The sequence below is a fragment of the Pungitius pungitius genome, chromosome 3, assembly GCF_949316345.1.
Source record: "Pungitius pungitius chromosome 3, fPunPun2.1, whole genome shotgun sequence".
Taxonomy (NCBI): domain Eukaryota; kingdom Metazoa; phylum Chordata; class Actinopteri; order Perciformes; family Gasterosteidae; genus Pungitius; species Pungitius pungitius.
In genome coordinates this window covers 24,032,114-24,146,725 of record NC_084902.1, presented here as the reverse complement: position 1 = coordinate 24,146,725, position 114,612 = coordinate 24,032,114, and the positions used below count along the sequence as shown (strand labels likewise).

The window sequence follows — 114,612 nt, the reverse complement described above, 5'->3', positions numbered from 1 at the left end:
TGTTAAAGGGAAATTTTGTAGAAAAGAGAAGAAAAGTGCAGAAAAGGCAGATGAGTTCTTAGTGGACTGTAGAACTTTTCTGGGAGAAATAAATGCGGTATTTGTGAGTAAGACGGCAATGCAGTTGCCGCAAACCAAAGCAGGAGAGAAAAAGGAGCAAGAGACTGTTTGTAAACCTAGTGCACCTCCTCCCTACACCACAGGCCCATATGCAGAGGCTAATCGGTTGTTAAATGAAACACACCAGATGCCACTGAGGCAAGGGAAAGCTACTAATCCAGGAGAATCTCAGGTTTTGGTAGTTCAGAAAGGTTTGTTACAAGTGACTCCATACCCACATGAAGAGGATGAAGGGGCAGACAAGGTTTCTGCTTTTCTCTCAGAGACGGTACAATATTTGGAGGACAGGCCCCAGCTGGAGCCAGACGATAGGAGTGATCCTAACACAACACAGGGTCATTCAACAGTCATAAGAAAGCGGCAAGAGCACCGACCTATGACCTCATTTAATGTAGACGGACGTCGGGTTGCAGGAGAGGAAACTCTGCTAGAAGTCATAGCTCGGGCTGAGCGGCAATCAATCACCCGGCGTGGACAGGATGAGAAGGGGAGGCAGGTTGAGTCAGAGGAAGATGATTGGGACGAGGAATTTCAGGAGCATGAAGCAGCATTAGAATCACAAAAGCCACAGTCATCTACTCCGATGGAGCGTCATGAGACAGGGGGTTTAAGATATTATCAGGGGAATGCAGCCGGAGCGAATGTGCATCAATGCAACGATTTGAAACCTAAGCTAAAAATCAGACGGAATGCGCCGACCTCTCATCAATTGCCACTGTTAACAGCTATTTGTAGAGACGGAAGTCAAAAAACAACATATGCGCCACTTGCATTGTCAGACATAAGCATGATGAAGCTTAAATTACCTAAAATAGAGAAGGGTGGTGCAGCGTGGATTCGTGGGTTCCTTGCTCAGTGTGCGGGTAGTGTTCCCGGCCTGGGGGATCTTAGAAGAATTTTTGTGGCTTGTGCCTCACTGGCTGAACTCCAGAAGTTGGAGGGGGAAGCTGGGACCTCTGACCTCCCTGACGGGGAGCCTCTGGCAGACTGGGTGTCAGTGCTCTGGCCAAAGCTCAGACTCCAATATCCTGTGAAGGTGGCTACTACTGAACTCACATATGTTCCCCCACACGACAGTGAGGGTGGAAACAGTTACTTAAGGAGAGTCAGAGAATTATGGGACAACAAGTTAGGGGAAGATGCCATGGAAGATCACAGAACTGAGCTTCTTTTTCGCGGCGCCATAGAGTCATCTGTCTCGGAGACAATAAAGACCCAGCTTAGAGGAATAGTGGGGTTGTCTGACATGAGCTTTGATGCTTGGTCCTCACAGATTAGACACTATGTGGACCGGAGCAAAGAAAAATATGATAAGGAAAAGGGTGAATTATATAATATCCAGTTACAATTGGCAAAAACACAGCTGAAGGAAGGCAGAGAAAAGGTGAACCAGGGCAAGATTGAAGCCAAACAGATGTCCCAAACAACAGCACCAGCTCAGGGGGAGGGGCCACCTCAATATGGCCCTTATCCAGACCCCCCTCCTTTCCCATGTGCACCAGACTACCAGCAGCCACAACAGGCTGCGTACACTCCTCCACAGGCTTACTATCCCCAGCCTTATGCCCCACAACCACAACACATGATGGGGGCCCCACTGTACGGTGACTTTAGGCAATCGAGAAGACAGTGGGGAGGGGGAAATCGTGGCCGAGCTTTAACTAATGGAGGGCGCTTCAAACGACAGGGAAATTGTTTTATCTGTGGGCAGCCCGGACATTGGTCTGAAGCATGCCCCCAAGCACCTCAGGGTCAGAGGCCTCAGTCCAACTCAGCTCAATACCCTTATGATATCTATCCACCACAAGCACCACATACACAAAAACAGAGTAATAGCCTGCGGCATCAGGCCCCAGGTCATCAGCAAATGCCATAGGGGTGCCCAGATCCGACGGCTGACGGTAACCTGTTTCCAGAACCCATGGTGTCTCTGACAATCAACGGAAGAGATTACAGATGTATGCTGGACTCGGGTGCTAGGTATTCCACAATAAACACGCCACTGCCACCATCAAGGAATACTGTGCCAGTTATCGGATTTTCGGGTCAATCAGAGGAGTGGCCACTTTCTATTCAAGTCCCGTGCAAATGGAAATCGCTCTGTTTTGACCAATCCTTTTTGATTTCCACTGCCTGCCCGATTAACCTGGTGGGAAGAGACATTTTGTGTTCCCAAAATATTGTCATGCAAATGACGAAGGGATGTATCACTGTAACATTCCCGGATGGGACACGACAACGATGTGCCACACCCCACTCTTATGGCCACCAGTTGCTGCAAGCTGAAGTTCAACAGACGCTGAATGACGAGGCAGAGGTCTGGTGGGGGAGAGTGGAGGATTATGATCAAACTGTTCTGCATGAGACTGTCCACCGTTGGGGCCCATGGTTCAAGGTATTACACCAGAATGAACCACCTGTGGATCCTCCTCATTGCACGATGAACTATTCGCTGTCTCCTGATGAGAACTATGACACCCTGTGGAGTGGACTTGAGTTTGAAAGCGAGGTCCATGGACATCCTGCTGTGAAGGTCCGAGAGATTTATGTGGGGAAACAAGGTGTGGCAGCTGCGGTGGAACTTACCTCTGAGTTACAAGTTCTGTATGCGCTACAAGAGACCTCTGCTCCTCACATCACCTTGCTCATCCAAAGCGGAGGAGAAGCTAAGAACATGGGGCCGATGGTTAAAGCAGGGGTTGATGCCACGGACTGGGTGCCCACCCAAAATATTAACTTACATTACTCTCAGGCTAATGACATGTATCGTATTGCACATACCTCAGAAGTAAAACTAATACCAGAGAAACACCTACTAAGCCGCACACATGGTAGGGAAAATACTGACCATGAGAACACACAGCTCATGCTAGATGATTTTCCTGATACATTCTGGACAAAAGGGGGAGCTGATGTGGGATTGATTCCAATGGCCCCAGTGGTAATTGAATTAAAACCCGGAACGGTCCCAATTTACCGTCCCCAGTACCCCTTAAGGGAGGAACAAACGGCAGGGATAGAAAGAACAATTGAAGGGTTGCTGCAGGCAGGTGTATTGGAGAGGACGGGGTCCCCCTGGAATACCCCGATTAATCCGGTCCCTAAACCTGGGAAGCCTGACTATAGAATGGTGCATGATTTGAGGCTCATAAACAAAGTTGTAGTACCGACTCACTATGACACTCCGAATCCTTATACAATGTTAAATGCAATAGGCCCTGATAAAAGATGGTTCACCTGCATTGACCTGGCAAATGCTTTTTTCTGTGTCCCTCTGGCTGTGGGCTCGAGACAGATGTTTGCATTTACGTATAAGGGGCGCCAATATACTTATACGCGGTTACCACAGGGTTATGTAGACTCTCCATCAATTTTTAACCATGTTCTGAAGACAATCTTGGCCGATTTAGAACTACCAGAAGGAGTGGTTTTACTACAATATGTGGATGACATCCTGCTAGCAGGGCCTAGCTCAGAAACAATTATGTCCGCCACCAGAACAGTGCTGCAGTGGTTACAGAGGAACGGCTTCAAAGTGTCTAAATCGAAATTGCAGATCGGGAGACAGAAGGTGACTTTTCTGGGGAGAATTGTGTCCCCATCAGGGCAAGCTATGACTGAAACGCAAAAATCGTCCATTTTACAACATCCTCGGCCCACGACGGTTAGGGAAATGATGAAATTCTTAGGGCTTGTAACATGGAGCAAGAATTTTATACCTGATTTCTCGGTGCAGGTGGCCCCCTTGAGGGCGTTGATATTGGGTGCAGGCTATAGAAACTACTCAAAGCCTTTGGAGTGGACTCAGGAGGCAGAGGCTGCATTTATCGCCACTAAGCAGGCCATGGCCAGCGCAGCCACGTTGCACCCCCCTGACTACTCAAAACCCTTTCATCTGGATGTTGATGAAAAGAACGGATTTGTGAATTCCGTTCTGTTTCAAAAGGGGGGGGATAACACAGATCGTAAGGTTTTGATGTACTATAGTGGTAAGCTGGATAACGTGGAAATAGGGCATCCCACGTGTGTCAGACACATAGCTGCTATTGGAAGAGCATTGATTAAAACGGCCCATATAACAATGGAACACCAGACTATCGTGCACACATCACATGGAATAGTTGCATTCTTACAGTCAAACGCATTCACACTCTCCGCGGCAAGACAATCAGCTCTGCAAAACCTATTGACCAAAACACACATACATTATGAGGCCACAACCAGGAACATGGCAGCTCAGATGGGAAATGGGGAGGAGCATGTGTGTGCAGAAATAGCAGACCAGGAAATGAGACTTCATGCGACGCTAGAAAAGGAGCCGCTGACTGACCCTGATGACACTTACTACTGCGACGGCCATAGTCACCAGACACCAGACAGAGAACTTGTTGCTTCATATGCTGTAGTACACAGATCCAACAGGGGATGGGAAACAATCAAAACAGGCATAGTTCCTCAGCCTGCTTCAGCACAAACCGCAGAGTTGATGGCTCTGACTGAGGCGTGCAAAGCAGCAGAAGGCAAAAGAGTGAATATCTATTCTGACTCTGCCTACACTATACAAGCAGTCCACATCGATTTATGCCACTGGAGGAGAAAAGGTTTTGTAACTAGTAATGGAACTCCTGTCAAACACCTGCAGCCACTACTAGATTTATACCATGCACTAAAGAAACCAAAGCAGGTAGCAGTCATGAAATGCAGGGGACATCAGACAGAAGCCTCGGAGTTAGCTAGAGGTAATAATGCTGCAGACCAGGCGGCTAAGCGCACAGCAGGATACACGTCGAGAAACCAAATGATGCAAAAAACGGAGGATCCAGAAAGTGCTAAGCTAGACTTGCAACATGTTGTGAAGTTACAGGAACAAGCTGCACCTACAGAGAAGCAAGCCTGGCTAAACAAGGGAGCCAGCAAAGACAGTGAAGGTTTGTGGAGAAGCCACGAGGGGAAGGTAGTGGCCCCGGCAGTATTGTTGAATATGTTGTGCCAGGAGGCCCATAGTCGTGGACATGGTGCCAGTGGACGTATGATAACGTTAATCTCCCAACAGTGGTGGCATCCGTTCCTGACCGACATAGCTAAATATTATGTCCAAACATGTGAGATCTGTTGTAAACACAACCCGAAGGCGGCGTTGAAGGCTGGACTTGGAAGTTTCCCTGCCCCTATGGCACCATGGAAAGAGGTGGTAATTGATTTCACAGACATGGGAATGAAGAATCGAGTTGAGGGCAAGAGGTATTTGTTGGTATGCGTTGATCCTTTTTCTAGGTGGGTGGAGGCGATCCCCACAAAATCAGAAAGAGCAGCAGATGTGGTAAAATGGCTGACCAGAGAACTAATACCCAGATTTGGCATTCCAGAAGTTATACGATCGGATAATGGTTCCCACTTCTCCAACGCTGAACTACATGAAATAGAGGAAACGTTTGGGATCAAACATAAATTCGGGGCAGTTTATCATCCTCAGTCTCAAGGGCTAGTTGAGAGAGCTAACAGAACCATAAAAGAGGGTTTGGCTAAAGTCTGTGCTGAAACGAAGCTGACGTGGGTGGCAGCCCTGCCAATAGTGCTGTATGGGATAAGATCATGTCCTAACTCTAAGTTGGGGATAAGCCCCCATGAGGTATTAACAGGAAGAAAGATGCCTTGTCCATTAACAACCACATTGCCTACCACTGTCAGCCCATTGCAGTACCAACATGTGGAAATATCTGACTACATGAGAATATTGAATAATACTGTGATGAGTGTCTCTCAACAGGTGACAGAGATCCTTTCTGGAGAAGAAGAAGGAGAGTGTGCACCGGTGGAGGTGGATGACTGGGTACTACGGAAAGTAGCCAGATTCAGTTGGACTGATCCCCGCTGGGAAGGTCCATACAAGGTTGCAGAAGTAACCACACACTGTGTGAAGGTGTGGTTAAAAGAGGACAAATTAAGTAATTGGATACACAAAACGCACTGTGCTCGCTCTCTCCCGCCAACAGAAAGGACCCTGGCCGAAGTCAGGAGAGACTTGTCCCTGCTGTCAAAAGAAGTACAGTCGGATTGTGTCAAACCCATTGTCCCTCCAGAAGAAGAGCCCGAGGAGGAAGACGAGCCCAGATATCGGTTAAGATCAAGGAATATAGAGTAAATGAGACTCAGAATGTTGGTATCCGTAAACTAAGGAGCCGCTACTCCGTTTTTCGTTGTTAAAAGGGGGAGTCGTTTTCCGGTTTCCCATAAGGAAATAATCCCTTGAGGTGGAAGAAAGCATCTCTTTAATAAACATTGCCGTAATAATAATTGACATCCATTTAGAAGCATCCTAAAAATTAATCAAGCTCCGAGATCATGAGGACTCCTCTAGGATGTACTAGGGCTCACACAGGACTAGTGCTCCTTTTCATCGCTCTGGTAGTGTTTCTGCCTTATCTCTGGTGGGAATTACAGCTGAAGAACCTAGAACAAAATGTTAACAATCTGACCGTGCCTCAGTTAAAAGCAGAAGACCAAACTAGCAGGGGACTTCATAGGAGGGTTAGAGCCGTGGGTACACACCGCATGGAGGACGGGGTTGTGACATTAGAATTGAAAAAGACCTACAGAACCCAAGTGTTCCGAGTAGATCTATGCTCACTGATTGGATGTGGACCAGATGAACAGAAGTGGAGGGGATATGATGTATACATGTGTCTGTTCCCCTGGGGGAGGCTCATAGATCATTGGTGTACAACCTGGGACATGGTAGGATGGAACACAGGCCCATATGGCTATTCATCGCCTTCTTTTAAGACACAATGGGGTAGTAGAACTCCGGGGGTGGATTTACAAAAAGCAATTACCCTGATTCGAGATCAATCGGGGGCTAGTGATAAGGGGTACAATCCTTTAATGATCTCTGTGAGCGGATTAATAGAGTCACCATTTGCACCACGAGAAGTGGGCACCTATTACAGTATGGCGCAAGAGAAGAGTGATCCTACTCAGTGGTACATGGTTATAGGAGTAGATGTAGCTCATAAAGATCCATTGGCTCTGATTAAATTCAAATACGTCACACCTGACATTCAGGGGAAACCCGCTATTGCTGAGACTGAAGAAGTCACCGAAAACCCAAAAGGCCAAAATATAACAAAAGATCTAGCTGTAATCCATGACAAACTTTCTGCAGAGACGGGGTTCTCCCAGACAAATTACTGGGTGGACTGGATCACAACTGCGTCCCAGCAGATGGACTCCGCTGACTGTGTGGCCTGTGCAGGTGCGAGACCCAGCCTGTGGACAGTGCCCTCGGTTCTTAGCCAGGCCGATAACATTGACTGCCTGATAGAATTACACACTAAAGAGAATCCAAGTGAAGGTTGCAAGTCGTGGGTAACTATTTATCCAGGATCACCACCACAAGCGATCCCTCCCATGTTCACTCCCATAATTGGCGATTATATCTGTTTCACTAAGCATCTAAAAGGGGGACTAGACGTAGGTTCTTTAACTGATTCATGGTGCAATGTGACAATTGATGTAACCACCTGGACCAATATGACCAAATTGACCCTAGCCCGCTCTGATATCTACTGGTACTGCGGCGGAAGGCGATTATTTAATGTACTGTCAACTGAGTGGCAGGGGAAATGCACCTCAGTTTCTCTCATCGTTCCGCTTAAAATAATTCCAATGACCGCTGAAACATTGAATAACGAGGCAAAAAGGCGTAACTCACTCAGTCGCAGTAAAAGAGAATTTAGCCTAACAGAAGGATCCCCAATTTATTTCGATGCTATTGGGGTGCCGAGAGGGGTACCTGATCAATACAAATTAACGAATCAAATAGTGGCCGGATGGGAGTCATTGGCCCCTTTTGTAACTGTAAACAAAAACGTAGATCGACTAAATTATGTACATTTCAATATCCAGCGCCTCACTAATATGACTAGAGATGCTCTGGACGGGGTGCACAGCCAACTATCGGCCACCTCATTGATGACTTACCAGAACCGAATGGCTTTGGACATGTTATTAGCTGAAAAAGGAGGAGTGTGTGCGATGTTTGGCCAAGCGTGCTGCACTTTTATCCCCAATAACACCGCCCCAGATGGATCCTTTACTAGAGCATTACATGGACTAAGAGCCATGTCTGTCGAGTTAGCTGAACACTCTGGCATAGACAGCGCTATCGGAGATTGGTTTAGTAGACACTTCGGACACTGGAAGGGCTTCTTCCTGTCAGTTTTTCTGACTTTAGTAATCGCAATAGTGGTATTTGTCCTTTGTGGATGCTGCTGCATCCCCTGTATCAAACAACTAAGTCTCAAGGTCATCACCACGGCTATAGATTCTAAAATGCCCCTGCCATACCAGATGGCTTTGATACATGAAAGGATCCAATTGTTAGGTCCGGAGGAGATTGGAGAGGAGATAGGAATGAGGAGAACCGACTTCGAGGGACCTGAAGAAGAGACCCTTTTAGGTTCAACATTCCTGTCTGCGTGATCTGCTAACTGTTGCACACATCATATAGTGGTCGTATACACGTAGGTGGTGTGATAGTTTTTTGGGGCTAGGATGTATTTCTGTGTCTATTATACTCGGTTTAGATGTGATAGAGATTTTCTAGTATTTCTTATGATGTGTAGAAATTTCCACAACTGCTGCATACACCCTCTACACTGATATAGGTTCTAGTGATTTTTAATGTTTAGGGATTTCCACAACTGCTGCATACACCCTCTACACTGATATAGGTTCTAGTGTTTTTTAATGTTTAGGGATTTCCATAACTGCTGCATTCACCCATTACCTACTGATATAGATTATTAGATTAGATTTAGTTTAGTAGTTTCTTTTGATTTTCTTTTTGGTTTACATAATGAATTATGTAAAAAGGGGGATTGATAATCAAAAGCTTTTTTCTTAGTTTTAAGATAGAAAATTGTTTTCCTGTTCTGCTGAAGAATTCAAGGTCGGGGGGCGAACAGGATGTGTTAGCAAGGCCAGACATCTGGAGGAAGGAGGGATGCTCTAACTAATGTCGTTAAGAACTAGATAACATACTTATAGACAGAGGCTTTTGTGTTACATATATGGGAACTGTTTCTGTCCTGATTTAGGAAGCAAGGTCTGCGGGTCAACTAGCAGCAGATGTGTAAGATAAGGGGGGAGGGCCACACCACACTTCATACAACACTCATACTGTGTTCATTGTTTACGTTAGGCAAGGTGGTCTGCACATTGAATGTGACCAGATCTTTGGATGCAGGGGGGTGACAGATCCTCCTACATTCCAGCTTAGGGCCAATAGAAACTTTTTCTTTGTCTTTTGGGTTATAAAACATGATGTTTTTGCTGATGTTAGTTAGTTGTTCCTACAGCCTGCGTGCTGCCTGAACTGCTCCTGCCTTTGCAAACGCAGCGCTTTTACTTGACCTGTGATCTGATGAATAAATTTACCAGAACGAGAGAAGTTGTTTTGGCTGATTTGTGCTAAATTATCCCCGACCGGGCTTCCAATCCTTGAACACGCCAAAAATATCTTACACAAGCAAAATGACTGAATATGAATACTTTATTCACATTCAAGGACAAAGAGGACATGGAAGTCAAAAAACGTAAGTCACACACCCACAGTCTGTCTGTGCTAGCTTTTCTTATGCTAGCCTTGCTAACACGTCTTCCCTGAAGGTTAACTTGACTAACGCTAGATGCCTCTGAGCTGTGATTTTCCATTTACTCCTTACTGCTCATTTTATAGCTATTTTGTTTTTATGGAGATTTCATACTAAAATAATTAACACTAAACATTTTAGGTTTAGTATTTAATGGTTGTTTACGTTTGAAGCCTTTAGAGAAGGAGTTACGGTTAGTTTCTTCATATGCCATCTAACCTGGTTTTTATTTTAGTTTGGGCTGTGTAATTAACTGAATATTAAAATGTATTGTTCATAGATTGATTCTGAAACACTCATTGTACTTTTTGATACACTTTTAGATATTTTAGGATAGAAGGATGCCTGTATCTGACTTTGCACTTTTGTCCATATGGTTTTCATACTAACAGTTTTTAAGACATGCGTCATGCATGTATGATATGTGCATTGTGTCTGCTTGTTGAGAGCATATTGTCTAAAAGGTTAAGTTTAATGTTACACGGTTTGTTATATTATACCACAAATGGAATGATGCTGAATTGATGAACAATTGCTGGCCTTTGGGATTTCTGTCAGCCCTTAACGCCATTAACACTAATACTGCATTCAACTCCAACCAGGATATAGAAAAAATATCAAGTCAGTAATAGTTACAGTAATTCTTTTAGAAAGATTGTCCTTTAAGATTTTCAAACCCTTTGATCAGACATGCATGACTAAAAAACTATAATATGAGTTGTCCTCATAAAGCATATGATTTACGTCTTTGAATACATATCTCTGCCGTGAAGTCAGCACTCGCTGTGCTTTGCGTTGTTCAAGACGATCAGCGCCAAAGTTGAAAAACAAGATAAAAAGCAAATCCGCATGTGTTTGATTTGGTGCTGTCTTTTTTTTCTTTTTCCAGTGGAGCCAGATATTAAAACTGAATTAAATCCTGATTTGCTTCCTTAGTGATCTTGTCTGGGAAAAAAAACCCATTTAAAATAATATTTTGTAGAAAGGGGAACAAAACTGGACTTTCATAACACCCCTCTTGCTATTGGCGCCTTCTTTCTGGGAAGCAACTCCTTCCAACGGAGCTGACGGGTGAATCACATGAGATCCTGCAGTCGCCTCAGTTGGCCGGATAACCGTGGCAATGATTCATGTATCTGCTGACAGTTTGATTAATGAATTCCCCAATCTGCTACGGCGGCACCATCCAGCTGGAGAACGTGCAAAGGTGCAGTTGAGTTGATGAAGTTCGGCCCTTTGTTATGCTCGGATGTTCATAAAGTTCTCCTAGTTTCTTAAAATTCTGCTCCATCTTTCCATCGTGCATCACGAGCTTCTCTGAGTTCTGAAAACAAGGCGTAGGTCCTGTATCAGAAGTGAGTGTGTGTGTCTGAATGCATTTGCATGCATTTCCATCAATCTAGCAAATAACATAGATGGGGTGTCCGTGCTGTTAATAATAATGCTAGTATAAGCAGAAATGGGAAACATAAATTCATGAATTATTGAACCACAGAGACTTGATTAAACTCCATTACTGAACTAAATTAATACAAAAATTAACAGGCGGATAGAAATAAAAGCCACTTTGAAAAAATGGGTATTCATGTCTGAATTGTACCCTACACATGGAAATATTCTTTGATCTATACAAATATTTATGCTTTATTATTTTTTATGACAAACCGAGTAATCAAATCTGCTGCGTCCCGGAAAAACTGAGTCAGCACAACCCATTAGTAGGGTAATGATCAGGATGATGATGTGCGTTAGAACATTAGCGTAAGCAGACCATGTATATTATTCAGTTTATGATGCGCACACACGCCTGTTGCCCGAAGAGGTGCGTTGACTACTTTGTGTCATTTATTGTTTGTTCTTTATGAGTAAGTGGAGACACGTTGGTTGTTTTTCACTGATAGAGATTACAATGTCTCACCTACCATTGAACAAGAGGGGCGCCGGGCCCCCACCGAGCGCCACCCCCACCTCCCCAAGAAAGGAACATGACATTTTCACGTCTACAATTGTCCATTTCTTGCTGCGCACAGCAACCTTATTGACAGTGGACTACTTTTAGGTAAACAAAAGGCAAATTTCACGTCAGGTCCTGCTTATGAAAAACACTGACCTCAAACACAGATTTCTAATCTGTGTTTGAGGTCAGTGAGGTCAAGAGTTTGAACCAATTGTAGGAAAAAGACAGCGCCAGACAGAATCTGGCACAATGAAAAAAGGTCAGCGCATTCTTTAAAGCGACAATATTGTACAACCTTTTCAATCATGTCTTCTGTTTTTAGGTTTATTTTATAACATCTGCGTCTTGGGACTACAGATGAAAAATAGACTTTTGGCTAACTGTGGCGCATTTAAAAAAGTGCTTTTTTTAAATGTGCACTGCCCCGTATCAAATAAACCAATAAAATAAATAATGCAACAGTGGGGGGGTACCGAGGAGCCATGAGAATATCAGATTTGTTTGTTTTGTTGTGTGTTAAAATAGCTCTCTGTCTCCGGGACTTATTATAAGCTTCTGGTGGTTGTTGTTTTGCTAAGTAATCATGCCGAGGTTTGCATCCTTGATATGGAGCTGTGTTCGGAATTGTTTTACCTTGAGTGTTGTGATATATATATATATATATATATATATATATATATACAGTATATATACCATAGAATGTTTAATATTGTATATATAACATATCATACTCCAAGATTATTATCAAATTCTCAACCATGATTACACTGAATCTTCTATGTGATATCGCTTCATCTATGTTCTCACACACACCGGATGTCACTGCTGAACAACAGAACAAACCACCAACAACACAGTTCACTCTATAGCTCTAAAGAAGGGGAGCTGAGTAATGGGCAATGCAGCTATTGATAGGGATCCTCTCTTTAAATGTTCACATGCTCTGTTGCCTCTGTAAACCTTTGGCCATGCTGCTACATGTGCCGACCACCTGCTACACGTATCGTCTTAGATTGGGTCACTTTACGGTGTGTGTTCCGTTTAACCAAGTGAGCGGTTCAGCCAGGTCTGATAAGCTCTCTGCTCTCAAAGCGAATTAAATATTAACGGGTTGGCTACCGGTTGCCAAGCTCATGGAAAGCCAAATGACCCCTCCTGACATGTGATCTTTCAGCTTTGGAGTGCTTTTCACAACTCTGACATTGTAATCTATGCAAACAGGTGTGTTTGGGTAATGATTGCTATTGAATGTTAAGTTCTGGTCTAAACCAAGTGTTTAATTTGCTATCTTATCACTGTCATAATTGTGATATACATATCAAAAAGGGAACTACCAACTTCTATGTTGGATCATGATGGCAGTATAAATAACAATCCACCTGGAGACCATAAAGGTATGTAAGTCAATATGTGATCTAGTTATGCAAGCCGGGGGCTGTGATCGTATCCTGCAACAACACGGTTCCAAAAGGGACTCCGGTCATTTAAATCACTTCTGTGGTGAAGCACCACTGAGTCCGAGAAACCCATTGTAACTATATGTAACTAAATATACATATATATATAATATATATATATATGTATATTTAGTGTGTGTATATATATATATATATATATATATACACTAAATTGTCATTATGGCCAGGAAGTCATGGAGAAATCATCACAACATGGCCTCTGAGAGGTCACTGACAATATCTGCTATCGGTGACACAGTGTGTTGCCATTCTCTATCTCCAGGGAAATAGGATTAAACCATGAAGGCCGTAGTTACCCCGACGAGTCAACATGGCACAAGTCTGGAATTAGTCTGAATGTTGTGTTTTTGAAAAAGTGAGTCGCTAAAAAAATGTCAGGTCATCCATTTCCTTTCTGCATTGCATTGTGGGATAATAGTCCCAATCAATAGCACAATGTTGTTTACTATGTAAATTGAGTCTTTGGAGTAAACTTCATTTACGCTTTTTTACTTGAAACACACAAAAAAAGGTTGTCCTATTTTTATGCTTTTTTTATTCTTATTTGTTATTATGAGCACAGATAACCACCCCCCTAGCGCTATACAAGGGCTTGGGTTGTGCCGTATGCAAATACTCTAGCAGCAATCAGAAGAACACCTTCAGCAGCATAGTTACATTTACGCACTGTTAAATAAACCTTAAAGTAAACATGTGATTTTCCAGAGCTTCAGCATGCTCAAATCAAAACGTATTGCGTAACCATTCAGAAGCTTAGAAAACGTAACATCCAAGGCTTGATTGGGATCAATAGTCAAACAGCATCGATAACCTTTTTTGATGATTAGAATGACTCTAAAACAGGTGATAATCTCAAATTTGATACTGTCAGCTTGCTGGGGGAAAATAAAATGTTTTATGAAGATGTTCTGGGGAAAGAATGATGATGTAGTTGAAAGAAAAATAGAACAACATTTTATCAGGAGGCGAGGTAAGAACAAGAGGTCCCGAAATAGTTATCGGTCCACCGACACCGCTGTTTCCACTTAACTTCACTAATCAGGGTCTTCAGAGACTGCTTTTATTGCACAATATTGGAATTTGCACTTAATTAGCTCAGGGAGTGTGACGTCCGGCAGACTCTCAACAAGTGAAAAACAAGTTTTCTTCAGTCAGAAGCCCGGCTGACGGCAGCAGTCACCGTCGTCAACAGGGGGCGCCGACCGCATAACAAAGGCCCCCAGAGGCGGCGGGCACTGTGAGTGAACAGGTTCTGCTGTTTGATGTGCTTGGTTTTGGCTTCTGGAGCACCTGTAGCTCATTACGTAGATAATGTGCAATGTCCAGGAAGGCAAAGCCTGCACAGATGCAGAGGATGTTTTGTACTAATAGGGAGTATGAGACGCTCAAGATGCAGCTTGTGTTTAGTTACTTTTTAAGGATTGTCTAACTGTATATTATTAAAAATGTAGGACTCATCAATGTGACTCACCATCACATACATATTGGATCTTATTTAATGTTTTTATGATCTCAGTTTTGTTTTGTCTTCTCATTGCTTGAATGGCATTTTCTTTAAGCATAGGCCTCCTTTTGGATTAGCTTAATAATAAAAAATTGAGAAGAAGCCTTTATCCAACATTTATCATAAACAAATGAATTTAAACATTTAGTATATCAGCTTGTGCTGCAGGTTGATATAGGTGGAATAGTGTGTGTGTGTGTGTGTGTGTGTGAGAGAGGATGGAGCATCTCTATGAGAGCTAAAAGGCTTTTATTGTGTTTGTTACACAATTCTGGGAAGAGAAACACAATAGCCCTGATATGGAGAAATAGATTTCAGGAAATATAAACGAAGGGAGAGGATGTCAGCCAAACCGACTCACCTTTCTACGGACAATCAGCCTGGACCGTCCCCAGAGCACTCCAGATCATTTTAAATAGATTCATCCGGTATACAGTGTGCATTCATTTTGAAATCAAAACACTCGTCTGTTCGCAGCCAAGGATCAGATGGTCACTCCAAAAAGTAGCTGGTATCTCCTTCCTCTCGCTTCTTGTCTAGGAACGATAAATGCCCCCCTTCCTCACAAAATGAATCGTACCTTGTTTATTGTGAATTCATTCATTAACTGTAGGCTACTTTGTAGGAAGCGAGGATTGCTTTCACAGGGACAGATGCAGCATTTACAAAGTGACTGCTAGACATTACAGTTTTCCAATTTTTCTTTTGGTGTGTTTCCAAGTGTTAACTTGGTGGGCTTCATACTGTCTGCCGCCAGTATTTTAAGACATACAACACACCAGGGTCCCTCTTCTTGGCTGACCATAGTGCTTGTCAAGCCCAGGGACAGATATGCCTCGTGTTTTTGTGCGGTTGTCGTGTGGTCGTGTCGCGTGTTACAGCTGGAACAAATTTGCCATCTGATCTGGGCTTTAGACCAGTCACACACGTCTGTCCATCGTGGCACATTCATTTGTAATGCTTAGGTGCAACCATATGATAAAGTGCCCTATCGTTACAACTATCTCTGTGTCTGTGTGGCCTGGTGAGGAAGTGTGTGTGTGTGTGTCTCTGACATAGAGGAAGATAATGTCCAGCTGATACCTAGGTTCTGTGTTTTTTTTAGAAATCCAGGTTCAGTTTTTCTGTGTAGCTTCTCATCAATCCAGTTGAGTTTCTAAATGAGTAACAAGGGCTCAAATGGGTGATTAGCAGAAATTGGGAGGTCTTTTAATACGGGTGGTGTTTTCTGGTGTCCATTGCCAGGAAGGTCCTGAGGGACTTGGGTCAAATTTGCCACAAACCTGCACCTGGACTCAAGGACGAATTGGTGACTGGATTTGGTGGTTAAAGGTTACTTTGACCTCAACAAAATTGTGGAACAATTTCTAAGCTTCTATACTAGCTTGATATTTAGAAGGAAAAGTGTGTGTGTGTGTGTGTGTGTGTGTTAAGATAAATATACTTATATTGTAAATATAAGTAGTTCTATCAAGCACAATTGTTATTATTGGTCAAAGATTTGTTTGGATCTCTTTTTGGTTGATCTATCAATTTATGTCAATGAAATCATTAAGACCAAATCCCACATTTCATCCTTTTTCATCAAAAATATTGCCAGTCAAACTTATTTTGTATTGTTTGCACGTGAACTGGGTTCCCTTTCCCACAGTCATTTATTTATCAGCTCCTAATCCAACATCCTTTTAAGTGGACTGTGTGTGTTTGTGTCTTTCGCTGCGGTCTTTGGTTATTTTACAACTGTTGATAGTGAGTTTTTTTCTTTTTAGAAACGCCAGTATTGTATTAACCGATCCATCTGTTACCAAAAGTATCCCTCGCCATGATAGAGAACGTGCCTCTCGGTTTTTACCGCTGCTGTAAATTAGTATTACATAAACAGTGGCAGGCTGCTATTTATCTTTAAAGTGTGTTTACAGGATAAGAAGCTTGTTAGCTTTATTGTTTGTCCCCTCGGTCAAGTCTCTTATGCTGTGTTGACTCCAAAAGCGCAGCGAATTATTCGTGGATTGCAAGTCAATGCACGGACACGAACGGTTGCGGAGGAAGCAAATTTCCACGGGCTGGACAAACATTTTGCCCAAAAATGTGTCTTGCAAAAGCCAATTAGCGTCATCACCGCCGTCCTGCTGCCAAAGCGTAATTATACCTTCTGAAACTGGAAATGACCACAGAGAGGCTCCGCAGCAGAGACTGAACGCCTGTGAGTTGGTTGGTGACCGAACGTTTGGGTATTTTCCACAACAGGAACATAGCAGAAGTAGTGTTTACTTCTATGGTGGATAGCGGAAATGAGAACTATCTTTATGGAGATAAGCCACAGAGATAAGCAAGGCCCCCTTACCAGCACGAATGAAGGAGACTCAAATTAAAGCAAATTAACTTCAACTGGTTTGGGGGAGTAATCTCACGCGAGTAAAGCGTGGCGACCATTCGCTTTGCGTTTGGTGTGAACGCAGCATTTCAGTCTGCGCGTCACGTTTAGAAGGCTCACTTGCAACTCCTTGACCTGTGACCTCGAATTGATAAAAAGATAAAAACAATTCTACTTAAGTCAAAGCGATCTCATCATATCAAATGCACAAATAAACTTGAAAAACCACACGGGCCCGTGTGGTTTTTCAAGTTTATTTCTGCCGCTCCCTCGGCTCTTAATAACATTAAGGGACGGCAGATTAAGATCTCTCCCACTCAGGGCTTTCTGAATTTCAGCGTGGATTAAAAAGGAATGTTATTACTGGAAGCCGATTGCAAAGCAGGGAGGGAGATGGGGAGGAGCAGAGGTCAGCATTCCTGCTGGTCCTCAGCCTCTGAAACACAAGCGGGCCCAACAAAGGCTTCACTGAGGCTCCTGAGCACCGCAACTTAACTTATGGAGCTATAAGCGAGTAAACTAAACTATTTATCAAGAACCCATGGTGTTAAACCGGCGAATAGAAGAGATCAATGGGCTTTCCTTTTTCATCCCACGAGTTCCTGCCGTGTAATTATTTACAGGCCGACATCAACTTTCCCTGACACCTTTGGCTGTCCTCTCGTTCGCATGAGTAAATAAAAGCTCAGCTGAAACTGGCTCAATCTGAGGCGGCACAGCTGGTTCCCCTTATTCCCTGCTCGCTGGAAGATCAGTGGAAAAAGTCACCTCCTCTCTATATAGGACATCAAATCCTGCAGTAAACACCGCGAGGCCACAAACATCAGCGGCGCTCCTCTGTGGCAATCCGCGCCGGTGATTACGCAACAACGCCATCGTTTTGCGCAAACGTTCCTTTCGACGCACAGCAGTACGTACTGAGACACAGCCGAACTGCTCTGTGGACACCAGACGTTGATGAACATCATGTCTCTCTGTGCTGACTATTGGGTCTAATGCCTCACTTTAAGAGTTTTTTTGCTAGATCAATAGGGAACAAAAGGAACTGCATCTACCCCAAGCATTTTCCTATTGACATGGTTAATAGTTGTGTGTGTGTGTGTGTGTTTTTTAAGGGTCTCTCTATATGGTTGATGAAGGAACAGCAGAGAAAACAGCCTTGTCTTTGTGTCTCCATGTGCGACCCCGTAAACATCATCCTCTGCCTCTGTCCCTCTGGAATGACCTGTAGCGTTTATGTTCTCCAAGTGAGCGGGAACATACACACGTGCTGTGATAGGCCTGAACCGCTCTCTCTTGTCTGAACTGCAAAATGTGTGTCAGAGCTCTCACCTCTCTTCGGTGTCTACATTCCTGTTTTTCCAACCTTGTGCGTGGGTGGCAGTCTATGAAGGGCTTTATATTATACAAAGCTTGATATCTAATCTGTTTAATCCGTTAAAAATGGGTAGCTGTCTTATCCTTGGTAGGAACATACCACGGTTGCACTGTCTTTCTATTGGAAGTCTATTCTATGCAATCATCAGTTGAAACAATTGAACGTATAGACATCACATATGCATTAAACATGTGATTTGTAAATGAGAAATGGAGGTGTAAAGACATCAAGAGATTTCTCCAGTGATTGAAGACGTGGGAATAAGGATCCCTGTGTCAGATAAAAACTTGGCGTGTGCGTTATTGATTGAGGAGTACGGTAACAGATTGCATGCCGTCCAATAACTCTCTGTGCACTTAAGAAAGCGCGCACACACGGATACAGCAGAGTGGACGACGTGGTCATTTGTAAACTTAATTTGTTAAATGTGGAAGGTGTGCGTCATCTTAAACATGCACAATTTAGTTTGAGGCGCTGTGAATAATTGGTCTTCTCTAAAACCTTCTTCTTTGATTTTGTTACAACCTCTATAACCCTCATACACACACACACACACACACATGGTTGTGATTAATGGGAAGGCCACCCTGTAGGGTGAAAGGATGAGATAAGAACAGAATAAAGTAATTTCATCTTCAGTGATCGCCTCTGCTGTTTTTTCCCCCGTATCCACTGAAAAAAATAGTCTGCCAGGTGAACGATACATTATTCTGTGAATGGCGGCTGTTTCAACTTTATTTATCCATTTATTTTGCAGGGGCAATGCATACCAATCAACAGGTGTACTGTAAGTGAGCCAGAGTTAGCCAGACAGGCAAGTTTCCATCTGCTGTTTTTAAGGCAGGCTGAAATAAAATAACATCAAAAGTTCAAAAGGAAATGTAATAAAAATTCATAGGCAAACGAACACAATGTATACACAACACCAGTACACAGCAAAAGAAAAGTGTACGACAATGTACTTTAGCAACCACAACAGGCTGCAGCATCAGTCAGGCAGAACACACGCACCTACAGTGGAAGCACAGTTTACCACAGAAGCACATAACAGAGAAACGAACAAGAAAAGAAAAACAAGCAACACTGAACAAGACACATGCACATACAGGTAAATCAAGCAGGCAGGACTGACAGCACATCAATGCTTGCAAATCTGATTGGCAACAAGCCAGGTTGTATTTGAAGGTTCTATGTGTGTTTTGTGCGTGAATGTGTTGCAGCACAACACTACACGAGTGAGCTGCCTTCACAGAGAATGCAGATTTGCTGAAGGACCATGACCTGTGTGAAATAGTACAATCACCTCTTGAAGCAGATCTAGTAAGTCTGCTGCTCTGACTGCTTTGTTTAATAAAATCACCAAGTGGAGGCGGGGCAACTTTAAAAAAAAACAAGACACACATCAGTGAATCTAATGAGGTTCTCACCACTCAGGATGTGGTGTTTGGTGAGAACATTGCAGTGAAGTTCATTGAGTGTTTTTAGGACTTTTTTATGAGAATTTTGCTGCCGGTTAAGCATTAGGTGAGATGGGAGACAATACAATTTTGCAGCCCGCATGGTTAAATAATGTCTTACATATCTGAAATTCACGAGATTAACTCAGTGAGAAAAAACAACAGTTGAGCGCTGGAGAAAATGGTTAGATGGCAGCTCCTCAAAGTTGGATTTTGCGAAATTCCATTCTCGGGCATTGTCAAGCATTCATCTGTATGTGTGTGTCTCACGCCCCTAAAACACACACAATCCTATTAACGGGATACCTTTCCTGTCTCCTGATTTCCTCACGAGGGAAATATGTATATATTGAATTATTGAACATGAGCAGTCGGCCGAAATCGCTTTGTGACCCAATTTTGAGGAATTACATTTGCGTTTGTGTTTACTCTGTTATCTCTAAAAGTCCTAATTTAAAGGTTCAACGTCGGTCGCTCACCCATTTCCCAGGGACCCAGATTCACAGATCGCATACTTTCACACCTTACTTTGTGAATCCAGTTGTTTTTTTTGACAAAACCACAGCAACACACCAAGTGGCAATAAGAGAATATTCATCAAACCAGTCGAGACACAGTTCCAGTCCAACTGCACGTTAAAATAATGATCTATGGTTTATTAAAAAATAAACTCCTTACCAACGATAGGATTAGGTAGAATTAATGGTTCACCATCTGTGAAGCCTTTAGGTCTTTAATCACCTGGCTGCAACAAAAAAAAAGGAAACAAAAAGGTCAAACAAATTCTTTTTTCCAATAAAAAGAAGACAGTTCTTAAGACTTCTCCTTCACAACCGCCTGTGAACAACTAAGAGTGGTTAGGAAGAGACGTTATGAGGTTGTCGACTCTTGACTAAAGCTAAAACTTACAGATTTAAAAAAAAGAAAACCAGCAAACTGCTTGAGGCCCCAGCCAACGTTTCCAGGGGGGCCCTCAGTTTGTGCCGTAATTCAGCAGGGGGTGGCGAGGGAGTACAGACATGTCAGAAAAGGAGAGATAAGGAGAGGTCCATCAATATTTATGGACGGCCAAGGGTTGGAGGGGGAGTTGGACATGGAGAGCGATCAGAGGAAGGAAAATTATGAGTGAGGGGGAGAGCGGAGGAAACGGAAGAAAGTGTAGAGGATGAACAAATGGAGAAATGTCAATATTTAGGAATGGCTCTGTGGGTTCAACAAGGATATTGTACTATCGGCGTACATGCACTGTTGGTTTTGAGCTCTTACATCGAGTATTTGTGGCAGCAGTTTAATCTTCTCGTCGGTGAAGGATCACCTACGGCACTTTCACTTCCAGACACGCACACATGTGCACTGAACAGAACAGAACACACTGAGCCTGTTGGAACAGATCTTAGAGTATGTTGCCCTTACTGCCCCCCCTTCCCCGTTGCTCTCCAGGAAATGTAGTGACGTACTCCATTCTGTTCTGAGTTGATTTTTGGCACCATATTAATTCAGATACATGAAGTGAAGATGGAGCCTCTTCTCAGTTTCTATTTGGTTGCTTGGCATAGCAGTCATGCCAGACAATGTGTTCGAGGCTCATTTGAAAGTTAGAAAGCTCCTACCGATGATATAGGCTGTGTTTTAAAGAAAACCTTTCACGCTGGTTTTGGGGGTTCAGAGTGTTGATGTGGAGCAGACTTCCCGGAATCTTTCACACCCTCCAATTATATCCAAAGTACATGGACACAGTATTTGAAACAGGCTTTGCGTTCAGTAAAAACAAGGAGAACAGGCCCAGTAAAGCACTGTCTCTGATGTCCCGTCTTTCATCCTGACTGAGTGTATCATCTGAATCCTGACAAACTGGATCATTTGAAGGAGAGTAACCGCCACATAAATCACGCAACAAATGAGATTTGTTTGACGGATTCTGAATTCTACCTACTGCTTTGTGTCTTTTGTGTTAGATTTATGGCAAACATTATCAGGTAGCGTCAGCCTCTACTTTTAGGGAGGGATTTCTTAAGGTTGACCAATTCTGATTGAAGCGACTGCGGTGAAGGTAAGATATATATGGCAGGTTTTATGGTGGTTTTTGCCTTCAATTTGGATCCTAATCCGCCTTCATTTTATTGATTTTCTGGAAGCCGCTACCACACTGCTGTCCCTTCTACAGCAGCGTCTCGTAACTACAATATGGCGGAATGCATCTCAGCAGCGTCAACCGAGCTGCGTCCTCAGATTCCCCTTCAAAACAAGATTTCAAAAGATTCCTGCTCAGATGGATTGAGCTTTTAGCAGGAAAATGGACCTGTCATGTGGGATGAAAATTAGCTACCGTATAGCGTCACATGATCACTCAAAGTTTCCAGAATCCTAAACATAAAACAACATAGATTTAACCCAGGACTTAAGATTTTTTTAGGGAATGTGGAATAAAAAGATTTTAAAAATAAAACTGTCAAGGAGATGCAAATGGCTTTCTTTCGATTTAATGTCAGTTCTACTTTTTTTTTACATCACTTGTGTATTCTTCTACTCCTTCCTTAAATTATCCATCAAAATTTGGACCTGGTATATCAGAAGCCTATAGGTAGCAGGAGTTATAGTGCTGGAGTTTGATTCAATGTTGATTTCTGGGAAATCCAGTATCTGAAAACCATTAAAGCCGATGGAATGTGGGAATGGGATGTGCGCAATATTTAATCCAGACGGCGATTACATCATCACTTTACTGACATATGGTGCTGGGAAATAGCCACTTGAACACACACATACACACCAAGTTACCAAGTTCCATTAACACACACTCACTTTAGGGACGTCCGCTGATTGCTAAGAGGCCGCGGTCTCGTGCAGTCACAGGAGGTCACAGCGTGCAGTCAGAGCTCACCTTTCCGGGCCGGGATGGTCAGAGCGTGGGAACGCTGGTCCGGTCCCATGTCAGGATGTTCCATCAGGGAGATTATCTATGGAAAACCGAGCTCTCTGTGGGTCTCCTAAGAAGCCCACCCCATATTAAAGGGAAGACTTAGCACGTGTTAACAAAAAAAGCCAAATAGGAATAGGACCAACAAAGTCAATATTATTACAAGCTTCATTCGGTGCAGATATATTTTTGTTCAAAGAGCAGAGTCAGAAATACTGCTCCGATTTTGGCCACGATCTGCACGATATCCATTGCCTTGAAAACATGGAAAGACCATGGACTGTAAGACGTGGGCGTGGGTGGAGTCACTGGAAAGTCACAGTGAAGTCACAGGGGTTTGTGGGTCATAAATTCTACATTTTGGGCCATCCCTATCTTGGACCATCAGTATGAACAGTACTGACCATATTTTGACTAATTGACAGACGGCATCTAAAAATCCATCAGACCGAAATTGGGGTTCAACCCATTTCAGACTTGGCTTCACCTTTCAGAAGCCGAGGTTGCCGCCCGGGAAGGACAGAGAGATCGATAAATCCTGCAGTGAGAGCGAGAACTTAGATGTGACCTGCAAAGTCTTCACTGATCACGCTTCACTTTCGCTGGCTTGGTTTGGAGAACAAACAGGATTTGCGATCAATAACGTCCATTCAGGGCCAGCGCGATCACAGAAACATCAGTGGGGAGACCACAGAGGCACCAGTCTGGCATCGTCTGGGCAAGAGAAGTACTCCACCGTTTGTAATACAGTGTGTGTGCGCTTCCAGCTTGTGTGCATTTGCCAGCCTTAATCTGTTTGCTGCAAGTCCTGACAAAACAGCAAGATGGCTCGCATGCATTAGTGACACACTTTCAACTAATACACACACATTCACATACACACAAACCGTGGTCCGTGACCCCGAGACGCGTCTCGGTCTACTTGTGAACAGAAGGAGAAAAGGTTGCCGTCGTTGGAGTGTAGAAAGACGCAGGCTTCGCGCCAGCTGTTGGCTCATCGCTATTACCAACGGTTGGTGAAAGTTCACAGGCCATTTCACAACAAAGCAGTGACTCAGGATCGGCCACTGCTCTGAAAGGTTTTCAACACAGTCCCAATCAATACATCAGCCGATGATACTCTGGGTTAGATAATTCAAATAGAACATGAGGGGAACCAGACATGTTCAGCTGGTCTGAATACATTTGAATTAGTGATCAGTTACTGCCTGTTGTTTTTGTCTTATTGCAAAATATATCAACTTCCTGGTATGATTCCAGCAAACAGAAATTCTGCATAAGAGCAGCAGGCGTAAGTGGTTTACACCCTAAACTACGTCACATTTTTTTAAAATTTAAGAACAGCCTGCTTCACTGGAAGGGTCACACCGTATTTGTACAGCCCTCGCCTTCTGCAGCTCCAGTCACTGATGGATGATTGAAGGCGATGGCATCTCAATTGTTGTCATGTTTCCGAGATGACATCACAGTGGATCTGGTTTATTATATGAAACCTTTTTTAATTTTGGATTTTACACTTCTTTAGCGCTGTTTTTATTTGGTCTTTATAGCTCTTCTTACTACAGAGCCTTGGCCTTGGGTGAGCTGGCCATACAGCCCTTTGTGAGGCAGGCGATTAAGGTGAATACTTAGAACTTCACAACCGTAGAGGAGGGTGGTGATTCAGACAGCTTGATACAGAGATGTTTGTATGGGGATATAAGTTCTCATTTTTAAAGTCTCCCAAAGGCAACTGATGCTGGTTGTCTTCTGTTCTGGACTTTGTTGTTATTGTCCTCGGGGAAGATACTCCCCAGGAATTTGAATGATGGTACTACAGACAGATGCTTATCAGTGATGCTGAAGATGGGTCAAGTGGGTGAATGTTGGTGCTCCACTTACATACATACTACCTCTGTTTTGGTGATGTTGATGCTCAGCCCCATCCTGATGTAAACCTTCATAGCTGCATCTAGGACAACATGGAGGTTTTGTAAAGTGGCAGCAACAAGAGCACAGTCATCTGCATACTGCAGCTCAAGGACCCCCACTGTGTGCAGCCCGGTGGTTGGTTACGACCTCCTGATAGTGGGGAGGTTGCCATCTGGCCCACAGACTTCTTTCACCCCACTGCTGTCTTCAATTTCCTTATGGAGAAGCTGGGTGACGCAAAGGAGGAAGATGTTAAAGAGCACTGGTGCTAGTACACACCCTTGCCTGACCCCTGTGCACACAGGGAAGGAGGCCAAATATTGTCCTCCCATATACACACACTTAATAACTTGCTTTTCTTCTACTCTTGACAACACATGTCTAGACTGCTGAATTCTGACTCTGCTCCCACGACTAAACACACCCTTTACAGAGTCCACTCTGGCCACTGGCTGGCCGTCACATGTGTGGTTTCTCGCGTAACTACGACACAATGGGTAAATCTTTTGGACGGACTGGTTGAAGGGAGGCATTCAACTGCAAGGCATTCCCCTCTCTTTGTGCCATAAAAAGATGTGTGCTGAAAATGTTGTGCTGATTCCGGCCTAGTTTCAGAGTTCTAAAAAGTGTGCTTTTTCTCAAATATTTCACGATGGTGCCTCACTTACTTGGTGGAGTAAACTGATTTCATGCCTCTATATTCACACTGTAATTGGGCTCTACTATTCCTCTTGTCCAGTAAGAGGTGCGTCATTGCTGCGTGCAAGAGTGGACTTCATCCTACGTCATCCTACGCCTTTTTACTCTTTATCCAAGGGATTGGGGGGAAACCCCTCTCTGGCTCATCCACTCTTTTTCCCTTTCTTCGCTGTTCCTGTCATCGTCTCTGTGTTTGCCCCTGTTTTCCATCTGTAAACTTGAAAAAGAATGTAATATGAGTGTGTCTATGGGGTTTTCTTTGCAGAGGAAGTGGTTTCTCTCCCGGCCCCCTGCCCCCCTCTCTCTTTCTCTTAGTGGTCCAAACACCTCTCGGTCTGATTCATACAGCCTATTTCTCATCGGGGAATGACGCCTAGTGGGTGGAGGGAGGAAACGCTATGAACCATTTCAAATTTAAAGATTTGAACTTTTTCTGCACCATATAGCGTTCCACACATGCTGCTTGCTAACGTCAAACCCACCAAAAAGTCAGACACACATGTTCCTTTTTTTCACATCCTACCGTATGTTGTTATTTTAAGTATCTTTCTACAGTATTTTGGGCCCTCTGTTCTTTTGTTCCCCATGTTTAACGTCTTTTCATGTTAGACAATAGACTGGTCAAAAGACCGGTAGTGGTTTTTGCGCACGTAAAAAAACTACTCGGGTGATGCTAGGCTAGGGAAATGTGTCAAATGGGACAAGCGCCTGTAACCGTTCAATCTTTTATTCAAATGTTAAGAACTCGAAGAGGAAGCGCTCTCAAGGTCAAATCACTCCTCACCAAGTCAAGGTGCACAGTGAAATTCAATAAAAAGATAAAAATGTCCATGGCCTCCCCATCCATTGCTTGCATATCCTCCCTAATATCACTCGATAGCTGTTGAGAAGCTTAGAGATGGGGAGACCAGAAACAGATGTGGAATACTATTTGTACATATTATTTGTAGTATACTAAATATAAAAAATGTCCCTTCATAGGTTTGCTTCATGTCTACGTATGTGATAAATGGCTTGAAAGTATAATGCTGCAGGCAAAAGGTTTCCTCATATGCAGACTTGTAGAGTTCACGTACAGCCCCCATTGGTCTTGTTTATATATATTTTCTTGGTATATATATACATATTTTTCAACTGCATTTGCAAGCTGACTTATTGCTGGACATGCAAATAAGTTTAGCATAAACAAGTTCAATATTTGTTATAAAAACTCCTCATACGCGTCCATTCGAAGATTAAACTGTGTTTAAAGGACGGAAGGTTTTAGTCTGTATATAAAAGCACCAAAACTAAAGTAAAGTGTGTTTATCCTTAAAACTCTACGGCTATGCATTTATGAAGCTTTTAACAATATCTCCCATCAAGGGACACTCAACTAGAGAGCCCCATTCTAAAGAGGGAAATTGAGGCATAGCGTCTCCCAATTTCGTGGTTTCAAGTATCTCCACAATGTGATTTGTGTTAGAGAAGCCTCAAGGACTAATTAAACCATTTTGAAGGCCATTACGGGAAGAATGTCCCTTCGTTATAATGAGGGGGAAGAAGATGGGTTCTCATTTTCAAATGGAGATCTAAAGTCGGACTGCAAGGAGCACAGCAGCAAGACGTTTGTAAAACTTTTTTTGGTGCTTTCTCTATCTGGACTGGCCAAACACCATCTTTTATATCTTGAGAATCAGCCTAGACTATTCTGCATACACTCTTGGGAGTACAGACCCCATCCACGGGTCAGCTCCTTCCTTCCTGCGCCATAATCAGCACATAAGAAGACACTGCGTTATCCAATTACACAGACAGGGTTGATTAATCGCCCTCATCAATTACGGGTAATAACTTAATTAGGCCGATATGCTCCTGACGTCTGGTTGTGATTGTATTCTGGTAGGACACTAATATGACAAAGCGCAAACAGGATACACATAGTAGATTATGGGTAATTACACAGGGGAGAGGGGTTGTTAAAATGTCATCACATGACGCAAGGTTTCAACAGTGCGGGTTCAATCCCGAGGCAATACCCTGGTCCCACTCTGGTATAGGTGGGGTGAGCTTAGATGAGGGGGTGTAACAACTCATGACTTATAAATCACAATCAATAAAAGCAGGGAAAACTGTCAAAGGGGAACAAATATGGGTGGGACTAAATACTAATAGACATAAGGAACTGAGCAATGGCAGCTGCTGTTTTTTGTTTTTTTTGGTAGGGCCAGCCAATCAGTTTCAGTAAACCTCCAAGTATGATTCATTGCAAAAAAATGTATAAAACACGCATTATTACTTTGCAGTTAAATATATAACATTTATTCCAACAGTTTAACATAATAAAAAGATCTGATTCAAACAGTCCAGTATATAAATGAAAATATATAATTATAAATCTAAAACAATATTCAGAATATGTTGTAACTATAAATATCCAATATGAATATCATATTATATAAATGTATTATATATATATATATGTATATATATTTCACACCTTTCACACCGGTCCGTTGTCTGATTGTGAGGTCAGGCTGATCTGGGACCAGCTGTTTTACCTCTAGTTTCTCCAGCAAAGTTCTTCTCTCGTACCGAGTTCGGGTGGGGTCTTCTTGGAAGGACACTGCCGGTTGTTGCTCTTGTTAGGTTGTTAACTGGCGCGTCATGCCCTGACGAGAGCGCGGCGAAGGGCTAAGGGGGGGCCAAATCTCAATGTTTTTTAGGAAATTATGTCACTTTAACTTTAATCAGTGAACTGCTTCTTAGACCTGCCGCAATAGGACCAGCTGAGACAAGCAGGGAGGACGTGCAGGAAAAGCCTATATTTTTGCCCAGATATCATAATATATATATATATATATATATATATATATAATATATATAATATATATATATATAATATATATATATATAATGTACCAGCCGCCACAGGAACCAAGAGAGAAGGAGACAGGAGAAACGGGTCACAGCGTTTAGCGGCACCAATCCCAAATGATAAATCTGTGTGAATTAGATTACCGCACATTCACTGGATGAGGTTGGAAGGAAAGAAGGAAGGAGGAGGGAGGAAATGAGGTGATAAGAATCAGGTTTCTTTTGGTTAAAGTCAGGGGACATGGGATAGAACTAATGTGTTTGCAACGAATTTCATTATTGATTTGTTGCGCAATTATTACATCACTCACTCACTTTTGATGCGCACGGAGCAAAATAAAAAAATAAGAGCTGAGCCGACGTAGAGGAAAGAGCAGTCAGCAGCAGTAGTTGTGAGTCACATGACACAGGCCAAGACGTGTGTTCCAGTCAAGTCGTCCAAGGTGCGCGAGCATTTCACATTGAATAAACTAAAGTCAACGTAACATGGCCCGGGAGGACCACGTAAGGAGCCTCCAGCAGGTCTTCTGCTGTTTACTGGTCACTAGACGCAGGCTTACTTTAGCTCACTAATAACAGCAGTAAAGCCGTTAGCAAGACCAAAAACACATTTTTGTTTACTCACAAATACTGCCGGCATTGCTGCCTCCTCTTTCCTCTACGTTGGCTCGGTTCTTGTTTTATTTTTGCTTCATAACTCAGTGATGTAATAATCACGCGACACAACGAATCGATAATGAAATTCATTGCCAACACTTCAAAATAATCGCTAGTTGCAGCCCTAGGTAGAACGGCTAGAAAACAGGAGTGAATTATTGTTATCGCCTAAATGTTGCGATGTCTCCTCCCTTCCCACAGGAAACATTTGATATGTATTTGGGTCGATACTGGCAGTGGCACAGGACGTAGTAGTTGGACCTTTTTGTTTCTCTCGCTTCAAGTGCAGCTTTGAAATATTGCTTTTCAAAATGTGACGGTAACCATCAAAGTGTTGCGGATGTAGGGGTAAAAGAAAAATCCCACACAGAGACAGAGTACATATGATCACAAAAGTTGCTTCTGCTGGCAAAAAGGAAGCCTAGATCACACAAGGCACTTCCTGTGTGCAGATATGGCCTCGATTTGACAGATGTGGTCAACGCTCCCCCTCCAACAACGGCCGACTTAGCTCAGACCACAGAAAGAGGTCTAACACACGCATGAAGGAAAACATGCTGTAAACTTACCTTGAATGGGGAGGTGGGGGGCGCAAATTCCTCAAGGCGGATGTAGAGAAAACAAAATTAAAATGTCTAATTGTAAAACCTGCCACATCTGGATCCCATCCCCAAACTGTGTGTGTGTGTGTGTGTGTGTTGGAAAAGCGTTACAAGTCAGGTCAGACAAAAAAATAAGTACGCTGGATGAGATTTTTATTTACACAAGCCATGAAACACACACACTCAGTGCATTCAGTCTACAGTACTTTAAAATTACGGAGTACAAGACATCCAGGTAGGTAGCATTCCGGTTTGAGACTAATACATTTCAGTGCTGCCTGTCTCTCAGACACAAACACACACACACACACACCTATTGTAAGCACACAAAAGGAGAAGCATGCACTTGGGAATATTTGCAATAACGCATGGAAGCCAAACTCACGTGACGGCCACAGGAAGCAGATAGATGCCGTCGTAAACATTGAATGTTTTCACACCGAGCTGCCCAGCGCAGGCAAATAAGCTGCAGTTCTCACAACACGAAAAAGGCAAAGCACCGCTCTCACACACACACACTCACATATGACACTTTAAAAGTTAAAGGCCAAAGTCCATAAACACTGTGGGCCAAATGTCCTTTAATTCAAACTGGACCCTGCTGCTCTTTCGTAACCCAGTTAGATCCTGCAAACAATCCTGTTGAAGCTCATCCTCTTCTGTTTGAATTTGATTAATTTCCGAGGAAGAACTGTTGTGGATGTCTCAATTTGCCTCATTGCGTTGTGCAGCGTAACCCGGGATGAATCCACCTTATTAAACAAACCACAACGTGCTGCTTCTTCCACCAAAATCTGGCTTAATTGAGTCAGTTCAACCAGACATTGTTATAATTTAAATAAGCGCACGTCCTTTGTGAATTATGGACAGAGAGGCTATTAAGAGATGTTACGCAGTAAAAGTCATGCATAAAACAAAGGTGGCTCATCGTCATAGTTTCCAAATAACTTTTAGGTCACGTTACGGAGCAGAAGGACCCAGCGAAAGGAATAAGTTCCGTAAAGACCGCTGACGGGATGAAAACTAAAACATGGTATTTTTAAAAAAAATTCTATTTGTCATTCATAATATAGCATATATTTCATTGGAATTTTAGCAAGATTTTCCAAAAACCTTTTGACAGCTTGTCATGCCCCATATTTGTTTGTGGCTCCCTCTAAATTCAGCTCCAGCATGTCTTTCTTGGCAGACGAAAAGAGTTTAATCATGTTAAAGGTGCTTTATAAGAGATTGGTGGAGTATTTCAGCTGAGCTGGCGGTTTGTGGGTGAAGGCGCCAACATTCTATGACTACCATATAGTTCACCTTTATTCATAATGAAGTTATAAGAAAGTGAAAGTTGTTATAAAAGGAGGTTTGCGCCTCAAAAAGTACCACCATTTGCTATATTTGAGTGCCATAATAATTTTTCTATGAGCGTTACAGACATAGTCCACAAAAAATATTTGCCCACTGCTGGATACATAATATTATATGCTAATACTGGACATGTTAAAATGAATTCTTCACCCTCAGCAGAACCGTTTCTGTGTTTATCACTCAGTCCCTGAGTGGTTTTGACTTTCTTGTATTCCAGAGAGTTTCTTCAGGCTTCTTGCCCTTCCAGCAGGAATCCGACAAGCCCTGCGATGGGAAAGGTTACCAAAGCTGACCACAAGTGATGAGATAATGTTTTAAACATCATGCCCTGAAAATTAAAAATCTGTATGTTGTAGTTTAATATATTTATATACTAGTATCTCACGTCTAGATTATATACAGGTATGCTTTTCAAAAGTGCACCGCTTTGCTCACCTGTAGCAACTCAAGTCGTAACAGTTGAGAATTCTCTCTCCTTTACTTAACCATGCAAAATACTTTTAAAGAAGCTTACAAAGTAGCCGATTCTCATGCTCATAGTGGTTGGTTGGCATGTAGAAGTCCTGCCACCTGTTTCTTTTAATAAGTGCTGAGATGCTTTTTGAATGCGGCCCCCTGGTTTCTATACTCGAGTCCATATGACATGTCGTCAGTGCACCGGTCAAAACAGTCGGGAAAGCAGCAGTTTAGCGCAAGGCCTCAAGTTGTTGGGTTTTTTCCTTGACTTTTTCTGGGTTGGACTCTGCGTGTTCTCAAACGGGCTTCTGCACATGCTTAATACAGCATAGGCTAAACCATTGATACTCTTCTCTCTTCCACCAGCAGCTTCTTTTTTTAAATACACTTGTATAAAAACTTAAGCAGCAAAGGAGGCAAGATGTCCCGGTTTCACAAATGTTTACAACATGTAGCTGAAAGGGCGGCCCCCAGCTAGTAGAAGTGGTTCCGACATTTTCCCTGTTAGACATGGAGGGCTATTATCTAATGGAAACACATTCATAAAGTAGATAAGAAACAACACCCGCGCCTGAGGGATGTCGCGGGCCTCTCCTCTTCCAAACAGCGCGGCATCCAAATCCAGAGTCCGATAAATGCCGGCACAAAATAACAGGGCGCCATTACGGTCATAAAATGCTAGGTGTACTCCAGCGTCCGGCGAGACAGTTCGAGGTTGGCGAGGTTACTCTCTTTGGCAATGGACGACCTAAATATAGAGCCCCTGAAAGTATCGAGGGGAGCCCGGCACACCGAGGCCCAGCAGAAGTGCAGCACACTAGGGGAGAGGAAGATAAAGACCCAGGGGTCGATGATGGAGTTGACGGAGATGAAGCGCAGGGCCTTCAGGTCCTCTCGGTGAGACTCGTTATTATACGAGTTGTTGATGTAAACCCGGATCTGAAAAGGTGGACAGAGAGAGAGAGAGAGAGAGAGTGGGGTTATAAAATCATCCCGCCAACGACAACATCCTGGTTTAAATCCCACAGTCAACCCTCTAAAGCAGCAGCAGCAGCACATGGACACTGGGACACCCCAAAGTAGGACATCTCTTCTTTTATTTTCTTTGTTTCTGTTCCTACCAGTTCACCAAGCTAATCGTGGTCTGGATGAGCAAGATACTGGCCCGTTATTGTGGTCAGAGGACCAGCCATGATCTCTCTATATTCATTCTCCTAATAAGCCTTGATATTTAGAAATGACAGAGCGCTTCAATGCAAACGTAATCCCATTGGCCTCAATGGGAAAATATTCTCATTAGTGTCAATGGAATATTCCACTAACTTCCTGGGTTAGCGGTAAAAATAAATCATCACTGTGGAACAAAAAAAGAGAGCGTTGTCCCCTCTGCATGTTGCACCAAAATCATGCACACTGAGCAAATCCCTCTCACTCATCCAAGGACACATGGGATGTTTGCAGAGAGAACCATGGCGGTCTAATTCAAACAGGATATTTGATTCCCTGTCGCCGTCGCCTTGCTTGCCTTTCAGCAGGGCTGCCAAGCAATCACCCAGAACATGTGCACAGGAGATGGATCTCACACGGGTTAAAAGGACGGCAGAAATAACTCGGCTCAGGGTTTTTACAGAATAATACAAATGTAAAACACAATCACTGTAAGGAACGACTTTCTTGTGAAATGAAAAATGTGCAGCCGTTAACTTTCTTCCAATCGAATTAAACCAAGCCTAAAGTAAGATGATGAACTGTATTCCGCCTCACTATTTTACACAGTCGTTGTTGTGAGCCTCAGACCTTCTCCAAATGGCAAACAAACATACAGCTGTTTTTTAGTAGCACTGCCGCTGAGCTGCAGATTTCATTCATTACATCCTGTCTATGCCTTTTTATACCCCCCCCCACAAGGTTGGGAACCAGCACATTAATACAATCCATGGAAGCTCTGACTTGTTTGCATGTTGTAAAAGTTCCTGCTGACGCTCTCTCTGGGGGGGTCAGAGTTGAACAATGAATATTAAAGTGGAGGAGAAAGTAAAGGCGATGAGTTTGCGGACTCAGCGCTGCCTTCTCTTATTGCTTGACTCCCATAAAAAAAGACAACAAAAACAAAACAAGAATGCCACGCCAATCTTATTAGGCCAGCTTCCTATTGCTCAGCCACAGAACCCCTGGCTGCAGAACCGTTGCCAAGGACGACAACGACCGCCTTCACCAGCCAATCACACAGCTGTTAAAAAGGAACTGAACGGGGTCCCGCTCAATAGCAGCGGTTTGTCGGATTTTCCCAAGAGCTGCAGGAAAACTCTTGATGTTATGTAACAACCTCGGGAATAGTTAGCCAACCACTGCGGTGTCTTTAAGTGCAGAGCAGCTGCATCCTCACACTGCACGAGATCATAACTTGGACGTTTCATCGGGGAATGTTTTCATAAAAATGGTTGTGTGGCTTTTTTTCTCCTTTCAATAAAGGAGCCCGTTTTAAATATATTCAAAAACGCACGCATATATATTTCCACAGGCCGGTAACTCAAGGATTCCACAGGTGGCGCGGGTGACCCGCCCTCATCCGCGGATGTTTGTTCCTACTAAACAGATTTTTGTATTTTGACAAAATTAGTTACGTGTCAGGACACGACTGTGTTTCAAGTGTTTGCTTTTTCTGTTATCTCTCTGAATGTCGGTTTCTTTTTATGCAAAAAAGGCTGATGTCTGAATGTTTATACAATAGCCGACGTACAGATGGCACAACAGAAAATTGTAATATAATCTCACTGTGTGTGAGTGTATCAGTGACCTCAGACTTCTGGCTGGGTACCCGTTAGTGTTCATAAGGTTCATGAATGATGTATTGAATTATATCTTGGCGAGCATTCTCTTACTGCATGGACCGAGCTCACTTCACTCCTGTCACTGGCAGATTGACTCTGCTATCGCTGAAATACATTCAAAGAATTTGGTTGTTTTTGCTTGAAGAAAGTATTTCTGGACAGTTGCGCATTTAAGATCATGCTGCAGTAATATAAGGGGCATTGTACTATTTGCAGAAAAAGTTTCCAGTGGTGGCTGCTTTGGATTGTTTCAGACTTGAAAGTTCAAAAATCGTGGAGGCCCTGGACCCTGTTTGCACATGTAACAAAGACCAAACACGCACTCGGGGCTTTTCCGTGCTGCCAGGATTTTAAATCAACAGTGATTTAACAAAAATAAAGGAGCACGAGCCAACAACTTCATTTCTGTTTAACGCAGCTAACGAATGCCTGGAAACGATACCAATTATTTCGTAATTTCAAACGGCGGAAAGAAAAATAGAAACGCTCTGAAATCATCTGAAATCTGAAACTCAAGACATTTTAAAGTCCAATTTAAAGGCTCATTTACTCTCATTTGAAATGGAACTCTTAACTATAATAAGGAGCCAGGCTGTGTGATTCAGAGATACGTGAGTAGCACTCAAATAAATGCAGGGCACATTAAGTGTTGAAATCCGGCTAAAGGTGGGAAAGGTCATCTCTGGATCAACTATAAGGCCCACAGAGCGCTGACTGTGCACTCGTCGCTTATTAATTCAATTTAAAAATGAACATGAAAGGCAATTTGCGGCATATTTAATTACGTTTGATCGCGTTGAATGAGTCGGTAAATAGGCGTTTGTTAAGACAAATTGAAACTGGCTATTTCATCCCACTGTAAGGAGTGATTTGCCTCATTGGTTGTAGATCTGCCGCAGTCGGCTGCCTCCTTGTCTAACCTTAGCGTGCCCGAGTCATCCCTTTCTCCCCTGATGAGAGACAGCTTGTGTCCCCATATTTGTCCTTCACCCGCGGACGGGTGTGCAGGGGGACAGTTTAAGACACCATTGATGCTTTTCAAAAAAAACATTTTATGTCTATGTTTCTGTTCCGAAATGCTTATTCGCAAACCCATTTAAGTTCCCGGTCGCGGATACAATTCAATCAAGCTGTAGTGCAGAAATCCTCCCAGACATGAGGCTTGTGACTCTGCATTTCCAGCCACAGCCAAGAGGCAGCGGGGAACAAGACAGCACTTTCATATAGCTCTAGCCAGGGGTCTGCTCAGTGGCTGATCAGCGTGTGATGAGTGGTTTGTAGGTTGGATTTCTGATTTAGTCCATCTATCCGTTCATCCAAGTATACAGCCTTCTATCTATCCACACAATTCCATCCATCAATCATCCATCCACCCAACGGTCCCGTAAATGAATCCCTCCCTCCATCTAGCCATCCATCACCCTCTGCTCCAGACTTCATTCTCAGGTTTCAGGTTTTGAGAGAGAGTAACTTAAGTTCATCAATATTGATCAAACTTTCTTAAGCTGTGGCGATGAGGTAGGTGGTGTTCCCCTTTAAGGCTGTTTGCAAACAAGGCATCTGAAGAGGCGACTGGTGTAGAATTACAATTTCTGAGACAAACTTTTGTCTTCTCCTCACGGCCCCGGTCTAAATTGGTTCCTGGTGACATCATAGTTCAAACCCCAGATTCCTCATAGGACTTTTGCAATTACGCTTTGCCCTTGTTATTGATACATTTGTTCACTTTACTCCCTCAGAAGCATGTAGCTTTCTAGAGAATTCGAGGATATTTACTACTAAACCTTGTCTTATCTTGTTTCTCTGTTGATTTTGGAAAATGGAACAATACGCCCAATAAAGAAAAAGGTACATGCACATAATGTATTATTCATATGCCACAGTCACATCATTTCAAGTGTGAAATAAATGTTTACAAATGAATAACACATCATTCATAGGCATTAGTTCTTAATATCAATTATGTTTTAAGCATATAAATGCCCCAATGTCAAGATACTTTATACAACCACAAACAATTTTCCAGACAAGATATTCTCAAACCGTCACACTATTTGGCTTTAACTTAGAAAGCCAGCAAATAAATGTCAAAGTGATGTGTAATATCTAAGTAACGGATGTTGGGTAAAACAAGTCCCTCAAGACCTGCCCGCTCATTGAGTTGCTACTTAGGCAACAATATTGATTAACTGAGCCTTTGACCTAATCAATAAATTAACTAACCTACTAGCCTACAATAAAAAGCTACGTACAAATGTATATTTTTGTACAGAACGCAAGTCAACGGCCGCCATCTTACCACGAGGGGCAGTGTGCAGATCATGAAGATGATGGTCATGAAGACCAGAAGGATGAGATGCTCCACCTCCTCGGCGATGGACATCACCCTGCGTTCGCCCCCAGGCCTCGCCGCCGCCATCACCGAGCCGCCATTCCGCCGCCGCCGCCGGTACATCCGAAAAAGCTGGTACACCACAAAGCCGTTGCACGCCACAATGGCCAGCACCAGCACCAGCATGAGGGTGGCGTACAGGTTGGCGTAGACGCGGTGCTCCCTCTCTGCTGGGTTCATGTCGATGAAGCACCATGTCCCGGGGCAGTACTGCACGTACTTGCCAAATCCGGCGAACGGGAGGAGACAGAACAGCGTGCACAGCAGGAACACCACAGGGATGGCGATGTAGGCGCACTTCTTGGTGACGTGGCGGCTGTACAGGTAGGGGTACCCGATGGCGAAGCACCTCTCGAGCGCCATGGAGAAGAGAAGTGACATGGTGGCCAGGCTGAAGAAGGTCATGCTGACGCCAAAGTACGAGCAGATGCTGTCAGAGCCACGGGACATCCCCACCAAGGTGGAGTTGAGCGAGTAGGACACCTGCACCAGCGGGCTGATGAGGCAGGTGCCCATCAGGTCGGTGAGCACCAGCGCCACGATGAGGACATGGAACAGCGAGCGGCGCCACATGTTCCCGTTCCTCGTGTCCCTGCGCCGGCGGATTTCCAGCATCACCAGGGCGGCCACGTTGCCGAGGACGCCCGCGGCGAACATGATGGCGCTGACCAGCGGGCTCTGGCTGGAGTCAATGTGGAGCTTGCTGTGGCATGGGTCGTCGCTCGCCATCGCAAGTATGGGGGGAGGGTTAGCTGGCCGGGATTTGAATTTGGAAATAAAGATGGGCGCCGCCTCCAAAAACAAGAAAGCGTCAAAAAAATGTCCCTATAAAGTAGTCTGCAGCCATCCTGGCTGGACAGAAAGAAAGGAAAAAACAACGGCGGCTTAGTTATGGCAGTTACTGATGGTCAACAGAAAAAATAAGCAATATTTTGATATTTTTTGCAAGTATAGCATTTTAGTTGCAAAGTGATGACAAATCCCGTTTTCTGATTTTACTTTTATATATTCTACTGAAAATCTGAGGAACCAGTTACCCAAAAATCAACCAGTTATTTGACAAAAGCATTTGTTGACATCCCCAGGAAGATGTCCCATCATTTGTTTCCCAAAAGACAGACAGACAGACCCCCACAACAGCCGTACTCTAAATAAAACGGTTTATTCTTTTTTTATATATAAACTTCCCCTGGCTTGAACTATGCGCCAGTGTGACTTGTGAAACCCAGAGTTGTTCCTCTTTTGTCCCAGTGGTTCTACTTTACACACTGGAGTCGTCTCCTCAAATTGGCGATTGTGCTGTAGTATGAAGAAACGGATCATACTCAGTAGAATGTTGAACCTCTCTTGTGGTTAAAACAACACACATGTCATTGCGTGCCTGTGCGCGTGCGCGTGGTGCATCAAACAAGTGACTCACCTACTTGCTCAGCCCGACGTGTCTTGGCGATGCCTGCAGGAAGTTAAGTGTCCAAATGTCACTGAAGCGGAGCTCTGACAGATGTGTCCAGGTGTTGCTTGAGTCGCGAGCTCAGCTGGATGCTAAAACTGACAAATGAAACGTGTGGGAAAATGAAAGTTAGATTATTTTCAAAAGTGAGAAAGAAATACTGCGCTCTGAGCTGTGTACAACGCGCAGAGTGAGACGAGAAGCGAACTGACTGACTGGCTGTCAAAGTTGTATTTGGGTTTAGAAAAAAAACATTATTTACAACTTATACAATCAGGGCCGAATGGAAGATCAACTAAATACGTATTAATAAACAGATTTAATTCCAACTCGCGCTTTAACGTGTTGCATTCACGAGGGAAAGTTCACACGTGTGTCGTTTGAGTTTTGCCTGAAGGTCGCTCCGAATGAGGAAAAAAAACACTGTTCCCCTCACGCGGCGAAACTCATTCGAGTAAAGAAGTTCTCACCTACCTGCCCCCCTACGCCTACCTCACCGTAGACGTCCACCTCCTTGTGTTTCAGTGCAGAGAAATGTGTCCCGACTTGTCGGTCGCTTCCCCGGTGACGCCGCTGCGCATTTTATTTTAAACAAAAACAAAAAGTGAGGTGTGTAGAGGGCGAGGCGCGCGGCGCTGTGAGGAGTCTAGGATCAATTGGCTCGCGGTATGGGGAATGATGCTGTGACGTCACAGGGAACGGACACGCCCACGGGCGCGTGCCTACAGGCTGGAGCTACAGCGGAGGCTCCCTGTGCTAAGCCATAATAAATAATATGTTGAGAGTTTTGATCATTTTCTCATTAAAAACGGTGAGGCATGGCTTAAAATACCACTGCTCACCTTTAATAGTTTGATCTATTAAAGCAGGTGGTCTACCACCACCATTTTTGGAAGTGTGCCTAGTCACAAGTTAATTTGAAAAAGGGTTAATTAAAAGGTAATCTGCTAATCAGGCAAACCCTCAAATGGAGATGGGACAGAGACATAGGAACATGTCTATCAAAGCCACATAAATCCTCTTCAACACGTGTATGCACACTGTTCAAATATTAATTATGCAAATGCACATAACGTTTACATGATTTAGTGGACATAAACTCTATATTTACATTACTTGTAACATTGTACTTGTAACGGACTGACATTCTGTAAGTAAAGTTACATTTATTGAGGTTAGAAGCTCAATGAAGGGCTCACGTTTTGTGTGTCAATCATCCTAGTGCCACCTATAGGCATGTGTTGTGGCGATGTTTCTCGGGGGGTTATTGAGTTCATGTGACTGAGGAGCAGTTGGTTTGTTTCGGCGTAAGCTGTGGCCCAGAGTAGACTCTTTACTGGTTCATAATTAAATCCAAAGAAAAATTTGTTGTCCAGAGCTTAATTAGCGAGAGTTGCCACAGTGACAATGCCTGTATATTTTATCCAATGTCAATTATAAATGGTTGAATAAATAAATGAAAAGAACGTATAAAAAACGTAGGTAGTGAATATGCTCTTAAATCTCAGGGTGGATGTGTTACAATGTTAAATTATGTGAAACAGCACCATAGAAGCATTTTTCCCACTGAAGATGTTTAAATTTGAATAATATGTTTTTAAATGTTCTCTTAAATTAACATTCCACATTACTGGAAAATGACTTTTCACTTATGCCGCTAATGAAATATGATTATTATCCACAGATTCCAAATGTACACATCTTTAGAAAAAATCAAAATTTGTTTCTAAAGTTGACATGTTTGCAGAACCTCTTGCATATGTGTTTTTGATATGTTTCCATTGGTTTATCTGAATCAAGAGGGAGACCAGATGTGGATGCACCAGATGTGCAATGCATGTATGGCTGCAATTATGATTAATAAATAACAAAAACAGCCCGTTTTTAGGGGAACATCGTGGAACCTGCTGCGTGGATGGACATGTCAGTGCCCTCTCCCACGCGCCCCACACGTTTACCATCCACGTTTACTCTGCTGTGTGTCTTTACGTGTGGATATCACTCTTTGTCCTACAGCAATCACAAGGATTCAAGGCCTTCATTTCGTATCGGGTGTTTGTGTTTTTTTTTTTTCCATCCGTGAACCCCAACCGGCCACTTAAACGACATTCCAAATTGCACCATTTCACTCGTTTTTTAAAAATGACATGGGGGCAGATGGGATTCCTAAAAGGATGCTGGCTGAGAGCCCTTGAGTGCCTTTTATTCAGGCCCATTAAGGAGTTCTTAATTAGGACAGTCGGCCATTACGCCATCGCTGCTTCCTCCCTCACTCCGTTGCCCCGCTCTCGTCCATGACCTGTCAGTCTCTTTTGCAGAAAAAGCTCAGACACGTTAATGTTGAGAAAGTATAGAGCGTATAGCATAAGCAAGCAACAGAGTAATTCATGCACAGTACGCGATTAGCATTTTAAAACCTGACTGTTCAAAAAGTTGTTTTTACTTTTTTACAATCCTGAACACATCCTTATTTCCTCTTTTCACCTCCCGCTGCTTGTGTTGTTATTTTAGATCACTCCAGTCATTCCTCTCCTTTTAAACCGGATTTGCCTTACCTTGCCCTCTGCCCTCTGCCCTCACTGCTGCCAAAATACCTCTCCTCTCCTTTGCCTTCCTTTCCTCTTGTTTCCGTTGCTTTTTTCTTCTGTTTGATTCCTGTCGTGTGCCTTGTCTTTTTCTTTACTTCTGGCCCTTCCTCTTTATTTTCTGTCTATTCTTGCTTGCTTCCCTTCCCTTTCAATTGATCTATTACTCATCAGTTAATTTATTTACTTATTTACTCATTTCCTTTACCTTTCCTTTCCTCCATTGGTCTCACTTAAATTTCCCGTCATTTAATTTTTTTTAATTTTCTTTCCTCTCCTTTCCTTTTTCCTCTTCTCGTACACTTGGGATCTCTTGGGGGCCCTTGACAGGATCTGGATCAATATGAGTACGAGTTTACTGTGGTAGACAATCTTAAGCGGCGATCCTTGCTATCTCCTTGTGCTCTTCCCTTTTGAAACGGTTCAATCATTCGCTAAGCCTCGACTCCTACAACCCGCTCTGCTGGTAAACAACCTTGATTTCCCTCCTCACATCTTCATGTCAAAAGAATGTGTGTGTGTGTGTGTGTGTGTCTGTCTGTGGGCAGCCTGCTAATAGTCATTGCATGCATCATTGATGAGCCCATTGATTTTCTGGTGAATATCTCCTGTCAGCAGCCTGTAATAATACCTGTAATTACTCACTGAAATATGGATCAGATGTTAGTCTGAGGGAAATGCTATCTGTTGGGTTTTTCCGTTATTTTCAGTTGGGTATTTTACATGCCGTGTGGGTTTCTTGGGATCCGAGAGTTTTTGCCAAGATGATGTTTTCTTTTTCAACATGAAGGACGAAGACGGTGTAAGATTCCCACATACACAACTTCAAGAGTTTTTCCCAGACCAACTGAAGAAAGTCAAATCTGTGGGGTTCACTATGTCAGCCTGACCTTTGCCTCCACCTATAGGCTGCACTGAGTTACTACAAATATCTCCTGTAACACCAAAGGGGGGGATTTAATTAGAGTGTGTTGGTTTTCAATGGTCACCACACATTTTTACCCGCAAACTATTTTTTTTGTGTTTATGAACATTTTTTAAAAATTCGGAAATGAGAATTCAAATTCTGTGTCGTAGTACCAAATTCGAGTTTGGTTACCGTAATAGAGGTTTTTATGAGGTTACAAGCTGAAATATGAGGGTGTGGTACAATCATTACTCCAAATGTATGGTAACTATTAATGGCAGTGTGGCGTTTTGGAAACGGAAAACATATATTTGCAAATATCGTCATTCGTTTTCATAGATTAACAAGACGAGGGAGGAGAGAGAGCAGGGAAATAAAGGGTAATAATGCTAAAGATAAATAACTACATAAATAATTATAATTAATTTAAAAAAAAATAGAATTAGAAAAATTAGAATGTTTTTATTTAAGATGCTATCAATATGGGCCAACATTTCTAAAGAATGCTTTCAGCACCTTGTTGAATCAATGCCACATAGAGTTAAGGCACTTCTGAAGACGAAAGGGGGTCAATTACAGTATTAGTATGGTGTTCCTAATAATCCTTTAGGTGAGTGTATGTCTGCCATAGGCCGTTGCAGACACTAGGTGGCGCACAGGAAAGACATTTCTTGGTATCAATAAAATCACATTTAAGGTGCCTTTATTAAAACACAACAATAACAACAACGCTATAATGTGTGTGTGGCCAATTTAAAATAAAATAAACTTGAAAAATACATGCTTATAATATATTTTTAAAATGTCTTCAGCCCACTAAAATTCAAACCAACACACATCTTAATCTGAAGGAATAGTTATTATCGATAAGAATATGTAATCAAAAAAATAAGTGGAAACACCATACGTGTTTCCAGTGTCACTTCTGTTTTGTACCAACTATGTACCAATGGAATTCTCACGTGCACGCGCATGTGTGTGTTTGTTCGCGTGTGCGCGTTTAAAAACCACACGATGTCTTCTTTACATTGTTTTGAGTCAGATAGAGTTACATCCGGATTAAAAAGGCTCTATTTGTCTTCTCTCTAACTCGAGCCAGATGTTACCTCCAGCACCGGCCCTGCTGTCACTCTTAGCCCGCCTCCGACCAATCGGAGCGGGCCTGCCCCCCCTCCCCTTCCCGCGGAGCATCAGAGGCTCCACGAACAGGGAGTAGGAGGAGGAGGATCAGGAGGAGGAAAGTTTCCCCCTCTTTCTCGCTGCGCTGCTCGCGAGCCCATCTCTACCTCTCTCGCTTCTGCTCCCAGCTGCTCCACGATGGAGAGACTGGGAATGCTGGCCGCGTGTCTGCTGTGCTGGAGCTGTGGCGTGTGCCTGGTCTCCGCCATCCGGCGGACAGACATGTACCCGTACGGCCCCCACAGCGGCGACCTGGTGCTGGCGGAGGGGGACGATGAAACCTCCAGAGTGCTGCCCCTGTCCCGGCCGCTGAACTTCTACAACGCCCGCTTCTCCCAGCTCTACGTGAGTACAGGCGTTGCGCCGATGCGCATGCGCGTCGCGTTGGCCGCCGCACTGAACGGGAGAGTTGACGGTGTGCAGGTGATGTTTGCCGCTGCTGAACAGCGGTAAAGCTGGGTGGGTTCATGGTGTTGCTGTTTATGCTCCCACATGAAGCGTTTTATTAACGAATGTGTGAAGGCACTTGCCATGTTCTGATGTCACAATCAATTACACCGGTGGTGATGAAGAATAACTTGTGCTATTACAATTAGAAGTACTGCAGCTTTCAAAGTTGCCTAAGTTAAATAAAAGTATCAAAAGTACTTATGAATAATGGCCACTGGACAGTGATGTGTCAACTTAAGTAAAGTTTTGTGGTAGTTTATTACTACACTGCATCACAGAGAGGTGTAGTTTTTACCTCACCATATTAATCTGACAGCTTCAATTAATAGTTACTTTGCACACAGTATTAATACATATAGTCGACTAAAGATGTATGGCGTCATGCTACTGGTGATTGGCCAGAGGTTCCTGATCTTTATTTCTTGCCACACATTTCTTTAAAATGTCAAGCCATCGCAAGCTCCTTTTGCAGTCGTTTATACATTGTGAGAGATTGTGAGAGAGTAAGTTTGTGCGTTCCTGATTTTTTGCACTGTCACTCACCTTAAGTTATCTTAAATAGGTGAACGGTTCAGTTAGAAGAGATCGAAATTTGATTGAGCTGATTTATAAAAGCATTTTGTCGGAATTAACAGGCTATCTGAGTTTCCCTATACGTGGCTCAAAAGTGAACTGCACATATACAAGTTAAACAAAATATGAATGGGATAGATTTGACGTCTCTGTTTGTGAAGCGAATAAAACGCTTAAGCTTAACCTGTTGAAGCTACCCAACAGTTTATAAAGTATCTACAGCCGGCCCCGCCTTTAGCAACTGTGACATGAAAGGAACATAGACATTAATGCATGCTGCAGTTATTATACAATAACACACATATAATAAAGAATGGGCCATTCTGCATGGAGAGTTCTTTCATGTTTTATATGTATATTTTGATGATATTACTCATACTATGGTTATTCGCAAGTACAGGACAAACCTCTTAAAATCAATACCAAAATGTCCTGTACTGGTTAAAGTCAAACTCAAAATGCAGTTGTAAACCAAATGGTGTCATTTTCTATTGCAACACAATCAGGGGCCGGGGCCCTGAGGACTTTGTGGGGACATAGGAGTTCCATATGTGTTTCCTGGGGTCTGTGAGGGCCTCCGCCGGTGCCCAAAGAAGGTCCCAGTAGCTTATGATGGGACACGTCACACAGGCTCATTAGACAGCTTTGTGGGTTCTTAATGCTGCTCTTGCTATTTCTTTCGCTTAATGACAGTTTGGGGGTCCCGAGCGGTAGCCGTCGTCAAATGCTCTCTCTCTCTCTTTCTCTCTGACTTCAGGTTGCCACCAACGGCATCATCTCCGCCCAAGACCTGCCGATGGAGAAGCAGTACGTAGACGACGGCTTCCCCACCGATTTCCCCGCGGTGGCCCCGTTCCTGGCCGACATTGACACCACTGGGGGGCGGGGACAAATCTACTACCGGGTGACGGAAACGCCCGCCGTCCTGAACCGAGTGGCCCAGGTCTGTTGGTCCACTGAATTGAGCGAACGGAGTCGTAGCAGTCGTGCGATTGTAAATAGGCAGACTTTTGGTCGAGTTTGAACCAAGGTCTAAAAATCTTGAAGTCATGTGTTGAGCGGTGCTTGACTACATATCTCCTCTTTTCCAGTTCTTCATGCATTAGTTCAATTCATTTTACACTCCATGCCCACCTCCCCCTCCTTTATTTCCTCTTCCCCCCCCCCCATCATTCATTCATCCATCTGCTCACCCAGGAAGTGCATCAAGGTTTCCCGGATGCCAAATTCACACCCACGCACGCCGTGGTCGCCACCTGGGAGAACGTCGCGGCGTACGAGGAGCAAACCCGAACCACTGGACCATCAAGCAAGGTAAGGCAAGGCGGATGGGGCCCGCGAGCGCGAGCTGGAGGCCGCCCAGCCTCGTCAGCGAGCAGATTCATCATCCTCTCAGTATGTTCTGGATCTTGTGGTGCGAGAGACACAATCTCAAATTCCTGCAGGATGCGCTTCACTTGTAATGAGCCTGGGGAGGGGTGGGGTCCATCTGTAATTCCCCTGCCCCCCTAATCTGCCTCTTAACCTTTCCAAGGGATCAGAGGTCATCTCTAGAGGTCATCAAAATGCCCCTCTCCTTGCCCAACATGTTATCCCCTCGCACAGGGGAAGACACAAACATGCATCTGCCGTCAGTGCTGACAGTTACCAGGTCACTACTTGGTTTGAGGACTGCTCTCCAGCAGCCTGATTTCCCCTCGGCGTTAATGCATCGTCACTTGTGTATTATTATTCTCATATTTTCTAACTATATTTCATCTCTCTGAACGCTCAGATTTTTCCTTATTCTCTTTAAAGCACTTTAACCGTGCCACAGCCACTGCTGGAACTCCAATCCGTTGAATATGATGTTGAGCGCTGAATGTGCACCTGTCCCTGTCCCTTCCCACGCAATATCTTTGGCTCATTGACCCCGGAAAGAATCATGTAAATTGCCGTTCATTTTAAAAATAGGAAAATGAGAGCCCTATTTAAACCCAAGTAAATGCCCATTCATTATTCACATTGGAAACCTTACTTTTTATATTTGGTTTGTGCGTAGTTACCTCAGGACCAATATTCACGTCACGTTTTTTGCATGTTCAGCTCCGTCCTCCTCTATTGTGCTTTAGGTCATACTTGCAATTCATAGAATAATTGAAAAGCTATTTAAGAGATTATGGATGGCAATTCCACAAAGTTGGAGTAAACATACAAAGCGTACAATTTTAAGCAGCAGAAGCTGAGATATCATGACATCAAGTTTTTAGCCTGAGAAAACCTTCAAAAGAACTGGATGCTACTTTTCCCATAATGCACACATACTAAATGCACACATTGCTGAAGCTTCCAACTTAAATAGATAAACTTAATACAGGGCAAAACCAAGCTTGGGTAGGCCTGATGACGTCATAATGATGTCATCAGGGTTTGGAAAGCTCCCTCCAAAGATACAACTGTCTTGACAGGCTGAGTAGCACGCGATGAATAAACTGCTCAAAATGTCAAAATTGTAATTTTGATTGAACTGGTAGGAATTAAATACACATATCTTTCCTGAAAAATGTTGTATTGTGTGACCCAGAAGAGAACTAAAAGCTGTGCCGTGGTTCGTATTTGGGACGGACTCCAAAGCAAAGCTGAACTTATCGATCAAACAAACAGTGCTTTGTTGTTCCTGGTGCGTAGCATGTGGGAAGGAGGCATGAAGGGAGTGGTACATTTAAGGGAAAAACCCTAGGAGATCTGTGTGTGTGTGTGTGTGTGTGTGTGTGTGTGTCCCATCTGTTTGTTCCTTCTCTGGACCTTTGCAGTCTGGTTTGTTTTATGCCTCCTCCTTCCTTCATCCTGATTGATCAAAAGCAAAACATTCTTTGATATGGTCCAATCGGGGATACGTCCCGATACCTGGGGCTCATTTCGATTGCAGCGCTGCCAAACAGACCAACGGCTGATTGCATCTCAGGACTTAAAGTCTCCATCCAGTGTTGACAAAATGCTGATTAGAGGCCGGGGTCCACCTTCGTAAAGGGTCGAGAGAGGCTCTGTTTTGTTGCTTGAAAGGGTCTGCGTGGCCGGGATTCGCTTCAGTGGGTCCAGATAGCATCTTTCCTTTGAAGTGATTAGCCCGGAGGTGCAGGGCGGGGTGCGTTGGGGGTAGAGCGGTATGTGTGTGTGTGTCAACTGATTAACCTGAGGTGTGTGTTTAGTCGGGATGCGTATTAGGGGTGACCGGTGGGGGGGGGGCAGATGGGAGGAGCAGCAGGGGAAGGAAAACCAGGAAAACAGAGGATGGTAAAGTAGAGCCATGGACCAAAGAAGCAGGGTTGTGTTTTGTATGAAATTAGCTTTAAAGAGGCATAATTTGCAAGTAATTTCTGCCCCTGATGCCAATGACACACACTTTGTTGTGCGCACTACCGCGTTGCCCAATTTGCTAAAGACTGAAGCCGTTTACTCAGAGGACCAGGCCTTCTGTGTGTTAATGTTTTTAAAAAAAAGTGTTCGGCAAGGCTTTGCTTTGAGCGGCACATCGCTAAGCCGCCCTCCCATCGCTCGGCTTTAGATTCGAACCGGCGGAGATCAGCGAAGTTCGTGTTGGACTCATTTCCTGCAATTCACAATGGCCGCCGCTCTGACGGTGACGCCACACTGATTTCAATCAGAATGTCCGTTCTACGGCTCAATTTATACCTGTGTTCATTTACCCCCGCTAAACAATGTCCATGCTATCAATGTCACTTTGAAGGTGTTGGCACGTTCATGTGACTTCAGCAGCTGAATGGAACCGTGTGCGCAAAGGGAAACGGTGCGGAGTGATGATGATGGGACGCTATACAGGACGTATATGTGTTTGTATACATATATGCATATATATATATGTATGAGCAGCACTCTCAAATGGAATTTCCCCAAAGCAGACCCTTTTCTTGTTCCCCTCGCGTTCTCTTGGAATACATGTAGATGGGAAATGCTGAATGAATAAATGGACTCCTCTGTTGGATTCGGCCCTTGCCTTTTTATTTTGCTTTCTTTACTTCTCTCTCGCTCTCTCTCTGTCTTTCTTCCTTTCTGTAGCACAATAGGAAGTATTGTTTCTCCTCGGGTTATTTGTTGTTTCTCGGGGAGGGGGGGTGGGGTCCCCCTTGGAGTGACACGAGGGGGCGTTTCGTTTAAACATGCTTGTCGTTGTTCAAAGCCCTCTCCCCTTACACTGTTTATCAGGGACCACCGACCTCTAAGCAGAAAAGAAAAGGTGGTTTGTATCCCTTCCTAGCTGAGCAGCTCCTCCACAATGAAGCACCGGAGTGCCTGAGCCCGACTTGGACTCATTACTAGACGTGGTGCTCTGGTGTGTAGTGTGCATGTCCACTGTCACGATCCCAAGCAAGCAGCGGCCTCCTTAAGCCCCGACCGTTGTTCGATTTCCTCCAAGCTTAAGAAGGAGAGCCGACTGACAACATATGACAGTGAAATAGTGACTGCAGTGTTCCCGGCCCACGGACCTGGTCTGTGTGTGTGTGGTGTGTGTGTGTGTGTGTGTGTGTGTGTGTGGTGTGTGTGAGGGCCAGTTCCCACGCTGAAGGCAGTTCCGCTTGTAGCATTCTGGTGAGGCTGGCAACTGGCCTGCAGCTGCTTGCTCTCTCTCTCTCTCTCTTTACCGGTGTGCAGCTGCACCGTGACTGACAAGAAAAAAAGAAAAGAAAGGACAACCAACAAACGTGCAGTACGTTTTCCCAGCCTCACCGAAGTGCTCGGGATAATTAGAGTACGATGCAGAACATTTGTCACAGCGGGATGAGCCGCATATATATAAACAAGTTAATGGCAGTTTAGCGAGGCAGACTAGACTAAACTACTACAGAGTGAACTAGACAGAACAAAGGTAAAAACATGGGGAGACCAGACCGTCATATTTGCCCGCTTGTTACCATTTGCACATTGTCCACTTAAATCCGCAGAATGGAAGACTTGGTCTTGGTGTCAAAGGAAAGACGTCTTGTATTGGGATATTCTGGGGTTTTACCCAGATTTCTGCATTTCTAAATGCACAGTGGGGTGCAGATTGTGGATTTTTCTAACATCTTAATTCTGTTATTTAGAATTAAATAATCCATGATCATCTCTGCTATTGTTGATGTACAATGTGATTGCCTATTGGCACAAGGTTTACTGCCTAAACAGACATCTTTCAGGGTCTACAATAGCTGCCATGCAAAACTCGAAAATAACCCTATCCCTACTTTACAGGATTGTGAGACATTATTCTGCTCTGTAGATAAAGTTGAGCGGACCAGGCCGAAGTGAAAATTCCCTTTGTAACCCCTAGACTATGAATTTATGAATTGTGTTAAGCTGCTCCTCAACTATCTAAATGGCCTCCTTGCGGATGCATTCAAGCTGTGACTTATTTACACAGTCTGAACAAACCTTGAACACTAATGTTGTTGCCACCTAAACCATCAGGGACGACCCCCGACAACTAACATTTGTTGCGTCCCGGAGATAATTAACGCTTGAGCGTGTGTCTGGTCAATGTGAGGAGTGTGAGGACACTCTTTTACAAGAGGTGTAACAAAATGCTTGTGTCGTGGGGGAGGCGTGCATGCATTCTTGCCTGGGCTCTGTCTGGAGGACTTTGATGTGGGCTGGCCTGCTATTTGTTGTCTTCCAGCTGTGAGTCTATAAAGCACACCGGGAAGACGTTACAGCACAGAGAAGACTCGGGCACAGGGAATGACCACACAGGCAGAGGAGGGGTGGAGAGCAGGGCGCAAGTTAATGGAACAGTTTGGCATCTTGGGTGAAATGCTCGTATTTTGTTCCTCTGCCAAGAGTAAGATGAGAGCATCTCTCACGTCCGTACGCTACATGTTAAAGGGACAGCAAACCCCCAAATCAAAAAACACATTATGCTCTTACCCGTATCGTCCATAGATGTCTAGTCCAGCCTTCTCTACAACATATATGACACAATACATATATATATATATATATATATATATATATATTTAAACACACTCTCAAAAACTTGTTTTTATACTTGAAAACTGCCCATAGCAAGACTCTCAAGGAAAAGGGGATTACCAAAGACAACAGGGTCCATCCTCTGGGGATCTTGAATGACAATGTATGTTATTATTGTTGATATAGTATGGATATGCAGCCAAAGGGGCCATCTGCTATGTGTGGACTGCGTAAAATACATTTACTAAACAAACCTAAATGACAGATGGGGGAGGGGTAAATATTCTTAATTTGACTATTTGGATGGAAACACATCATAATTTATTGCTCCCCATATTTCTACCTCTACCTCAGAGCTATGAGCCTTCTCCCATCTCTGCTGACCGCGGTGCATCCTTTCTTCCCTCACCCCTAACCCCTTTCCTCCTCCTCCTCCTCCTCCTCCCAAGAAAATGGAGGCAGGAGGTCAGGAGAGAAAAATACAGAAAGGATATTAAGGACAAAGAAGAAGCAGATCCCCTCTTGTAGCTCAGGCCTCTCCTCCTCCCAAAGACACAGGGGAAGAAAAAAAACAGAACAGAAAGAACCCCCCCTCCTTAGTAATTACAAAGAGCCCAGAGGCTACAAAGTCCTCCCCGCCCACAAACAACAAGATAGTTTAAAGATGTTGATGTAAACAATTAGGAGCACACACACACATATGTTGACATGGGAGGAATATATAGGTGGTGGGACATCTGTGTTTGCGTTCAGACTTGTATAAACGTGTATGTTGTTTGTGTGTGCACACCCATGCCTCACATTATAACGATGTCTGGTTTGCATGTTGTAACATCATCGCGAAAGATAGCCAGACACACAGGAAGACAGCTGTGGAGATCAACATCTGGGCTGGGGGTTGAGAGACAGAGGCGTGCGTGTGTGTGTGTGTGTGTGTGTGTGTGTGCCAATTATCTGATTGTGTCCCAAAGGGAAACAACACTCGACAGTCATCCCGTCATTCAACAAATCTGTGCTTTTCCAACTATGGTTTTGGGACGCCACCGCAAACACGTATAAAAGAAGCTCCTCAACTCCACCGTTATCGTACTCCCTGAATTTATTTAATCCTAATTATTGGCTAGAATTGATGTCTGGAAACCCACATAGTCAGTAATTCCAGCTGATGAAGAGGAGGAGACAGGAGGAGGGCAGGGGAGGGGAGCAGAGAGGCGGTCCAAGGAGAGGTGTGAAGTTTAAATATGAGTGGTGATTGTTGGAATGATTTGAAGGCATTTGGGTCGAGCCGAGTCCGAACACGCAGGAGACACACACCTCCTCCCTCCGACAGCGGCAGAGCTGAACAACCTAGATACCAGTAAGCTGCTTTTGGCCATCGAGGTCGAAAAAATAAAAAAAACTTGTTGAGATTTAACTTGAGAAAGCGTTCAAGTGTTACAGTTGTAACCTGGGCATAATAGCTAATTATTAGACTTTAAAAGCGCCTACTGTTGGCAACGAAGTGGTAATTACAGGAAAGAGGCTGTTAAAAATACAAAAAAAACATGTAATGACCACTTTTCTTTCTTTGCATTTTAAAACGAATGTTTTCTATGTTTGAGCTACAAAGTTTACCGGTAAACTGCACTTTTTGTCCTTGTTGTTATTCTGGTTTAGACCGATGGTCTCTCTCCTCTTCAGGTCAACACGTTCCAGGCAGTAATTGGTTACGATGAGACTGATTCCTACGTTATCTTCCTCTACCCTGAAGGTGGCCTTAACTTCTTTGGGACACGTCCTAAGGTACACTGCTTATAAGCAAACCTTAAGTAACAGCCACTTTAATTAATCAATGTTACTGTTACATTGTATTAATGTTCATCCTAATTGCATTAAAGTAATACAATTTTCTTTTTTTAGGAGTCTTACAATGTTGAGATAGAGCTTCCTGCTAGAGTTGGCTTTAGCAGAGGAGAAGTCCCATATCTGATATTCTCCCGAACCGAGGGACCTCACTACAGCGTTACCAGCAATGAGCAGACTGTTAAAAACCTCTACCAGTAAGTAAAGAACCTCGAGGTTTAGGCCAAATGAGATGAGCGCCACATTTTGGTAAAATTAATCTCATAACTAACGTTAGCTATGTGCCAACAGTGGCAAAGAGCCTGGTCAGAAAAAACTAAAATGTAGGACTTAAATTTATGGTGACACAGAACATTGTATAGAAGGTTTCTATGAAATGTCGCAAATTAGCTAGATAAAAAAAGTTAACTTTATAAAAGAAAGCTAAGTTACAGTAATTGTTAACCAGCTGCGAAGCTGTTCACTCAACGCAGCTGGTGTTCGTTAGCTGTTAGCCGTTTACGAGTAACAGACCGGCACTGATGCCTGTGAGCAGATAACCTCACGTTACTTTGGTTCAGTGCTCTTGGGAGAGTTAATTAACAGGAAAGTTATGATAGCACAGTTTGCTAGCTGACTAACTGACTATACAAAACACAAAATTGCAGTAGTTAATGTCTCCACCAGCTGTGTGCAAGTGGTGGCTACATAAATACCTGAAAAACACTGTCCATGTGTTGGAAAGAGTTCCATTTATAATTAGATGATTATCTTTCCAAAATGAAGGTTAATTATGTACACAGACCGCTCTGTTCAGCTCTATGAACCTTATTATAGAACATTGTACATGTAGCTAGAGAAGAAAGATAACTTTGACTAATTAGAAGCTCATTACTAGCTAGCAGCCTCAAGCAATGCAGCTGTTAGCTGCTTCTGCTAACCAACAACACACCCATAACGCTTGCTATGAATAAATACAGTTCTTTGCCTAATATAGTGCTATTAGTGAGAGTTTAGCTAGTTAGTTAAAAGTGTTGACAAACCAACACTATCCAAAATAAGATGTTGTGACTGGAACAAAAAATGTTTCACAAACATGTTAATCTCACAGCTAAATGTTTGAACCTGAAAACAGTTCTTGTCACACGCTCTCTAGGGTTGGCAACACAGGGATTCCAGGTGTTTGGCTTTTCCACACCGGAAACAGTTACTCCTTCGACAACATTGTTCCTGCTTCCTTTAGTGGCCTCCTGGATACCCCACCAGCTGGAGGCCACTCTCTGGTAATACATTTATTTTTCTTTGGGTTTAATTCACTTTATTGTCAGCAGTTGCTTGCAGGATGAACTCCTCTGACCCCTCTCTGATTTGTTCTTCTAGGACACCACCACAGCCGATTATGAGATTAATGAGGACTACTCAGACACCTTAGACCATGATAACCCGGAGGAAGAAGACGATTACCCTTTGACCGGCGGGGACCCTGAATTCCAGACGGCCCCTCCTGGAGACCACTCAGAGTCAGCGAGTCCTGATGCTCGCTCATCCCCTTCGGAGGATCCCAGCCGTCAGGCGGCGTACGGCATCAAAAATGTGCCATTGACCTCTGAATCCAAGTACAACTCAGAGCCATTAGGGAGGCAGTATGCTCCACCTAATTCTCCAGAAAGGGCAGAAGCGGGAGGTGCTCAACAGACTCTGGAACAGCAACCACAGGTAACACAAAAACCGATCAGCACATGAATCGACTTATCGTGCTTCAGCGGCAAATCCCTACAGACATATGAAAAGCCAATTGATCATAAATATGTCTAACGGCTAAACAGTCTAAATTCCTGATATTTCTCATGCTCACAGCATCACTTAGTGGCAAAGTATTCAAATTTTCAGATAATATTACTTATTGTAGTGGTTATGAAAAGAAAAATAATTAGCTGTACTTCAAGTTCTGCAATGAAATTGTATCCGTTTCTAAATTCCGTGGTTATGATGGAACGCTCTTTTGGAGACTGGTTGGTGGTGTCAACAAAATGCTGGCGAAAACTGCAGTCATTATACCATACATACTGAATACGAAATGTAAAGTATGCGCTGATTATAGCGGTTGGGTTTGTGGCATCTGGAGAGAGTTGACAACAGGAAAAACATAATTTCAGTTAAACATAGCCTGTTTTTCCATGTAGGTTCCTCTGGAGGTAGTAGATGTTCCCCCCCCTCAAAGGAACGAACGGCGTTTCTCCCCCGGGGGTCACGTGGTCAGCGTGGACGAGGACGATGTGGATTTTGACACAGGAGGTAGGAGATAAATCTGTATGATTATGAATCTAGATTTAAATCTATACACATATATATTTAGTTGTGAAGTTGTGTTACGTTGTTATGTTGAGTTATGAAAGGACAGATACTTTGAGAAACAGGAGGGTTTGCATTACCTCGCTGTCTGCACGCGGTGCTGCTCAGCAGCTGGCAGTACAATACTGCCGTTGTACTGGGCAGCTCCCAGGTGTGCGTGTGTGTGTGTGTGTGCGTGCGTGTGTCCGTCACACAGGCTCTTGCCGTAAATAAGAATATGTTCTCAGTCTTGTAACTTGCCTGGTTATGGGTGGGAATTTCTTTTTCCTCATTTAACTCAGTTTGGAGGAATGAAATACTAATCAATCCAATACATACACATACTCAGTGATGTCACGAGTTTGAATTTCACAAAACTCAGAGGGAGCAGAAATATCATTACTGATCATTGGTTTGCGGTTTCTCTTCACAGCCTTGGCAGGTTTCTGTGTTTATGCTGCGTGTGTGTGTGTGTGTGCGCGCGGGCGGGCGGTTCTTGAGAAAATATCCTTACATCCTGTGTCCATGTGAATGTGTGTTTGTTTGTGACGCCTTAGTAGGATGATAGAATGCTGCGTTTCAATTCCATCCCATTTGCCATTAAAATCCAGTGAGCCATTCAGTAATCTGAGAAATGTTGGCGCGAGTTATTTTTTTGTTTATTAGAAATAAATCAAGATCAAGCGCCTCATTTCCTGTTTGTCAGACTGAGGGTTTTTTTCTAAGATTTTGGAGCAGCACATGCAAACAAATGAAAATACTGCACTTTATATACGCCGCTTTATTCAGAGATTATGCTAAATGTATTTTAGGCTACATCCACACTACGTTTTCATAAAACAATAAAAACAATTTTGAAATACTCGTTGTCCACACTAACATGCCTAAAATGTCCACATGTTCACATGTCCAATGACATAAACTGTGTAAATGATTGCCTATTCCTCTGATGGTTGCTTAGTTGCAGAAAAAATAAGACCTAGGATGTCTTGGCTTGGGTTGCGGGGACACAACATATACGTCTGCTGAGAGCCATTCAGAAAGCAGGTGCCAGTGTCTTGAAAATGTTGATGTTTTTAAAAGTCCCTGTTTGTGGCGTCCACACTGTGTAACTCCCAGAGTCTTTTCTAAACTTAAACTCTCTAGAAGGGTCAATGTCTGGGATTAAAGCTGCTGGGGCGTCTCAGAGAAGTGTTCCCTGGACAATTGGAAGAAATTAGCTAAAGTTAAATGTTCACAAATGAAAAAGTGGATGTAACTGTAAATGCCAATGGGTGTTCATGTACCAAACAATGTTATTAATCGCTTGCTACATTGCTAATTGTTAAGTTATGTGTCTGTCTTTTGTGTGTGTGTGTTTGTGTTGATTTGTGGGTGTCGGAGACAGGACTATAACAGCTGGTTTCACTACAAGTACTACCTCAGCATGTGTATAGCTTTCTCTGCAGGGTATTGATTATATTTAATTATTGTATATGTAACGCATAATAACACTTATTTTATAATTTCTCTCTCTCAGTGATTCAGTACACTACGGAGAAGAAGGAAACGTGTGCCAGGTATGTGACGCAAGCATTATGTACAGTGTGTCCAACTGTTTGTAGTGGTAGCATTTGCATTGTGGGTAGCGTAGGCGCAGGGTTTTGACAAAGAAGAGGAATTTGTGCAATAAAAAAGACAATATTTCTGGTTTTGCTGCATCAATCCTTTTGGTAATTTATAAATTGAACGTGTATTCCTCTCTCTTCCTCTTTCTCTTGGAGTTCCAGATTCCAACAGCAGTGCTCACAAAATGCATTTTGCTCCGACTACGCCACAGGGTTCTGTTGCCACTGCCGGACTGGCTTCTATGGCAACGGGCGCCACTGTCTACCCGAGGGTCAGAGCGCTACCATTGACCCGCAGAGATGCATTTATCCTATATTAAAATGCAGGCTTTAACCACGGTGTCCCTCCTTCAGGTGCTCCACAGCGAGTGAGCGGTAAGGTGAGCGGAACAGTGACCGTGGGGTCGACTCCGGTGGAGTTGAACAACATCGATCTCCACGCCTACATCGTGGTGGGCGACGGCAGAGCTTACACTGCCATCAGCGAGGTGGGAGTCCCGGAAATACATCAAATGTATATGTAAATATGAATTCTTCCCCCTTTGGTAACTTTTGTGTTGATCGGTCAGGTACCCGAGCCAGTGGGCTGGGCTTTGATGCCACTCGCGCCAATAGGAGAGCTGTTTGGATGGCTCTTTGCTCTTGAGCTGCCCAATAGCCAAGCAGGATTCAAAATCACAGGTATGCGCTGGGTTTTAGTCAAATTATGTCTACACCACGCTTGAGCACAACGATGGACCGACGAGGAATCTCCCCCTGCAATGTGTATGTGTGTGTGTCTGTGTGTTTGTTTTCCGTCTCCCGGCCCGCAGAATCTTCTCCAGGGATGTGATGTAGTATCAGGTTTCCCCCTCCCTTCTAATAGGAAACAGCTGTCTGTGTTTGTGTGTACATACACGGCCAATGCAGAAACCCCACCATTGTATGATGTACGACCGCAGCAAAGTGCATCAGAGATAATCTACAAACGGGTAAACAGAAGAAGGGATTGATCAGGTGATCGATTTATTTTGTTGCCAGGTGCTGTGTTCACTCGTCACGCGGAGGCAATCTTCTACCCCGGCAACCAGCGCCTGTCAATCGTCCAGACGGGCCGCGGCCTTGACGACCACAACCACCTCAACGTGGATACTATAGTCAGTGGTAGCTTGCCATTCCTGCCCCCTGGGTCTGAAGTTACCATGGATCCTTTCAAGGAGATCTACCAGTACTACCCATCCGGTAAGCGTGACAACTGAGATAGACCAATTCTGCGCAACAGCTGATGGCTCTGTGTGGCTGAAAAGCTTTTATGCCTTTTTTGTTCTTTCCCCAGTTGCCACCTCTTACTCTGTGAGGGAGTTCTCGGTGATGTCGGCTGAGCGGGGCTCCGAGTCCTTCTCTTTCCAGCTGAAGCAGAACATCACCTATGGCGACTGTCGGCACGACAACGGCGCCGGCGTCCCAGAGACGCTGCAGATCACCATGGAGAGAGTGTTTGTGATGTACGTCAAAGAAGAGCGGATCCTGAGATACGCCATCACCAACAAGATCAGCCCAGTCGGAGGTGAGTCCAGCCGGGATCAAATGGAAACATCAAAGTCAATCCGATTGGCTGGATTAGTGTTAATGAATTACACAGACACTATTCCTCTTTCTCCTCTTCTAAATACTAAGGGCGAAATACTAAAAAATCCTTTTGTCTGCGACCAAGCAGAAGAACGTTGTAGTTTGGCGGGCTGACATTTAAAAAAACAATTGCTGTGTGGCTGTCAGCAGAGCTATTTAAAATGAGGAAGTTTGCTTTGGATGTCCAGCGTCTCTCTCTGGTCTCTCTTGACCAATCAGCAGTCTGCATCTCGACCAAAGTGGTTCCAGATCAAGTACTAGTAGAGCTGTCCTATTGCAAGCAGTAGATTTTAAGGATTGGGTTCTAACTCATTTCAGAGGCTCTCCACCCTCAGGAGACTACATTTTGAAACTAATTAGAAAAACGGCACAGGATGTGTGTGTGTGCATCCATTCATCCAATCAACACCTGGATAACTCTGGCCCACTGATAACATTGGCTCCTTACATGGGAGCCAATCTTATCAACCAATCTGAGTGACGGCTTGAATCCAGTCCAGACCACCACTGTCTATATTTAAGTGGGTGAACACAGTCAGGCGTCAAACATGAGGTTTTCTTGTAGCACAGCCACATCGAGCGACCAGACCCCCTGGCAATCGGAATCTTAGCCAAACCGCGCTGCCGAGTCAAACAGACCTCGGCATTAGAAAAATACACAGGCTGCAAGCCGAGGGATGATTATAAGCTGAAACATTGTGCACTTAAGGCTGCAGACGCTCCGCAACAATCTGAGGATTGTTGGAACCTCGGACTGCGTCCCAGCTGACTCGAGGCACCGTCCAAGGTTCCACCAGTAGCACCGGTCGAGCACTGACTGAGCTGAATCAAGTGAGATCGTAGCACAAGGAAAAAAGAAGAATGTCTACCTCATTGTGGGATTTGGTTTCTGAAAGTATTTTCTGGTCCCCAAACACAAAACCAAAAGGACAAAACTTTCTCTTTTGACCAGATTGGTTTGACTCTGCGGCGTTTAAATGGAAGGAAACCATGGTCGCAATCATTTAAATCTCATAAGCAACTGAATACTCTCTGTGCTCTTGGAGCCAATCACATTTATCATATTGAATTATAAATATATATAACACTTATTAACAGCACTGTTTACAAATGCTCTAAATTAAGAGATGGGAAAGAAGGGTAAACTGAATAGAAATGAAACATGTGTCCCATTCCTATCAACACACTTGCTTTCTTTCCCTACTCTGCCTGATGAAAAGCAGGCAGAGACAAGAGAGCCCCCGAATGATGGAGATGAAAGGAAAGGAGACTGGGAGAGAGGTTATTTCTTTTTTTTCTCACGGGTTTTTGTATCCGGGCCAAGTTTCTGTCATTAAGACATCAACACGTTGATTAAAAAGGTTATGATGACACATCCCTCACATGCACATGCACGGATACATCCAGAGCACAGCTGGAAGAGCTTTTGGGGATCAGGGGTTTTGTAAACACGGGTTAAGTGGTGTGTGTGTGTGTGTGTGTGTGTGTGTGTGTGTGCGTGTGCGTGCGCGTGTGCGTGCGTGTGTGTGTGAAACACGGGGGGAGAGATAGAGAGAAACAATATCCCAGCCAATGACAGATTTTCTACAGAGGGGGTTGCCGTGCAGAATAGCTGCCCACTGATGTCATGAGAATCCGAGATTGTAGACGAACTAGATCTACCTGATCTGATGAGTATCTGTTGTCCAAGTCTTGGTAAACAGCTGTCATGTAGTAAGATACAACTTTCCAATAAACCTGTGAAAAAACGTCCGTCTATTGAATTAGTTTTAGTTCAAACTTAATAAATAACACTCAGGGTCAACGGGCTGCAGCATACAGAAGTGGGTTTCAGTGAATACTGCTATTAAATAGAAATAAGCCGGTATTGAAAAACCCTCCATTGCACTTCATGGAATCCGACTGTGTGTCCCTTTTTCTCTGTGAATGCCCACAGAGATCTACAAATAGTTTCATCATCTCGGATTCACACCACCAATATATTTTAGCTAATCTGTTTTAGTGATTTACATCCACTGTTGGCCAGCTGATGCCATGAAGGGAAAAATTCAGTACCTTATCGACGCGTACAAAGCAGCACTGGCGCGTTACTTCAGTCTCCACACAGAGATAAGCCCCTCCTTCTCTACGGCCCAGACATTCACGTAGATGAAGCTACTGTTAACCAGCGAGGCGGGGCCAAAAAGTCACTTTTGGTGTAAACGAACCATTGTAGATACCCCGCTCTGTGTGTGTGTGTGTGTGTGTTAGAAATAGCAACAGGTGGGAAACTTCCAGGCAGGGCTTTGATGGTGTGTAATGCATGCGTTGTGTGTTCTCTCCCGCTTGTCCTTTCTCTCTCCTTCTCTTTCTCTCTAATTAAGCCTCCGTTTTTTTCCCATCCATTTGTATCTCGCCCTCTCATCTGCACATGCAGGACTTTGAAGAGTTCCCCCTCTCTCTCTCTCTCTCTCTCTCTCTCTCTCTCTCTCTCTCCCTGTCTCTCTCTCTGATAATGAGCCAGAATTGGCCTCTGGGAACAGGAGATCGAATCAAGCTGTGGCTAACGTCTGTGTGTCTGATTTAGTTTAGGTGTAGGTGTGTGTGTGTGTGTTGTTGATGTTTATATGTCCCCGATGGTAAAGAAACAGTCCATCCGAAAGCACTTACATATCATTAAAAGAGATATTAGTCTTTTAGGTGGTTTGCCTTTCCGGTTCCTGAGGATAACTGAGTGTATGTAACCACAACTGACAACCAGACTCAAACTCTGATGGTATTCCCCCCAAAACAAAATACTACAGCTGCCATATTTGGTCAAATTCATTCATTTATTTTTCTTTTTTTTAATACCCCAACAAATACAGCAAGAGTTACTCCATATTTAGTTCGTTGCATTCTTAGGTTTTTCTTCACTGTGCCGTTTTCCTTTCCTGAATTTCCACAAATGGGTTCCTGTTTACATTGTCTCTTGCTTCGGTCTGAGGAAACCCTGAATGCACCCCCGCTCACCCTCTGTTTGTCTGTCTGTGTGTGTGTCTCAAGTGTATGTGCGTCTTAACATCCTCCACAATATTGAGAACACAACTTCCTAAGACAAAACCTCCCATGCGCGAGGAGCGACTTAACGTTTGGTTAGGCCTGCATCCACAGGACTTACACCGTAGAATAATCCAGACGTACATTTTTTTTGTGTGGTTTTTAGATGTAAGTTAGCCTGTCTCTGTTACTTTTGCTCAAAAACTATGCTTGATAAACTTACTAATTCTAAAAAATACCTCCTTTTCAAATTTAGCTTAGATGATTAAATTAAACGGTGCGCAATTACGATAAAAACATGTACAATTTTTTCCTGAGCCTCTGTGTTTTCATTTCCAATCCGGTCAATTGATGAATGCGAACTGTGTCTCCTCCTCTGTGCAGTGGAGCCGACAGAGCCGGAGTTGGTCAACCCCTGCTACGCTGGGAACCACGACTGCGACACCACGGCCCAGTGCCTCCCGCAGCAGGGCCAGGACTTTCTGTGCCAGTGCGCCACAGGCTACAGAGGGGATGGACGCAATTGTTACGGTAAACCGTTGGCGCTTCGTTACGGATGTGCACATGCAGACGTGCACAAACAGTGATTCGTCTCTCTCCGTCACGCAAACACATGGAGGCCGAGTCGGAGGCGGTTCAAGGCAGAGCGTGATTCATTTGCAGCTGTCCATACGGCAGTGGGGGCAGAGTGAAGGAACCTTGTGTCCTTCGTCTCGTCTCCACTCTTATACTTTTTTTTCTTCTCCCACTTAGTTCCTATAATTTGGCCCCAATGTCTCCCTCTGCTCACATAATCTGTGTGTGGTATTGTCTTATTTATTGCAAAACAACCCTTAAACATGCAAGAGTCCAGGTGTGGGGGGAACATATTATAGTAACACAACAGCACTAGTAATGACCCTTTTTACGGCCTTCACACACAGGCGCGCGCGCACACACACACACACACACACACACACAATAAATGGCGGTGGATTGGGATTCCACGCAAGTTCACAGGGGAGCCGTCTCCATTTCTCTCCCTCTGTCTTGCTGCAGACGTAGACGAGTGTGCTGAGGGCTCAAGCTCATGCGGCGCTCATGCTCAGTGCGTAAATCTGCCCGGCAGCCACAGCTGCCAGTGCCAGGGGGGCTTTGAGTTTGGCTTCGACCGGCGTACCTGCGTTGGTGAGTTGCAGTAAAAAACCTTTGAGGCAAATTTGTGGTGTGATGTTGGACTGTGTTTAAATGTTACAATTTTGAAGCGGGGAACACATTCTCTCTTTTACAGATTAATTCAAGTTTACTTTTACTGTAAAACATGCCAAAATGTGTTTATTGATTATTTGAACAAATTTGTATTTTACTGAGAACTCTGTCTGTATATTGACTATTGATAGATATATATATAGATATTCAATTTTATTGTCATTGCACAGGGTACAAGTACTGAGGCAACGAAATGCAGTTTGACATCCAACCAGAAGTTCCAAATAGCAAAAAGTGCAGTGTATGTGCAAATGTAAAGTGTGGTAGTGAATAAATAGATACTTAATAAAGCAAAAGTAAATATAAGACAAGTCTCCCTAAAATTGAAAATATTTGGTTTTCAAGGTTAAAAAACATTTTTGGTGATTGCATTGCATTGTTTGTCATAGCGGTCTATAGAGTGGCTGATCAGGAACAGGTAAAAGATGTATTGGGACAGGTGGTTGTGTTATGAGGAGAGAGAGAGGACCCAAAAGCGAGATGCAGAAAAATGATGATCTTTAATAGGAAGGTGCAAACTTAGAGATCGCCGCGAAGGCAGGCACGAAAACGGCAACTGAAGTCTTCTTAGAAAAATGAACAGAAGGTCTCCCGGTGAAACGGGGCACTAGAGGTCGAGGGCTGGGAAGAGGGGTTCTCTGCCCGTCGTTCCCGACAAAGCCGGCTGGCCGGGGTGGCGGCTGTTCAGCTGGGACTCCTCCTGTTCGACGGGACCGGACGCTGAATCAGGACAGTAAACACAAGACGTAATCGGACAAGACTAGGCATAAAGACGATGAGTGTGTCTCCTGCGTGGGTAGCAAAATACTCTGACAGGGAACAGAGGAAAAGGGGAACTAGAAATAGCAGAAATAATTAACAACATAGGGAACAGGTGTGTAACAATTAGTGTGAGAGGGGGGGAAGATAATGGGATTCAGCTGGTGAGTTGTGGAAACAATGTATGAATAACTAAAAACCAGTAGGGGGGGAAAAGGGGCAGGAAGAGCCCAAAACCATGACAGTGCCCCCATCTCAAGGAGCGCCGCTTGGCGCTCCCAAGGGGGGAACCTGGCGGGTGCGGAGGAAATCATCAACCAGAGAGCGGTCCAGGATGTCCCGTGAGGGAACCCAACTCCTCTCCTCAGGACCAAAGCCCTCCCAGTCAACTAAAAACTGGTGACCACGACCTCGACGGCGCATATCCAGGAGCTTACGCACGGTGTAAATAGACTTATCCTCTGCGCGCACCGGAGGGGGCGGGGGGGTGCGGGGGGCGCGGGGGGGAGTGCGTATGACCGGTTTGATGCACGAGACATGGAAGACAGGATGGACGCGACGAAGACCGGGGGGGAGTTTCAGCTCGACCACGACAGGATTAATGACCTTGGAAATCCGATAAGGTCCGATAAAGCGGCGGGCCAATTTGCGAGACGTGGTCTGGAGGGGTAAATTACGAGTGGAAAGCCACACTCTTTGACCGCAAAGATACTTAGGGCTCTTAACCCGACGTCTGTTGGCATACTTGCGAGTGCGGGTCTTGGTACGGCAGAGCGCGGACCTAACTCTCCTCCAGGTGCGCTTACAACGGCGAATGAAAGCGTTTACTGACGGGACATTAGAGTCAGCCTCCTGTGAGGAAAACAGGGGGGGCTGGTAACCCAGGCAGCCGTTGAACGGAGACAGACCGGTGGCAGACGTAGGTAACGAATTATGGGCATATTCTGCCCATGGCAGCTGATCTGCCCAAGAGGAAGGGTTACTAAATGCTAGACTACGCAGAAGACGACCCACGATCTGATTAGTGCGTTCGGCCTGACCGTTGGTCTGGGGATGAAACCCAGAGGACAGGCTGACGGCTGCACCCATAAGACGACAGAATTCTTTCCAGAATAGGGACACGAATTGAGGACCCCGGTCCGAGACAACGTCAGTGGGGAGACCGTGTAGCTTGAAGACATGCGTAGCAAGGACTTGGGCCATCTCCTTGGCCGAGGGAAGTTTAGCGAGGGGGATGAAATGCGCAGCTTTAGAAAATCGATCCACGACCGTGAGAATAACTGTATTGCCAGCTGACGGGGGTAGACCAGTAATAAAGTCGAGGGCAATGTGAGACCACGGACGGGACGGTGTGGGTAACGGTCGGGTAACGGTCTTAGAAGTCCCGCTGGCGGGGCGCTACTAGACTTGGTCTGCGCGCAAATGGTGCAGGCGGCGACGAAACGTCGTACATCACGGTCGAGAGTGGGCCACCAGAAGCGCTGGCGAATTGTGAACAGTGTTCCCCTGATGCCGGGATGGGCAGTCAGTTTAGAGGTATGAGCCCACCGGAGAACAGCTGACCGAACCACTACGGGAACAAAAAGGAGGTTCCTAGGTACATTACGCGGAGCGACAGAGTGAGACAAGGCGTGTTTAACAATTCTTTCTATTCCCCAGACAACAGACCCGATAACCCGTGAGGGAGGGATGACCTCCTTAGGCGCGGAGGAGGTGTCTGGGGAATCGAAGAGGCGTGAGAGCGCGTCGGGCTTCACGTTCTTAGAGCCCGGACGAAACGAAATGGAGAAGTCGAAACGGGTAAAGAATAAAGACCAACGAGCCTGTCGAGCATTAAGCCTCTTCGCAGATCGGATGTACTCTAGGTTGCGGTGATCCGTCCAAACGACAAATGGCACGGTAGAGCCCTCCAACCACTGACGCCACTCCTCCAGAGCCATGCGAATGGCCAGCAACTCGCGGTTCCCAACATCGTAGTTGCGCTCTGCGGGCGAAAGGCGGTGAGAAAAAAAAGCGCACGGATGCACCTTATTATCAGAGGAGGAGCGTTGGGAAAGGACGGCCCCAACACCCACCTCCGACGCGTCGACCTCGACAATAAACTGCTTGGAGCTGTCAGGGGTGACGAGAATAGGCGCCGTGGTAAAAAGGGATTTGAGATGATCAAACGCTCTCTGCGCGGATTCTGTCCACTTGAAACCTGACCTTACCGATGTTAAAGCGGTAAGGGGCGCTGCGACTTGACTGAAGTTGCGTATAAAACGTCGATAAAAATTAGCAAAGCCCAGGAAACGCTGGAGCGCGACACGGGAGTCAGGGGTGGGCCAATCTGTAACCGCCTTTACCTTAGAGATGTCCATACTCACCCCCTCGGCTGAGATAACGGAACCGAGGAAGGAGACGGAAGACGCGTGAAAGGTGCATTTCTCTGCCTTTACGAATAGGCGGTTCTCGAGGAGGCGTTGCAGAACACGGCGCAGCTGTTGTACGTGGACCTGGAGGGATGGAGAGAAGATTAATATATCGTCCAGATAAACAAAGACGAAGATATTCAGCATGTCTCTTAGAACGTCGTTAATTAAGGCCTGGAAGACGGCCGGAGCGTTGACGAGGCCGAACGGGAGTACCCGATATTCAAAGTGCCCTAACGGTGTATTAAACGCGGTCTTCCATTCATCTCCCTCCTTAATGCGAATGAGATGGTACGCGTTACGAAGGTCCAGCTTGGTAAAAACCTTGGCTCCCTGCAACAAGTCAAATGCAGACGACATGAGCGGCAAGGGGTAGCGATTCTTAATGGTTATGTCGTTGAGCCCACGGTAGTCGATACATGGACGCAGAGTACCGTCCTTCTTTTTAACGAAGAAAAAACCGGCACCAGCAGGTGAGGCGGAGGGCACCATAGTTCCGGCGCTAAGGGACTCTGACAGATACTTCTCTAGTGCTTCGCGTTCTGGGGCGGACAGGGCGAACAATCTACCGCGCGGGGGCGTGGTCCCGGGAAGCAGGTCGATGGCGCAATCATATGGACGATGGGGAGGGAGAGAAGTGGCCCGTGAACGGCTGAAAACCGCTCTCAGGTCATGATACTCCTCCGGTACCCCGGCCAAGTCACCTGGCTCCTCCTGTAACACAGTGACAGGGGAGACGGGAGGATTAGCAGACAATAAACATTCGACATGACAAGACAGGTTCCAAGAGAGGATGGAACCAGTGGACCAGTTAATATGAGGGTTATGCTTGGCTAACCAGGGATGCCCCAGCACTAACGGGGCAAAGGGGGAGCGAAACACTAAAAAGGAAAGAGTCTCATGGTGGTTGCCGGAAACAGTGAGTGATAAGGGAGTGGACTGGAGGTGGACCCTAGGTAGGGAGCTACCATCTAGGGCAAAAAGGGAGGTGACCCCCTCGCGTTCCTTCAAAGGGATACCTTGCTTTCGGGCCCACGTCTCATCGAGAAAATTCCCTTCTGCCCCAGAGTCTATTAAGGCGTTACATGAGACTGATGACCCCGCCCACCGCAGGGCTACTGGAATCAGGGTGCACGACTTTGACGGAGAGATGCAAGTAGCGCTCGCCAGTAATCCCTCCTCTACTGTCGAGCGCTGGCTTTTACTGGACATGTTGACACGAAGTGGTTGGCCGCGCCACAGTACATGCAGAGACGGTTTGTGATGCGACGTTCCTTTTCCTTGGCGGCAATGCGCAGTCCGCCGAGCTGCATGGGCTCCGGTTCAGCACTGGTGGTAGGGTGGGAGTAGGTGGGTGAGGCGGCCGGTTGAGGAATGTCCACCACCCTGGAGCGACGACGAAGGTCAAATCTCTTCTTGATTCTTATTGCCAGTTCAATAAGAGGGTCGAGGCGAGTAGGCAGCTCACGGGCGATTACCTCGTCCTTGATGCTAGCCCGGAGACCCTCCAGGAAGCGCGCAACGAGCGCCGGCTCGTTCCAGCCGCAGGTAGTGGATAGGGTGCGGAACTCTATAGAATAATCCGCAACTGAGCGTCCTTCTTGACGGAGGGTGGACAGGATGCGAGAAGCCTCTTCGCCATGAGCCGATCGATCAAACACCCGTATCATCTCCCCCTTAAACAAGTCAAATTGGGTGATGTAGTCAACCCCAGCCTCCCATGCAGCGGTGCCCCACTCACGAGCGCGTCCGGTTAGAAGCGAGATGACGTAGGCGACTCGCGCTCGCTCTCTAGCGTAGGTGACAGGCTGAAGTGAAAACACCAGCTCACACTGAGTGAGGAACGCTCGACACTGTGTGGGCTCCCCGGCGTAACAGGGGGGATTATTGACTCTGGGCTCTGGGGGTTCCAAATCCCTGGAAGCAGCAGGGGAGGCCCTCCTGAGGTGGTGGACTTGGGCGGACAAGTCCGAAAGTTGGGCAGCCAGGGAATCCACCGCACGACGAGTAGCGGCTAGTTCCGAGTCGTGTCTCCCGAGCACGGCTCCTTGCACTTCGACAGCAGCACGAATCGGGTGTTCATCCGCTGGGTCCATTACTGGTCAGAGTATTCTGTTATGAGGAGAGAGAGAGGACCCAAAAGCGAGATGCAGAAAAATGATGATCTTTAATAGGAAGGTGCAAACTTAGAGATCGCCGCGAAGGCAGGCACGAAAACGGCAACTGAAGTCTTCTTAGAAAAATGAACAGAAGGTCTCCCGGTGAAACGGGGCACTAGAGGTCGAGGGCTGGGAAGAGGGGTTCTCTGCCCGTCGTTCCCGACAAAGCCGGCTGGCCGGGGTGGCGGCTGTTCAGCTGGGACTCCTCCTGTTCGACGGGACCGGACGCTGAATCAGGACAGTAAACACAAGACGTAATCGGACAAGACTAGGCATAAAGACGATGAGTGTGTCTCCTGCGTGGGTAGCAAAATACTCTGACAGGGAACAGAGGAAAAGGGGAACTAGAAATAGCAGAAATAATTAACAACATAGGGAACAGGTGTGTAACAATTAGTGTGAGAGGGGGGGAAGATAATGGGATTCAGCTGGTGAGTTGTGGAAACAATGTATGAATAACTAAAAACCAGTAGGGGGGGGAAAAAGGGGCAGGAAGAGCCCAAAACCATGACAGGTTGATTAATTCTCAGTGAGGTGACTGTTCAAAGTTTTAATTCATAGTTCAGTGGGCAGGCTTACCTGCCCACTGAACTAGAACTACCAATAAGCTCTTAGTAGTGTTTCATCTTGGAGCTGAGCTCTATGAACTAAAGCCTATGAACCTTTAAAGACTTGACTTGAGAAAAAAAGGCTGGAGAAAAAAACATCAGCTAGAACCACTAAATGATACGTCCTCCTGAACGGAATCTAACTGGCATTAATGTGATGCTCTTCACATACAAACGAGACAAACCCTCTGCAAACAACAACTCCCCCCTCCCATGTTGATCGTTGTCCATTGCTTTTGTTGGTCACAGAGGAGATGTTTTGGAGCGCTGCCTTTTCCCAAATGAGCACAGCATTTGGAAGGCATCCATATTTTTGTCCCAGTGTAGGCACAACATGTCTTCCACATCAGCGGCGCACAGCTGCAGAGGGAACACAGCTCGGGGCTGGGAGATGGCTGACAAATTGAAGAGTAGGGGTGGGAGTGAGAGGACTAATGTGAGAAAGAGAGGGTGAGGTGAGACAGGAGAAGGGGTTGAATGTGAGAGACAAATGGAGCAATGACACATTGTGTTTCGGAATGTGCGGAGGAGAGGTGTGTGTGTGTGTGTCCTCCTTTCAACCATCAGTGTGAACTTTTGATGAACTTCCTTCAAACCCTCCCTACTTGACGGATACTTTACATAAGGTCCTGGAAAATCCAAACCCTGATAAAATACCGCTATGCTGAATTATTTCTAGCTCTGAAGTGGTATTGAATTGTGGTGTTAGCCAAATTTATGTTTATTACCAATATTACAATATGTTGGTTGTTGTATGTTTTTCTTAGACATAGATGAGTGCAGCTCCTCACCTTGTCACATCAGTGCCAGATGTATCAATGCGCTGGGTTCCTTCCAGTGTCAGTGCCAGCCTGGCTTCTACGGTGATGGTTTCCACTGTTCCCAGCACGAAGGTCGGTGAAAATGCAACTATAGTTAAACGCATTATTGTCTGTACCTCCAGTGACTTTTATTACAGTTCAATTATATCAATTTTCTTTCATTACGTATTCTCTGAGCTTTTCCCATGGAGTTTGGATCTGTCTCTCACTTAATAAATGAATATTTATGTGGAAATAACTTAATTTGATCAATGATGAATGGTACGTATAGAATGTAAACCAACTCCAAAGAAATGGGAGGAAAGAAATGGAACTATAGTAATATATGTATATATATATATATATATATAATTTGTCTCGACAGTTCATCCAAAAAGTCAGTGTGAACAGCACAGAGACAGCCTGCAGGGTGGAAGGGAACAAGACAGTCGACCAAGTCTCGGAGCCTTTGTCCCTCAGTGCGACTCTGACGGACGATACCGACCGCTGCAGGTGACGAGGAAAGCAGTAAACACGCGTCCGGCTGATAACACAAGCGGCGTACTCACCTCTGATGATTTCTTTCAGTGCCATGGCTCCACCGGACATTGCTGGTGTGTGGACGTGAGGGGGCAGGAGAGAGCGGAAACTAGAACTCCACCCGGTACACCACCCAAAGACTGCAACAGACCAGGTGAGACACACCTATAGTCTGTCAAAGACAGATGTGTGACATCAATAGATATTTCTGTCAAGTCACGTTGGCAAATTAGATTAGCGTATAAAAGATCTCTTCTGCTCTGTTTATCTATGTCCCTCCAGATGAGCCAGAGCATCCAAAAACTCACTGTGAGCACCACAGAGACCGTGTGCAGACCACCAGTCCAGAGGGGTACCCTATTGTTGGAGCCTACGTGCCTCAGTGTGATGACAACGGACAGTACACACCCTCACAGGTTTGTCACAAATTAAGTGTCTGAAACAACTCTTTATTGCCTCCAACCCATGAAATATAGTATGTTATTAATGTTTCTTTTCGTGTTCTTTTCTGCAGTGTCACAGCTCCACTGGGCATTGTTGGTGTGTGGACGCTAACGGACAGGAGAGAGCTGGAACCAGAACACCAGCTGGTACGACACGGACAGACTGCAGCAAACCAGGTGAGGAATGTTCACCTGGCTCCTTCGATTAAATCATGTTGGTCAGATTTTCTACAGAAAGACAGAAATAATGGAAACATTTTTGTTCTACAGCAGTTTCCTTTTTCTTCCTTTACAGATGAGCCAGAGCATCCAAAAACTCACTGTGAGCACCACAGAGACCGTGTGCAGACCACCAGTCCAGAGGGGTACCCTATTGTTGGAGCCTACGTGCCTCAGTGTGATGACAACGGCCAGTACACACCCTCACAGGTTCGTCACAAATGAAGTGTCTTAAACAACTCTTTATTGCCTCTAATCTAAAATAGCTGTAACCTTATTTCCAAACCATGAAATATCGTATGTTACTGATGTTTCTGCTGGTGTTCTTTTCTGCAGTGTCACAGCTCCACTGGCCATTGTTGGTGTGTGGACGGTAACGGACAGGAGAGAGCGGGAACCAGAACACCAGCTGGTACGACGCCGACAGACTGCAGCAAACCAGGTGAAGAACATTTGGCTCCATGGATTAAATCATAATGGTCAGCTTGTTGTAAATCAGGACACTTTTTTTCTTACGCGCGATGATCTTGGGTTATAGAACTTGAGAAAGACGTGAGCTGTGAGCTGGTATTTCCATCTACCTTTGAAACTCCACCCCTCTGATTGTTCCACAAATGTGTGGTCTCGTACTCTAATTTGAAATAAGCCCGATGACATCACTATGACTCTAGAAATTTGATTATACTTGACTGAACTCCCGACACCCTATGCTGGATTACGCGATTAAGCAGTAAACTACATTTTTAGTCTAAAATTGGATTAATGCCCCTTTAACCATCTAAGAGGCAAACAGAGTAGGGCTGTCAATAGATTAAAAAAAATAACAAATTAGTCGCAGATTTTTAAATACATTAAAATGTAATTGTGATTACACAATGGTGGTCCTCTGCAGGACTAGATGTTGAGACGGAAGTAGCCTAGCAGCTACCTTAGCCTAGCGGTGCGTAAAGTGGTCCACTCACCCTCCGTCTGTTTGACACGTGATGGAATTCCTCTGCACAGTTTTCCGCTGTAAGCCGTGCCTCTGTTTGTTTTACTTCCAATGCAAAAAGCTATTTCCGTCTTAAGCTACCGACTTGCTCTCTTCAATCTAATTGACTGCAGCTAGCGGCGGTTTCGTTTTCGGGGTCAACTTTGTTTACTTCCGGAAGACCAAAAGTAAACAGTTGCATTAACTGCGTTCAAATATTTTTTAGCATTAATCTTGGCCACATTAATCGTATAGATTAACGAGTTAATATTAACAGACCTAAAAAATAGGTTAACCGTAAAATCATCGACTTTTACACCAGAATGTAACAATATTTGGGGAACTAAACTTCGATTCACTTTGGGACATGTGGCCATTAAACTAAGAAAAGTGCTCGCCTATGCAGATGACAGCCTTCTGTGCATTATCACTAGCCAGGAAGAAGAGAAAACAAAACGACAAAACAAAGGTTAGCCTTAGAAAGTAGCAGCGAAATCAGGTTCCACTTTTTGAATGCTAGTTTATCTAATGAACAAATTAGCTTCGAACCCTATCATTGAAGTGGTATATTGTTAGAAAAATTTTTACTCGACACTGGTGTAAAATTATTAAACAGGACATAAATAATACTTGCAAACAAGAGACACATTGACACATGTAGAAAATTATCGATCAAGGCTACTCAGAGGTCATATTCTTCGGAGCGGGAATATATAGAAGGAAGATAAACATTGAGTGGAGGGCTCTAGTTTAAAACCCAAGTGCTGGTAATCAACTTTTGATGTAGACAATCATCTTAGGCAGCGCGGTATTCTAAATATTGACGTACAAACATCTTTATTATCAGTTTAACCAGAACACAGAATGAGTCTGTTTGAGCAAACACAGACTTTCTGTCATTTAAGTAATACTAAGTTGAAATAATATTTAAGTTTTCCCAACATATATAAAAGGGTTTTAAGATGTATGAAAAATGATCACGTATCTGTTCAACAACAGTTTCCTTTTTCGTCCTTTATAGATGAGCCGCAGCGACCTAAAACTCACTGTGAGCACCACAGAGACCGTGTGCAGACCACCAGTCCAGAGGGGTACCCGATAGTAGGAGCCTATGTGCCTCAGTGTGATGACAACGGACAGTACACACCTTCGCAGGTTCGTCAGAAACAAGTATCTAAAACAGCTTTTTGTGGCCTAAAACCTAAAATAGGTTACATTTATATCACACTGATGAATATAGTATGTTATTGATGTTTGTGTTGGTGTTCTTTTCTGCAGTGTCACAGCTCCACTGGGCATTGTTGGTGTGTTGACGGTAACGGACAGGAGAGAGCGGGAACCAGAACACCAGCTGGTACGACGCCGACAGACTGCAGCAAACCAGGTGAGGAATGTTCATCTGGCTCCTTTGATTAAATCATGTTGGTCGGGTTGTTCTACACTAAGACAGAAAAATTTTTCTCATGTGCGATGGTATGAAGTTAGGGAACTTTAGAGGGATGTTGAAAAACGGTCAAAATGGAAACTGCTAGGACATTTTGACTTTTGGTTTTGAGTGTAGGTCAAGCTCCAGAAACTCTGGGACCTGCTAGTCCTATCATACTTTGAAACTTCACACATCTGATTGTTCCACAAATGTATGGTTGCCTACCCCAATGTGAGTTAAGCCAGGTGACATCATTATGACCATCAGAGAAATATAATTATACCCGAAAGAGCTCCCAACACGCTGAGCTGGATTACTCGTTACCAGTAAACTCAATTTGTGGGTAAACTCAGAGGAAGCCCCATCAAACACCTGAGGAGGTAAACTGCAAAAGCATGAACTTTCACACCAAGATGTAACATTAGTTTGGGAACTAAACTTTAATTCATTTCGGGACCACTGGCCCATGAGCTAAGAAAAGTGCTCATATATGCAGAGGACAACATCCTGGTGTGCATCATCGCCAGTTATGAGGAATGGTCAAAAGATTTGACTTAACTATGAAACAAGGTTTGCGTTAGAAAGTAGCCACGATACCACGTTCCGCTTTTGGAAAGCCAATTATCCAATGAACAAATTAGCCTTGGATCCTCTTATTGAAGTGGCATATACAAAGTTCCTTTTCTTCCTTTAAAGAAGAGCCAGAGCATCCAAAAACTCACTGTGAGCACCACAGAGACCGTGTGCAGACCACCAGTCCAGAGGGGTACCCTATTGTTGGAGCCTACGTGCCTCAGTGTGATGACAACGGACAGTACACACCCTCACAGGTTCGTCACAAATGAAGTGTCTGAAACAACTCTTTATTGCTTCCAACCCATGAAATATCGTATGTTACTGATGTTTCTGCTGGTGTTCTTTTCTGCAGTGTCACAGCTCCACTGGGCATTGTTGGTGTGTGGATGGTAACGGACAGGAGAGAGCGGGAACCAGAACACCAGCTGGTACGACGCGGACAGACTGCAGCAAACCAGGTGAGGAATGTTCATCTGACACTTTCGATGACAACAGTGGGGCAGATATGTTTTGCAAACTGAACACACTGAATGTGTCTCTGCAGAAAAAAGTCACCAACATTTAAAGCTGTATGTGGGTGGCTTCCTGAAGAGAGCGGAGCTGTGATCAATTTACTGCACAGACCTCTGCTTTTATCAAGTGGATCATTTCTCTCTACTGAGGATGTAGACAGATCAGTCACGTCACATATCACATTCGGACATTTTGACCAACTTGATTCATTATTTTCATGCCTATTCTGCTGATATGGGGGAGAAATCTGCACAGCTGTATCACAGTTGTGGTCTCGAAATGAGTGCACCTGGATCAAAGTAGTGGGGGCTGCTAGGTGTAGGGGGCACTATCGAGCCAAAATGCAATCAGGACAAATTTAAATCATATGAAGTAACTACATCTTTGACTCTAAATGTGTTTTCCAAGTTCAGTAAAGATTGGAGCATATTTAGTCCCTCAAAAGCACCTCCGTTTTGACTGTGAATAATGGGTTGTCATGGCAACAGCGTAACACGAAACGTTTTTAACTTTTAAACACCAAGGCCTTGGGATTGTTTGGTCAAAATGTGAAGTGGCTGTGACAGGGAGGAGTTTGTCAAAGTATAGCATCTAGAAAGGGAGTCAAATAGAGTGAATATTGACACAAAAGAAAATATATAACTGGCTTCCTCTTCATTTTAGTTAATTTGTATTTAAGTCATTCTGTTATACATGTGTCAAAACAACGTCATAAATGTAGGTCAAACACGACATTGGGGCTGCTTCATTTAAAACCATGGCGCTATGGAGGCAATTTACCATTTTTGAGCCAAAACGCCACATGAGCTCTTTAATGTCATCACCTAGGACACTGACCGAAGTTTTTTGGAGTTTGCCAAGGCACCGAAACATCTGCTTGAACGTTCATGTGAAGGCCGCGTTGTCACGGCAACAAGGTTTTTTCAAAAACTCCTAATATTTACTGTGAACTATCATCAGTCTTAAGGCTTATCTGCACAAATTTCCGTTTGATCAGATTAAATGGCTACAAGATACACATCAAAGTGTAAAACTTTTGCATTTACCTATGCCGATAGGTGGTGCTATCATTTTATAATATAATTTTGAAAATCTCCACATGGGAATAGTTTAAGGCCTACACTAGCATCATGAATAAGATATTTTGGCCAGAAATAAGAATGTTCCTTGGAGTTATAACATTTTACAAGAAAATTGACCAACATGGACGCCAGGCCACGCCCAGGTAGTTGCACAAAAACTCTTGATTTTAATAACTTTTGACCACACAAGTGTCTGGATCTGACAGGCCATATTTGGAATTGATAGGGTGTAAAATCTCGGAGGAGTTTTTTCGTTTATAAATCCAAAATACATTGGAAATTGAAAAAAAACAAGCAAATATTCAGCGATTGACTAAAGCGCCCCGTAATGTTCATGTTTGGGGACTCAAAGTGAACATATCCTAAAGATTTGGTGAGGACAGGCCAATACATTTGAAGTTATAGGTATTTAACTAGTAGGACACACCCCTTAGAAACGTCATTGGTCCATAACGTTGATAAATAATGAGATATCAAAAGGCTTTTAATTTCTTTAGATGGCATTGAGCCAAAAGTGATTCCCTGAAACTTTCGTGAGAATCGGGCCCAGCATATTCGCAAAAATGTTTTTCACAAAATTTTAAATGGCGGAAAATCTAGTTAAGCGCATTTGCACACCACGATTCATTTTTTTGTATATAGCATATCCAAGAGCACCTGTGTGAAAAATCGTAATCGGTGAAACTGGGCAAAAATCTCCCCAGGGGGGAGTCTCTGGCGGTGTAAACTCTCGGTGGAACGGGGCACTAGAGAGTTTTTATATTTTTTTATTATTTTATATAATAATAATTCTTCGAAACACAATAGGGCTTTCTGCCGACTTTCAGTCGCTTCAGCCACTAATAAACAAAAATAGTATGAAGTTTATCTGATGACACCATCCTGGTGTGCAGGGAATTCAGCAAGGAGGAGGAGAAAGGATAAAACGTAACTTGCAAACCAAGCTTTAAAAGTCCACGTTCTTCTTTTTGAATGCTTGTTATTGAATGAACAAATTGACCTTGAGGCTTATTTTATATGTAGGACGAATGGGCTTGAAAGGTTTGTGAAAAACGATCACACAACCGCAATTTCTTTCATAGAAACGTCTTTTAAATGTTTTCTCCGCAGATGAATCCGAGCGTCCTAAAACCTCCTGTGAGCACCACAGAGACAGAGTGCAGACCACTGACAGGGAGGGTTACCCTATAGCTGGAGCCTACGTGCCTCAATGTGATGCCATCGGACAGTACAGATCGTTACAAGTAAGCAATTGGCTTGGTATATTAAAACATTTTTTTCAAATCAGCGTTTTAACTTTTCCAAACTTGAAACGTGAAATTCTTTACGGACCTCATATGTTATTCTAGTGTCACGGCTCTACTGGACATTGCTGGTGTGTGGACGTCAGGGGGCAAGAGAAAGCGGGAACCAGGACTCCACCCGGTACACCACCCAAAGACTGCGACAGACCAGGTGAGATTTGGGCTGGCCTATGGGTGCTGGTTAGCTCAGTTAACACACCAATTTGAACCCAATCGGATCAATCCAAACAGAACTGACTTGCATTATCATGTGTTTGTGGCCGGTGGGTTCCATCAGTCTAAGATTTATCATGTGAACAGATGTGATGCTGTCCTCCTTAGATGAGCCGGAGCGTCCAAAAACTCACTGTGAGCACCACAGAGACCAAGCACAGACCACCAGTCCAGAAGGGTACCCTATTGTTGGAGCCTATGTGGCTCAGTGTGATGCACACACAGGACAGTACACACCACTGCAGGTTGGCTCATAGTCGGACAGATGAACCGTTTTTTTAAATTTAATTTAATCCAGCTTGATTAAAAGAAATGTGTGTATTTCAGTGTCACGGCTCCACTGGACATTGCTGGTGTGTGGACGGCAGGGGACAGGAGCGGGCGGGAACCAGGACTCCACCTGGAGCACCACCAACAGACTGTGACAAACCAGGTGAGAAGGACCAACATGCATTCAGAGTCAAACTATGTCCCTCAACCCAACCCCACAGTGGATCGTCCTGTGCAGTAACCAGCGTGAGCAGGTGTATCATGTCAAGGCTTCTTTCTCTTTCAACATTGACCTGTAAACCCTTTAATTCCTCAACTCAATGACAAGTCAAACAGACAGCAGGTTTATGTGAGTGTGTGTCTAACCTTGTAAGTGGTGCACTACCGAGGTCATTGGGTCACAGCCTTGGAATGTCTTGGAAAAACAAGTGGTACCACCGTGTGCGGTGGGAAGTTGAACAGAAAGAAAACGGTGAGATGAAGCCAAGCACAGATAGGAAACAAGAACATTCGGTTTTATTATTTGCAGCAAAAAGTAACTGCTATCGTTTGATTTTTTTTCTTATATTAGCTACAAGCTGAGTGGGATGCGTGTCAGCTGAATGAATTTTATGGCCTGAAGCCTATTTTACTATTACGAGTTGTCCGTAAGAAAGAAAAACACCACCCCACTTATTCCAAAATGTGCCTTTTAAAAGCAGGGTTGTAGGTCTTCATACAAACACAGTGCTCTGCACACATTTATAATGAACCTGAATTAGTCATTATAATGCAAAACTATAATTATGGAAAAAGGATTACACGTGTTAAAATATGTATGTTCATGTTAATGTGTGTTGTATGTTTGACTGCGTTTGCTGTTCTTAATAACATTAAAATGAAAGACTGACTATGCACTATGTATTTTAATAATAGATGGTTAATAGTAAATTATGCAAATAAAAATTATACATTATAACTTTTCACCTCTAATATTTAACCACCCGCCTTTGATTGTTTTTGTCCTTCCAGACAAACTGGAGCGTCCTAAAACTCCCCGTGAGCACCACAGACTTATGGGTGCTGGTTAACCCGGTTAACACCAAATTGAACATGATTAGATCAATCTGAATGACTTGTGTTATCATATATTCGAGGCTGGTGGGTTTTTTCAATTTAAGATTTATCATGTGAACGAATGTGATGCTGTCCTCCTTAGACGAGCCGGAGCGTCCTAAAACTCACTGTGAGCACCACAGAGACCGTGTGGAGACCACCAGTCCAGAGGGGTACCCTATTGTTGGAGCCTACGTGCCTCAGTGTGATGACAACGGACAGTACACATCGTTGCAGGTCAGCATCCGGCAACAGATCAGTAGTTTTTATTTAATTTTTTTGGGGGGTATTGTGTGGGGAAATAAAGCAAACATTTTGATGTGAATTTCTCCAGTGCCACGGCTCCACCGGACACTGCTGGTGTGTGGACAGCACGGGTCAGGAGAGGGCGGGAACGAGGACTCCACCCGGTTCGCCACCCAAAGACTGCGACAAACCAGGTGGGGCAGCAGGTCGGTTCTCTGAGCTTTTCGGATACGCACGGCCCGGCGTGACTATTTATGAGCTATTGTTTTACCAAAAAAAGAAGCCGGACCCCACCTGGGACACCACCTGTGGACTGTGACAGATCAAGTGAGACTGCTAAAGCAACTTTTGACACTGATCTAAACTCCCAGGATGGACACCATCACTTCTGCTGCTTTAGAGATGAGTTGTTTGGGTTTAGAGGAAAGTACTTTGGGAGCTCCTCCAGAGAAGTTTGCACTGGAAAGTACAGGATATGAGGAGAGCTTGAACCAGCCTCCAGGCGGTGTTTGACAGTGCAGACCACATGTTGGGGATAAGAAGGGGACTGAGACTGCAGTTTGTGCAGAAATCATGATACCATCAAAGAGGATGCAAAGACCTTTCAGAGGTCAACTTGGTGGGTTAGTGGATCGTCATCAGCATAGAGGCCGGTAGAGGTCTGATAAGTCCGCCTGTGAAATGTTCACTGACATGTACTCTTGACTCATGATAACTCACATGGTTTTAAGGCTTATTGCCCCAACTGGCATCTTGATATAATTTTTCTATTACTTTGCAACTTGTTTGTAAATGTCAGTTGTTCAGTTGAACCGGAGCATCCTTAAACTCCCCGTGAGCACTACAGAGACTTAAGGGTGCTGGTTAGCCCGGTTAACACCAAATTGAACCCGATTGGATTAATCTTAACAACTTGTGTTTAATGTATTCGGGGGCGTGGGTTTTTTCAATTTAAGATTTATCATGTGAACGAATGTGATGCTGTCCTCCTCAGATGAGCCAGAGCGTCCTAAAACTCACTGTGAGCACCACAGAGACAGTGTGGAGACCACCAGTCCAGAGGGGTACCCTATTGTTGGAGCCTACGTGCCTCAGTGTGATGACAACGGACAGTACACACCTCGACAGGTAATACTGTGTGCAGAGTGTGCCTTTCTCTTGTGTTTGCTCTTCTTCTCATTAGTATGGATGACACTGTTTTAATGTACTTCAGTGCCACAGCTCCACTGGACATTGTTGGTGCGTGGACGGTAGGGGACAGGAGAGAGCGGGAACCAGGACTCCACCTCGTAGACCATCTGTGGACTGCGACAGACCAGGTGAGACAGCTTCTGCTGCTTGACTTTCATATGGATTTGTGTCCATTACCCCCACTCCTCGGAGCCCCACCCACTCTATAAATCCTCCTCTTGCTATGAATCCCATTTATGTGCATCTGAAGTGGTTACTTTGTGGTAAGATGAGTTGTCTAGTTTAAAAAGCAAAACAAACCGCCGTGAGCAGCTGAGTGATGCAGCGGTGTTGCCTCAAAAAAACTCAAAACTTGTTCAGTTGCATTCATTCACAAGCGGAAGTTTCTCAGTGTGACCACAGAGAGCTGTACCGATGTAACCCCATTTATTTTGTACACACAACTTGTACTAAAACTCGTTGCCAACACAGTAAGTGTGTGAGGGCTGAATTGTCTTTATTTGGATTTAGACAGTTCATGTCCTGTCCACTTCTGGGAAGGACTCCAAATGAGACGAGACAAAGAGACAAATGGATCACTAAACTCGGTTGGTTGTGTGGTTGAACCGTAAATAGAAGTAAAAACCGAGTGATTTATGAAACTGGACCACAGTGGGCCGACCGCAGATACAGTAAAGCACTGCTGGAAAAACTCAGTCATTTGTCTCATTGTTTAAGTATCCCCCTTCTCTCTTAACTTCTCTGATCTCTCACTACGGAGCTTTCTCTTCTCACCCCTCCTTTCAGATATTACGATTTCCTTCTTAGTCCAAGGCAGCGCAGTCTGACATCAGCAACGCACAGAGAGCGAGAGAGGCCAGAATAAATATTAGTAGAAGCCCAAAGTGGTTTCTGGTTTAGTTTTAGAGCATGCCTATAAAGAGAGTTATTAAAACGATTTTACAAGGTAAACAGTATTGACGAAAGCAAGAAGTGTGTGTGTGGGTGTGTGTTTTGTGTGGCCTATAAATCAGGCATGAGATCAGGATTGTATGTGCACGACCCAGTAATATTAAACTCAACTTAGCGTTAACAGCTTTGGGTGTGATGTATTCGTGTTCCCTCCCCCTGGCCCCTTTCAGTGCCCGTGGCTCCGACCGAGCATCCTGAGAGTGTGTGTGAGCGATGGAGGGCCAGTTTGATTGAGCACTACGGCGGCAAACCGCAGCCAGAACAATACGTGCCTCAGTGCGAGCAGGATGGACAGTTCAGGTACACACACACACAGACATGAACAGCAGTAGCTGAGATACATTTTCTATGACAACTTACTCAAGAAAGCAACATTTCTCTTAGTCCGGTCCAGTGCTACGGAGAGACCACCTATTGCTGGTGCGTGGACCAGGACGGACGGGAGGTCCCCGGGACCCGGTCCTATGACGTCGTCAAGCCTGCGTGTAAGTGTCTCCGCGCCGGTGTGGTGTTGTTTGTTGCCCACCGATCACGGCTGAAAAAGGTCATTTTTAACCCGTCAAATCTCGCCCTAGGCCTCCCCTCAGTGGCCCCGCCCACTGTGCGCCCGTTGCCTCGCCCGGACGTGACCCCGCCGCCGAACACTGACATCACACTGTTGTACGCTCAGGGACAGAAGATCGGAGCGTTGCCCCTCAACGGGACCAGACTCGATGCATCCCGCTCTAAAACACTACTGACCCTACACGTAAGAGATGATCTTCAGCTTTCTTTATTTTAATCTTAAAAAGAAAATACTAGTGTGGCTGTAGTTATGTTAACTTATCTCATTGTGTGTGTGTGCGCGAAGGGCTCCATCGTTGTTGGTATAGCCCACGACTGCAAGGAGAACCATGTCTATTGGACCGACTTGTCCGCCAGAACCATCAACAGGGCTTCAATGGCGGCTGGTGCCGAGCCAGAAATACTCATCAACACAAGTAAGAACACACACTGGGGCTCCTTCATTTCTGCAAAGTATGTGTGTGTTTGTGTTTTTAAACCTGGTCTCCCTTGTAGATCTGGTTAGTCCAGAGGGTCTGGCGGTAGATGCCAAACGCAGGTTGATGTTCTGGGTCGACTCTAATCCGGACATGATCGAAAGTGCCAACCTGGACGGAAGCGGGAGGAGGACGCTATTCACCACCGACCTGGTCAATCCCAGAGCCATCATAGTGGTCTCTTCCACTGGGTAAGGACCAGCAAGCCTTTTTATCTCTTTATCTTGGTGCGTTTCGGTCCGGATTTGCCAACACACACAAATCTCTTCCTGGAGCAAGAAAACCCACAAGATGCAACGTCCCGGTGGCCGGTATCACAGATGGTTTTCAGGCTGTGATGAAGCCACACACAGCCCTCATCAGTAGAAGAAGCTATTCTGTAGGAATAGTGCTGAAAGTTGCTGAAAATGACGTTGTCAGCGTGAGGCAGGCGGGATGATAGATTGGGAGCTGGGTGGAGTGTCCTTTTAGTGACACATGTTCCTGGTAATTCTAAGTCTGGTAAGGGACTTATAGGGCTTTCTCTGTAGGTGCCACACCAAACAGTCTCTCTCACACACACACACACACACACACACAGGCAATGAGGCTGTGAGGTCGGCTCTCCAGCAACATCTGCTTTTCATCATTCCAACTAATCACATAATCAGGTGTGTGTGTGTGTGTGTGTGTGTGTTAATGGTCAGTACAAATGATTCAATATAGCAACAAAAACACAAATCATTAAATAGCACATTGTCGGTTTGACATATTAAAAGTTTAATTTCTGACTGAATGCCAAGAACGTCCTTGTGTGTGTGTTTACATACTTGTGTGTGTTCTGACTAAAAGCCAATTCCAAAAGGTAATCATTGCTACACTACACTTATGATTAAGCATGTGCTCTAAACCTGCACTTTCACACACACACACAAAGAAAGAAAGAAAGCGCACGCACATTATTAAAAGCACGAATGAACGCTTTGCAAGGCGACGCCTGCTCATCCGGACCCTTATAGAATAAATTAATGTACAGACTCATAAACACACATGTGTGAGAATTGATTGCTTATGTGGTGTGTATTCCCTATAGTCCCCATCATCTACAGACGAAAGCCAGCACACGCAGCCCAGACACACACACACTCTGCCGTTTTGCATTTTTTTTTGTAAAACAATAAATTATTATTTGATTCGTCACATTCAGGAAAGCGGATGAGGCAGAAAGGGAAAGGGAAGAGCGTGACTATTTTGCGTCAGCCAGTGTGATTCACATTTCCTGATGTGTACAGACTTAAAAATGCTGTGGGAGAGAGCCGGGGTCGGAGGTTGCACGTTGCTCAAGGGTAACCTGACCGTGACCTCATCAGCATCAGGCAGATGGTCCCTCGAGCCCTGCACCCTTGTTCCCCCCGCACACACACACACACACTTGTGTGTGTTTTCATCTTGTTCGCATTATATTAGCCAGATTCTCCCAACTATTTCCAAAACATTCCCCGTGCAAAATAACTTGTCCGCTCTAAATCCCCCCCCCGCGTCCTGCCGGTGTCCCCGCAGCACTCTGTACTGGACGGACTGGAACCGAGAGGCTCCAAAGATTGAGAGCGCGTCGGTGGACGGACAGAACCGCAGAGTGGTGGTGTCCGATGGCGTCGGCCTGCCCAACGCCCTCACGTACGACTCTTCTTCTGGACAGGTGTGCTGGGCCGACGCAGGTAGGCACTCCATCAACAGGACCGCCGCTCACTTTTCTCACTCACACCTTAAATTGACCCCTCACACATACTCTTCTTCTTTCCCTCAGGCACGAAGCGTTTAGAGTGCGTGTCCCCAGATGGCTCGGGCCGAAGAGTGGTCCACCCCAGCCTTAACTACCCGTTCAGCATGGTCTACTACAGGAACCACTTCTATTACACTGACTGGAGGAGGTAGCCCACCACCACCAACCCCTCCATGTTGTCATCATTTTGATCACCAATCGATGAGCTAGTTGCTGCCGTCCCCTGTCCTCAGTGTGTCTCTCTTTTTCTGCATCTGGTCCCTCGCAGGGACGGAGTGATCGCCGTGAGCAAAGAAAGCAGCCAGATCACCGACGAGTACCTTCCCGACCAGCGCTCTCACCTGTACGGCATTGCCATAGCAACCACCCACTGTCTATCAGGTAAACTCATAAAACTATTCATCTGAGATTTGGGACAGCATCCCTATACTATAACAGCATATAACAGGGACGCTGTCCCCAGACATGAATAAATAGTTTGCACCTGAAGTGGATAGCTTTGTAGTCGTTAGTGTTTCACCACACAGCTGGCTCTGAGCCCCCCCTCCTCCCCCGTGTGTGAAACAGACAGGAGGACAGTGATTACACAGCTGCTTGCGACCCCTCCCGCCTGTATTTTGCGCTTTCGCGCCACGTTTGATGTGTCGACGCCCGCAGGTGGCCTTGCATCCTCCTGAAGCTTCGTATTAAAAAAAAAGAAGTACAAAGTCGCCCCTCTAAACACAGGATGATCCCTAAAGTAGCACCTTGGCAGATGTCGCCAGGCGAGGGAGCGTAAAGGGGAGAGTTGGGTCGGGGCGGCGAGTGTTGCTACAGGAAGTCACGGCCTCCTCACGCGATCCGAAGCCTCGCGCCGAATAACAACTTCAAAGAAGTTGGCCGTAATTGTGGCCGTGATGACGGCTCTAAAACACTTGTGTTCAGGGTCTTGTGAGTCGGCTGTGAGAAGCTTAAAAGCTGTTATTGTTGAACACACACACATACACACACAAGCTCTTCAAGGGGAGAAGTTGTAAGTGCGAGGCTTTGTTCAGGGACGGGCGCTGTGTTTGTTCTGTCATTAGGCCGCCGCAGCAAACCTTCAATCCTGTCACATTTAGCATTCACACAGGAAGAGAGGATCAGACGTGTATCTCGGCCTTCCAGCCAGTGATTTTATCGAAGAAAAGCAAAAATAAAAAGGGAGGTTTGTACAAAGCCATATTTTGTTCTCTAAATGTGTGGTTTTGTGTGTCTCAGGGAGCCACTGACGACAGGGCGGCCGCTGCAGATTCCTTTGGTGCTAAAGTTCTGGGGCAACCACCATAAAAAATATTAGAAGTGCCTTCTCCAGTGTCCCTCAGAAATAAAAGAAAAAGGACACTCAGCGGGGTGCACGATGGCTTCCTGTTGGCAGATCCAGCTACAGAGCAGATTTACAACCCCCCCACACCCGACCTCAATTATCTTACCTTAAAGACATAACTCCCCAAATAAATGTTTTGTAAATTTGTTTTATACCTCATTTGTTGCTTTGTTTTTTTTCTACAGTATTTTTGTACGCAACTGTTTTTTCTATCAATTTAAAGCTAAAGAACAATTTTGCAACCTGTGAGTGTAGGTTTCCTGCCAAAGAAGAATGATCTGAAGATTTGTCCATAGGTCCGTGGAGAAACAACTCATCTTTGTTTTGCATTCAGAGTGGATGCAAAGAAATATAAATACACAGGTAAAAAAGTTAGTTCAAGTGTTTGGAGAAGCGTGTAATTGGATTTCTTAGTGGTATCCTATCATTCAATTTTTGGCAATAGGAGTTTTTAAATTCCATAAAATTGTTTTTTTTACCGCTGTTAAACTCATATAATCTGATTCAGTCAGATTGTGCCAGATCTCTGTATTTCAAACAAACATGCCAAATATTTTTTGCTACTACTTTTCAAATCTTTATCTTTTTATAAGATGTGATATTTATAACAATAAAATGTGATTTGGTACTCGACAGTTTTCATTTTCTTGCTGAGGTTGTCGTGTTCTCCACAGAGGAATGAAGCAAGAAGCAGAGAAGACAAACTGTGTTCATCTGTATTTATAGGTGTACCCACAAAACGTCAAAAGTAAATCATTTCAAAATAACCTGCTCTTCCATCTGGAAACAAAAGTATAACTGTCAGTTTTGAATATTTCCAGCTTCTGTGTGGTTTCCCTTGAGGGAGAGACGGTGGCAGCGAGGAGATGAGCAGACGGTGATACCTCAGTCCGAAGAGATCCGCTTAACGTGTAAGCCTTAAAAACGCTTGTGTGCTCCCAGAACTCCCCAAATCTCATCAGTCTGACATCATACAGAACAAAAACAAACTCATGTATGTCCAACAAAGATCTCCCCCACCCCATCAAAATCAAATGAAAACTCCTGCGGTCCCTCCCTTGTTATCCTCGCCCTCATCTGCCGACCTTGCCCAGCCTATGGTCCGTCTTGGGGTCGGCTATGATGGCCTGGACGGCCACGATGGCCTCATTGATCCTGGTCTGGAGCTCCCTCAGCTCCTCGATGTGCAGCAGGCGCAGGATCTGAGCCGCTTCGTTCAGGGTGGCATCTGAGAGGATGCCATGATGATTTTAAGTGGATCCCAAAGCCGATACAGGAATAACATATTATATTCACGCTTGTCGCACTCACCTCCAGTGTCGAAGCCCAAGACGTGTTTGTCTAAAGCTACAGGAATACCCTGGTAAAGGTGAACAACAAAGTTTAGGTTTCCTTGAAACATAGAAGAGTCTTTAGATATAATTTCTGATGCATAATTTTGCAATACCTCTTGTTTCTGGCTGGCTTTGGTGATGGCTTCTGGAGATAGTCTGTCCTGGATCAGGATACGAATAGCCTGGTGAGAGCACAAAACAGACACACTTTTTAGTATGACAGATCCCTCTAAGATTTAAAGCAAAAAGCAAACCTATCAGCACATGCACAGCGTGTGGGAACACCTTGAGCATCACCAGGTAGTCGTCGTGCCGTTGAATCTTTAGGATGTTGGCCAGAGCCGTCACTCCTGCTTTGAAATCTGGAGAATCGCCTATAAAAAAATATTGATAAAGAAAGTACAATTAGGGATCTAAAATAACATGTAAAAGCAGAGCAAAGAATTTTTCTACCCACCGTCCAGGTTGAAGAGAGGGTCCACAACCGCTATGGCACTGTTGCTGAAGGCGGCCAGCGGCTCGCAGTTCTTATACTTGTCCACTGACACAATGCAAACATTGTACAGAGAATATATTAGCACGTCACATGTTTTACAACACTTGATTCTGTAACAGGGTAAGATGTGAGGTGGCATCATCAGAAAACCGATTCCTTTGACAATGTATCCATCTATTGGTCATCGGCAGTGTTACAGCAGAGTAGTAGTTGCAGTATCATAGCACATATACACACAATACTACTTACCATTGTCTCCATACTCATATCTTACAGCCAGGCCCATTAACCAGTCCACTGACTCCTGCTTCTCCTGAACCCCAAATGGACAGTTCAGGTCCTGCAGATACTACACACAAGGAAAACACACTTAATGTATGGAATGATGAATCTCCTATTCAAAGTAGCCTTCGTGTCAGCTACAAGTCAAGCGGTCTCACCTTCTGGTAGGCCTCGGGCCAGTCGGAGCTCGGGATGTTCCTCAGGTTTCCTCGGTCTTCGATCTTATAATGTCGGATCTTCTGGTCCTCCAGCCACACCACGCAGTTCCTGTACTGGGTGTCATCTGAGCGGAGATGAAAGTTGGGGGTATCCGTTTGCACACCGATAAACACATGGCTAAATTCCTTTCACTAGTTGTATCGTCGTGTTAGAAAGTGTGAGTGAATAAATATTAAAGGAAGCCTTTCAGGTCTGCTTAACAGCTAACGGAAACTCCAACAGGACAGCAGTGACCTAAGTTCACCTTTGTGTCCGGGTAAGTTAGCGTGGACTTCCCTGCCTTGAATATGGGTTAATGTGTATATACAGCACAGTAATGAGTTCGAAATCGCAGTTAGCATATGAATGCACCTTTCACGTTGTTGTATTGTAATGCTAGCTGAATTGCTAATTTTCAAGTTATGAAACGTGATATAAAAACTGCTTGAATTAAACTAGACACGCTGGCATTCTACACAAAAAAATACTGCTGAATAAAGGCGTGGCGTATAAGAAGGAAGTAAACATTGTTTTATCTCGTGAACAAACATACAGGTTTAACAGCCACAAAACAGCTCAAAACTGCTATTGTGTCAGAGTTTGACATATCACCGTCTCCATTGACAGGACTCCGGCTCCACGTTTAACTCCCCAAACCACGTTTACGAGTTTCGTCTTACCTGTGCAGTCGAACGCGCTGGGATTGTGATAGTCTAGCGCTGTCAATTTTCTCTGAAACATTTCGACGTACGTTTTGTGTGTAACTAGCTGCTTTCTTGAGCTAGCAGTTGGCTATCTTTACAGTCCCGTTAGCGGTTCATGTATAGCACTGCGCATGCGCGGCACCGGTAGCTTCCTGTTATGACTACTGCAATAAAGTTCTCCACTGACCACCAGCACTGCATATATATACATTTTCTGAAAGGCATTTGCTTTACATGTTTTCATGCATTTTTTTTCCTAGAATACAGATTTAATGTGGTTTGGGGTCGAATTTGGCTCATTTTAGTAATTTGGAGTTTTATCCAAAAGCATTAGTGATTTTTACAATCACCACAAAACAAAGTTGGTTGAATTTAGACAACGTTAACTAAAGTTTTTCCCCCATTTAAGTAGTTTTACACAACCAGAAAACAAACTCCAATAATAGAACCTCACTATACATTACAAAGAAAGGGCCACAAACTTTGGAAAAAATTACAACTTTTATTTCACGTCACATTCTATAAAATGAGGCATAAAGCATCCAAGATGATGCAATTGAAAGGGATAAACAAAACAAACTACGGTTGTTGGGTGTTGGTTTATGTATCTGTGTTTATGTTCAGAATGGCCTCATGCGTGTGTTCAGAGGTGGGGCCCTGTTGGGTGGTGTGATGGCGATGTCCAGATAGTCTCCGATCTGGAAGCGCTGAGACTGCAACGTCATGGAGTCATCCGCGCCCTTCCTGCCAGATACAGTGTTGCCAATATCTTTCAACCTGCAAAGAGGGGGCATAGAAGAGTTTATTAAAATGCAGTGAACACAAATTCACCTCAACATTAGGCAGGAGACATGCTTCCTGCGTCAACCTGTAGTATGACACAAACCTGTACACTTTCCCTCTGGGGTCGGGGAAGACAATGGCAAAGCTGAAGTGGGTCCCTTTTTTTCTGGCCTCTGGATACACTTCCTTCACCAGGCTAGTTAGCTCCTTCAGAGTAGCATCCATCCTGAAAATAAAACATAAATGACACCTGAACATAAAGCCCCCCCCATTTCCTTAACTCACCATAAACCCCCAGCAAATACTGGATTGAAACAAAGCTACAGTTTGTGTTCTTACCATGTGTATATCTGCAATTCGCTGGAGGGAACGTTGCCACGGTTAAATTCGTCTGCTCTGTGGTGGCGACCACTGTTGGTGGTGAAAACACGCAGCAAAAGGGGGCAGGTCTGCAGCAAAAATAACATGTGGGTTTTAAAAAAAATAATGCAGAATGGCAACAGAGAGGTAAATTGTTCCTTAAAATGGGATGGATTGGTTATTTTAATAAATTTGGTTGCACTATAATGATCAACACGATTCCTTGGATGTGAACCCATTAAAGATAAACATGATCATAATGCAGATCTGGGTGTTTTGAGAGTTTTATTTTGAAAGTCACACTAGTGGCGTTACAAAGGTTCGCTGCCCCCTAGCAGTCACACCAAGTAACTACAACGTGCAACATTTCGAATGCCAATTAACGTGCAACAGTAAAGTAAAATTAGTAACAACTACATTTATGTAGAAATGGGTTCATTGCCACGAGGTCACATCCTGATCAAATAGCACCTGAATGGATAGTTAATGAACTAAGTTAGCTTTGTAAACCCCAAATGAATGTAGGAGAACATATTAGAAACACCTGTGGAAAGTGACGAATGTCCCCTCAAACCCTAACAATGCATCTCGTGACAGTCACTTATTTGCCAGTTTAACTAACTTGACTGACGTTAAACTGCGATATACGAAGCGTTTCCCCCTCTGGGACAAGCAACCTGGGGTAAGTTTCAAATTAAAGCATCGATGTGTTGCTTGACATTGGAAACCGGAATAGTATTGTATTGTAGTATTTGTTCAATAAACGCTCAATTGAATACGTACCGAACACATTAATTTATTTGCCAACCCCCACCTGAAAATAATGTTTAGTGAGTTTGGAGTGTTTACCCAAATTACTGTTTAGTCTTTCTGGTTTCATTGAGAGTTTTAAGTTCCGGCGGGCATTGTACCAAACGATGTTACGAACATCTCGCCGTAAGTAATAGCATGAATAAAACACACTTCATTTTAATGAGAAAGTTGACCGAGAAGCGCTAGCTTAAATGTTCTTTTTTAAGCTAGCGCAAAAGGCTAGCGAGCTAAGCCTAGCCTATGGCTTGGACCGGGAAATGTTTTAATTATGAGATGAGCAACGCATAACAAACAACAAAGCGAAACTTTAATACGGGGGTGCTTATGTCGTGATGTTTAAAGTTCATGGTTATCTTTACATACATTATCCACGCTGTTAGCGTTGCATTCAGAGCTAACTACTTTAGCAGAACCCAGTTAGCTTACCGTAGAGCTCATAAGTAAACAGTCTAACGTTAAAAACGGGTTTTGGATTCAAACCCAGTGATTTACCTTCTCTCGGTCAATGGGCTTCTCTGGCTCCTTCTTAATTTCTTCCTGCGTAATCCGGGATTCAAGAGCCATTATGATTTTTTTCACCGTTATATTAATGCTCTTCGGTATCTGTGCTAGCTTCTACCACCTCGCCTGGATATTTTCTCGTAGCTGCAGCGACGAAGGAGTTTCCGCTTCCGGTATCGTTTCAAGCGACGACTTTATCGCGCCCTACTGACTCGGAGTTTCTAAACATTCCCCTGATCATTGCAAAATAACGCCGTTGTTGGTCAGTAAAGTCTCAAGTCATTTGTGTGCTATTTGTTTACTTTTGCATTACAACAAAATAAATTATAGTAAAAATATCCATATTTTAGTACCATCAACATCACATTGAAGCTGCTTAATTTTACTGATGGAAAATATAATATTCACATAAATCATCAGGACTTTCCTACTGCCTGGTCCAGCATCAGTCTGCCAAGTCCACCCACGGAACTTACAGTCACATGCTGCTACCCCCCTCACTTACTACTGTGTGTGTGTGTAGCTAGCGTTTCGGGTAACGTGTGTGTGTGTGTGTGTGTGTGTGTATCCTGACACTGGCTCCTTCTGTTCTCCTGCTTGCTAGCTGATCAGAAGCTACTCTAACAATCAGCTCTGTTTTACTGCTCTCCCTTACTCCCTACTCATTCACTTTTTGTGACCCCCACCACTGCCAAGACCAGTGCCACCACCACCACCAACGCCCCCTCCCACCAGAATGGATGGTATGGACCCGCCTGAAACAATCCGACCGCCTTTCTAACTAAATCCTGACTGGGAGATCAAACAGTGGGTCTTTGAGTCCGGTCCTGACACTGATATCCATTCATCGATATGCATCAGTAAGTGGCACTGTTATTCCCATAATGGTATTAGAATCACAGACGTCCTCTCTGTCTAAAAAAACACTACCTTGTCCTTCCCCTTGAGATCTTTGATTTTCTTTTTGCAGAACAGATTGCAGAGGAGTCTCTAGCTACTGTGTGTATCACTCTACCTTCATTATTTATGGAAAGGCATACCAATTTGTAACCAAATCATAACTCTTAAATAAACTACTTTTTTTGGCGAGTACATAGACATGACTATGTACTCCCTTCTTAACACTGTAGCTCATACTGAATGTTACTACTTCCTCAAATATTTTCATTTCAGTTTTGTGAGTATCCTCAGTGTGAACCGAGGAAGTTGTTTTTGCTCCCACACTTCAACAAACAGTGGGAAATGCTCGTCGGTCACAGTCATTAGCAGAGCACAGAGCTGCACTGTCCCGCCAGGCTGACTGGTGCCAAGGGATGGTCTGGCTCTGAAAGGTCACTACCTGTGTCCTGTTACAGTCACAATGGGGATCACATACACCCATCCATAGAAGCCCAAACTCACTACAATACAACTTTTTTCTTTGACCATTTTCGTTCCACCAAATTGAGTTGTGTAACATTTGTAAACATTGTTGCTGTCAAATACATACTGACTTGGCATAGATTAAAGGCACATTTAACTTATTTTACACCTGTGACTTTGGTGGAGCTCTGCAAAGTAGAAAACACAAAAAGAGTGCACGTTTGACATATAAACCCTCAAATAGATGAATGAAGGTGTAGTGAAAGGCGTGCAGAGCAGAATTTGCAGGAACCCATGCTTGTGACTGAAACTCAGGATGTATGGGACTTTGCTAGCTCTGATTAGGAAGTTTTTTCAGGATTTCCAATAGTCTTTATTTTTCTTTTGCTGCATTTCTTTATAAATATCCAATGTAACTACATTACAACAGTTTTGCTGCTGTGATATTTTATTTTGAAAGTACCCACCAGAAGTCTTCTTATATTCTTCTGGCTGTCTTGACACTGGTAGCTCACATCCTTATTCAATGGAAAGGAAGGGGGAGCTGCAGGTTTGAATTTGGCTATAGTTTGTTTATTTATTTTACCATGCCGCAGGTCATGCGACATTAAGCTTCTTGTTGGTTTTCATATAGTAAAGGACAATGTGGAATATTTTCCTGCAAACAACCTGACTGCAGACACAAGGTGAGAAAAAATATTATTCACATAATATTTTTTAAGACCTCATTTTTGGAAGAGGAGAGCAGTGTGCAAGTCCATTAATAGTGATGCTCAGTGAGCACAGTAGGGTTACAGTGTGTTTTTAGTCGAGTGGGCTCGGTTCAGTTTCGTCCACAGTGGGCAGAGAGGATCATCAGTTCACATGAATTCTGCCGCTTCGCTCTTCCTCCTCTCACTTTCATTCCTTCTCATCCTCTTCTTGCATCAGACTTCTCTTTTGTTTCGTCGGCCCTCTCTGCTTTCATCTGTTGCCACTGCCTCCCCTTCTGAATTTCCCTCTGTGCCGCTGTCAGATTTGTGTCTCAAAAGGAAATCCGCTCTTCCGCCGAGAGTTCTTGTCATATCAGTGTGTTGTCCTCCTCAGGTTTGCTGTTTCCTCGGGATGTCTTGGCCTGCTCTGTACGCTCAGTTGGTCGGGGCGAACCGCCACTCCACCAGCTTGGGTAAAATCTGGCTCTCGGTGCTGTTCATTTTCCGGGTCATGGTGCTGGTTGTCGCGGCTGAGAGCGTCTGGGGCGACGAGCAGTCTGACTTCACCTGTAATACACTACAGGTAGGGCACCCAATAAATGTAATCATTTTGTCTTTGGGTTATTTAAACATCTGTAAAGCAACCTGTTCTCATTGTCATCTGCTTGTTTTCCAGCCTGGCTGTGAAAACGTCTGCTACGACCAGTTCTTCCCTGTCTCCCACATCCGTCTATGGTGTCTTCAGCTTGTCTTTGTGTCCACGCCAACACTCCTGGTTGCGATGTATGTGGCCTATCGGAACCACAGTGACAAGAAGAGGCTCCTACAGGTGTGTGTGTACGGTTCAATTTGTACCAATTTTTAGCTTGTTTATTGTTTTAATATTGTTTTCTATTCAACAAATCAATACTTATTTTTAAATTTGTAACAATTTTTAAATTCACCTTTTTATGCCTGGTATTTTGATGGTTTTAATGGTTTTATGTGAAGCATTCTGAATTACCTTTGTTATTGAAATGTGATAGACAAATAAACTTTGCCTTCCCCTCTCACAGGTTGTGTTGTCAGTACAGTCTTTTTTGTTGGAATTGATCTTTCTTTTAACTTGTCATTGTTTATCTCGTCAGGACTTGTCTATCTTGTCATGCTTTATTTGTAACTTCATGCTACCTTTTGTCATTTAATGTGAAAGCTTGTTTTATCTTTTCATGCCATGCTTTTATCCTCTCATGATATGTATTGCTTTATCTTGACACGTTATGACATATTTGATGCGGTATCTCGTCTGGTCTAATATTGTCATATCCTGTTGTTCCACAGGGTTCAGGTAGAGCTGGTTTCCTCAGCAGCAAAGGCCAGGAGGAAGACCTGGAGACTCTGAAGAGAAGGAGACTCCCAATAGCTGGCGCCCTCTGGTGGACGTACGCCTGCAGCCTGGTGTGCAGGTTACTGTTTGAAGGAGGCTTCATGTATGACCAGCCACCTTGGTTTTTCTGAGTGTCTGCCGTATTGCTGGTTTGGTATCGTCAGGCTGCCTATCTGTACACGGTATGTGTCTTTGTCTCTCCAGGTATGCCCTGTATGTGGTATACGACGGGTTCCAGATGCCACGTTTGGTGCAGTGTGACCAGTGGCCGTGTCCAAACCTGGTGGACTGCTTCATCTCTCGCCCCACCGAGAAAACCATCTTCACCGTCTTCATGGCCACCGCCTCCTCTATCTGCATGGTCCTTAACATGGCGGAACTTGCATATCTTGTTGCCAAGGCTGTCACTAGGTAGAGGTATTAATCAGTCAGACTGTCAGGTGATTAATTCAAATCTGAAGTCATTCATCCTTCCTGTTGGTTGTCAAAGTGCAAAAAAATCCTTAAATGCACAACTTTGTCTCTTTCAGCAGTCTCCGTAGTAATGAGGAGAGGAAGAAATGCAAAAAATCCAGTCGAGAGAGGACTCACAACAAGACTACCCACGTGTCACTTGTCTCGACCTGAGGAAGCAGGAACAAGATGGACTAAAGACATCTAACTCAATAGTTACGACAGGTACACATGTGAATGCTCTGCAGCATGTGTAAATACCCACCCAAAAAGGCAACATATTCTTTGATATATATATGTTTTTAATGTAACATTTAAGTCTTGGGGAGAGGTAATCAACTATACTCAAAACTATTTTTACACAATATAAGATTGTACATTAATGCTTAATTTGAGGGTTTTCAATGAACATAAATGGTATGATTTAACAACAATAATAATCATAACATTTCATTAATTAATGTAATCAAACCATGTAAATAATTGAGTTTTAACAAACACAAAAGGAAAGAAATGTAAGTAACACATGTAGATCAGATGCATCAAGTGATTTATTAACCTGTGTTGACCTCTGCTGGTCCATGGTCCCCCCACAGCCCTCACTGTCACACTGTAAACAGGCATGTTTTCCCCTCATGACAAGTTACCACGCTGAAATAGCTTATAACCCTCTAACAACAAACTTTGAGAACATACTCAAAGACAAGTAAAATGATGAAAGTGATGCTAAATTTGACGATATGCAGATTACGTTTGTCAGTTGTATTTCACTTAATTACATTTTTTAAATGTCTTTTTCCAATTATCTTCCAATTTTGCACAATTTAAGGTCAGATATTAGTCTCCCACTGAATAATTCTAATGTGTGATCTAATCCCAATACGGGTCCAATTACTACTGCCTGCCACTATAAAAGTACTTTTTAAAAATCTTATTTAAAAAATCTTTGAAATAAAAAAAGACTATGCTGAAGAATCTCTTTTTTGTACATGTATTTTAGAAGTAGTAGTGTTCCGAAACAGTTGCAGAACAGAAATTGTTTTGAATTAGGTTTATCGGTGATGTGATGCAGCCACCTATTGCCCCCATACCTCTACACACACACACACACACACGCGCCCGCGCGCGCGCGCGCGCTCCCGCGCATACAAGCACGCACCCCCCCCCACCCCATCGCTCTCTCTGTGTGCCTCTCGCCCTCCCACTAATCTCACCTACTCCTCGCCCGGTCGCCTCGAGCCCACCCGTGGGAGTTAACGAAAGAAGAGGAAGGAAAAGGAACGAGAGAAGGAGCGCGCTGCGGGGGGGACACGCGTCTCAGAGGAGAGCGGTAAGCAGGTGGAGTGGAAACTGGAGTGCTGGTGTTTGGGTGGAGTGGGAGGGAGGAGGAGGGATTATCATCCATCCACCTGCTGGATTACGGGCACCTCTCGTGCTGCGTTCACTTCCCCGTGGGAAAGAAGGCGCACAGGAAGCCGTCGAAGTTCCGTGACTGAATGTTTCAAATTTGATTTATTACTCTTTATCACTAAAAAATGATTTGTGTTGTACAATGTAAAATAATCTACACACCGTGCAAGCTTGTGTCCCCATTACCAGCCATCCAAGGTTCATAAAGTGGAAGTTTGGTCCTTATTGCACAAGTTGGTAAAGTTTCAACATTTAAAATGTTGCATCAACTTTGAAAGTGCTAAATACTGTCCACGTGTTTAATTTAATTATTTTCAATATGATGATGTATTTTGTACATCTACGCAGGCAGTTCCTTGTTTACTGCGGCATGTTGTCTGTACTTTTTGTTTATTTTTCTTTTTTTTTAACATTCCGCATATGTATTTACATTAGTGGCATTGCACCTTTACACACCGGTTTATTCATTACAATGTACCTTTACTCATTAAGACACACATAACGCACCTATAAACCTCAATGCATCGTTACGGAAAATATCACCTTTGCCCACGTTATTCACCTTTGGGCATTTTAGGCACTTAACAGAGAAAAGCCTTTGGTGTGACCGGTCTGCGTATCTTAGGTCAGTTTTTGGGGTGAACGCAGCAGGCCAAGAGTTAACTGTTTGGGCTGTTTTAGCACAAAGACCTCTGATCCATCGAAAGCACAGTCCAGCCAGGACAATGTCCATCTGGGAGCTTCTCTATTGTCTGTCTTGACAGATGGTATTTCATCACGTCAACACATAATGTACATGTACTCGCGGCGATGCAACAGCGGCACGTCAGCAGACGTTTACAGTAGTTTATTTACTGAGAATATTATTCCCCCTTCCCTCGGCTGTAAAGTTCATAGAAGTCAAGGAAAAGTTTAAATGACATGTTTAAATTAACATTTATTGTATCAGGGGGCCAATGTAACAGAAAACACTTTTATTAAGACTAATTGATTTCCTTTTTGGACTTTTAGTGTTTTCTTAGACTGCTAATGTATAGAAGTCTGGTGTTGACCCGTCATATCACAAGTAAAACAAGTTGTCGGTGGGGCAATGCGTGGCTTTGCGTGTGCGTGCACACATCAGTCGATCGCAGGCAAACATTTGCCCTCCTCAGCATTCCTGGGATGTGATGAGTCTGGCATTCAACTGGCACAACCTGTGATCCACTCATTCACTTCCCACAGATGGCTGGCCTTTGTCCTCTAGGCACGCACACACACACACACACAGCAAAAATGTACTTCTGCACGCACCATTTTCTTTTTCCATGGATAAATACATGCATCCACATTCGCAGAGACTGGCATATAGTTGCACGTAAAACCATATTGTCCTCCTATTTGATGATTCACAAAAGCATGCAGATTTGGATGCGGGGGTCTTTATGTTAGTAGACTGAGAGTCACTTAACATGAATACATGTAGACATGTATGATAAACTGAGTCCATGCACACGACAAGATTAAGCCACAGGTAAAAGCGGTGAGATCTTATCCATGTATATGAGATTTTACTGAGAATTTTAACATATGAAGTTGATTTTGTCTCTTCTCTCCAGATATAGTTTTTCTTCTGATCTCTGGTCGATGGATTTTTCACTGACGATACAACAACATTTTAGTAAGTCAGCTGTCATCTTCCTTATGGTGACACTTTTGTCATCTCTGATCTCCAGATCTGGAATAAACACTACACCTCATGTTCCTTTAAACACAAGTGTTTACTCCACAGATGAGTTTATTTTGTTGCAGTGATGTGTATTTGTCCATCGCTGAAAATAGTCCCGGACAAATACCCAGTTTATTTTCATCCAAGAGATATTTTCTAAATAGATATAAAAGATGACCATGGAGGTATTTATGTGACCCATTTTTGGAAGTCTATGGGTTAGGGTTTGTTCTTTTCATAATGATTTCCAATGTGTATTTGGCCTCTTTCTTTCTTCAGTCAGTACTTCTGCTCTGCTCTCTGCTTCCATCCTCTCTGGTCCCCTGGGTTCTTCCTCACACAGTCTTGTCCTCCTCACCAGGCTAGAAAACCGAGTGAAGCATGGGTGACTGGAGCTTTCTTGGGCGGCTGCTGGAGAACGCTCAGGAACACTCCACTGTGATTGGAAAGGTGACCGATTGACTCTTGATTACATATGAAATATCATGGCCTGGTTTATATCCCTCTTCTTGCATGATCTTCAAACACCTGAATGGCCACAGTTCAGATCATTTCTTTTCACAGTAGTTGATCTCAATGTAAGCAGCTGAGGCATTTTCTCCTGTTTGTCAGTCTGCTTCTGGACTCACTGTGTTTCTTTTTTTGTCCAACCCTCTCCCCAGGTGTGGCTGACCGTTCTCTTCATCTTCCGCATCTTGGTGCTAGGCGCAGCGGCTGAAGAGGTTTGGGGCGACGAGCAGTCCGACTTCACCTGTAACACGCAACAACCCGGTTGCGAGAACGTCTGCTACGACGAGGCCTTCCCCATCTCCCACATCCGCTTTTGGGTGCTGCAGATCATCTTTGTCTCCACGCCCACCCTCATCTACCTGGGCCATGTGCTGCACATCGTTCGCATGGAGGAGAAGCGGAGGGAAAGGGAGGAGGAGCTCCGGAAGGCCGGGCGGCACCAGGAGGACCACGATCCGCTCTATCGCCTCGGAGCCGCTGACGGGGGAGGAAAGAAAGAGAAGCCGCCAATCCGCGATGAGCACGGGAAGATCCGCATCCGCGGGGCATTGCTGAGGACCTACATCTTCAACATCATCTTCAAGACTCTGTTTGAGGTTGGCTTCATCCTGGGACAGTACTTCCTGTACGGCTTCCGCCTGAGGCCGCTCTACAAGTGTGGCCGCTGGCCCTGCCCCAACACCGTGGACTGCTTCATCTCCAGGTCAGACTGTCGGATGTCTTGTTTGTGTGTCTTTTCACACGCTAGAGGTCAACCCCTTGGTCACTGTTGCCACTCCACATTGCGCCCGTTTGACTCTTACCCCTGACAACGCCGCCCCTGACCCACCACGTCGTCATGCCCATCCTCCGGTGGACGGTGCTTGCTCCGCCGACACTGTTGCTGTTGTTCAACGTTAGCTGCTGGCTCTGCCGTCACCATGTTGACATCCCTCCAATCCGAAAGCTTTCCTCTGTCCCATTATTTCTTGATATAGTCTTTGTTCATACATTTGTCAATGAAATGTGGTTTTGTTTGTTTGTTGTCACAGGCCCACGGAAAAGACAATCTTCATCATCTTTATGCTGGTGGTGGCGTGTGTCTCTCTGCTCCTCAACCTGCTGGAGATCTACCACCTGGGCTGGAAGAAGGTCAAGCAGGGGGTCTCCAACGAGTTCGCCCCCGGCGGGGAGTCTCCGCCGCTGATCGAGCCCGGGGACCCGGAGACGGTCCTCGAGTTCCCGCCGAGGCTCGACTGTTTGCCAGTGTACGCCAACGTGAACGTGGCAGGGGTTGGGGCTGAAGAGGGAGGAGCCTACAGTTCGACCGAAGCCTCCGCACCAGTAATGCCCGCCAGATTCAAGATGGACGCCGCGTTGTTCCCCCCTGACGACTTCCTGTTGGAGGCGCTGCCCACGTCTTTTCATGTTGGGAAAGTGAGTGATGGGAGCCGCGAGCAGCTGATGGAGATGGAGCAGAACTGGAGCAACATGTCGCTGGAGCTCCACAATCCGGATGGGAAGAAATCCTCCTGCTCCTCGGCCTCCTACCCTCCTCCCTCTTCTCCCACATCCGCCTCTTCCTCTCCCCGAGAGGATACCGCCCCGCCACTTCCACACGGGGAGCAACACTCCACGTTTCCTACACTTCCGCGTCACACTCCCCTCTCTCCCCTCGCTCCGGAGGAGGCGGCAGCAGACAAGGACACCTCCCCTCATACGGCCCCCCACGACAACTTCACCGTGGTTACCAAGGCGGAGATGCATCCGCCTCCCACTTCTGCCACAAGAGACGTCCCGAAGCCAAGTCGGTCCGGCAAGAGCGGCGGTGTCCGAGCTCGCCCTGATGACCTGGCAGTGTAGATAAAACACGCACACACCCTCTCACATTCACACAACCATGCAGACATGCTGCCTACACACAGGAAACCTACACAATCATTCTTTTTTTCCCCACATATGCTTAAAAGCATTAAACCACACGCACGCATGTCCTCCAGTGAAAGACGATCCTGCAAGGAAGATGTGCAAAGCACAGACACATTAGGCTGGAGGTGGCTGCTTACTTTAAATATTGTAATGTCACAAATATGAACAATAGGAGTAGGGACAGAAAGAGTTTGGCCAGACATGGGCCCCTAGACTCGAAAGTGGGGCACTGCAGAAATCTCCTAGCAACACACCTGGGGTCATTTCTGAGAACAGAGAGTTGAGCGTGCACAGATCTCTATAACTCTATCCAACGTTTAACAACATTTAAAAGGTATCATGCTTCTTTCTGGAAGGAAGGAAAATGGAAAATAAATGAATGGCGGCTGTTTCCCCTGGCCTCCAGTCTTTATGCTAAGCTAACAGACTTGTGGCACTGGCTCCTTAGTTAGGGATCAGATTCTAGCAAATTGTCAAATTCTGTAAAACTGTTAAGTTGAACATACAATCAACACTAAGGGTCTCCAACATCTCCAGAGGATGCATTATAGCGGCTACATTTTTTTTTGGAAGTGTAGAGGCAGCAATGCTACATTCTTTTATTTCCATCTATCTTCCATTTATCTTTGATCCGAGGAGAGGTTTGCACATTTTTTTTCTTTCTCCGTCACGTGATGATGGAGCTGACCGGTCGGTGGTGTCACGTTGGGTGTGTCCGTGTGCGCTCAGCCCGCCTGTAGTTTCAATGAAGAGAGGGACGTGGTGAGGAGAGCGGTAAAGTCCCACACCGAGACATGCTATAGTCCGTAGGGTTCACAGGCTGTGTGTGAGTGTGTGTGTGTGTGGGTTACTTTTATCTTGTTTTAGTGTTTACACAATGACATCTCTGCAGTTGCATCAGGGCAAACTATATAAAGTATATAAATATGTAAATACATAATGATTGATAGTGTTAACAGGCACCACAGGATGTTAAACAGACCTACCTGCATTTAAAAAAAGTTTCTGGTCAAGCTGCAAATTTAGAGCGACTTTTACAGAGAAAAAGTGAGTTTTTTTTCTGGCACTGGCCCCACGGGTCACTTTATGCAAAACTCCTGTATTAGACGACTCAAGGTAATTTGCTAAAAGAATACTTAATCTATATTTACAGTAGCGCTGCAGCTTGAACAGAGCATAAAAAATCAGTACGCTTCTTTCTGATGCTTGAGTTTGCAGTGTGATACAGAACTGTTGAGTTCCCCCAAGCTGTTCGCTATAGGAGGACTCCTAAGTTCTTTTCTAGACTAGACTAGCTGTAGATTATACAGTAGCTTTTAGATTTTTATTTTGAAAAAGAAAAAAGAAAGCAATATGATCCAAAAGAAGTGCTAACTTGTATTTCTCTGTCAGTTCTTAACAGAAATCCCACATGTTTCCGTTCTTCTCAATAATTCCTGCCAAAAACAAAAGGCAAAGAGTAAATGGATGATATGAATTCCCTTCCCTGCAGGCTTGATTTATCAAATTATATATAAATATTTTCATTCAGGAATAAAAATATACCCTTTTAGACAAGTTAACAAAGCAGAGTGGTGCTAAGGATTTGTATATTGTTTCTCCCTCTACAGAATACTAGTGGATAATACTTAAAATAATACTGCTAAGATGGTAGTAAAAGGGCTACTTTTATATCACCTGTGCCTAAATAGCATTTGAGCACAGCGTGCACAAACCACCAAAAGAAAGTGAGTGAGAAAGTAAGCTATTTTTTTAACCATATCTCACAGTCTTGGTGCTTTCTGTAGTCTTGCTCAGGTCGGGTTAACTGTTTTACCAGCAGGTAAGTAACCCATGACATTGTCTCATAAGTTCATTCCCCTCAGAAGACTATAATGCTGCATGAGTCCGATGTAAGAGGGACTCCGTTAATGTTTCTCTCTGAAATAAATCTACGTACTAAAAATGCATTCATGGCAATTTGAAACGTATCAGCGAAATAGTGAATTACAAGTATTGGGCTATTACAGCCTATGCCAAAATAAATTAAGGTACAGCGGAATGTTATTAGCAGAGATACCAACTTCTTAATTGCTAATTGCAAACTGGCATCCTCCATGTTTTCAAGTTATTAAAATAATATTTGGGTAGATTTTATCCACTCTTTATTCTAACAATCTGCTGGCCCTGGCTTTCTAATGGAAAGAGATACAAGAGTAGTGACTATTCCTTTAACATATCCATCGGATTGTTTAGTTAGGTACGTCGACAGATTTTTCTCCATGCATTTTAGAAAGGCCATCACTATATATAGCATATGTATAGTGGCAAACTAATAGCAAAACGTTTGACGCATAGCTTGGTTCTCGGCAGAACCATCCCCTTTCCCCTTAGACTGAGATATGCTACCTGTTCTCTAAAAGTCAAAGGTTTTTAAGTCATACAACATTGTTCCCACTGTGACGTTAGCTTGGATGTAGTCACATCTTAAGGTAGCTTGACACTCGCTAATGTACAGCTAACGTTAAGCTAACACTACATGAAGAGCAGTTGGCTTAACGTTTGTGCCTTCGATATTACGTTTGTACTTTTTAAAGAGATTTGTAAAACAAGGACGCATTGGTTGGTTGCAGACATAGTTTATAAGAGCACGTAAATTATCGTTAGCAGAAAATAATCACGGCTAAAGTTGCTTTTGTTCAAAAAGAACTTTTGATGCAGTATATTTGGATGTACACAATGTTTGACATTGTGAACAGATAGTAGTCCCAGCCAAAGGTTGATCCGTATTTTAATTTCCTAATTTGAAAGTGTACGATTTCAAACTTGTCATGAATGCAACCGTTTAACTTCTAACAACCAAATGGATTGTTTGCGGTTACATGTACTAATGTACATGTGTCTTATCAAACCAAGGTGCCAAATAGACGACTTCAGCTCACTACGGCAGCTGAAGCCCTTAATATTATTTATTTATTTTGTTAGGGAAGAACTTATTCGTTGTGATGTGTAAGATGTGATCAAATATATTTAACTAACCAAAAATATTCGTGCCAAAAATATCACTACATGAAAGAAAGGGAAAGGACAACTAAAATAAGCGCTAAAATAAAGACTCGAGCGTCGTCTCTAAAAGAGAACAAGGTTCATTTTATTCACTTCTATAGCCAAAAATGGGTTTCACAACCTTGTTGTACCAAGCTGTTCTTAGTACCTTTGATATGTAGATAAAGAGTTGCACAGTTAGTTATAGGCCACAAGTTATTAGGAATAGAAAACATAAAGGGTGTCCTTGGAGGAGGGATATTAACACATTTTTGTTTATTTTTGGGAGCAACCCGATCAAATTGGACTTGGACTGGACCAGAAATGAATCCAAAGAAATTTATCTTTCATGTCCTGAACTTCGATTGAGAGACTTTTGGCTATTCTGACGTTTACACCCCGGATGTGCCACGGATCAGAAAGTAATTCCGTGAAGGGACACAAGTCGTTGTGTGATGGGGTTGCCATGGCGCCTCGACATGCCACTATCACTCCCGTCGTAAAGCGACTGTCTTTGAAGAGAAGTGCCTTGCGTCTGAACTTTTTCGTTAAGGAACATGTTGATGTAAATGTTCATTTACCTCAGATGTTTACAGAATTGTTACTGAATAAACTTTTTTTGTACCAATAACTGTTTCCTGCCGTGGTTGGCATTTTTCTTTTTAGACTTCCTCTCTCTTCTTTTTTTTAGTGATTTCAAGAACCAGTGATTAAAAAAAATACAGAATATTAAGTGTTACCATTGTGAGACAAATTATTTAAACATAGAACTTATTTTTCTGGGGCTGAAAAATATCAAAATCAGATGTGCAGATTGTGATTGAATTTGTTGTTCAATTTCATGCATTTTATAAAAAAATCTACATGTTATATCTTAGCATCATCACAACGCCCCATGTTAATATTACTCTATAGCCGGCAGCTCTGCATGTGCGACAACCCCCCCCCCTCCCCCCTCCACTGTCTGCTGGGAATGTGTGTGTGTCTGTGTGTGTGTGTGTGTGTGTATACGGTGGTCTTTCTAAAAGCACATGCTTGTGTGTGTGTGTGTGTTTGAGAGAGAGAGAGAGAGCTCAAGGCCTCGCCCATTAGGCCGTGCTGAGGCCAGCACTTCCTTTATTCTCGCTCAAAGTCCCAGGGATTTTGGCAGAACAAAAAAAAGCCCTCCAGGGAGTGAATAGGCCTTGAATGGCTGCTAATACCATCCGACCCCTGGACTCCTGCAGTCCTGCCTACATGTCCATATGGTCCAATCGGACCGCGGACAGTTGGGGAAATTGCACATAAATGTTTGGATTTAATTTAACAATTATTTGCATTCCAATAAATAATAGTTTTTAAAAAAGGTGACCCAGCAGACAGGTTTGAGGTGATAGTGTTACTGTATTTCCTGCTAGATCCTGTTGTCTTTTTTAATTCAAGAGCAGATGTGTGTGGGATTGTGTCATGGCTCAGCTAGACAAAGGCACATTCGCTCCCAGTCAGCCCAACCGTGAGGCCTCTTCATGTTCCACCCGGCACCACACCGGCCTGCAGACCTACAGTTTTCCTATCTGTAATGCATCTGTGCAAAATCGCTGCAAAAGGGGATTAGCTGCTCCCAATTCAGGTGATCACAGCGGAGGGTCGTCTCCGTGGATTGCTTCTTTTTTTAAGTCTTTTATTGGTGGATTGATTCACACAGAGGCAGAAAACAAAACACGTGTAAATGGAGAGAAGGCATCTGCATTAAGACTTTGACGTTCATTTGTACAGTAGGTCCTCTAGTGGACAAACTCTGTTGTTACTTCATAGGTTTAGTTTGTTTGTTTAAATTCAGACCCAACCCAACGGTTTTACCCAGTTTAACTTTATTTAAAAAATAATGGAGTGTCAGAGAGGACTTCAATTACTTCACTTAAAGCACCCAATGACAACTAAAAGCAACTTATCACTTTGCAATTGTGCATTAAATATGTTTTACAATCATGCTGAGGGAGCAGCAACAATATAAAGAACTATGACTTTAAATCAAGTCATGATCAAATTAATTTTATTACAAATATTAATATAGCTGTAATTATGTATAAGTATAGGAATCATAGACATGGGCGTCATTCTGAGTGTCACCAACCATCAAAAGACAGAGAAAGACACATCTCCAATGTGACATTTTCAATGTTTTATTTTATTATTTTATATCTACATAATGAATAGGGAGGGGGGGGGGGGGGGCTTATCAATAGCTGGTACATAAAGCTCCTTCCTCTCTGTTTCACTCTACAACCTACTAATCCTGACATCCCAACAAGGCGTTGGTCACAGGCTGAGGCTGAGGGGCCATCCTACCCATAGCCAGTATCATGGGGCTCTCGTACAGGTAATACTGCGAGCCCTTAAACAAATAGATTCCTTCATCACTGCACATAGCACTGTCCATGTCGGAGAAGGGCAAGGGTAGATCCTCCAACACGGCCCTGGGGGTGGCGGTAAGGTCCACGGAACGCATGTTCCGTCCTGCAGGAAGAAAAATGGGCCAAAAACGTGTTACTCCTACTTTTTTTGGACTAAGAGCTATGTACATTCTAAAATAACTCCTCCCAAAAAAAACTAATACAAAGATAAAATAACTCAGTAAGCCTACCTTGGAATACATAAACTGTGTGTGTATTTGGACAGAGAAAAGTAGCGTCGACATGTCCTTCGATGCCGAGCTCCTCCTTCAGGGTTTTGGGGTAGCCTTCAATCAGCATGTAGTGCGCTGCCGTTTTATAGATATAAACGTGGTCATCCTGCAGGGGGTAGCAGCGCGGGTGGAATATTAGTATTGACTTCAACACACACACACACACACACGCGCGGACACGATAAGTTCTGATGGTTACTTCAAAGTCTACCTTGATTATGTACATCTTGTTATCATAGGCAAAAACGGCATCCACCCCGTGGGTGACCTCCTTCCACGACCTGGTGATAGGGAAGGCATGAAGGCCGTTTTTACGCGTGTCCAGACGCACGTACATGGAGCCTGAGGAGATGGAATGGACGTCTTGTGATGGCCATATTTCCCCAAATGATAAACTATTACTTTAAAGACTACTTTTTAAAAATCTTTACCTGAAAATAAATAATTTTTTCCTCCATCATCGATAGAGATGGCATCTATTTTGACCTCGCTGCATTTTGGGACTTTATAGTCACCTCCATGACCTGCAGTTAAATACAGACAATTTCACTGTGACCAAAAAAACCAAAAGCTCTGCACAAAATAGTGGGAACTTAATCGACTGATAAAAACCCACCGAAGTCGGTGCACTTCATGAAGTAGTGGCGGGCGTCCTTGGGGTAGGCACCGCTCACCTCTCCGGACACCGGATTGAACCTGGTGAAGTTGGTTCCATGGAAACAGTAGTAGTGCTCCAGCCAGCGGAGAGCGGAGGTGCAGACAGGCAGGTGGGACCACGTCTTGGTCTTCACCGTCCTTGTGGTAATATCATAGATATGCACATCGTGCCCTGTGGGGGAGGTGTGTTTGGGGGGGGAGGGGGGAGGGGGGGGCGGTCCTTAGTGTATAGTGACTATTTATTCTTCCGTTTACAGTAACTTAATATACGGCAATGACACCAATGTATTCACATTAATTTAACCAGTAATGTGGCTTAATATGTTTTGTTTGTTCAATATGCTATAAAGATTTATGACAACATGTATTCCAGATATTTTCATCCACTAGGGGCCAAATCGGTCGGGCAAAATCTAACCTGTTAGTTTGCGCGCGCAGTGATATGGAGCGCTCGGGTCAGTGTGAACAGCAACTCTACATTATCGCTGAACAATGCACCCCCTGTGACTCACTCTCAACCAATCAGATCGCTGGATATCAACTTCCCGTGTTATAATTACAAAATAACGACAACATACCCTTGAAGAACAGAACCGAGTCAGCCATGCACTCTCCTTTGGGACACTCCACGGCAGCATCCAGGTGTGTGGGGACTCCTGGGAAGTCCTCCTGGATCTCTTTGGGGTAGCCGCCCTCCAGAGTATGATTGTAATAGCTGAACACCTTGTCATCCTGGAGGTAGCATCAGACTACGTTTAGTTATAGAGATACCAATCTATAGCTGAGAAAATTTAAAAAAGGAAGCACCCGTGCCTTACCAGGAAGAAATAGATGTGGTCATGGTCGCCTAGGTTTTCTGGGCTGTGCATGCGGAAGGCGGCGTCCACGTGACCAATGTGATGGGAATCATCAAGCTCTGTGAAGGACTCCCTGGTGAGCTGGGCCTCACCGTGGTAACCCTTCCACAAGTGGCTGCCTAGAGGGAAAACATATGATCAATATATATTCAGTTTGGGCCTCTGGCTGTGGCCCTTGCATGGAAAAGAAAGGCCTCAAAAGAGTGTGTCTGTAATTAAAATTGTCCCATCCATCTTCAAGCCACTTATCTTGCACACAGGGTCGCGGGCGGGCTGGAGTCAATCCCAGCCAACTTCGGGCGAGAGACAGGATACAGCCTGGATTGGTCGCTAGCCAATCGTAGGGCTTAATTGAAATTGTACCATATTTTTTTCAAAATTGTACTTTTTATCATAACAAAGGCACCACTTATATTTACGTGTAAGCATCAGTATTAATAGTAATTTGATCAGATAAAATGAAGATAAGAAAATAACACACAGTCTTTTTTAACTGTTATTTCCCAACAAACTTTTTTAGAGAATATCAGTCTGGAATTATTTTGTCCACTTGTGTACATTTGAAGTATTCTTGGGTAGAATGTAGCTGTAAAACTCTATTATTTAATTGATATATCATTACACATATTTATTCTGTCAAATATACGTTAAATTTTTTTTATAGGTTTTATACATGTACCCATTTAGAAAAGACAGAACAAATTTAGCCTATCTAACAAGTTCATGCCTTTAGTTAAGGCTAATACCACTAGTGCAGTGTCACCATTAATGGAGATATACCACATGGCTGATGGTTGTGTATCAACGTCTTAATTAAACTGGACAACTTGAATTTAATTCAAGAATGTGGAGTAACATTAGAGCGTGGAAACGTTAGCGTTCGCCATTAGCCCCGCGGATATGCTAACGTTAGCTACTGGCAGCTCCCTCAAAAACCTCTTGAACAGAAAACCGCAAAGGTAAGAAATATTTTACAGCTACAGCTGTTTATTGTGACGTTATTATTTATTTGATAGGATTACTGGTTTAGTTTGGGACAAGAAGTGAGTTTGTGAATTCTCAGCGTTCAGTGCCATATTGTTGTGTGGCTAGCATGAAGTACAAACCATAATTGCGGTTAGCATGTTTTCTGTTGCACGCACGTTTAGTTTGCTTAGTGTTGAGTTGAGTTTCTGTTAAAATGGTTATCACCACCGTGTACCCGAGCTTGCGTGTTGATATGTATGTATGATGGTATAAATGACGTAATTTCCATGTGTTTTCGTTATGATGTGAACATATTCCAGCAGTACCGGTGTTATGTCTAAATCGGTTCCCCGATCAATAGTGATTCTTTCTGAAGTGTTAAAACCATAGTGCTCGGTCGGTTTAGGTTCCCAGATATTTGACCCAAAGCCTGGTTAAAAAGGATAATACATATTAACCCCTCATTAAATAAAATCATTATTTGTAAAAAAAAATATTCCACACCTTTGAAGAAGAAAGTGTTTCCTTTCTCATCAGGAGTGATAGCATCAAACTCGATGCCACTGCACCGGTCTGGTAGAGCAGCATCTAAGCACAGAGAGAACGTAAATCGTTGCTTTAGTGCAAATAAAATCCGGTCAAATACAATGTCTATTGGAGACAAATTCTTCTGTGAGAAAGCAACGTTATCATTTTGATATGTTTATAAAAAACCCACCATCTGCTGCTGCATCGTGGGGCCGGCTGTGGATGATTAAAAAAACATTATTTTTCGGGGGGTTTTTGTTTCCAAAAACTTAATGTTGATAGGAGACGTCAATCAGTAACAAAGCAACAGAGTGATGCAACATCTTTGCAGTCTATTTGTATTTGTTTCTATTGATCCATCTTGTGACCTTTGCAAGCCAGCAAATAGAGTTATGACATGGATATGCCGTTACTTGTATATTTTTGCTGAAGAGAAAATACAGGAAAGAAATTGTTATCCAAATAAATTACAGATGGTTAGGAGAAGAACACCATATAGTTTGATCCAATCAAACAAAGTAGCCCACAGCCTCATAGGGTGATACTCTCTGAAGGAGCTATTTACAGGGTTCTTATATAATTTTGCATTGTATCTCAAGCCATTCCATTTATAGATGAATGCTCCTATAATGTTGTATTGCATAACTGAAAATACATTTAAAACAATATCTGAACTACAGGCGCAGGTCATTTAAATATCTGGCCAGACTTGAAACACGCACATGATTTGCCATGTGAAGCATATTGAGACCAGAATTAGATCTAGAGCCATCTAACATGAATTACTTATTGTGAGTGTTAAGTCATTTATAGTTTGAAGAGTTCATTAGTACTCACACAGGTCCTCCATTGGTGAGAGTAAGAGCCAGGCACAAAAACAGAGTTTTGGTGAGCAGCTCCATTATGAGGTCCTCTGGTTGGAGTCTCTGTTGAACAGAACTATGGCTGTGCAAAGTCTGTGACTTTTTATTGAAATTTGGGAGGGTGGACAAGTTAGGTAACTCTGGAAACTGTGTGTGTGTGCATTGGAATTTTACCTGTTGCAAAATGAGGTTATGAGTAAGATTATTCACAATCTCCTCTGCATTTCAACTGAAGTTATTGATCTTACTGGTTAAAAGGTTACCACCTTGATAGATGTCCGAGAAATCCTCTTATCGTGTTTGGTGACAGATCGTTCTCGTAATACACCCACTTTGGACAAACATGGTACCAGTTATGTGTACTTGATCCCATTCAACAACAGAATATTTCAAACTGAGATTTAAATCAAAGTTTAATTCATTTCAGTGAAGTACAAAACTCAAAAGTCCCTCCCAAACATGAAATGATTACAGTTATAGATTACAATTCTTAAATTTGATCAATTATCAGTAAAATGTTTTGCTATTTTAACATAACTCCCAAAATTTCATTGAATATCATACATAAAATAAACTAATTAATTCAATAATGTCTACTAATTCCCCTACATCTACTCATTTGAATAATGAAACAGTATCCCCACTAATATCTCATCAATGGTCTTTGACAAAATAAAGCAGGTAGGAGGCACAGGCTATAAATTCAAAGGATATAATACCCGCTATTACAAATTCAACCGCTCTCCTATTGTTAAAACAATTCGTCTGGACATTACACATGTTGTCAGTGGTTCACTTGTAGCGGTAGATCTTGATGCAATGATTCATGCTGTCTGACACAGCCATGTGGCCGTTCGGGAGCAGCGCCAGGCCTCTTGGGCTCCTCAGGCTGTCATTCACAATGGGCCAGCCAACACCTTTGGGTGGGTAGAGAAGAACTCGGTAGTGCTGCTTACCCCAATCTGCCACCAGGACGTCCCCATCATTATCAATGCAGAGACCCCAAGGGCAGGTCAAAACAGGCCCTAAGCCAGAACACACCCCTAGGATTCGGAGAGTGTTCCAGCCGGGGTCCAGGACCCGAATGCAAGGAACACGTCCCGTCTCGTTGCCTCTTTCAGATACTGCCATCAGCCCCGTCGTGAGACAGGCTGCCACTAGGTAGGGTCTGTGGTACCCGGTGACCACTGTGCGCTCCAATCTTGCTCCGGTTTTAGGGTCCAGCTTGAGGGAAGTTAGGGTGCCACGCTTGATGTCAGCAACCAAAAACTCCTCTTCACGTATAACAGTCAACCCTCTGGGAGCTTCCAGCTCTTCAGTGGTGGAACCGATCGATGTGCCTCCAAACGTCTGCAGAAGGCGTCCATGGCGGTTGAACACGAGCACAGCTCTTTCAGCGGCACATGTCAGGGCAATGAGACCTTTTGAATTCACAGCCACGTCGAAGTAGTTGCAGATGCAGGAAGACCTTTCGGATCCAGTCGGAGACACCTGCTGCACAACATTCCTCTGGAGATCAGTCACCTGAATGCGGGCGTTTCCACAGTCCACTACAAATAGCTGCCCTTTGACAGTTGCATGGACGCCACTTGGTAGGTTGAAGTCACTGCGACCTGATCCTTGTTTTCCAAACTGTTTGACCAGAAAAGCAGAGTCCAACGCAGTTGAACCCTCCTTCTCCGCCATTTGCCCAAAAGCTGACATTACTTTTTCTTTCTTGTCCTTGTTGTATTGCTGCGATTCCTTGCCTTGGTGTAATTTGTCTCCTTCAATGGCTGACATGGAAAGAGATCTGCTCACCCGGTTTAAATTTAAATCCTGCCTATAACAAATTGGGGATCTTGATTGTCGCTCATCAGAGCTCAGTTTGTTACCATCAGATTCTGTGACATTACCTTGTTCAAGAGCTAAAGGATCAGAGGCAAGACGCATTCTGCTAACCTTCCTAATCCCTCTACTCTCATCATTGTCAGTGCTAATTAACGAACAAAGTTTGCCTGAGAGTTCCGTGGTGGACATTGAGCGGTAGTGCTGTTGCTTGAGGGATCCATTGACTGGAGTATTCACAGTATAGGTGTAACAGGAATCGTCATTGTCCACCGGGGAAGGGAGGCTTCGGCTGTCCGTTGAGAATTCATTTGAGGTATTTCTCTTTGGTAGGGTGTGTCTAGAAAGTGGATGATGTCTTGTGGAAAGATCTTCAAGACTGTGCCTGGAGAGGGAACTTTTGCGCCTAGTTTTTGGTGATGTTATTGCACAATTGCTTGTTGCATCAGTTTCTTCAGGAGAGCAGGAGGGTTCCTCACAAGAGACCAAGACAAGGGTCTTTTGGTCCCTCTTACTCTTCAGTGTGAAGTGCCTCCTTGTTTCATTTTGCCTTCCTTCATATGCATCATCTTCAGATTTCCCTTGAATGGAGACTGGTGGGATAACAAGGAAAAGGTCTTTCCCCTGTGTGTCTGAACACATAGACTCCACTTCTTCGTCTTGGGATGACTCAGATACCCCCCGATGTCTTGGTACGAGGGCCTTTAAGGGGGGTGATTTGGGATCATCCTTGTTCTCTGTTGAACTTGACAGACGTAGTTTACGAATAACACGCATGTTGCCACTGTTTGCCTTGTTGCAGTCTTCTGGACTGTACCTATACCCACCTCTGTTTGGTTGTGTTTCCTTTCGAATGTCTTGAGGGGTAATGTTTGAAAAAGCTTCATCCCCTGAGTGCAAGGCACACCTTTGTCCTTCTACACCACAGACACCAATTGGGTATGTCATACTTTGCTCTCGAACATCAATTTCCCCAAAGCTCAAGGTTTTGGACCCGGGGCATATTTGGAAACTGACCCTTTTCATTGTAAAAGAGATCTCCCATGGCTGGGTAACCTCTGCCACTCCTCTTTGGAGTTGTTTTTTGTTGGATACACCAGCGGTACTGCTCCACCTTTGTATCTGCTCCTTCAGCTGTCCAATTTTTCGAAGTTGCTGGTCAATAAGTGACTGTACAACTCTTGCCGCTGCAGCATTCTCCCTCCTCACTTGACTAAGCTGGCGCTGGGTGTCTCTGTGTTCCCGCTCTACCTTCTCAAGAAGCCGCCGCTCCTCTCTCTGAGCTTTGATTGCAGCACTGTCCAACTCCCGATTCACCTCATCTATTTCGGCCTGCTGCTGCTCCCTGAGGCTCTGCAGTTCTTGTTCTCCTCGCTCTAGGATGGAGAGGGCCTGAGTCCCCCAGGGAGGTAGTGATGGAAGACGTATGGGCGTAAAAATGGACTCCCGTGGGGTGAAGGATAGGGGAGGTGGGGAGGTAACATTTCTTTGCCTTGGAGTGCTGTGTGTGAGCAGGGCTGAAAACCCTAGAAGGGCTCTTCTCTCTGAAGGAGACCGCACTAACATAGTGGATGGCAGATTAAAGACTGCCGCTGGTTCACTTATGTTTTAATTTTTTGCTTTCTTTTTGTATGTTTCTGTGAAGGAAAAGAGAAAATGCAAATAACAAATGTATTATTAAAACCCTCGCAACAAAGCATTTAGCAAAATATAGGTGTTTTTTATACCCTACCACAACAACTAGACTTTCAAATCAAAACAACTTAGTCTAGAACATTCACCCTCAAATGTTTTGTAAATGAAACCTTCTGTTTGGCCAGATTGTTGACCCAGGTGTATCAAATGAACCATGAGGGGACTGGTGTACAAGTTTCTGAGCTGGGACACCTCACTGGTTCCCTTTCGTTGCAACTTTATCTGTCTGTCACAATATTAGGTTTCTCTCAGGGCCCTGAAGTGCTCTCAGGTAACCGCCATCCTGTTTCCCTGTTGTCAGAAATGTATCTTCATCTCTGTCTGAAGCAATTGAGGACTACATTAATAGATTACCGTCAATTGCATTTCAACCAGCAATTTGTAAAGGCATATCCAATGTTCCTCTCTATTAAGCAATTTGGATCACCAAAGTCATGCTGTGCTTCTTTGATTTTTCTTTGTTGATTAGATAGCTATTTCCAACATTATGTGATCACTGAGGGGTAAATGTACGCCAAGATGAGACAGAGGGGGTTTATGTGCTGATGCCAAAATCCATCTCTTGATGTCACTCATCGTGAGATCTGTGCTGTCCCAAACAGCTGCTTCCGAATGCAGCACAGACCCCCCTATTGTCACTCTGTGGACACACCGGCACTTATCTGCCAATGGCATTGAAACTGAACTCTGTTTCTCACCACCAGCACATGTGAGACATGGCCAGGAGAGGGCTCAGTTTTTTCTCCCTTTGGCTTTTTCCGAGTCTTTACGACCGCTCAATAGGTCATTTTCTTTGGTGGCAATTGGGAGTACCAGTGTGTGTGTTTGTGTGTGTGTGCATGTATTTGAACAGTGGAGATCTAGCCTTTTTTCTGCCACTGTAGCAAAGCAACAAGGCTTGTGCGAGGATGAAAGGGCAAGGTTTCAAGTTACCTGCACGTTCACCTGCAAGTCCCCCTGGAAACCTTATCTTTGGACGGCATTTGTAGTACGCTACTTAGAATGGTTTTGACTTTACGTAAAAAAATTGGAATTAAGAGCAGGGCAATATAATCTTGTGTACTGTTTCGATGTCGAAACAGCACTTAATGGACATGCCATTTTTCAGGTAAAGGTCTTGGTTGGAAGGAGGGAAACTGTGGGTTTGTGTCGGAAACAAAGTCCTGTCACTCTCCTAAAGCAACGACTCATGTTACCCCTCTTTAATATTGAATGACAGGCAATGGTTGCTAAGTTACCGAATGTTCATCAGCAAAGTGCTGAAAAACTATGGAATAAATGATACCATTCATAATTGAGCGGATTACGCAGGATATTCAGGAGCATTCCAATGTAGCAAAGCCAAACAGAGGAACCATTCACTGTGAGTTATGGAGCATAAAGCTCAAAGCTAAATGCCTCTTTGGAATCTGAATTTTATTTTCACGCTTCAGTGACCTGAAACAAAGAAATCAGTAGGCGGAAAAATGCCCCAATTTTTAAAAAAAAGTATCTTTTAAAAAAAATTCCATTCTGAGCATAACAAAAGTTTTTAATTGAGATTTTAAACTACAAATGTTCAAATAAAATATACGATTAGACAAGCGCTTTTACAGAAAATCATTAGAAAACAAAAATATATTTTACCTGAACTCCAGGTGTGTTCTTCCTCCACTGCTCTGTCCGACAGTCTCCAGTTGTTCCTCTCTCTCCACTTCTCGCTGCCACTCCCCCATCTCACCCCTTTTCCTCCCCCTTTCTCTCCATTGCCTTCTGCACAGGGCCATTTGTTATTTGGGGTGTCAATCAACCGACCACTTGTCAACCTCAACTGTTCAGAAAAGGGAGGATTTTGTTGTTGAAATGCAACATCGGAGATGGGATTTTGGGAGCGAGAACAGGGTTACTAAGATTATGTCTTGAGAGCAATACTCAAAACACAGGTAGTTAAGGAGTCTACAGCAGAAAAGGGTTTAATATATTTTTATGGTAATACTTTGGTGGCTGACTTATTTGCTTTTAAATGAAGATCTAAAATTAGGCTCAGGTTACATTTGGGGTCTTCACAAAATATTAATTCTGTGAAAAAATGGAAAAAGTGGCAAGAAATGATGCTTTAAGCCACGTTATTAAAAACATTACATTTATAAAAATTTAACATGCCTTCATGGACCACACTTGGGAGGCAGACACTTTTACTGACACACATAGTGTAACTACTGGTTCTTTTCCCTCTGTGACCACTAGATGGCAGCAAATACAAAGCTTCGGAAAGAGCCGCCTGTTAAACTGATGCTCAATGTCTCAAATCAGATGTGATTATATTTACAGTAAATAATCACTCCCCTTAATTATGTCAACTGCTTAATTTACGCTACAAGAGTCTGTCATGGAGATAGTGATGTTGTTCGTCTGCTTTAAGGCGGTGGTTATCGGGTGACAAGGAGAGGTCTTCTCTTTACTCCTTCCAAATGTCATTTAAAGCAATTTGTAGTAGTAGTTAACTGCATGCCATGTTGGCAGGTCAAGGTCTTGCCTCCTCTGTAGCTTGGGTTCTCCCAGATCAAGACGATCACAACATATGTTGGCTGTATCTACTTCACTTGATCTTGTAAAAGAAGAACATTTCTTTTTGCATCTTCAGTTGTCATGCTGCTCTTAATTCCCAGGCAATATACATCTCATCCGCTCTATGATATTTCAATTTGTTAAATATCTTACTTTTACACCCAGGTAAAAGTTTTAACGAATCACGGAAAAACGCCGCTCGACTTGTTCTCTGACAGAGACACACGAAGACACAGAAAGGCCGCTGATCAAGTGGCTCTCCCCTGCATGAACCTCTGTGTGACAGAGCTCGTCTTCTTATAGGATCCAACATCTCACCAATTATGCTCGGACGCACAAACACACAGCCCCCCCCCCCCCCCCCCCCCCCGCGGACACAGATGGGTCCTGAGCTATCACTGTTGCTCGATGTCAGACGGGCTCCTACAGGCTGCCTGGATGGTGTTGTGACTGATTATTTCTATCTTCCGCTCTGTCAGGAGGAACGGAAAATTATATCGGCCTAAGGTGGTGCTCCGTTATTGATATCACTGTTAAAACTGTCCAATCCAGCTGCTCTTCTCGCCTGCAACATCACTGCAATTAAATCTGCACGGCTCCTGGCCCGCGTGCATGTGTGCGTGTGCGTGTGTGGCAGAGTAATGGGCCCAATAGTTACTGTAACAAAATAGTAATATGATTCAGCATGGCAGCATAACAACCACACACATGGTTATCTGTATATATCAAGATCAGTGCGATATATGACAAGGAAGTTAATGGGTTATTATTACCACTACCAAACAAACGGCGGCATCACGACATCACGGCAAAGCAGCTTCTAAGTGGACTTGTTGCAAACAAACAATTAAAAAAA

At 44.1% G+C, this 114,612-nt stretch overlaps 8 protein-coding genes across 18 annotated transcripts; 3 read left to right on the top strand and 5 right to left on the bottom strand.

The window, feature by feature from the left end:
- Positions 1-30,609: 30,609 nt before the first annotated feature.
- On the bottom strand, positions 30,610-40,325 carry ptger2a (prostaglandin E receptor 2a (subtype EP2)). Of its 6 annotated transcripts, none has more exons than XM_037470986.2 (4): positions 38,522-40,325; positions 38,022-38,149; positions 36,509-37,453; positions 30,610-32,317 (listed from the first exon to the last, which is right to left on the bottom strand). In XM_037470986.2, the coding sequence occupies exons 3-4, from the start codon at positions 37,328-37,330 to the stop codon at positions 32,057-32,059; spliced, it is 1,083 nt and encodes a 360-aa protein (XP_037326883.1). In that variant the 5' UTR covers positions 37,331-37,453; positions 38,022-38,149; positions 38,522-40,325; the 3' UTR covers positions 30,610-32,056. The 6 variants fall into 6 exon arrangements, with proteins under 6 accessions (XP_037326883.1, XP_037326848.1, XP_037326867.1 ...); XM_037470951.2 differs by having other exon boundaries at positions 38,526-40,325; XM_037470970.2 differs by having other exon boundaries at positions 36,509-37,449; positions 38,526-40,325.
- Positions 40,326-42,752: 2,427 nt separating this feature from the next.
- nid2a (nidogen 2a (osteonidogen)) lies at positions 42,753-83,880 on the top strand. 2 transcript variants are annotated; one of them, XM_062561363.1, is made up of 44 exons: positions 42,753-43,067; positions 44,503-44,688; positions 44,943-45,059; positions 51,372-51,473; positions 51,591-51,730; positions 52,669-52,795; positions 52,893-53,228; positions 53,696-53,807; positions 55,363-55,402; positions 55,607-55,722; positions 55,805-55,938; positions 56,020-56,131; positions 56,471-56,671; positions 56,766-56,996; positions 60,461-60,607; positions 61,115-61,243; positions 68,029-68,154; positions 68,447-68,574; positions 68,650-68,755; positions 68,884-69,017; positions 69,116-69,221; positions 69,340-69,473; positions 69,600-69,705; positions 71,255-71,388; positions 71,512-71,617; positions 72,356-72,489; positions 72,588-72,693; positions 74,941-75,074; positions 75,180-75,285; positions 75,435-75,592; positions 75,675-75,780; positions 76,816-76,949; positions 77,047-77,152; positions 77,953-78,086; positions 78,172-78,277; positions 79,271-79,400; positions 79,485-79,585; positions 79,676-79,848; positions 79,951-80,080; positions 80,160-80,331; positions 81,680-81,837; positions 81,927-82,050; positions 82,171-82,283; positions 83,142-83,880. In XM_062561363.1, the coding sequence occupies exons 1-44, from the start codon at positions 42,861-42,863 to the stop codon at positions 83,150-83,152; spliced, it is 5,853 nt and encodes a 1,950-aa protein (XP_062417347.1). In that variant the 5' UTR covers positions 42,753-42,860; the 3' UTR covers positions 83,153-83,880. The 2 variants fall into 2 exon arrangements, with proteins under 2 accessions (XP_062417347.1, XP_062417346.1); XM_062561362.1 differs by having other exon boundaries at positions 42,769-43,067; positions 75,456-75,592.
- A 72-nt stretch (positions 83,881-83,952) lies between these two features.
- On the bottom strand, positions 83,953-86,406 carry rtraf (RNA transcription, translation and transport factor). The gene is made up of 8 exons (XM_037462162.2): positions 86,238-86,406; positions 85,518-85,642; positions 85,327-85,426; positions 85,039-85,122; positions 84,867-84,955; positions 84,695-84,763; positions 84,559-84,607; positions 83,953-84,475 (listed from the first exon to the last, which is right to left on the bottom strand). The coding sequence occupies exons 1-8, from the start codon at positions 86,296-86,298 to the stop codon at positions 84,321-84,323; spliced, it is 732 nt and encodes a 243-aa protein (XP_037318059.1). The 5' UTR covers positions 86,299-86,406; the 3' UTR covers positions 83,953-84,320.
- Positions 86,407-86,749: 343 nt separating this feature from the next.
- Positions 86,750-88,894, bottom strand: sap18 (Sin3A-associated protein). Its single transcript, XM_037462171.2, has 4 exons — positions 88,710-88,894; positions 87,384-87,493; positions 87,148-87,270; positions 86,750-87,038 (listed from the first exon to the last, which is right to left on the bottom strand). The coding sequence occupies exons 1-4, from the start codon at positions 88,779-88,781 to the stop codon at positions 86,882-86,884; spliced, it is 462 nt and encodes a 153-aa protein (XP_037318068.1). The 5' UTR covers positions 88,782-88,894; the 3' UTR covers positions 86,750-86,881.
- Positions 87,500-92,802, top strand: LOC119211285 (gap junction beta-6 protein-like). Of its 5 annotated transcripts, none has more exons than XM_037462140.2 (7): positions 87,500-88,086; positions 89,415-89,578; positions 91,167-91,355; positions 91,449-91,601; positions 92,093-92,241; positions 92,343-92,549; positions 92,669-92,790. In XM_037462140.2, the coding sequence occupies exons 3-7, from the start codon at positions 91,185-91,187 to the stop codon at positions 92,763-92,765; spliced, it is 777 nt and encodes a 258-aa protein (XP_037318037.1). In that variant the 5' UTR covers positions 87,500-88,086; positions 89,415-89,578; positions 91,167-91,184; the 3' UTR covers positions 92,766-92,790. The 5 variants fall into 5 exon arrangements, with proteins under 5 accessions (XP_037318037.1, XP_037318020.2, XP_037317985.2 ...); XM_037462132.2 differs by lacking the exons at positions 87,500-88,086; positions 89,415-89,578 and adding exons at positions 90,591-90,630; positions 90,715-90,766; XM_037462123.2 differs by lacking the exons at positions 87,500-88,086; positions 89,415-89,578 and adding an exon at positions 90,581-90,766 and having other exon boundaries at positions 92,343-92,578; positions 92,672-92,794.
- A 3,268-nt stretch (positions 92,803-96,070) lies between these two features.
- LOC119219017 (gap junction alpha-3 protein-like) lies at positions 96,071-101,770 on the top strand. Its single transcript, XM_037473886.2, has 3 exons — positions 96,071-96,159; positions 96,372-96,922; positions 97,251-101,770. Exons 1-3 carry the CDS (start codon positions 96,091-96,093, stop codon positions 98,059-98,061), a joined length of 1,431 nt encoding a protein of 476 aa, XP_037329783.1. The 5' UTR covers positions 96,071-96,090; the 3' UTR covers positions 98,062-101,770.
- A 1,581-nt stretch (positions 101,771-103,351) lies between these two features.
- On the bottom strand, positions 103,352-107,836 carry LOC119213297 (hemopexin). The gene is made up of 10 exons (XM_037464509.2): positions 107,662-107,836; positions 107,015-107,040; positions 106,801-106,884; positions 105,292-105,449; positions 105,052-105,205; positions 104,433-104,645; positions 104,248-104,340; positions 104,028-104,158; positions 103,775-103,922; positions 103,352-103,647 (listed from the first exon to the last, which is right to left on the bottom strand). Exons 1-10 carry the CDS (start codon positions 107,724-107,726, stop codon positions 103,421-103,423), a joined length of 1,299 nt encoding a protein of 432 aa, XP_037320406.1. The 5' UTR covers positions 107,727-107,836; the 3' UTR covers positions 103,352-103,420.
- A 102-nt stretch (positions 107,837-107,938) lies between these two features.
- LOC119213292 (uncharacterized) lies at positions 107,939-112,915 on the bottom strand. Its single transcript, XM_037464495.2, has 2 exons — positions 112,836-112,915; positions 107,939-111,151 (listed from the first exon to the last, which is right to left on the bottom strand). Exon 2 carries the CDS (start codon positions 111,078-111,080, stop codon positions 108,480-108,482), a length of 2,601 nt encoding a protein of 866 aa, XP_037320392.2. The 5' UTR covers positions 111,081-111,151; positions 112,836-112,915; the 3' UTR covers positions 107,939-108,479.
- Between the last annotated feature and the right edge of the window lie 1,697 nt (positions 112,916-114,612).

Bases quoted from the DNA above. Each gene is read 5' to 3' on its own strand.
- nid2a (XM_062561363.1), top strand. From the start codon at position 42,861: ATGGAGAGACTGGGAATGCTGGCCGCGTGTCTGCTGTGCTGGAGCTGT. The intron at 51,474-51,590 runs GTACACTGCTTA...TTCTTTTTTTAG, and splicing joins TCTTTGGGACACGTCCTAAG to GAGTCTTACAATGTTGAGAT. The intron at 60,608-61,114 runs GTAAACCGTTGG...GTCTTGCTGCAG, and splicing joins GGATGGACGCAATTGTTACG to ACGTAGACGAGTGTGCTGAG.
- LOC119213292 (XM_037464495.2), bottom strand. From the start codon at position 111,080: ATGTTAGTGCGGTCTCCTTCAGAGAGAAGAGCCCTTCTAGGGTTTTCA.
- LOC119213297 (XM_037464509.2), bottom strand. From the start codon at position 107,726: ATGGAGCTGCTCACCAAAACTCTGTTTTTGTGCCTGGCTCTTACTCTC. The intron at 104,646-105,051 runs GTATGTTGTCGT...CCTCCCCCACAG, and splicing joins CTCGGTTCTGTTCTTCAAGG to GGCACGATGTGCATATCTAT. The intron at 103,923-104,027 runs GTAGACTTTGAA...TACCCCCTGCAG, and splicing joins ACAAGATGTACATAATCAAG to GATGACCACGTTTATATCTA.
- LOC119211285 (XM_037462140.2), top strand. From the start codon at position 91,185: ATGTCTTGGCCTGCTCTGTACGCTCAGTTGGTCGGGGCGAACCGCCAC. The intron at 91,356-91,448 runs GTAGGGCACCCA...CTTGTTTTCCAG, and splicing joins TCACCTGTAATACACTACAG to CCTGGCTGTGAAAACGTCTG. The intron at 92,242-92,342 runs GTATGACCAGCC...TTGTCTCTCCAG, and splicing joins CTGTTTGAAGGAGGCTTCAT to GTATGCCCTGTATGTGGTAT.
- LOC119219017 (XM_037473886.2), top strand. From the start codon at position 96,091: ATGGGTGACTGGAGCTTTCTTGGGCGGCTGCTGGAGAACGCTCAGGAA. The intron at 96,160-96,371 runs GTGACCGATTGA...CCCTCTCCCCAG, and splicing joins ACTCCACTGTGATTGGAAAG to GTGTGGCTGACCGTTCTCTT. The intron at 96,923-97,250 runs GTCAGACTGTCG...TTGTTGTCACAG, and splicing joins GTGGACTGCTTCATCTCCAG to GCCCACGGAAAAGACAATCT.
- ptger2a (XM_037470986.2), bottom strand. From the start codon at position 37,330: ATGGCGAGCGACGACCCATGCCACAGCAAGCTCCACATTGACTCCAGC. The intron at 32,318-36,508 runs GTAAGATGGCGG...CCACCTTTTCAG, and splicing joins TCTGCACACTGCCCCTCGTG to ATCCGGGTTTACATCAACAA.
- rtraf (XM_037462162.2), bottom strand. From the start codon at position 86,298: ATGTTTCAGAGAAAATTGACAGCGCTAGACTATCACAATCCCAGCGCG. The intron at 84,956-85,038 runs GTGGGTAGAAAA...ATTTTTTTATAG, and splicing joins CCCTCTCTTCAACCTGGACG to GCGATTCTCCAGATTTCAAA. The intron at 84,476-84,558 runs GTGAGTGCGACA...GCATCCTCTCAG, and splicing joins CTTGGGCTTCGACACTGGAG to ATGCCACCCTGAACGAAGCG.
- sap18 (XM_037462171.2), bottom strand. From the start codon at position 88,781: ATGGCTCTTGAATCCCGGATTACGCAGGAAGAAATTAAGAAGGAGCCA. The intron at 87,494-88,709 runs GTAAATCACTGG...TTTTTGCTGCAG, and splicing joins AGCCCATTGACCGAGAGAAG to ACCTGCCCCCTTTTGCTGCG. The intron at 87,039-87,147 runs GTTTGTGTCATA...CCCTCTTTGCAG, and splicing joins CCCAGAGGGAAAGTGTACAG to GTTGAAAGATATTGGCAACA.